The 144,179-nt window shown below is 39.0% G+C and overlaps 6 protein-coding genes, 3 long non-coding RNA genes and 2 pseudogenes across 12 annotated transcripts in view; 5 read left to right on the top strand and 6 right to left on the bottom strand.

The window, feature by feature from the left end:
• LOC110065799 (meprin A subunit alpha-like) overlaps positions 1 to 17,016 on the bottom strand; it is a 25,613-nt gene extending 8,597 nt beyond the window's left edge. Inside the window, exons 1-16 of one of the 2 annotated variants that reach the window (XM_089299015.1) lie at positions 16,849 to 17,016; positions 14,645 to 14,704; positions 14,133 to 14,246; positions 13,463 to 13,621; positions 12,948 to 13,068; positions 12,422 to 12,534; positions 12,101 to 12,172; positions 11,153 to 11,377; positions 10,158 to 10,331; positions 9,544 to 9,720; positions 9,039 to 9,173; positions 3,752 to 4,023; positions 3,141 to 3,222; positions 2,484 to 2,594; positions 1,652 to 1,765; positions 37 to 144 (exon numbers count right to left, since the gene is read on the bottom strand). In XM_089299015.1, coding sequence (XP_089155141.1) covers positions 37 to 144; positions 1,652 to 1,765; positions 2,484 to 2,594; positions 3,141 to 3,222; positions 3,752 to 4,023; positions 9,039 to 9,173; positions 9,544 to 9,720; positions 10,158 to 10,331; positions 11,153 to 11,377; positions 12,101 to 12,172; positions 12,422 to 12,534; positions 12,948 to 13,068; positions 13,463 to 13,621; positions 14,133 to 14,246; positions 14,645 to 14,704; positions 16,849 to 16,939 — 2,128 coding nt within the window. In that variant the 5' untranslated portion in view covers positions 16,940 to 17,016. Of the gene's footprint in view, positions 1 to 36; positions 145 to 1,651; positions 1,766 to 2,483; positions 2,595 to 3,140; positions 3,223 to 3,751; positions 4,024 to 9,038; positions 9,174 to 9,543; positions 9,721 to 10,157; positions 10,332 to 11,152; positions 11,378 to 12,100; positions 12,173 to 12,421; positions 12,535 to 12,947; positions 13,069 to 13,462; positions 13,622 to 14,132; positions 14,247 to 14,644; positions 14,705 to 16,635; positions 16,798 to 16,848 lie in introns of those variants that run through there. The other variant, XM_089299016.1, reaches the window with a different exon arrangement.
• Positions 17,017 to 20,719: 3,703 nt separating this feature from the next.
• LOC110065798 (nematocyst expressed protein 6-like) lies at positions 20,720 to 44,530 on the bottom strand (annotated as a pseudogene). The gene is made up of 9 exons (XR_016210130.1): positions 44,413 to 44,530; positions 43,436 to 43,615; positions 42,148 to 42,272; positions 40,111 to 40,202; positions 32,142 to 32,225; positions 31,353 to 31,495; positions 30,375 to 30,471; positions 29,433 to 29,543; positions 20,720 to 20,888 (listed from the first exon to the last, which is right to left on the bottom strand). The product of XR_016210130.1 is annotated as a nematocyst expressed protein 6-like (transcript).
• Positions 21,680 to 24,990, top strand: LOC149105242 (uncharacterized). The gene is made up of 4 exons (XR_016210142.1): positions 21,680 to 22,172; positions 23,096 to 23,388; positions 24,391 to 24,634; positions 24,912 to 24,990. It is a non-coding gene; the product is annotated as an uncharacterized LOC149105242 (long non-coding RNA).
• Positions 25,284 to 26,388, bottom strand: LOC149105241 (uncharacterized). The gene is made up of 2 exons (XR_016210135.1): positions 26,021 to 26,388; positions 25,284 to 25,503 (listed from the first exon to the last, which is right to left on the bottom strand). It is a non-coding gene; the product is annotated as an uncharacterized LOC149105241 (long non-coding RNA).
• A 23,399-nt stretch (positions 44,531 to 67,929) lies between the features above and the next one.
• LOC149105240 (uncharacterized) lies at positions 67,930 to 80,734 on the bottom strand. The gene is made up of 5 exons (XM_089299022.1): positions 76,985 to 80,734; positions 70,693 to 70,815; positions 70,218 to 70,331; positions 69,350 to 69,583; positions 67,930 to 69,066 (listed from the first exon to the last, which is right to left on the bottom strand). The coding sequence occupies exons 1-5, from the start codon at positions 77,211 to 77,213 to the stop codon at positions 68,759 to 68,761; spliced, it is 1,008 nt and encodes a 335-aa protein (XP_089155148.1). The 5' UTR covers positions 77,214 to 80,734; the 3' UTR covers positions 67,930 to 68,758.
• Positions 80,735 to 80,874: 140 nt separating this feature from the next.
• On the top strand, positions 80,875 to 99,289 carry LOC110055845 (uncharacterized). The gene is made up of 10 exons (XM_089299019.1): positions 80,875 to 81,165; positions 81,569 to 81,620; positions 89,505 to 89,675; positions 90,365 to 90,631; positions 91,127 to 91,399; positions 92,147 to 92,422; positions 94,965 to 95,135; positions 95,461 to 95,637; positions 96,347 to 96,583; positions 97,423 to 99,289. The coding sequence occupies exons 1-10, from the start codon at positions 80,875 to 80,877 to the stop codon at positions 97,752 to 97,754; spliced, it is 2,247 nt and encodes a 748-aa protein (XP_089155145.1). The 3' UTR covers positions 97,755 to 99,289.
• LOC149105239 (uncharacterized) lies at positions 82,817 to 88,612 on the top strand. The gene has a single exon (XM_089299009.1). It carries the CDS (start codon positions 82,827 to 82,829, stop codon positions 88,143 to 88,145), a length of 5,319 nt encoding a protein of 1,772 aa, XP_089155135.1. The 5' UTR covers positions 82,817 to 82,826; the 3' UTR covers positions 88,146 to 88,612.
• A 6,654-nt stretch (positions 99,290 to 105,943) lies between the features above and the next one.
• On the top strand, positions 105,944 to 107,960 carry LOC149105238 (uncharacterized; annotated as a pseudogene).
• Positions 107,961 to 108,777: 817 nt separating this feature from the next.
• LOC149105237 (blastula protease 10-like) lies at positions 108,778 to 114,338 on the bottom strand. Its single transcript, XM_089299024.1, has 4 exons — positions 114,039 to 114,338; positions 113,060 to 113,239; positions 111,763 to 111,886; positions 108,778 to 109,823 (listed from the first exon to the last, which is right to left on the bottom strand). The coding sequence occupies exons 1-4, from the start codon at positions 114,088 to 114,090 to the stop codon at positions 109,706 to 109,708; spliced, it is 474 nt and encodes a 157-aa protein (XP_089155150.1). The 5' UTR covers positions 114,091 to 114,338; the 3' UTR covers positions 108,778 to 109,705.
• A 5,645-nt stretch (positions 114,339 to 119,983) lies between these two features.
• Positions 119,984 to 129,429, top strand: LOC149105236 (uncharacterized). Of its 2 annotated transcripts, XR_016210133.1 has the most exons (6): positions 119,985 to 120,768; positions 122,974 to 123,058; positions 123,447 to 123,568; positions 126,482 to 126,614; positions 127,632 to 127,753; positions 128,081 to 129,429. It is a non-coding gene; the product is annotated as an uncharacterized LOC149105236 (long non-coding RNA). The 2 variants fall into 2 exon arrangements; XR_016210134.1 differs by lacking the exon at positions 127,632 to 127,753 and having other exon boundaries at positions 119,984 to 120,768.
• Positions 129,430 to 142,200: 12,771 nt separating this feature from the next.
• The window catches only part of LOC110055834 (uncharacterized), a 6,413-nt gene continuing 4,434 nt past the window's right edge, over positions 142,201 to 144,179 (bottom strand). Inside the window, exons 4-5 of the mRNA XM_089299021.1 lie at positions 143,595 to 143,828; positions 142,201 to 143,336 (exon numbers count right to left, since the gene is read on the bottom strand). Of these exons, the coding sequence (XP_089155147.1) occupies positions 143,029 to 143,336; positions 143,595 to 143,828 (542 nt within the window). The 3' untranslated portion in view covers positions 142,201 to 143,028. The remainder of the gene's footprint in view (positions 143,337 to 143,594; positions 143,829 to 144,179) is intronic.

Genomic DNA, 144,179 nt, shown 5'->3' with positions numbered 1-144,179 from the left:
GACTGTGGTGTAAGTAATAAATATTAATTAACATACCGCATACTTTACAGCTTAACTGGCAGTTCGCCAACATGAAGTCAGGGTTCGTATGGCAATAACCACCTGTTGACCATGCGGGACAACTGGTAGACTCGTCTTTACATCCTAAAATGTACATTAAGGGCAATCAGAATCTCGAAAATTCAAAACCTAAATGCATGTTAAAACTTATGGAAACCTTAATACAGCGGTCTTGCTTTGTTATAACTTAACCTTTAAGTGCTGCGGAAGTTAATCAAAGTGCTCTATGTGCAAAACTCGTGAATGCAAAAGGTAAATGAAATTATGTCAGGAGCTTCTGACTATGTTCCTGATTATGTATATAATCAATGATGTAATTTTGTCTTTGATTAGCAAGCTTTGCGTATAAGTCAGAGTATAAGTAGAAGCTGTTTGCTATAGTACCAAAGAAACATTTTGGATAAGGATACGTGAAAATTGAAATGAACATGTCGTTGCATGGAAATAAGGCCTTGGAACTTGATTCCGTAAGTGGGGTAACTCACCTAGCAGTGGTCAAAAACTAGCCTGCGTTTACATGCAATTTAATCAGCTCCGCCATCCTAGACTGAACTTCCTCAATAGGGCGTAATCTATCAGTTAATTCCAGCAGTTTCAATCCCAGCTCTTCCAGGCAATAACTGCATGGGTATTTGTTCAGTTCCTCATTGTGGAGGGCCATTTCAAATTTTATCATCAACCGGGACAACCCCAGCACATTTGGCACGATTTTGGGTTTGGTCCCGCATGTATATGATGTTTTCCAAGAAAGTATGATCATTCTCACTTTTGTTCTCTTATTTATTCATCTCCTGTTGATCACATATGGATCAACAACGTGACATGCTGTTAGCGATTACGCTACGATTCTAGCCAGTTATAAGGCAATGTAAGAAAATGGTTCGAAAATTGCTGTAAATGCCACGGGTAGAGAAGTGGCCTACGTTTTGTTTGTATTGTGTTATCTGGATCTCCCGTAAAATACTAATCATTTTTATTGAAGCAATAACCTTAAATAAATACACCAAAAAGCATTAATTTTCACCAAACCGAATTACTTTATCGGCCGTAGCTTAACCAATCCTTAAAAAAAATGGAATCGAATTTCGAAGCCTTTTGTTTTCTGAAGTCCTAAAAGCTGCATTAAATCGGCGATCTGTATTCAAAACCCTTATCTCGACGCTGATCCTAATGTCTTTTCCGCCATCGTAGGAAACAAAGATTCGCCAGGTATTCACAAACAGCAAGGTTTTTTTTGGCTCCCTACCCCATGATTTTCTTGGGGCAAATACTGTAGCAAATTCTGTTCGCTTTCCTAACCACTTCTACCCCCTTCCCAAAACACTATCAAGCACAGAAATTCTCGGATGTACAGGAATCGACCGATCGAGCGAGAGACTAATTTCTATTAACCACTATAACCATTCACGAGCTGGTAGTCGAAACAGAATTGCTGTGATTTCCATGTTTCTATAACTTGACAAAGACATGGGGAAAATGGGTGAAATGGGACGAATGGCACGAATGGCACGAATGGCACGAATGGCACGAATGGCACGAATGCTGGTTTCTAAGCTGATTTTTTTTTAAAATTTCGCAATCTCATACTTACCGCAGACTCCACAGCTCTTCGCGCAGTTATCTATCATCCACGAGCTTGTTTCACATTCACCATAAAAGGCCCACTTGGGACAGTTGATAAGGTCAATGTCCTTACAACTGACGGCTAAACAAAAAAAGATATCTATTAATTTTAATTAGAAAAAAAAAGTAAATCAAGGCCTGCTCGCAGAAGCTGCTCTGTTTAGTCTTCTTTGATACTTCTAGATTTTGTCGTAAAGCGGGAAACAAGAACATGAAACAACTTGAAGTGAAATGATAATTAACACGACCAGTTGTGAAAAAAATCAGACCATTTAACGCGATATTATAAAGGTAAAAGTAAAGTCTGCATACGAGCCAAGTCACTCATAAGGAGGAAGCTTATCCCAGTTTCAGTAGCATGAAGCGACCAGGAGTATTTCTACTCCCCCCTGGATGGGATGCTAGTCCATCGCTGGGTTACCTCCCAGCATTGAATTTGCCGGTACCCATTTATACACATTGGGTGGAAAGAGGCACCGTGAGAGTAAAGTGTCTTGCCCAAGAACACAACATAATGTAACCGGCCAGGGCTCAAACCTGGACCGCTCGCTCCGGAGTCGAGCGCACTAACCATGAGGCAACCGCGCCTCCCAGCACGATATTATGTATGAGGCAGTGGCACAAAATTGACATTTTTACTGATGTTGATGATTTCATCGCGGTCGTTCAAGTTTTAACATCCATGTGGTTCCAGGATTATTTTAACTTAGACAGCTGGCTTTACCATTCTTTTACTCAATTTAATGTACAACTTAACCAAATAAAGGCACGCAATATTATTTTTATTGTACTATACATACGACATGAGTCGCAGCTTCTTGGGCAAAAGTCTTTCATCCATTGTTCGTTGGTTTGACATTCGCCCTGCGAGGTCCATGTTGGACAGCCACTGTAATAGGTATCCTGACAATCTAATTAAAACACTAGAACAAGTGAAAACAAGAGAAGCAGACTCCCGCCGTTTTCAGCAGTTGTAAAATTAACTTACGTAGAATAAACATTTCCCAAGGCCTCTCTAGAAGTTTCCTTATGGATCCCCTCAATGTCTCATGATGAAAAAAGCGGCTGGGATAAATCGTGCGTTGGAACGTGATCAACTTGTTTCACTAAAACAGAACTCTATTTGAAAGTCTGAACCTCAACAACCAGAACTCGTAATTAGTCAGGTTGTGTATATGCTGGCTGACCTAATTTTCTTACAGTCAATTCGCCGACCTGCATGTCAGCTACCTGCCATAGACCGACAGACTACTTACCGACAATCATGCCTACCCACCTGCCCGCCTGCTCCCCTGCCCGCCTGCTCCCCTGCCCGCCTACCTGCTTATCTACCTATCTGCCAAAGCTATCTACCTGCCTGCATGCCTACCCGACCTAATTTTGAAACCGGCGCTTCCCTTCTTTTGTCGTTTACGGAATTAGGAATACATGTATACCTAAGGGCTCACTATACTAACCGCAATTTCCAGGGTCAATAAACACGTCATCAATAGCAATATCAGAGTAACCTGTACTACCAATACGGGCTTCAATCGTCAACTGAAATAAAAACCAAATTACTTATTGTTTGAGTTTGTCCTGAGACGCTGTTCAAGGAGAGTTGTGTGACAATGGGAGGAAGGAGTGAGTAGATGAGGAAATCCAAGGAAAATAGCTTTTTTAGGCCTCTTGTTGCTCCTATGAGAAGGTATGAGATGACCTTACTAAACGTCTTAAAAACTTTAAAGACTACTGAATTTTCTGGGAATAGTATTGACTGCAATTACGTTGATGTGATGGACTTGTATTTTTTTTTTTCTATGAATTGACGAAATCGCGTGCTAAGGTCTTTCTTCGAAGGAAATATTCGAACTAAATATGAGCTATTAACCTTCAGAAGAATAATCAAGTTTATTTAATTTATTTTTTATTTCTACGGACTCTCGGTGCTGAAATTACAAAATTCCTTACACCTACCTTTATTTACCTAAATTTAACTAATTTCACCTTCAAATCACACCCACAGATTGGAAAAAAACAACCAAAAACTTACGCCTTTTCATCGTTCCTTCAGTGGACATATACACACCTTGTATCTAACATCAGCATCAATATTTTTGGTTGCACCTTTCCAGCCGATGCCTTTATCTCCATTCTCGTAGAATAAGAGATATGAGGTCTTTCCTTCCAGTTCAATTTGCACCATCAGCTCTCCCATTGTACCTCCATACATGGAGTAGAAGAACTTCAGGCACTGACCGTCAGGATCTGGGTTCAGCCACGGACTCCTTAGCTTAGCGTTGTTATTCGCCGATGCTGGAGCAGATGATTCGACATACAGGTAGTAACCTTGGCTGTTTCCTTTAGTAAGAAAATAGGGCATAAAAGCAGTGAATGTAAGAATTTCTGTGCCAACAGATCCCAAGATTGCAAACCTTTAACGTACGTATGGTAATAGTTGGTAATATGTTAACAATACAACAATCGACTATTAGGTACATAACGAGCCAGACGTTCTTAGCAACCAAAAAACAGACCTGGGATCCCGTGGAGATGTAGAACTTTTAGTCCTACATCTCCACGGGATATCCAGTGGCTTACAACATTCCAGTGTAATCATATCCCTGCCGGTGATCGTTTATGTTCCACAAAACGCGTCAAGTTTTGCACGAATGTGTCATAATCCTAAAGTGTGAAATTAAATTTACTGTAAGACAATTCCATCGTGTCAGAAAGATACAAAACATTTTACTAGTCGGCGATTCGGGAAATCGCGCGACTGACGTGAAGAATTTGGATTAAAAGAAAAAATAACGTTGAAACAATGTGTTTTCTAGGCTGGGGCGCAAACGCCAGTTTAAAACTTAGACTTTTTGATACATTTCTTACTCTTGTAAAGCTACGGAGCACGTATAGATGAAACGTTTTCGCTAATCTCAGTTATCACTGTTATTCACTAAGCGAGGGGACTATGCCCAGCAGCCCAGAAATGTCCGAGAGTCAGAAATGTTCTCAGATTTTCCGCGGAAAGCCTAATTGAAACCTGTTTAGGGTATTCTCTGTATACATGTTTGTTGCTTAGCGATTCCAAAAATAATCTGAATTTTCTAGTATTCGAATTCGAAGATCATGTGCACCGACACTTTGAAAATCAGTTAATGTTATGGGCAGTCAGGAAATTATCTCAAAAATTATGTCAAAGTTCTCAAGAGCGATAGAAATCTCGAGTACATGATATAATTCTTTACGAGAAATGCCGAGCGATTCTGGAAACAGCACGACGGAAAAATCACTATCCCGAGTTTGTTACATATCCCGAAGCACTCAGCAACTGTATTGCATGGACTTCAGCCTGGATGAACCAGAAAGGATATGTAACATGTTCCTATAATGTCACGCACGACGGAAAAAATAACTATGACGATTTTGTTACATATCCCGAAGCACTCAGCAACGGTATTGCATGGACTTCAGCCTGGATGAACCAGAAAGGATATGTAACATGTGTCTATTATGTCACGCACGACGGAAAAATAACTATAGCGATTTTGTTACATATCCCGAAGCACTCAGCAACTGTATTGCATGGACTTCAGCCTGGATGAACCAGAAAGGATATGTAACATGTTCCTATAATTTCACGCACAACGTAAAAATAACTATGGCGATTTTGTTACATATCCCGAAGCGCTCAGCAACTGTATTGCATGGACTTCAGCCTGGGTGAACCAGAAAGGATATGTAACATGTTCCTATAATTTCACGCACAACGTAAAAATAACTATGGCGATTTTGTTACATATCCCGAAGCACTCAGCAACTGTATTGCATGGACTTCAGCCTGGATGAACCAGAAAGGATATGTAACATGTTCCTATAATTTCACGCACAACGTAAAAATAACTATGACGATTTTGTTACATATCCCGAAGCACTCAGCAACTGTATTGCATGGACTTCAGCCTTGATGAACCAGAAAGGATATGTAACATGTTCCTATAATTTCACGCACGACGGAAAAATAACTATAGCGATTTTGTTACATATCCCGAAGCACTCAGCAACTGTATTGCATGGACTTCAGCCTGGATGAACCAGAAAGGATATGTAACATGTTCCTGTAATGTCACGCAGGACGGAAAAATAACTGTGGCGATTTTGTTACATATCCCGAAGCACTCAGCAACTGTACTGCATGGACTTCAGCCTGGGTGAACCAGAAAGGATATGTAACATGTTCCTATAATGTCACGCACAACGTACAAATAACTGTGGCGATTTTGTTACATATCCCGAAGCACTCAGCAACCGTATTGCATGGACTTCAGCCTGGATGAACCAGAAAGGATATGTAACATGTTCCTATAATATCACGCACGACGGAAAAAATAACAAAGGGGATTTTGTTACATATCCCGAAGCACTCAGCAACGGTATTGCATGGACTTCAGCCTGGATGAACCAGAAAGGATATGTAACATGTTCCTATATTGTCACGCACAACGGAAAAATAACTATGACGATTTTGTCGTCGTGCGTGTATTGCATGGACTTCGGCCTGGATGAACCAGAAAGGATATGTAACATGTTCCTATAATGTCACGCACGACGGAAAAAATAACTGTGGCGATTTTGTTACATATCCCGAAGCGCTCAGCAACTGTATTGCATGGACTTCAGCCTGGGTGAACCAGAAAGGATATGTAACATGTTCCTATAATGTCACGCACGACGGAAAAAATAACTGTGGCGATTTTGTTACATATCCCGAAGCACTCAGCAACGGTATTGCATGGACTTCAGCCTGGATGAACCAGAAAGGATATGTAACATGTTCCTATAATGTCACGCATAACGGAAAAACAACTGTGGCGATTTTGTTACATATCCCGAAGCACTCAGCAACGGTATTGCATGGACTTCAGCCTGGATGAACCAGAAAGGATATGTAACATGTTCCTATAATGTCACGCACGACGGAAAAGTAACTATGACGATTTTGTTACATATCCCGAAGCACTCAGCAACCGTATTGCATGGACTTCACCCTGGATGAACCAGAAAGGATATGTAACATGTTCCTATAATGTCACGCACGACGGAAAAGTAACTATGGCGATTTTGTTACATATCCCGAAGCACTCAGCAACGGTATTGCATGGACTTCAGCCTGGATGAACCAGAAAGGATATGTAACATGTTCCTATAATGTCACGCACAGCGGAAAAATAACTATAGCGATTTTGTTACATATCCCGAAGCGCTCAGCAACTGTATTGCATGGACTTCGGCCTGGGTGAACCAGAAAAGGATATGTAACATGTTCCTATAATGTCACGTACGACGGAAAAATAACTATGACGGTTTTGTTGCATATCCCGAAGCTCTCAGCAACTGTATTGCATGGACTTTAGCTTGGATGAGCCAGAAAAAGGATATGTCACATGTTCGTATGATATGAACGAGCGAGGGAAAAAGGACGATTTTGTTGTTGTTTTTGTTTCCTATAGTGTCACGCATTACTGAAAAATTATGTGGTTTTTGTAAAATATCCTGTAGCACTCGGTAACGTAGAAATACTGCGAGGACGTTTGCGTGGGAAAACCAGAGCGGATTTATAATATGTGGCTACATGGTGATTTTACTATATAACTGGATTCGTCTTTCAGAAAACTGGTGTACCATGGACTTCAGTTTAGGGTCTAACCCACGAATGAAAATAGTGATTTAACATTTCAGTAGCTATCTAGTCCCCATTCATTCTAAAAGCATGACAATGGGTGTAAGTTATGATACAAATAAAATATTAATCGGAAGACTTAACTTGGTGCGTTTGACTTGTTGAGTTTTGAAGCTGTTGTCTTGATTCGATGCTCTGGGAGGTTGGTCACGGGCAGCGCAACCTGAAAACACTTTCTGGTTCCCTCCGTCGTTTTTGGGTGAATGAATTCATGTATAAATCAATCGTGGCTGGCGGTTTCGTTTGGTTTTCAACAACTGTTTTATGGTTCAAGCGAAAACCAATCCAAATGTATAGTCAGGGCAGCTCCTTTGTTTCCCTTCCCGTGAAAAGAAAACCCACGCACCTTCTTCAACTCCTCAAGGCAAATTCGATTGGAAACTGGCTCAATATCGCACAAATGCGTCAGAGAGACACCATATCTTCTAACTCAGAGGCACATCTCGTTTTGTGTCCGTTTTCAACGACCGATGACGGGTTCATTCGAAGTCGAAGTCTTTTTTTTTATATATGACCGCGCAATATTCCCGCGTTATGAAAATTTATTATAAAATATCAATTATGTGGCCAGATCATATCTGAAAATAACCAGGTTACTTTTGTACACAATTACTCTCACTGAAAGCAATTATCGCTAACCACAATAGAACCGCAAAAGTCTTGCGATGACAGCAACCTAACAGATAAATGACATCACCCCATAGCAACCGGACCTGGCGAATTTTTGAGCTTCCGGTTAGCTCTGGCTCGTGATGCATCAATTACCTTCAAAAACTTGATATTCTTTTAAAGACAGATCTACCTTTTGTCAGTTTTTTTTTTCAGCCTTAGTCTGCTTTTCGAAAAGGAGATTTTGCGTCTCCTTACTAAACAGATTAATCCAAGATCACTCGGATCATGCATATGGTGCATCAAAGGAACCGAAGAATCCACTCTGGGCAAGGATTTTTCGGTTCCTTTGTTGATGCACCATGATCCGAGTTATCTTGGATTAATCTGTTCAGTAAAGAAGCGCAGAATTCCTTTTCAGATTTAAGAATCCAATCTTGGATTTTCATAAAGAAACACACCCTTAGTTTTATTAGTGACCCCCTACTTATAAGCCCATCTACGTGTAAACAAAAAAAGCAGCCCTCGGGTATAAGCCCTCCTCTACCTTTTCTTCGTACGTAAAACATGTAGAGTGCAAAACAATATATTTTTTCTATCTTATCAAATACCATTAAAGAAACTCCGTAAGCGTACAGCTACTAAAATTCGAGCAACTAGGTGTAATTCCGGAAAGCGCCATTATGAGGAAGCTTAATACAATGACGACTGTGTTTTGCACATTTGTTTCCTTACTTGCATGATGTACGTATTGGAGCTTAATCAAAACCAGTTAATAGTAAAATCTGCTAGATTTTGGTCTCAAGTTATCTCAAGTTATAGCTCATTTTGAAAGTTGTTTTTCATTCACTTATAAGTTCCTCTTCCCAAGAAATTAGCCCCGTATTATGAGCCTCCCAGACTCTTTATGAAGTTATATCAACGGAATTTTACGGTTTGTGGTTTTTGCCCATCAAATGAAAAACTTCACAGTTTTGCCAGTTAAAAGTCTGTACACATATGTTAAACATATGTTAAATCGTATTACCAAGCGTGTGGTCTGAGTCTGGCCCAGTGTTCGCGGTGGAAGTGAAGCCCTGATGAATCTCCCAGTTAAGGATGTCGTCCGAGTATTCGTTTGCCCACATTCCTATACTGGATTCAAAATCGGTATCATCAAAACCTAGAAATGAGCAGAAAGAAACTTTAACGGTTGGCAACCTCTTTTAATTGAGGAATTCTTCCTTTTCTGAGAAGATTCTGCGGCAAAATTTGTTATGTGAATAAAAATCTTGTGGGTGGTCCAGCGAGATAATAACGCAAGAAAAAAAAAAAATTTTTAACTCCAATTCTATTTCTTTGGCATTAGCATACTTTTCTCAATGTTTTGTTCTAGTGAACACCAAGCCGTCTAGAAATCATTTGTGCTCTGAAGTGATATACTCTTCTAATGTTAATGATCGTCTACTGTTTAGTGAAGCGCTTCAAAAAACCACATGCTGGTTTCTAAAGAGTAGCTAGCGCACATGCGCAGTTTTAAACATGATCCTTACCGAGGACACATCTCTTCATAACACAACCATCTGACTTGGTTGACGCTCCTGGACAGTACAGACCTCCACGCATGGGCTTTGGATCGTTGCATTTCCTAAATCTCGTTCTATAACCGTCACCACATGTGACACTGCATTTCGACCAATCTGACCAGCGGCCCCAGTGTCCGTCGATAGCTGAAGCGATCGACAAAAGGGAAAGATTAACCTAGCAGTGTGCTCACATATAAGTTCTACAATAAGGTGCAGATTTGTTGCCTACAGTACAGGGCCGTTTTCTTCATGTGTTACGAATTTAGTTATGTCCTTCTGTGGACCAAGATTCGTTCACAAGAAGTGACACGTTGCCGTTTAAAACTGAAGGGAACAGCGTTGATAACTAATGAGACGGCTTTAGAGCTACATTTCTTCTTAAAGGCTTTGTCTTATACCTACTGAGCCAAAATTAGAAGGGAAAATGATTAAAGCTCTAGGTTTTTAAGTTTAATTTTTGCGTGTTTTGCCTGATGGAATGAGAAATTCGAAAGGGGAATCGATAAATAAAGAAGCAATAAAATGACGGCAAATGCATTGCAGACGGACTGCAAACAGGCTGCTACATAGTGTTAGAGTACCTGGACAATCACTAGCTGAGCACGAAACATTTTGTCTCTCGATACCATAAACATTAGGTGATCCAGCACATGACTGAGGGTTCCCTGCATTGTAACAGTATCGCTCTCTGCTTTTGTAACAGTGCTCATCACAAGGGGTGTAGTGTGACCAGGATGACCAGCCGAGCTGGGTAGCTGAAAAAAAAAAAAAAAAAATACAATAAAGAGTGTAAAATATCTTGAGCTTAGGGTGGAAGGTATCAGCAGATGTTCTAAAGTGTGATCGTTTGGCTTAGAGTAACACTACCAGCCAAAACACGTCAGGAATTGCAAAATACCCAAACTTGTACATGGTTTTTGCACTTTCTATTTAGCCACCCCGAAGCGAGATTCTTGAAGGCCTTTCAGATCAAGATTTCTCGAAAGTAATGTTGGAATACAAGACTGTTGCTAAGAAACAGTACTTAGGATACTCTTGGACTCAGGAAGGAATAATGAATTCAGTCCCAGGACAAAAAGAAACCGCGCAAATAAAACCCTCTTTCAACCAGAATAGGAAAGGATCAACAAGTGACTGAAATGTAAAAAAACACTTTAAGATATGGCTATGGCGCGGAGAGGGGGAGAAAACGTTCGCGTGTAGGAGTGACAGGAAATTCGAAGAATCATCAATACTTGAATCAAAAGTTATTACCAAAAGTGCTGACTATATATTTTAGACTTGGGGCACCCCTTAAACGCGTGCATGAAATCCCAGCTGTAGGATACAACTAAAAAAGGAAATAAATGTTCTATCGCGCTTTAAGTGTATTGCATGCAGGTCCAGGTGAATCTTCATTATCTGTTTTTTTTTTTTTTTTTTTTTTTTTGTCTAGCATGGTTTTGCATATAAATAGTCTCTGGTCGAACATAACAGATATCAAAAGATCGAATTTCTTTGCACTTTTAAACTCAGTGGAAATCAAAAAAAAAAAAAAAAAAAAAAAAGAAAAGAAACAATAAATTGTATTACTTACTTGAGGTACAGTCGTAGAGCGCATTTATTTCAATGATGTCTTTTTGACTCAGTTTTTTGTCGTTCGTGCCAAACTCCATAGCCTCGTTGTAGGTGTTCACAATTGTTGGTAAGCCATTCTTAGTAAACGCCCTTCGATCATAATGCATGATTGATTCATAATCGTAATCCTTGCCCAAGTCATCAATTGTCAGCCAGCTGTACTTGTCAAATTGATCCGAAAATCCTGCAAAAAAAAAAAAAAAGAATGAACTGAGCATCGATCAGTTAATGAGAAGGGGCAAACAAACTAAATCATTAAAATGCCATAACCTTCTACACTTGGGAACATTGAAATAACCGGCATTGAGTGGTATCCTTAAACGTCAGTAAAGTCTTGCTCATTTTTCCGTTTACTCTTTTGTTGGTTTAATTTGTAGAGGCATCAAACACTCGAGATAGTGTTTTTGAACACTGGCTTGTTATTTTTGTTTGTTTATAAACACTGCCTTAAAAAAGATCGATTATTTTTCAGTCCCCTTATTGATGTTTCGAAGAACGTTCTCACACTCGTTAATAATTCATCAAAGGAAATATCAGATCTTTACTTTCTCCACTTACTCCTTAGTTTAGTTCTAAATGAGACACTCAAAATTTCCAAACACCTTGAACTTTAACAAAAACAGTCCTCTGTGTGTCTTATTTCCAACTCTATTCTTATTGATAACATTAAATTATTCTCTCGGCCTTGACATTTTACATGAAACACTGTTAACAACAGAAACTTTTACTTTGTTTGTTTGTTTTTTCTTTTCTTTTGTCTTGTTTTTGTATTTTTACATTTCAGACAGAGAAAGCCACATGTATAATTTCAATGGGTGAATCAGAATATCAATGACCATTTCAGCTCCTTTCATAAATATTTTCATAAATCAAAACTGAAGTTTGATATGGTAGATTTTTGTCTGACCTTCAAGAATATTCTCCCAGTTTATCGTCACAAACGAGTCTCTATCTCCGCGAGATTGTTCATGGAAAAACCCTTTCAAAATAAAACGCAAATATGTATAAAGAAACATTCATTAAAATAATTAACTGTAAGTTAAGGTTATAGTATTTTAATGCGCCTCCTGATTTCAAAAAGTCGTGATCATCATCATCATCATCATCAAGATCCTTGGCTGACTGTCATCTCACAGTTTAGGTACAATGATCAGGAGAAAAAGCGAACTGATCACAGTTTATTAATGCGGTTGTTTAGATGATTCCATGGTATTATCAGCCAACTTACCTATAGCGTGCATGAGCTCATGAATTATGGTACCCACAAAGTTACAGCCGTCTCCTATCGATACCTTCTGTGAACCTGGCTCGGCGTATTTTTTTCCAACTTTGCTAGAGCATCTAGTGGAAAAAAGCACATTTATCTCAAGTAAGCATGAGTGTAGTAATAGTTTGGTTAGTTTTTGACCAGTATAGCATATGACTCAACTCAACTCAACTGTTTTTACGATAACTGCAGAAATTATCGCGCGTTCATTGGCCAATTTTCATTGTCAATAAGCGGACAGACACATGAATTTATAATTTATGCAATGCGTGAACGAGCGAGAGCCGGCAATATTTTGACAATGTTATGACGAAATTCATGATCAATAAGTGAATAGACCACTATGTCACTTACTAATAAAATAGCTTCGAATGTCGTGCCAGTTACTGCAATTTTTTTCTGCTCTTGTGTAATACTATCCCAATTGAACAACACAATGCAAAAACAATGGTATTCTGATGTCTTTCAGCAAGAGTAAACGACTTACCCGTAGTCGTTGCCGAATAGAATGTAGTTTTCATACGAATAGTAGTCGTGTAGCACAAATCTCAAACAGGTGTTCTCATGAAAATTTTTAATCGCTTCATTGAGGTTTGACGTGATGTGACCTAAAACACAAAAGCTTTAGATTTTAAACGTTAGGCTTTTGAATTAAGTTCTAGGGATTAATTCAAGGCTACTAAAGCTCTCCCTACAGACAGTTATACATCGACGACACATCTGTCACGAATAAAACCACTGACCTCTAACATGAAGTTTTCTCTTGGGTCACGGTAGTGTTTTTGGGAAAACGAGCACAAAAAAGTATCAACTCCAAAACTCCAGACATGATAAATGCCCATTTCAGTAGATATTTCATTCTGCAGGGCTTTGCTTAATTGTACAATAAGTACAATGACTTCCTTGACCAACCTTAATAGGTGAAAGACCATGGAATGGGGGAATGGGTGAAACAATTTTCAGCATATGAATACTTGATAAGAAATAATAATTGTTACGCACTCATGTAGCTGGGAACAACATAAGGAATGATTCTTGATGTCCACAGCCTTTTCTTCTGCCTCGTAGCGTTTCTCTTTTTTCTTTTCTTCTTTTCACGAATTAGTTCCTCCAAATCAGAATCCAAGATAATATCTCCTTGGTAAAGTTTCATCCTTTTTCCTGAAAAGGGTCGTTGGAAAATGTTAGTCTTCCTTAAATCCTTTCATTTTCTTTTTTTGGGTGTTTCTTTTTCATTCCTTCTCTGATTTGTTAAGTTCCAAATAATGGAAGTCAGCAGCATTTCCTTCTCTCAAATTTTTCTTGATAGGATTAACTGACTGTTAAGGAAGGAACCAAATCTTGGAGTACACGCCTCTGTGAACAAGTGTCTCTCTGATTCAGTACAAGATGCAATCATTCGTTTCACTCAGTGAAAAAGACAGAAAACCGCGAAACAAGTAGGATTTTAACATGAAATTTGTGCTAAAGGCAACTTGTTGAATTCGTTATCGTATTGAACCCAAAACACAGTTGAAAGTCTGGTTTTCGGTTAAAATAAAGCTCGTTGGACAGTTAGCTATTTCGTTTCTACTGTATGTACCTTTTTACTAGTTGATCGCTTTCTGACTACAGCGATACTACACTATAAAATTTCAAACAATATAATCTTATATGTTATGCGGCGGGATACCTTGATTAGTTTTAACAATTTCTTCAAACATTGTGTCCCTCTTCTCTCTTGCCTCTTGTCGTTTCATGTGAGCCATATTAACAGCGCTGATTCGCCCAAATGCTGTTTCGTACTCTAAAATAAATAGCGTGTGCCATCAGCAAATTTCCCCCATTCTTTGATTGAAGAATGGTCTTAGTGTGGGTCAGATTGTGTGTGACTTATCAAAAAAGCAATTTTCCTTGAAACAAATAACGTTACATAGTGTAGACAGTTACAAATATGTGAAAGTTATTCAACGCTTTCTCTTGGTGTACCATGGAATATCCCACTTTTCGCTCTTACTATACCACGAAAAAGCGTTACATCACCATTTTATTCTTTGCCATAGAAATTAGAGTGCCACTTAATTACAATGCAACATTACCACAGCGCGCGATGAAAATGTTGGTTTTAATACCATCCAATACGGTCAATATCCTGCATTCTGATTTGGTGTGAGTCGATTGGCACAGTAATTGAACGTAAAATACCTCTGTTAGCGATGTCGTTGATGTTTTCTGCTTCCCGTGTGTCATCTTTGTCAAACTTGTCTTCCGTTTATTGAAGAGGATACACAAGGAAGAAGTATTTCAAAATAGAAAAGAAAGAAACAGAGAAAAAACATAGAATAAACATGGCTGTGAACGTATCACTTTTAAACATATCGTTCCTATACAAAACCAAACATACAACAGACGTCACTTTGTTTATGCCAAGTTGCTACAGTACTATACAAGGGCTTCGTTCACTTTGTTACAAAGTTGAACCTGGTTAATACCGACACCAAAGAAACACGCAAAAGTGTCTGTGTCACCTTGGTGTCCGAATTGAGGGGATCTCATGATAAACGTAAAACATGTCACTAGGTTCACAGGACAAGTGGCACTTATTTGTAAAAAATGAAGATAGCAGGCAGTAAACTTATGTCTGCATTAAGTGGGCTAATGTATGCATAAACTTGTGAGGGTAATTTCGCAGGAACATATAAAAAAGTCCGTAAGAAGTGGGTGTTCGAATTAAGCTGGTGTCCGTAAAGCGGCGTTCCAGTCTAAAACAAGAAGAACAGCCCTGTGAAAACACTTTGCTACCGATGATGTGCACATGATTGTAATACTCACTTAAAGCGTTCAAGTAAAAAAAAAGAAAAACATCAATGGAAAAGAACTGCAATTAATTTCCCTCCTTAACATCTTACGAAGTTCGTAAAGGGAATACGGGTGAACTGAATATGACGTTCTTCAAAACTAAATATTTTATTTTATTTTTTCTATTAATCATTGTGAGCAAAACCAAAAAACGTAACAGGTGTAGAATGAAGCTCAAGTGGTGCACTTTTTTGTGAAATTTGTTAATCTAGGGGAAAGGTTAAGGTTAGGTTAGCGGGGAGGCTGAAGGTGGAGAGCAAAATTCTCTATATTGAATTACTCCAGTCGACAAACCCTCATTTGCAGTGCTACCACTGTCTTTTACTCACACCAGTTTTGATACAAATTTCCAAAGAATAATCTCAAAGTAAAATACACATTAGGGTTTAAATTCGCAGCTGAAATGGTTAAGTTTCAAAGATAAAACATGTATCACATGCAACGTAGGGAACTGAACACTTCAACACTACGTGGAATGCTGGTTTATCTCTAGTAGCCGTGTAACTTATAATTAGCTATAACATTTTTGTAAGATTGTCCTAAAACATTCGTTCTTGAGGCACTTCGGCTCCATCGCCTGATTCCCATTTATTTGGGTTTTTTGAGGGAGATGACCTGCTATTTTCAATATTTTTTTCTGAAGACAGGATTAACAGCTATGTATTTATTATGTATTTATAGAATCTCATTTCCTTTCTCTCGTTTCGCTTTGATTTCATATTTATTTTGTGATTTTAGCAAAAATTAACAACTAACATCAATTAAAGCCGACATCTGTCATTGCAAACAATTCAACTTAATAGTAGATGAGACATATTTCCTCATATGTGATTATAATTAACATTCACGATTTATGACCTATACAGAACAAAAAACAAAAATTGGTTTAAATGCTTATCTTTTACTTTAATATTCTATGTTGCAGTTATCGACCTTGTAGGTGTCGTAAAATCGCTTGCTGTCACTAATCTGGAATGTTTTACTAAAACCTTCATGATCAGTTCACTGTTTAGATCAAATTTCTGGTTGTGTCTGTATTTTTTACAGGCTTATGTAGAGCAGAATTAAGATAGATAGGTGATAAACTCAAGCTGTCCTTCTTATGTCCTCGTTTGTTAGAATAACTATAAATAATGGTTGCGGTGAGGTTTGCTACTTTTTTAGAAGGGAATTTTATTTCGTCGGTGAACCCTATGAGCTAGACAGATGTAAAGTTTCTTATAAATATTTACTGGTATTCTTGTTTAAGACTCCGGTAGGAGAGATTCGCGAGAAGCCAAGAACAGTATCTAGTCCAGGAAAAAATTCAAAGGAGAAAAAAAGTGACTGTTGATTACCGCTTCACTGGGTTACCAACACCAAGAATATAGTCTTCTCGTTCCTCTAAAAAGTTTAGCGTACTGCTCGTCTCACTGGTGACTTGTGCAAATTGTTATCGTCGCCATCACTATCACTGTTTTCTACTCTCGTTTTTTGGAAATTTTCCATTCTTTATGAAACACAAATGTAGAAAAATTGGTTAGTTTGAAAGACTTTAAAATATATGTTACCCTTGTCTGGTTTTTCCCCCTCTAAGACGCGGGAACTGACTCCAGCTGTAAAGAGAAGAGAACATGACACCAGCAACACAAGCCTCCCCATGTCACTTGTTATCAAAAGCTTTACATGGAGCTACTGCTAACAAATATACCCTCTCAATACATATGTAATGCCGCAAACATTTCAAAAAAAACAAAACATACAATGTAAAAAGCGATAACTACAGAATAAAGCAAATATGACATAAATACAAAAATAATACTATATTTTGAGGAATAACATTTCTATAATTGTTTCAATTTACAAACTGGAACTTTTCAAAATGTCCATATAAGGAAAATAGGTGCGGCTGTCAGAACTTTAAATTAATTTTTTCCCACGTTTCTTAGATGAAACGCCGTGACCTACCCCGCTTAAAGCATGAGAAATTTATTATTTCAAGTCTTGTGTGTATTTAATGACATTCGAAACATATGTTGTTTTCTCAAGTCTTGGTTTAAATATAAGCAAAATACGAATTTGTATTAATGTTATATGACACTTTGCAGTACTACTCACCGCTTTTCTTTCGAGCTGACATTTTTCTAGAACTATACTCTTAGAATTGTCCCCTTAATAAATTTTAATGCGTAACGTATCTAAAAAAAACCTCAAACCCAGCTTTTCAATTCCGTGGTTTACAATCCCTCAATAAGAATCATACCATTTTATTTACTTTTTAATGTTTTCTCTTTAATATTTCAAATTTGAGAACTATTTACATAGGCAGAGCAGAATACAAATAATTATCGGTACTTTTTGCCATTGATAGGCTTTAAAAATATGTGCATTCTTTCTTTTAAAGAATAATTAATTTTTCATTCACCCGGTGTTAAATACTAAGTGTGCTCTCGACGTAATTTAATAATAACGTTTCTCAATTCTAGACTGGCTGCTTACGGTCTCGTCGAACGGAAAGAAAAGCTTAACATATTTCACTTCATGCACGATTCTTGCCTTTTAAAGAGCACTTAGATAAGAAGCCAACAAATGTTAAAGGTTATTATCAAATTTGAACTATCCAGCTAAGTATACGATATTTGATATTTACATAGGATTTTTAATTAATTCATATGAGGGAAAAGGCGTCAATTTCATTTTCAATATTCCTTCATCTTTCCCCTTCTTTCCTTGATATCGGATGCTTGTGTCACATGTGAAATAGCCAGTGAACATATCCTGCACACTCTGCACATCACCGAGTGCCAAATACACCTCAATGTTTTCTTAAATACGTGTTTTATTTTATCTTGTTTATGTTATATCTATACTACCCAGTGGACACTAGTTTGTTCGCAAGGATAAACTGAAACACTACCTTGTTAATAACGCCTGGCTGCAATATAAACCGAGCCTGGTTTAAACTATAGCTGGGTCTTAAAGGTGGCCGGGGTTTTGAAAGAACTCCGCAAGTGTTTTAATGACAAATTATCGTAACTCACTTTTACAAAGCACCGGGTTAGAAAAGTACCAGCTAGAAAATACCCCTTTTGATTTCTGTTTCTGAATATATAAGGATCTACAAGTCAGCCACTTTTGATTTCTTTTCCTAATTATCAACACATATTACAACTAAGCTATTACTCCAGAATGGTTAAGGGGGAAAAAAAAGCCGGAAAACTACAAATATTTACTCAAATTGATTAATTAAAAAAAAGTAAATGATTGTTATATCAGTTGTCCATTGTTATATACCTGCGCCTGCGCCGAAAATTCGAGATATAGTCTTGTAAAAAAAGGCTATGCCAAGTCATTTCTGCATTTTTCTGGCTAGAGGTTGTCAGGTTGTCTCTTTTTCACCTTGACGGAAAACTGTCGATGTAGCAGGGTTTCTGGCACTCTTAGTGATTGTTTAAACTATTACTATTACTTTCTAATGTACACTTAATTTCTTCTAAATGCATACAATGTATTGCGTTCTCAAGTCAGTGATATTATAGGTGCCGCTACTCTAGCTGACACGATCAGTAATAGTGATTCGACCCTATTAACTATGACTCGACCGAAAGGTTTACAATTCAGGAAGTAATGGTGTGCGTAATCTGAAATTATGACGAGCGCGCACCGCGTGGTTGATTGCAAATTTTTTTCTTGAATTTTATGAAGCGAGGACCATTTACTAGCTACACACATAAATAATAATGTTGGAATTCTTTAGAGTGTTTTACAGTGTCTTGCAGTGTCAGTTAAAACGTCCCTCTTAGTTGTAAATTTAAGGGCCCATTAACCGATTCATGCGCGCGCTCGCACGCGTTGCTAAGGAGGTGAAATTTCACTTCCGGTTACTTACGTCAGCCTGAGCGCGGAAAATAATAACAACTCAAAAACTTGCAAATTCGCTTACATTTTAGAAGTTTTTCTCTGTGTTTCACAAAATACAAAGCCAAAAAAGTACAAGCAAAGACAAAATAAGAGAAAGACAGATAAACAAGAGCAATAGAAAGAGAAAAACTAACTCCGTGTGGCTTTGTTTGATCTACCGAAGTGCGCTGGTAGGGTAAATTGCGCACGCGCTGATAGGATAACTTCCAATATCTATCGGGCGCACTTCCGGTTTCTTTAAATGCTAAAGGAAACGCGGGTTTTCATTAAATACAGCCTTTTTCGACGGATTTCGATTAAAGCCAATGTTGGAAACATAGCTATGCATTCCTTTTTCGAAATCATTCTTTTTTCAGAGAATTACGAATTTTTCAATATTTTGAAATGCTTTCAAAATCGGACCTTTTAGAAATGAAACAAAATCGATGCATAGCGTAATGAGGATTTAAATTAAAATATTAAATCAATGAAAAAAATCCCGAAAAAGTAATTTGCCTGGGAGCCTTTGCGTTTTTTCAGTATTAGTCACATGACCGTGGGCGTGGCATGATGACGTCATCACTAGTGATTCTGATCATCAAAAAGTTAAAACACATGAAATAACTCTGAACTAACTAAAAATGATGAGGTTATATGAGAATAAATTTTCCTTAGCAACGGCTCGAAGAGATCGGTTAATGGGCCCTTAAAAGGTTTCTGTTGAATCAATGTCAATAACACTTAGCAAGAAAATGGCCAATTCCCGAGGGGGAATTTCCTTAAGAGAATTGCTCAGTTGTCTGCATTATCAAGTATGTGTGGTGCGCGTATCAAAATAACTGTCGAGGCATTTTCAAGATTTTTGAAAAAGTCCTCAAAATGAAAAATTCCTGAAAATTATAGAAGTAGTCTTAAGAAAAACTCTCGTTGTAGAAGAAAACGAAGAAATCTTTCATGACGTCAAAACATAACTTCAAGAGACATTTTGGAGAAAAATACTAAGTGTCTCTGTGATTTACACCACATCAAACATACAGAAAATTTTCTATACTTGTACATTCCACTTGCCATACACTATAGTTCAAGATATTGGTGTTAGCTTTTCTTGCAGCAAATTTGGGCGATCAAACAATTGATTTTTACCGATATTGATTTTTTTAAATTCGTATTCCCACGGAAATATCTATTGTCCTAAAAATACATCGCAACAAGCTTCAATATATTTCCAACAACTGATATAAGTTTCACTTCGATCCGATCAAGGGAACACTGGAAAAAGTGTGATTGAAAATCCTAGTTACGGTCCAGCCAAAAAAAAAAAAAACTGTATCTAAAACTATATGCATGCGCGGCACGAGAGTTTTACGGTATGAAGATAAATAAACGAATTTTATACAGAAATAAAAGGAATACATATTAGTCGAATAATGAGTAAATCTCTTATTCGACAGCCTAAAAGATATATAATACTAGCTCTTCGCATTTTTCTGGCCGGTGCGGAGGTAATTGCTCTCTAAATCATTGATCATTACGACAACAAACTAGGATTTGACACATTTATTTTCCTCGTACGAATTGAGGTTGATGACAAAATTTCATCTTTAGCAGTTCTGACAACTCTTTTTGCAGTTGTTTAACATCCAGCTAGGGTTCTTCTTGCACTCGCCGCGTGATGCCCAGTATTCACAGTTTTTGTCCGTGTCTTTGCACTCTATAAATAGATAGATTAAAAGTGTAAGAAAAGTGAACATACGACATTTTTGACTTAATATTTGCCGACTGTAAGCCAACCTTAATAAGAAAAAAAACCTGGTAACAAAGCCTTTAGTCCTTTACACAACTACCCATTCCACTATTGCGGGGTAAGTCTCGAAAGTTAAGTATATCTAGAAGTCTAGTTAGCTAATTAAACCAGTGCTCAAAATTCCTGTAGGAAAAGTTGACTCGGAAAATTGTAATTGTTAACGTGAAAACTCGTTTGTGCCATTTTCCGGGGAGGTTTCCCATTATATAAAATGAATGAACATTACTAAAAACTGGATCACTGGATAATGCAATTTGAGAGTTTAATTGGCTTAGCCATCATGGGTTATGAGCCATTATAACCCATCAAATGTTTTCGCTCGTGCGTGATTGGTCTAAACGCGTCACGTGACTAAATATAACCCAGGTAAAACTGGAGAATACCTGAGTGATATTCTCCAATTTTTAAAACCACGCGCGTGTTGGGAAAAAAAGCACTCTCGGAAAACTGTTCGCTTCTCGGAAAAGATAATAGGGACCTTACGATAACACCGCGGTAAAACGCACTGCGCATGAGTACAAATTTGAGCTTCCGGTAAATTACGCATTTCCGGTTACGTATTAAAATCCAATGTAAACAAGATAAAATCCCGTACCGCGAAGTTTGAAAACAAAAAGTAAGAGTTAGCAAAAGAAAGTAGGGGAAAGGTTTGTCTCGTTGAAAAGTTTATTTTTCATTTAAGTTTCAAACGCTTGCACCCAGGGGTTTGGTGTTTGCACCAACAACAAAATATGAGAGAATTTCGGGCGCGTTCGCGCTCGACAAGAGCAATTTTTTTTTTTTACGTAGTTCTCCTTGTTGCGTTGGTTTGGTTGTGCGGTTCCTTCGCAGAAAAATGTGGGAAAGCCAACAAAAGCAGCCGTAAATGTGCCGGCAAAAAATATTTTCTGTCTGAAGATTTAACCAGAGCTGCCGAACTCAAGTGGGCTCAACAGTTTGCCGTGTTCACTGGGACGAAATACGGACGAGCAACAACAGATGTTCGGTTCCTAGAGAAAACCATTTGCGAGGCGTCAGGAAACAGCGGATTCCTGCGAGACTTTTTGGAGCCCTGGATGCCATAGGAGCAACATGTCATGGGTACACGCCAGGTGCAAGGTGGTGCTACAAATGCTGTACCAGAGTGGACGAAGAAACAAGGTTTACCTCGCATCCTGACTAGAAGCCGCCGGTCTTACGAACTATTGGCAGGTCAGTTAGTTAATTAGACATCGGTTAATTATAATTGACACGCAGGTTCGCACTGCCTTGGATTGCTGTAAGAATTTTCGGAATCTCCTTACCAGCAAATTAAATGAAATTAAGGAAAAGGAAAGCATACTCTTTCAAAGATTTTTGTTGCAACAATAAACAAGTTGTTTGTATCAAATTTTGTAAAATTTGCGGCAAAATAGACATGATACCAAAAAAAATCATTTTAAATTTAATTATATTTCGTGTTAAATGATCCAAGTCCTACGCATGTATGGTTCTCCACTAAGAGGGAAATAAACAGACCTCAGATGACAAACTTCAAAAGTTACCTATAAAATTATCTCGCACTACTGATTTTGGAGTGTTATTTGCATTTAATGTACCTCACATTTTTATTTTACTCTTCTTGACTACAGTACAGTACGGTCAATTGCTTCACTAACATTCATTGTTGGGGTGCAGGTAGCAAAAAGCCACCTCAGGCGGTTCAGTCTAAAATTGGTATATTTTGGAAAGAAAAGGTAGCACAGAAGCTGGGAAATATTATTTTGAAAAATTAATTGCCAAACGAATTTAAAGAAAAATAATAATTTTAAAGACAGCAAAACAAGAACTTTATGCCACTTGACAAACTTATTTTTCCTAAGACCAAACCCATAAAATTGCACCAATAATATTGTCTAAAATTAATGTCAGTTTCACATATACTTATTGAAATTCAGTAGTACTGCAATGTTGTCTCCACACCGAGGATTCAGTTAGAGGGGTGTCCAGGAACCCTATGGGCACCCACTTCATGAAAAATTTCACTAAAAATTCACCTACTCCATTTTTCATTGGTGGGGGGATATGCTTTTTGGACAGTATCTGGATACAAACCAACTCATCACTAATATGTTTATTTCTTATTTTTTATTTAGATCTTGCAATTTACCAATTTTAAGACTACACAAGAACTTAAAGCAGCAACACAGCATTAGTGAAGGCCTCCAAAAAGTTCAGAACCATTTCCAATTGCTGTTCTAAAGACTTAAATTTCTAGAAGAGGCTTTTGGAATAGACCTGCAGTACCCAAAAAGCCAGCAAACGTCCATGGCAGAAATACAAACATCATTTGGGGTGGTAAAAATAAATTGCTATGGTGAAGTTACAATGGATAAAACAGTTTGTAACAGGATGACAACAGCAATCCTTGACTTAACTCAACTATCAGGTTAGTATCACTTACCTGAAATGTAAAGATACAAGACGTAAAAGATACAAGTATTTAAAAATACTGTAGTTGTAGTCAGGCATAGTAATAAAATCTTAAAAGTTGTTGTCACTGACTTAAAAATCTTAAAATAGACGTTTCGGCTTAAACACTATAACCTTCCTCAGTGATGAAATGAATGTTAATGGCGTCTAACCAATTAATGACCACGCGCATATTCCAGACATTTACAAAATGCTAAATTAATCCCTAGCGAGTTCCTCACATTCTTATAAACATCTCATTTACATTTAGACGCCATTAACATTCATTTCATCACTGAAGAAGGTTATAGTATTTTAGCCGAAACGTCTATTTTAAGATTTTTAAGTCAGTGACAACAACTTTTAAGATTTTAAGATACAAGTATGTTGAAGGATAATTGTTTGACATCATGATAATCCATGGCACACTGTAATAACACCATCTGACCAAAACTCATTCAAACAGATTATCATTATTTACATGTATTGCACATGGTCAATGACAATATCATAACTTTCATCATTCAGTTGAAGTCATAAGCACTAATGAGAAGGATTTAGAGGACTTCTCAATTATTATTATGGCAATGATTTGGAAGAGCTATCTGAGGTGTCTCTTGGCCAAGAAAAAAATGCTGCGTCAGAGTTGCCACAAAACTATTCAAGTCTCATCCTTTTAATGATTTGGAAAACTGATAATTATTTTGGTTTGAATATTGACTAGTGACTTAGGTAACAATCAAAATAACATAACGTTGTTTAGGTGACCGGTAAGGGTAACAGACACCATTTCAAGATTATATTTCTGATACAGGTATTGTATTTGTGCAATCCAATAAGTAAGAGGATGTATTAAGACCAACACATGACAGTGATTGACACAAGCATAGAATCAAATATTTAAATTTAATAAATAAAATTATTTCAATAATTTATTTAAATAAGTAAAATAGATATTTACGTTTTCTATTAATTTCAGAAAATTCATTTGACCAGCTGATCGGAAAATTTTAGATATCCTTGCAACATCATTATGAAAGCAGTGATGCTGTGCCATTGTATGCTCCTAGACAGATGAAAGAGTTTGCTGACAAAACTGCACCTGGTCTTTTCAATGTCATTTTGCAGTCTATTCTCTGGGAAGATCCAAGATTGAGTGAAGAACATCGTGTATTAGAGGAAAAAAGAACTCTTGTTTTGTTGTGCACAATAGCATATTTCAGGTACTTTGTCCTGTTTTATTCTTATTTGTATTTAAAATACAGGTCTCCTTGGAAGACCATAAGGCCACTCAGTTTAAAAACTCTGTTTAATTAATTATTGCACGTTTCTTAACTAGAACAGCAGACACAGCTTTACCCCAATATAAATGTCAGTTCTATTATATAATGAAGTAAAATTACTAGATGTTTTACTCTCTTCACATTTAACCCCTTGAAAGGTAAGGACATAAAAGTAGTTCCAGTGAACTAACTTGCAATAATGCCATTCTTTTTGTAGATCTCAGAAAACAAATACACTTCAAAGAGAAGAGGGATTATTTATCCAGCAACATGGGGCATCCTGAGATGTTATCAATTCTGGATGAATTTGAGGCTTCAGCACAAGCTGAAGGGATGTGGATGGTCAAAAAAGCAGGCTCCTCAGGGAGCAGCCAATGTTTGTAAACCTTCAGTTTTCAAATGTACTTCAAGTGAGTTTAAAGTACGGTAGTTTAAAAAGCTGAAAGCTATAACTTTAAAATACTGTGAATTAAAAACTTGTCCAGTTAGTTGAACAGTCTTTTTGTGTACATATGGATAGGCTAGCAAAACAGTGGTGCATAAAGGAAACATGTTATTGTAACATAGAAAATCATATAAGTCACTGAAATGATTTTAAATTTTAATAAATTTATTGTTTCAAATGAGTGAGTTACTACACAGTTCTGTAATGGTGTTCTGCCTCTTATTACTGGCAATGTACAACTTGAAGACTCCTTTGACCTATCCATCCTGAATGAAAATCCAATGGTAACTCAAAGTTCTCTGGCATTTTATTTAGAATGGCTCACCAAAGAAGGCAGTCTTGCTGCTGTTGTAATCATGAAATTCTGAAAGTGAAATTGAAATTTATTTCCAAACCGAAAATTTGTATTTTCATGCAGGCGCTTGACTACTACATGTAGCTTGAGTTTTAAGTGAGCTTCTCATGATCAGCTCAACAAGTTGCAATCGTGAGATCACTTCCATTATGAAATTCGTAGTATTATAAGCTAAATAAAATCGATAAACAACGAATAGACTTACGAACCTTCTCTGTCACCATGAAAAAAATTTTCAACGGATATAATCTTGTAGCACTCCAAGCAACAAATTGAAAAAAAAAACAAAAACAAAAAACAGGCATAAACAAGAAGAAGAACCCTAACTTTAGATATTTTTAAATTATTGGATCCCTCTTTTTAACCATTATTGTACACTATTTTTAGTATTATGACGATTGTATTGAAAATTTCTGTTTTCCTTCTCTAGACTTAGTAGTAGTAGGTCCACATCAGCTGTACAGTTGCACACTTTTAAAACCTACTTATCAAATAAATGTATGTATGCGGAGCATTTCGTACATACCTTTTTTGTATTTGTGGTCCTTTCTTCTTTCATCTGTGGCTGCTGATTCACAACAAGCTTAAACACCGCGAGGCAAACAACAAAATTAATCTGAACCACCGAACAACACGGGCAAACCGGAAATGTTGAACTTGACGCATGCGCATACGTTTTGCCGCGGTGTTCCTTACGATACCCGGAACGCGGCCCAGGACGACGGCAACCGGAAGTAAATTCGCAAGGTCTTCAATTTAATTTGCATAAATGTGACGCCACTTTACGGCCTCCACCTCAGTTGTGGCGGCGACGAAGTTCATTTTGGCGGCCTCTCAGAATGGTGAGTTATTTTCCGACTTTTTCCCTTAAAATAACATGTTTTGCCCAAAATTTGTAAACATTATTATAATTCCTAACTGTTTGGTTCAATTTTGTTTTCATAATTCAGATTTAGTGAGCTTATAGAGGGAAAAGTGAGCCCCAAGTCTTCAGAAAGAAATCCGAAAAGCAGGTAAATTGGGGAAAATTTCCTCGCACAAAGTATTGCTTTATTTCTTATTTCACCTTGATTTTTATCGTGTGAAACTAATCTGTGGCAGGCTAGGACCGCTCTATACTCTGAATCTGCCATTTCTTGAAGGTCAAATCTTTCTTACTCTTCATACGGTAATTCTAAGTTCTTTGAAAAGCTGCAGTCATAGAGGAGCACGAATTCTTCGTCAGAAATGATGTCGGCCAAATAGGCTTCTGCTAAGAGCTCTCGGGTCTTCTTAAACGACGTCATAACAGCGAAACCGCCTGATTCTCTGAATGAACCTGTTTGTTGTTATGACTTGTTTCCAAATGGAGGTTACTGTTTATTTATAACATGTTCTACAAATATGTTAAGCGTACGCATGATTTTTTGGGGCGTTTTAATTTTCATCTCAGTCTAGTTTTCTATATTTTGGGGGCGTTTTCAATAAAACAATTATTCCACTCGCGCTTGTTGGATATGGAATGATTTTTGCCAACTCGGTGCTACGTGTCTCGTTGGCTATCTACTCTCTCCTATCCAAGCGCGCTCATGGAATAATTGTTTTAAATAGCCTCCATTTGGCGCGAAAATATGCTCGGATATTTGTCCGCGGACATTATCTGTTCCGAGAAGCGAACAGTTTTCCGAGAGCGTAGCTCGAGAAAAACTGTGAGCTTTGAGGAACGGATAAGGTCTAATGACAATTATTAAATTCTCAACCTCGGATAATGCAATTCGAGCTTTCTGATTGGTTCACTGGATCTCGGTTATCAGCCATTATACCATAATTAAATGAATGCGCTCGCTCTGATTGGTCACTCAGCTATGGTTTATCGGTGCCGGTAAACTTATGGAAATTTCGCGTGTCTTCTGAAGAAGAATTCGTTTAAGATTTACGAATTCTTCTGAAGAAGAATTCGTAAATCCTGGGGGCATCAAATTTTCCAAACCGATATATGGAAGGTCAAAAGAAGAACTGAATGTTTGTTTGAAGTGCTTTTACACTTCTGCGCAGAAGAAAGATGGCACGTATTACAAAAGTTCATCCACGAAATCCGTAAGAGCCACCATTGATCATTTCCTTCGCACGCCGCCGCACAACAAACTTTTTTCCACTATCTCTAACCAGGCAAATAAATTATTTGAGCATTTGTAAAAGGACTCAGGAAAACAGGCGTCATTGCCGGCGTAGTCCATAAGAAACCAATTTCCAATGAACAGATGAGGAAACTGTTCGACTTAAGCGAGCGCGGATCGGTCGAGAGTGAAAATCCCGCACAGCTATGGAGGACCACCACCAGTTTTATCTCGGTCTCTTTTTTGGCCACGAGGACGAGAGAGTCAACGACAGCTAGCGCCAACAATTCTGTCCTTGCCTAAAACATCTCAAGGAGTTGAGTGCTTTAAGCTGAACCGAAGTAAGCCCGGTTCCTTACCAGCCACGAAAAACCATTAGAGTGACCTCGGATATTCTGAAGATGAATCTGACGTTCAGATAGTTTGTCTCTGACTCTGAATCTGGCCAACAATAAGCTCCACACATACAGCTCGAAATGCCAAGGCTTTCAAAGCAAGGGAATCCTGAAAGAGGTCTTGTCGAGAATAATTTTGGCACAACGTCTGTGTCACATGGCGATCAAAGTTTTCCGCAGCATTATTACAATGGCAATTATTCGGCTCTTCTCCATGACTCGAGCTTGAACGCTTTTCAAACTTTCTGACCAAGGTTATATCTCCTTCATGTGGTAGACGTTCCTTGAATTCTACTTGATTGTAATTTCATTCAGCAGATTCGTTTGTTTCGCTTTCAAATTTTTCATTCAACTAATTTTACAAACGACGCGCATGGCATGTGATTCCCCACTTGTGGTTGTTTTTGCCACATCGACTTCCGGTCGCTTAGTAAAATTAAAATCCAATAAAATTAAGCTATAATTATTCCATTCGCGCTTGTTGGATATGAGATTGGTTGTAGCCAACGAGGCCCGTAGGGCCTCGTTGGCTATTTACCATCTCATATCCAACAAGCGCGAATGGAATAATTGTTAAATATCCGACCATATTCTCGCGCAAAATGGAGGCTATTTTTTATTATTATTCAATTATCAACACGCACAGTTTTGAAAATTGGGGAATATCACTCGGATATTCGCCAGTTTTAGCTTGAGCATATTCAGTCATGTGAGGCGTTTAGACCAATCGCGCACAAGGGAAAGTATCTGATGGATTATAAATGGGTATATGCCGCCATGTGAGGATTTCAGGCAGATAGAGTTTCCCGCAAGGGTATAATATGGAGAAACGTATCACTGGTACGAAGAATTTATTCTAGCCCAGGAATTCAAACTGGTTATTAAATTGATCTTTACAATATGAAAATACCAATCTTTCCAACGTTAACAAAGTCAAGTGAGGATTTTTGGTGACTAGTCTACAATAGGGTTGCAAAATCCAACAGAACTTGGCCAGGTGCTGGATGAGGATTTCAGAATCCCAGCAACACAACCCCCACCCAGGAAATACGGAACATCAGAACAGTGTATTCCAGGGTGTAGAGGAGTTTTGTGAGAGTTAAAAGTGTCCGAAGGAAGAGCAAGGCTTGGTTATCAAGGTCAATATACTGGGACCTACACCGCCCAACGTGTCAGGCAATGTTGTTGTTCTTGGGTGGAAGAGTTTGTTAACTGCACTCTTTTCGTGGCTCGATGCAGTTGATGACTCCATCGCCAAAAGGAATAAATTATTATATTTTAATTTTTTTTTTTTTTTTATGAAAGAAATTTCGATTTTAGTTAACTCTTTACCTCGTGGCCCTTTATAATATTATCTTTCAGCAACCATACTGCAATTGCCTTCAAACAATTTAAAGTTGTTGAATTTCAAGCAATCTGTTAAATTAGGCACCATTACTTAGCCTACCTGAACAAATTTTACAACTCTTCCGGCAATTTTTCAGCATATAGTCTGGATTCTTTTTGCATTCATCAAGAGACGCCCAGTATTCACAGTGCTTGTGATCATCTTGACAACCTAATGGTTCAAGTAAAACAAAACTAGGCAAAATGGCCCTTTTGCTTTACATATTGCCAGTACCTTTGAAATTTGAATCAACCAATCAACATTCAGAAGGTGGTAAAGCTGTACTGTTCACATGTGTGCTAATAGAAACGCTTTGAATCGTAGTGGGGTCACTTTTCTCATCGAGCATTTACGAAAAGGGATTAAACTGCCAGAAACCACAACAAATTGTTGAACACCCCCATTTCACCCTTAAAATGGAATCAAATTTATCGTAGTTTTTCTGAAGCAAATTTTGCTTTTACTAATGTTTTCACGCAAAGGGCTGTAACGGACGACTGTCTTCGATGGCATAAACGTAAGCTCGGCTAAATTTATTTTATACTTGGCGTTCAGTTTTTCGCGTTTTCCATATTCATATTTTACTTGTATATATGAGGGTAGATCTAAAGTGTTTTATTTCCACTCTCAAAACAGACATAACTGCACAATTTGCTGTAGAAGTGTAAGTAAGTACATGGACATTTTAGATACACCAGCTATAATTATAATCGTACAAAAATGTTCCTTGTTGGCACTCAGTGTATTTATCCGCTGATAATTGAAACGCTCCTCCTACTTCAAAAGCCTCCTCCTTTTTTGAGGTCCAATTTGTCGCCAATACAAACTGAAAGAATTTCCGTGTAACATGATCAAGATATGATCAAGAACTTGGTGTCGTTGTCATGAATGGAAAAATACATGCAGCTCTGACTCACTAAGAATTTCGGTAAAAAATATTGGTCCCTCAAGCTGCCGTTACCTTTTAAACGCAGAGCCATGAGCCATGAGCCAAAGACTAACCTTGATTTCCACCTGTTGATCCACCATTGCATTTGTACAAAAGGTTCATTTGTTTTGTGTCCATGCCACTGATTCCATCCCGCTGGCCAATTTTAACCTATCAATCAATCAATCAATTAATCAATCAATCAATCAATCAATCAATCAGTTCATCAGTCGATGAGCGGTTGTCAATTGAGTGTCTTAAATTCAAAACCAATGATTCGTTCTAGTTGCTGCCAATGAACACAGACAATCGAGCGATGCATCAAAACTCGAAGAAAATGCATGGAGAGGCAAGTGTCAAAGCCCGACTTAACACATGATTTCATAATACTTATGTATTACACAGTTTTGACTTTTAATTCTATGCCCATAATTCAGTGGTTATTATTCAATTAATTAGTTTTACATGAATGTAAATAGAATATAGTGTAGTTTAATGTAGTAGTTTTGCTTCTTATGGTGTTAGTAAGGTAGTTAGTTTTACTTTCGGATGAGGAGCCATTTTATCTTTTGTGGAAATGCCGAAATAAAGTCATTATTATTATTATTATTATTATTATTGTCATTATCATTATCATTATCATTATTACTATTATTACGACTACTATTATATTATTATTGTCATTATTACTATTATTACTACTATTATTATATTATTATTATTATTGTTATCATTATCAATATTGTTATTATTATAGTGAACGAAATGACGCGTGGAAAAACACGCACGAGGTTTTGGTTTTAATTTTAAGTGGATAACAAAGTGGCGGATATTTTAAGACCTATCCCTTAGCCTGGTGATGCAAAACGAAGGCAAATTGCGATTACTTTGGACTCTCAGGTGAAAGCCTCTTTAAATGAATAGTTCGATTTATGGTCAGTAGTCCGTGATCTACTGTCTCACAAGACATACCAGAATCCATGCACCTGATGATCAAAACAAATAAACCAAAGAAACGAAAGCAACAAAAACAACAATTGGACACCGGTTACCCCTTGTTTGTTCGGAAGGATTGTTGGTCTTCCATTAGCACTGAAGGCATAGGCATCATAATGCATCACGCTTGTGTAATCGTACGGTGTACCAAGCGAGTCTATAGTATTCCTTCCGTATTTATTAAAGTTGTACGCCATACCTCAGGAAACAAAACAGAATTTAATAAGAACTTTTACTTAATAAAATGAACAAATTACCTCTTAATTTTGCTGGTTTTCTCTTAATTTTGTCCTCGTGACCTCGTTGTCTTTCTAAATATTTCAAAGATCTCTTATTGTAAGGTGAAATACGGTGACTCTCCTTAGGGGTATACGACATATATCGACATGAAAAGGGCGTTTGCGCAATAAATAAATTATCTCTGAATGACGACGAACGGAAAGGTAACGACAATTAGAAAGAATAATTTAAACCCTGACACTAAGTTCCTCTATCATTTTTCCGTGGCAAACTACTAAAATTCGTTCAGTGAACTTTTAACGTAACTCGCAGTGCCGTGAAGTGAACATTCGGTCTGCCCTAGGGAGTTTATTTGTCTTAAAGATAATTTAGAGACAAGTAAGTAGATTCTAGCTAGGACCTGTGTCCGTTTTGAGAGAGTTGACTACAGTTCAAATGAGTTTTGGTGAAAAATTATTGCCGTTGTTAGAATTTTCGCAATTTATTATAATTTGTTTCCGATAAGAGACAAATGGCAATCCTTTAAAATACGGAGCAGCAGGTTTTTCCTGATTGGCTGTTAAATATTGGCTGTGGGACAGTCATGTAAGTATACATTTTCCTACCTTGCATAATATTTTGCGTGTATATAGTGACGTAGTTGTCTCTATCTGGACGAGATTGCTCGTGGTAAAATCCCAAAGCATGTCCTTATTAAATATAAACAAAGCGGGATAATTTAGCGGAAAGTGTATGTCATAAATAAAAACAAACTGTTAATCATTCCAGGTAAGCATATGCCTTCCCCAGAATATGAACAGATTGTTCAGTAACAACACGCTATTGATGACTGCATAATAACAGTCTGAACTAACTGAGTTAACGAAGATTTGTTTAAAACGGTACGCTGCTCCTTGGCAGCAAAGAATTGCATATGACCCTGCTTTCTCTGTTTTTGTTGTTGCTTCTGAACGTTTTCGAACGAAAAGTGAGTCCTCAAGGAAAATTGTGTCTGGTTCCTCAGTTGCAACTAATTTGACAAAAAACGAGCAATTCACGGTAAAGGAATTGAATTGAGCGGTTTTCATGTACTGAATGATTAAGAGTGTGTCCATGGGTGCACCAGGCAAGTCTGCTACATGCCATCTCACCGATTTCAATGAAACTTAGCCAGTGTAAAGGGTCTACCCCAAAACTCAGAAAGACACATTGGTTTCGGTTTTGGATCTTTCAGGGGGGAAGTAGGTCACCCCCCCTGGTTTTACTAGATTTTTGCCAAGAAAATTACCTCAATATAGGCAAAATGTATGAAGCTCTCAGAACAACTGTATTTAACCTATTGCTACCAAGTTTGGTACACATATTGGTATATCTATAGTCAATGCAAGAGCCTAGTGACAGTCTATTTAATCAGCCGCTTGTCAATCAATGGACATAAATATGAGACTGTGTTTTTAGACCTTCAAATATTTGACGATTTTGAGGTCAAATATCTCCCCTTGCCAAAACGGTATGACACTAATTTCAACGTTCCTTTGTCCATCGATCACTTATCTTTAAAAAACAGTTAAAACATCTTTGGGCACTGCCGTATTTTCGCTTCGGATGCCACTTGAAAACTGCACCTAAAACAAGCTTACTTTAACCTTATCCGTCATGCAATGCTGGCAAAAGCGGCCCCTAAAGAAAATAAATCGACATTTACAAGCTCGTTTAACAAGAAAACTGCACCAGAAGGGAAAGTAAGGCTAAAAGGTTTCGAGATTTTGAGAAGAAATTGACAAAGAGATACGTGTCACCAAAATATCGATAGTAAAATCGCAGTGTTTGTGATTTGACGTTTGTTATTTTGAGATTTGCTCGCAAAATGATCAGCTGTTGGCTTTCGTACGGCATAAAACACTTTTCAGTCTTTCATTCAACTCTTTATTATCAAGAGGTCGTGCTGTTTATAATGCCCTGAGGAGATTTCAGGGTCACATGCCGAGTTGTTGTTGACAAGTACATTCCAGCTAGTGTGCAGCAACATAAACTTACACAAGCTAAAAATGACATTACGAGGAAATCTTCCTTTACTGACTAAAAAGGAAATGCAGTTCTAAGAAATTTTTTGGTTCAGCAATGCATAATTCCAGTAAAAAAGGCTACAATTATTGTGTTATTATTGTCACTTACCAAGACTTACTGCCACCTAAAATTTCCACGCATAAATGGTATTTGTAGCGTGACGCGACCTGGTAACCTTTCATGAGAATTCCAACAAATTATTCATCCCTTCCGCTAAGCAACGCTCTTAGGATGTCCTGGAAACCTTAGAGTACATTTGGCTGCTATCTGACCTGGTTTATCGCCATTTCGAATTATTTTTACGTCATGTGACTTTCTAGGCCTCTCGCCAGTAAATGTGCGCCAGCACTCTTTTGAGACAGCCGGTACACAGCTGCGTGATAGGGGGATGTTGTTGCTTCGAATTGATCGATACAAAAGTCAACCTTGACCTTCCGATGTTTTTCTTAAAGAACTTTTGTCATTTTTAACAGCATTTCTGTTGCAATATGTATATATCTTTTTCGAGAGATTGTTACTGTTCAAAATCCGGTGACAATGAAACTTGACGCCAACGTAATGTTTCGTGACACCAAAGAAATATGCTCGCGACGTCAAAGTACATAAACACGCGTTATGTCTACATTTGTGTAATCAAAAGCGCTCGAGCGCATCATTAAGAAGTTTACAGTAAATAATTCTCAAAAATAGCTTTTCTTCATTTCAACTGAGTTGATATTAGGCCTGTTCAATCCAAAGCAATTGGGTAAGATTTTAACAGCCGTAAATCGTGATCATTAGCTTAGATCTTATCAGATCTAAAATAATCACACGTGGGAAATTTGAGAGAAATGAAAGTATCTCAAACACTTGTTGCGTCTGAGAAAGAGCTCATTTTAGCTCGTACTGGTTTATTTGGTCATTCTGACGGCCGCGATTTCACAATATGCCCCAAACATCGTGCAGAACTTGGGGTGAGATTCAGACCTTCAATAAAATGCCGGCATCCTCTTCACGGAAATCGGAGGCGCAAGGTTGAGAGGGGAATAAATCTGAAAATGGCAAAAGAAATCAAAGCAAAGTGGAACACTGTTGTTCCATTTTGTGCAGGTAATTTTAAATTGTATTTTTTGTACTGATTAAAGTAGTCTGATTGTAAACTAACCTTGAAATAAAAAAGTTTGGAGGAGCAATCTACTTTCCCAAGAAGTCGGGTATGCAAATGAAGTTTACTTAAAAACACAGTAAATGGTTTGAACCCAGGAGTATCAGTAGTTGGTATAGTGTGATCGTCCGGGTGAGTGTAGTTCTGAAAAGAACTGTTGTTGGTGACTGACGTTTCGACAACCTGAGCGGAAGTCATCTTCAGAGTCAAGTGAATAGTGTTTGTCAGTCGATGATCTTATAAGTCTGGTCCGTTGAACGTGATTGGTCAGTATAGCCATGATGGTATTGGCTGAAAGACTCGTGTAAAGTTTGTCATCAGTCATTGGTGGGTTTCGATCCGTCTATTGTTAGTCAAGTAGGTCGGTTTTGGTCCGTGTATTGTTAAGTCGGTCTGTTAGAAGTCCGTTTGTCGGTTTCGTTTCTGTCGTGGATAAGTCGTTTGTAAGGCGCCGGTAGTTGTTGACATCTGTTAAGAGGCGTTTGTTCTAGGTTAGTGTACCAGCTTTCCAGGGTCAGTCCTTGAGAATAGTTTGTACTGTAGGTTAAGCACTGAGCAGAGTCCCAGTCAATGTTGTGGTTTGTCAGTTGATGATGTACAGCAATGTGATTGTTGGCATCACCATTTCTCGTGGCTCGTTTGTGTTCAGTCAGTCTCGTGTTAAGGTTTATGCCAGTCTCACCAATGTAGGAAGCCTGGCAGTCGGAGGATTTGATCTTGTAAACTGCTCCCTGTCTGTCGTTAGGTTCGTCTCTGTCTTTCACGTTGGTCAGTAAGTGTCGTAACGTAGTTGTAGGTTTGTGGGCTACACGAATGTTGTAGGGCTGTAGGATCCGCGAGATGGTCTCAGAAGTGCCCTTAATGTAAGGTATAGTCACTGTAGTAACAGGCGTAGGGTTCCTGTTCGTAACGTCAGCTTCAGTAGGTCGGTAAATGTTTCGTCTAATAAAGTCAGCGTTGTAATTGTTTTTGTGAAAAACACGTTCAAGGTATCTGTTTTCGTCACGTAAGCTGTCCGGTGTGTTACAAACTAGTTGCGCTCGTCTCGTCAAAGTCTTTATAGTCGTGGCTTTGTGTGAAGTCGGGTTGTAGGATGATTCGTCAAGTAATCTGTCGGTATGCGTCGGTTTTCTGTACACTGTCGTTCGTAGTTCGTTGTTGTCGCGGCTTACCAAACAGTCTAGAAAAGGAAGTTTTCCATTTTCTTCGATCTCTTTAGTAAACTGGATGTCGGCGCTCTGTTCGTTTAGGTGGTCGTGAAAATCGTCAATTTCGTCTTTGTGAACGGCGGTAAAGGTGTCGTCAACGTAGCGTAACCAAAGCGGTATCGTTTGTCGGCAAGTTGCAAGGGCGCGTTCCTCCACGTGTTGCATCACAATTTCTGCGACAACAACAGAAACAGGCGACCCCATTGCTGCTCCATGCAACTGTTTGTAGTGTTTACTGTTGTACTGAAAGTAAGTCGATGTAAGGCAAAGGTTCAGTAAGTCCATGATGTCTTCTGTAGGTAACGGCAGTTCAACAGTACATTGTTGTATAGCGGTCTCGGTACACTGTAATGCCAATTGAAGTGGAATACTGGTGAACAGTGATTTCACATCAAAAGACACAAGTTTGTAGTCGTCAGGTATCTGTACTGTCTTAATAGCGTCAATAAAGTTCTCCGTAGATTGTAGTTTGCGTCTTGATTTGTCAGTAAGGGGTTGCAGTATGGTCGTCAAGTACTGATGACAAACTTTACACGAGTCTTTCAGCCAATACCATCATGGCTATACTGACCAATCACGTTCAACGGACCAGACTTATAAAGATCATCGACTGACAAACACTATTCACTTGACTCTGAAGATGACTTCCGCTCAGGTTGTCGAAACGTCAGTCACCAACAACAGTTCTTTTCAGAACTACACTCACCCGGACGATCACACTATACGAACTATTTACTTAAAAAGATAAATCCTATCACTTACTAGGTATATGCAGATACTGTTGAGGCGCCCATACAGATAATATGGAAGAGGGTGAGCCACCCTCTGAGATCCCCACCGAGACACGGGGATCCTGTAGTCCCTTCGAAATTTCGGCTACGCAAGAGGGGGAGTCTATGGATTAGACTCTAGTGATAGATATACAGGGCAGGGAACAACAGCCATTGCGAACAATTGAGATGTTCTAAGTGAGATGTTCTCCTGTCAAGAAGAAGGATGCATCAAGACGTTCAAGTCATTCGCCGCCCTCCAAAAGCACCTGGACGTCAGGAAACACATGGTGAAGCTAGCAAAGGAGTCCGCGTACGACGAGATCAAACGGAAATGGACGGAGGCGTGTCATTCCGTAGGTGGTGGCTACGTTCGAGGCCAGACATCAGCCAGCAGTTCTGACGACCAATCCCCCGCCCCGGCTGGCCAAGTGGAACACGGATGGGCTCTTCGGAGAACACGGAAATCAGTGACCTTTTCGGAAAAACTGAAGAGCTATCTGTTAGATATGTTCTGGATGAGAAGAAACTGGTAAGAAGGCAACCGCTTCCGATGAGGCCTTTAGAATGAAGTCTTTAAGAGACGAGACTGGTCAGAAAATGTTCACCAAGATCGACTGGTTGACAGAGCAACAGATCGCTCGATAATTTAGCCGACTTTCTGCCCTGAATAAGAGTGGCCAACTACAAAGGACCAGCTCTGTAAGTATGAATGAGGACGAGGAAGCTGATGCCGATGATCTTGCTGCTGAGGCTGAAACTGTCCGAAGAAGGCAGCAGATAAGGAGAGAACTTGGACTTTAGGTCATTAGTTTTGATAGGGGTGCAATTAACACCTTGTAAAGAAGTAGGACGGAGGGTCTGGATAGGACGTTAAGAATGCCAGTTGTAACTGTAACTTTTGACAATAGACCATTTTACAGTTGTCTGTTCAGTGGCCTGCACGGATTTTGAATGGCAGCGAGGCTGCAGATGACCTTTTCTTGATAAAGACCTCACTGCTTTTGTTGTGTAAATCAAGTTGTTCGCATGCTCACTAGTTGGCAATGAGGACCGCAGAGAGGTCTATATCAAAGCAGGGTCACCTCCAGCCTCGCTTGCATTCATAGGCCTGATAACTAAGCACACAACTGGAGAATGACCTAATCATCATTGGTCGGTGCCATCTATCAGTTGATTTTAATTTAGCTTAATTTTGTTTTGTCGGAACTGATTTAGGTGAAAAGTCACAAGAGATAAGAACACAATACTAGTTTGTAAAAATAATAACTTCTTAAATAATTAATATTAATTACAAATGCAGAATTATTAGCCAAATAGGATCGAAAAAGATTAAAATAAAAGAGCAATCAAGTGTTTTATTAGAGTGGTTTTTCATTTGAGCGTCGAATAGTAATTGGTTTTGCATCACTTTGCTACACGATTGACTTAAAAGTCTCGCGCCACTTTCTTATTCAGTCACAAGTAAAAGCAAAACCAATGTTGCCCCGCTCTAACGCGCTTTCTCCCGTTTTACCTCTGCGTCAGTTACAAGTTATTACTTCGATTTTGATTGGTTCACTGCATTGTTTGTGTCCTTTGTGATTGGCAAGAGTGATTACTTTGGTTTTAGTTTTACGATACTCAATTAAAAACCGCTCTTGTTGTCAGTAAAATGGACTACAAATGTCATTAGCCCGTTACATTTTAAAGGCGATTTTTCAGTTGTTAGTGAAAATTTTAGCAATTTGTCAGTTGTCTCTTAATCCCGCCCAAACCCCCCAAGTCTGATATGGATTGTTGAAAGAAAGCAAAAAAGTTAGCCCTACCTGCCCTCCGTAGGGAAGACTGCAAGTGGGAAGGTACTAATAGAAGTGAGCTAGAAAAAATGTAAATGTTTACTGCTAATCTAACTTTTTCCAAATTCACTATCTTTCCCTATGCGAACAACTGAATATGACTGAAGAGTCGACTGAAGATGCAAATGGCGGGAAGCACGTGGAGATCTGCTGGTCAACACATTGCTGGCTCAACCTTTATGTAACGCAATTCAACGCTGGCGATCGAGAGAGATACAGATTTAGTCAGAACAACATGTATTTAAAAAAAATGCGGATATATGCCGGCCAGAAAGTAGATAAATGTACTTATAGAGATTTGTAGAACATTCTGAAAGCGTTTCTTTACTGAAGGGATGAACAATTTGTTGGAATTCTGAAAGGTTGTCAGGTCACGCTACAAATACTTCCAGGAGGAAATTTTCGATGGTGGTAACCCGTGGTAAGTGACAATAATAATACAATTGCAGTCTTTTCCTCTAGAATTATGCATGGTTGAACCAACGAATTTGTTAGAACTGCATTTCCTTTTTAGTCAGTAAAGGAAGATTTCCTCGTAATGTCATTTTTACCTTGTGCAAGTTTATGTTGCTGCACACTAGCTGGAATGTACTTGTCAACAACAACTCGGCAGAAATCTCCGCAGGGCAGTATAAACAGCACGACCTCTTGATAATAAACAGCTGAACGAAAGACTGGAAAGTGTTTTATGCCGTACGAAAGCCAACAGCTGATTTTGCGAGCAAATCTCAAAATAGCAAACGTCAAATCACAAACACTGCGATTCTACTATCGATATTTTGGTGACACGTATCTTTAAAAGCGCGTAATCTCATCAGTTTCTTCTCAAAATCTCGAAACCTTTTAGCCTTACTTTTCCTTCTGGTGCAGCTTTCTTGTTAAACAAGTTTGTAAATGTCGATTTATTTTCTTTAGTGGCCGCTTTAGCCAGTATTGTATGATGGATAGGGTTAAAGTAAGCTTGTTTTAGTGCAGTTTTCAAGTGGCATCCGAAGCGAAAATACGGCAGTGCCCAAAGATGTTTTAACTGTTTTTTAAAGATAAATGATCGATGGACAAAGGAACGTTGAAATAAGTGTCATACCTTTTTGGCAAGGGGAGATATTTGACCTTAAAGGCGTCAAATATTTGAAGGTCTAAAAACACAGTCACGTATTCATGTCCATTGATTGACAAGCGGCTGATCAAATAGAGTGTCAATAGGTTCTTGCATTCACTATAGATATACCAATATGTGTACAAAACCTGGTAGCAATCTGTTGAATACAGTTGTTCTGAGAGCTTCATACATTTTGCCTATATTGAGGCAATTTTCTTGACAAAAATCTAGTAAAACCAGGGGGGGTGACCTACCTCCCCCCTGAAAGATGAAAAAATCGAAACCAATGTGTCTTTCTGAGTTTTGGGGTAGACCCTTTATACTGGCTAAGTTTCATTGAAATCGGTGAGATGGCATGTAGCAGACCTGCCTGGTACACCCATGGACACGCTCTTAAGCATGTCTAGGCTTTGGTATCTATAATATAACTAATCAGAAACCCCTCATAGGCGTAAAGCTGGAAACTTACCGATCTCATGGGCTGCTGTACCTACATACCAACAACCGCCGCCAAGTGAAATGTACTGCAGTCGACCTTGGTAACCCACCTCTGAGGAGCATCTGCAATACATATACATACATTGAACTGTGTAAATCCCGTGCTCTCATTTTGAGTGGCATGTAATATATCCCATATGTCTACTAGTTGTGCAACGCTTTTTCTTGGTATACCGTGGAATATTCCCCGAGTCACTTGTATTTTCTCGGTACATACCGAGAAAATGCACCTGATAAGTGAAAAATTCTACGGTATACCAAGAGAAAGGGTTACATAACTATATTATATCATGCCATAGAAAACACAGTGGTCAACACAATCGATGTGACACACGCATAGCGCACGATGGGAAGGTTGGGTGTCATACCGTCGAATATACAATGGCTTTCCTGTGTAAATATCTATACCATTTTTTAACGAATGATACCGAAACGTTTACGCGAAGAAACAAAGTCACACTGATGTCAAAATTAGTAGTTAGATTCTTTTTCAAGCGATGACGTATTGTGTGACGTCATCGCTTTAAGCCGGCGTGCTGCATTCCTTTAGATAGTGATTTCTCACTTATTTCGTCGCGCTTATGTCCGTCGCGCTTATGTCGTGCACGATTTATCCCTCTGTGGAAGCGAAATGCACTCTGAGAGTTAGTAAATGAGACAATTCCCCATCTTTGGTTTCGGGTGGATTTTGGTTTATACAGTATCGGATAAATTTGTGCTCACGGGCAAACTCATAATAAGAGCATAACCTCCATGCATACAAGTTTAGATAGACAAGTAAGTCACACAGGCGATAGGTTAAGGTTTTGCGGCTTTCCTTTGCTGTTTGTAGGATCAGCGGAGTGCTTTTAATCGATATATTACAAGTATACAGTTAAAACAACAAATTAATTTCCGGTGAGGCAATTAGTGTTGCCAAATATTTTTAAAGATAGTAAGCTGTCGATTTCAGGGAGAGTAACTTTTCCTTTAATTTACGGCTTTCATTTCCTGTTTGTAGGATCAGCGAAGTGATTCTAACTTCAGCTTTTAAACGAAGATTTGGGGTTGGATTTTGGCTTATACAGTGTCGGATAAATTTGCCCTCACGGGAAAACTCATAATAACATATGTTCGATACATACAATTTTAGGTAGACAAGCGGGTCGCACACGCGATAAGACAAGTATATGGTTTAAACAACAAATTAATTTCCGGTGAGGTAATTAGCTTTACCAAGTATCTTTAAAGATAATAAGGTGTTGATTTCAGAGAGAGGAACTTTTCCTTTGCTGCTTTCCTTTGCTGTTTGGAGGATTAGCGGAGTGCTTTTTATTTCAGCTTTTTAAAGTGAGATTTGGGGGTGGATGTAACAGAAATTCCCTTATTATGTATTGGAAAATGTAGTCATTAATCTTTCTTTTGGGTTGGTGCATCTCGCTGACCCCTAGCACATGGACTAACACAATGGACCTGGTAATGAACTACTTGAATGAACTACCAATGCAATGGACTACCCTAAATGTAAACCCCTAAAATTTCTCACACAAAATTTCTAACACAAAAGTTCTACAGTTTAAGTTTAAGAATCAGTTTGTCTGCTTATGTTCCAATCTTCTAGCAACAATTTTTAAACGTCATCGCTTCCGCATGCGTTGCGAGCCGTTTATTGAAAATAGCAGCAAATGTTCAATCGCTTATATTTAGGAATCGCCTACATACTATGGATTGTTCATGGTAAGTTTAATCCTTGAATCGCGAATGTCAGTTTACAAATGTTTTTATCTGTTAAGAGTAGTCACGCGTGCTTGAAAGCTATTTTAACGTCAAGTTCAAGTTCGAAACTCGGAAAAAGAACTTAAATGTTCATTACTCAGTGCAATTGAACCCATCACAAATTCTTCATGTCTGAAATAAATACAAGTCAAAAAGCTTGAAAAAGGCATTTGCTGGCACTTCCACCATGCATCCCGAGTTTCCCCTGGGCTATGGTATTGTATTCATGATGGAATAATTAGTTACGTCATACCCTTGTCCAATGTGAAAGTAAGCATATCCATTTTCGTATTTTTCGTTGTTGGAATCGAATGCAGGTTTGACTAGTCCACTGTTTCATAGCTTGGTTCAGGATGTTCATCATTCCAGCGTTCGAGGCTGCAAAGTGGAAGATGAGAAAACAAACTCAAACTTTGAACATCAAAATAGTGTTATATCTACAACAAATGATAAAAGTAGTGGAAACGTCGTTTTATAAATATGTTTTAATTTGAAGTAATCGAACGCCATGCATGAGACTTATTATCCCCCCCCCCCCCCTCCCGCCTCATGTCAGTGTCTAGTGAACAATACGTTGTGACGAAATCTTTGTTATTATATACAATCAAACTGAGATTTACCCACTGAAAAGGCGCGAAATAAATTCTCATTCACAAGCCAGTCTAAGTAGCGGAAAGCCAATGTATTCCACAACATTGACAAGGATGGGAGTGGAGGATGAACTGAACAGATAAAATTCCAAACACTTCGGTTGTAACTTCTTACTCTTATATTTTAGACAAACTTTTTGAAAGGTGTAGGGAAGCATTACAAAATCATATTCAATTCTATTCAATACGCAATTACTGAAACAATGAAGCTCATCTACTCAAACATAATCAGCAGTTTACTGATAATATTAACACATTTTAATGAATACTTGTTGTTTTAGCCCTGCTCTTCCTGTTTAAAATCAGGGCCATCCTTATCGAATTTCGTTCTAGTTCTTAGCTTCAGTCGAGACGTTTTACGGGAACTTAGTCATGAAACCAGAGTCGTTGTCAAGAGAAGTCTTGTTTCATGGTTAGACCCATGCAGGCTAGGCTTGTGTGATGGAGGCGTTAACGAATCGTGCAGTCACGTTTCACTTTTTTTTTTTATAGATTTATCTAGAAATTTGCAAATTACTCTTCAAATTCCAATTTTGTTTTGTACACCCCTTCCTTTGTAAGGCGAATATTTAAGAAATATTAGTTTAAAATAGAGTAACGCCACGTTTCTCAACGGGCAGTTTAGTTCCATTGCCTTGTCAAAGGATGAATGTATGTCGGGTTAATTTTCAAATTTTATGATGAGGATTTGAGTGGAGTGGGGGTTTAAATTATGGAAAATTAAATACGTCTGGGAAATTCATGACATTATATTATCCTTTTATCATAAAAAACGCCATTTGGAGCGACCATCAAGCGTAAATTTAATACCTTAACTCTTCGATCTACTTCCCTACTGGGGCCGCCGAGGCCTTTTGTGCTCCTTTTTATCCTTATTCTACTTTTCCTTACCTATCTGGGGATCAACAGCGTAGATCAGCACTCCACCCGGCCACTGCTTGTTTAGAATTGAGCCTCTCGCATTTCCCGTCGCTTTATCAACGTCCAAGCCTTCCATAGCAGCCAGCCGTTGAACAGTGTTAAGAACCATGTCTCCCTCGAATAATTTCGCATTTTTTATTCCGATGTTTTCTGTTGAAAGAGACACAAAACTCTAGAGAGACTCAAAAATGACAGTTTACTACACTGTAATTACAACTGCAGTCGAGTCTGTCTGCCGATGACAGCATTTTTATTCTTTTGCTAAGTCTTAGAGCTTTAAGGTGGTTCTTTATATAAGCCTTATTGGCTTCCCTGGGCTTCCTTGCCTTATACATTGACATGTCTTAAATGTACGATATAAAGGACAAAAAAATGAATAAAGCAACCAACGCCTACATATTACAGACACCTCTATCTTGCGGACTGTTTACCTGGTCCCAGGAAAAACACAAACTGGCATAATTATAATCTCTGTCTTCAGTACACCGACGTGCATCTTTCTATTTAGCACTCTGAACATAGCTTTTGTGTTCTTTTCGGATTATTGGTCCTTAGTAGCTAAAAAACGTCTTGACCACTTATGATTATTGGTAGTTCTAACAGTAGGATTTTATATGAAAGATCCAATTACATCGTGCCTACAGCGGATAATGTAAATATAAATAGCTTGTCCCATATTAGCTAGGGTATTTCCGAAATTCTTTCATCAGTTTTGTTGTCGTGGCAATGCTAGAAATCATATTCGGAAACCACAGGTATCAACACCAAAAAACGACAAATGAACGAGAAATCCTAACTTGATAAAAATTTAATCACTGAAAGAGGTAATTGGGAGTACGAGATTCAGTCAACACTAAAAGAAAGAAAAGAGGAAACCATTGTCCTTTTTTTTTTCTTAAAAGAGTTAAAATGATTTGAAACCATTAAATGTGATATATTACGCCAACCTTCCGGATTGCCGAAAACTGCAGCAACCATGAATAACGCAACGAGCCACATTTTCACCTTACACCAAGTTGTTGTAGTCAATAACGTGACTTAGGAAAGATGTTTTAAGATCCACAGCTTTATAGTTCAAACCTTGGTCCTTCAATTATATCAGATGGTCGTTTGAATCAACACAGCGATTTGCCTGAGACACACACAGCAAAGAACATAAGTTGTTGGTCGTTATGAACAAAGGAATAATATTAAAATTTAATCACAAAGTCTTAAAACATTTGGTGAACGATCTGAGAGAGAGCAGCTGTGTCACTTTGTGGCCGTTTGACATTATTAAATATAAATATAAAAAAATGAAACTAACAATGAAAAGAAAAAACATAACAACCCTATTGTCTAAGGTGGCTGTTACTGCAATTCCACCACATACATCTATTACATGTTCTTTTGCTGTCATTTTGTTCCTGTTTCTGCTATATTTGCTTTGTATTCCATATAGTTGCCCCTGAGTTACCTTACTGCGCACGCAAATTCACACGCCACGTCATGCATGAGGGCGCGTGCTAGGTAATAAAATGAACAATGACAGAGCAGATGGCCATTGCTATAGCTTTGCCTGGATTTAACGATCTTGGACGTTCGGTGACCCATATTTTTCTTTTGATGGATAATTTCCTCTACCGATTTTTCTACGTTTAGCGAAAAAATGAAGAACATCTATCAACTAAAAAATGAAATTTTATCGACTAAGAGTTTGAAGTTCTTTTTAGCTTTTCGTTTATCTGTGCGACGGTTTTAAATGCTTCTTGAACGGTGAAGTTCTGTGAAAACGTTGGTAAAATTTGGAGTTATTTACCCAACAGACCCACTTCTACGAAATATGACTAAGACCGGAATTGCCTCCGTTGGCTCACCGATATTTTTTAAAACTATAAACCAATGTAGACCATGCCGAATTACATGGGCAAATTTTTCAAAATCAGGGTGGTTTTCCACGCGTTTTATCTCTGAAACGAAGTCGGTGACCCCCATTTTTTTTATTTTTGCATTTCTGACACAAGTGACTCATTATCTGACGGCAGTGAAAATTAAAACATGAAGATATATCATCTGGAAAATTGTTCGCGCGAACGTAGTTAAGCCAACATATCCAGGATCTATCGAAGCAGTATAAATATTTGAGCGATGAGTAGCGAGTGTTAAAACCATATCTATGCTGCGTTATTTGCATCTGGTGAGCAATCACTGAAACCTTCATATCTTGATGCAGCTACTAGCAGCTGAACAGCAGCTGTGCAATTTTGCAGGAGCGTAACATTATTAAATACAAATATTGGCATTAATGCCCCCAGTACGATGTTATTTTTTGGTGAAAAGCTGGGAGGTGATCGCTTAATTTTAAGCACTCAGAATCGTAATTGCAACGAAAGAGATGAGTGACACCCTCATTGGGGAATAGGGATATTATGGATATGGGATTCATTTTCCAGGGTGACTTTTCATTAGAAATATTAAATGTGATATGCTACACCAACCTTCAGAATTGCCGGGACTGTAGCAATCATGAAAAACGCAATGAACCACATTGATTTTCGCCTTAACCAAGTTGTTTTAGGGTCCTCACCGTCTCGACATTAAGTTGTCGACAAGTAGTATTTGTTATCGACGACTGACTGTTATCGACAACTAAAACTCATGCATGCTCTCAAAGTGTGTGAGGTGAGTTATCAGCAATTAAACGCTGCATTTTTACTTATCGACAACTAACCACAGTTTCCATCTTCGAAAAGGAAAAATAGTTTGGTTGTCGACAACGAAGCTTTTGGCCCTTTTTCCCGTCGGTGGGATTCATTGGTTTAGTTGTCGACAACTATAGAACCCGGTTGTCAATGGACAGTGGTCTGGGCATCGTATTGTGTTTTTTTTGAGCATACGTAGTGAATGTTAGCTTCAAAGGTCTTAGACATCGACAACTAACACTCTGATGTGTAGAACACTCGCGTTGGACACAATTAGTAGTCGATAACAAATAGTCGTCTCTAGTCTGTGGAGGCCTTTAGTCAGTAATACTGAGGATGGACGGTTTGAACCCATAGATAAACGTTCAAACCCTGTTCCTTCAATATGCGAGATGTTCGTTTGAATAAACACAGCGATTTGCCTGAGACACAAACAGCCATGAACACAGGTTGTTGGTCGTTATGAACAAGCGCTTAATAATATACAAATTCAATCACAAATTCTTGAAATATTTGTTGAACGATCTGGCAGAGAGCAGCTGTGTCATTATGCGGCCGTGTGATATTATTAAATATAAATATATAAAGTAAATCTAAGAATAAAAAAAAAAAAAAAACAGTAAATGCAATTTCAGCCCCTACATTTATTACTTGTTCTTTTGTTGTCATTTCGTTGCTGTTTAACTATATTTGCTTTGTATTCCATATCGTTGTCCCAGAGTTGCCTTATTGTTACCTACTTTCGCAAGACTTATTTTTCACAATTTTCGAAATTTTCCAAAAATCATGAGATTAAATAGCCGCAAAAAAAGAGCTTTTCTCGAAAATTAACTGCGCGAAATTTAATACCTGCAGATAATTCTTTAATCAGCATGGATGGTAAGCCTTTACAACCGCTTGACTAGCAGTGACGGAAAGCTCTACGCTGCCAAAGGGTGGAAGAAACCAGGAATTACTGGGGTTATAAATGGTGAGTCAGCTCTTCCTCCCTAGGATCCATTTGAGGAAATTGACAATTTCCTTCAGCTGTAAGCACAAATAAACTGTGTCCAGTACTCTGTACAGCTCTGCTTTGTTGCAAATGAACATGTCAAACTGTTTTCAGTTTCGTTTTGTAATACGGCTTTGGTCAGTGTCATTGGAAACTATTGCTATGGAAAATACAAAACTGTGCCAAGTCTGAGAGTAACTGTTTGTAAATGAAGACCAGTATTTTCTAATATAAAATTTTTGCGAAATTTCCTTTCTATTAACGTATTTCTTGGCCAAATTGTGAAATTTAAGTCCCGCGAAATATGCCCAAAATGAACTTCCCGCGATAATAAGTTTCAATAAGTAAACTTTTCGCCATGGAAGGTTTTTTTGTTTATTTGGACCAGCACATCCAAGATATAAGCAGTATAAATATTTGACTGATGAGAAAAGAACCGTAACGTTAACTACTGTGTTCTTGTGTTTCTGGAGAGCAATGACTGAAAGCAACAACTACACAACCGAGCAATTTTTAATTTCTAAGGTACATTTCTTTTAAGGTTTTATTTCTTCTGGTATGTTGCACTGTATTCAATTTGTTTTTTTACACAAGTCAAGATTCTGGCAACGCCCGGTAACAGAAGTTCGAAGCAGGCGATCGTAGCATTTCAAGAAAATCAAATTTGCTTATTTTGTAGTTGTAATATTGCTGTTGTTCAGACAACTGTCTTTACACAACTCAACTATACCCTCCACCAAATAATTCTTTCTCTCTTCGTCTAATCATTTTTCTTATAGTCATAAAGTGCCAGCGTATTTCTTGCTTTCTACATGTATGTAACCTTACATATACTTTAAAAGGAAAAAAAAATTACAAACTGAAGTACTGCGACTCAATTCATTCAGTTTTTTTAATGGCTTAAGGTATACTAACAATATACAAACACACAGTTAACTTATTCTACAAAACACTTCTTTCAATACTTTTACAATAGCTGCAGATTACTTAATATTTACCCCTTTTGCTACTTAAGACACCCTGCCAATACATTACAAGTATATTTATCTTTCATTACACTGCTTTCAACACTTTTACAATTAAAATACTTTAGATGTATTTCCTTTGGACACCCTTAAAATTTGAGTATTAAAGTACATTTACTTCGCACTACTTACAATTAACTATTATAACTATAATTATTAAATTCTCAACCTCGGATAATGCAATTCTAGCTTTCTGATTGGTTCACTGGATCTCGGTTACCAGCCATTATACCTGCGTTTGACTTTATATGGAAATGAAAGCGGCAAATGTCGCTCGGCATGAGCTTTTTCGCGTGAAGCGAAGTTTCGTCGACAAAGAAAATGGATGAAAAAGAGCACATTTGGTGAGCTATCTACACAGGAAATACAGGGAATTATGGACAATGCCGTCCCAGTAACAACAAAAAAGCCACAAAGCTCGAGATAAGAATATTTAACGGCACGTATACGTTACGTTTCCCTTAAAGTTGCAAAATTAAAATATGACCGGCGAGACTTTACGCATTCATGAAGATTATGTGACAAAAACAAATTTTACCTGAACAGAATGGCTTGCTAGTCCTGGTAGCACCAAATTTTCGAAACCGATATAAGAAATGTCAAAAGAAGAACTGAATGTTCAGTTGAAGTGTTTTTACTCGTCTGCGAGGAAAAAAGATGACACGTAAATTGCAAAAGTTCATTGATAAAATCCATTAAAGCCGCCAGTTGATCATTTCCTTCGCACGCCGCCGTACAACAAACCGTTTTCCATTATCTCTGACCTGGCAAATAAGTTATTAGAGCATATGCATTTGTAAAAGGCCGCAGGTAAACAGGCATAATTGCCGGCGTAGTCCATAAGAAACCAGTTTCCAATGAGCAGATGAGGAAACTGTTCGAGTAAGCAAGCTCGAATCAGCCGAGAGCAAGAATCCCGCACAGCTACAGAGGACGATCTAGTTTCATCTCAGTCTCTTTTTTGGCCGACGACGACGAGAGAATCAACGACAGCTAGCGCCAACAATTCTGTCCTTGCGAAAAACACCTCAAGGAGTTGAGTGTTTTGAGCTGAACCGAAGTAAGCCCGGTTCTTTACCAGCCACGAAAAACCACCAGGTGGCCTCGGAGATTCTGAAGATGAATCTGACGCTAAAATAGTTTCTGTCCTTGACTCTAAAACTGACCAACAATGAGCTCCACACATACAGCTCGAAATGCCAAGGCTTTCAAAGAAGGGAATCCTGAGAGAGATCTTGCAGTCGAGAGTAATTTTGGCACAACGTCTGTGTCACATGGCGATCAAAGTTTTCCGCTGCATTATTACAATGGGAATGTGCAAGTGCACAATTATTTGGCTCTTCTCCATGACTCGAACTTGAACGCTTTTCAAACTTTCTGACCAAGGTTATATCTCCCTCATTTGATAGACGTTTCTTGAATTTTACTTGATTGCAATTTCATTCAGCAAATTCGCTTCCTTCGCTCTCAAATTTTTCATTCAACTAATTTTACAAACGGCGCGCATGTCATGTGATTTCCCACTTGTTGTTGTTTTTGTCACGTCGACTTCCGGTCGTTTTGTAAAATTAAGATCCAATAAAATTAAGCTATATTTCCAAGAATACAAAAGCACCGAATTTAATAAAACAATTATTCCATTCGCGCTTGTTGGCTATTTACCATCTCATATCCAACGCGCGCTCATGGAATAATTGTTAATTATTCTTTAACTATGATAACTGTAACTATATATCTATTTATTACACTACTTTAAATACTTTGACAATTAAAATACTTTAGATCTATTTCCTTTGGAAACCCTTAAAATTTGAGTATTAAAGTAAATTTACCTTGCACTACTTACAATAAACTAAGAGTAAGAGTAAAACATCATTTATATCAAGGCATGCGTTCAAAACAAGGCCCAACACTGCGCGAGCTCTGCTTGCATTTCCGGTTACGTACTGTCTGATAAGGAACATATTTAAAATATAAACAAACAACTGTGTTGGATAAATCTGGCCACGGTTGTGGAAGGTTTAATGAAATCAAAGCTAACAGAACACATCGATATATGTAAACCGATTAACCTACTGAATAAAAAATGGGGCGACAAAAATCCGCCACGCAGTACACGACTAAAAGAAGAAATATGAAATACCCTTAACAATGATAATAATCCGCAGGCAGGTGAAAGGGGAGGAGGATGGAAAGATTTTGCTCGAGATCTGACCGAGTTGATGACGAGGGAGAGAAGAAAGAATTACTAGGAAAATACCTCAATATACTTAGTTAACCCTGACACCGCCCTATAACCTCATTGGGGACTTTAAGATATGGTACGGCTAGCCTGTAGTACGGCGGCAGATAATAAAGATCAGTTCCGGTGACGTCATGACGCGCGTACCAGTACGGCTTTCCGGCCGTAGCCTTGCTTTCTACTACGGGAAAGTGCCTGGTTTCACGTACTCTTTACTACGCGAGTATAAGCCTGCTGTTTACTTCTCGTTTTAACGCTTTTTTCACTGTTTGAACAGCCTGGTTTAAAGATAAAGTTCTCAATCATAAAAATCAGTTCTAAGATCATTGTTTCTTTGTCATTTGTACAGAAAATTTGAACGATTTTAACACCTACCGCGAGATGATCAATTCAGTCATATTAGTGTCGGGCCGAACAGCCCTAGATAAGAAAGCTTCGTATGTTCTAATCTGAGCTATAATTGTTTATTACTGTTTAAAATGTATTTTATTATAATCGAAAGTTTTGTATTTTCGGGCTTATCACGTAATCGTTGTACGAACCTGTCCGTGTTGAAATCGAGCTTTTTTTATATCAAAGTTTATATTGTGTTTTGTGGTTGGAATTACAGGCGGTTCTATCAAGTTCTATAAGGCAAATCTGAGTTCTGGAAGATGTAAGACGGATACAGGAGAAGGAAATCATTGTCATTAATCAAGCCTATTTCGTATGAAAGTAGAATAATCTCTGGTTTCCTTGAAAGTAGTCATTTTTGTAAAGACACGTAGAGACTGCACATGCCGTTGCCGTAAAGCAAAATCTTAATCATTTGAGTTTGGCGGGTAATACACCGTTGTCAGCCTAGTCCCTCACGGCCAAAGTAGCCGTAGTAGCACCTCGCCGTAGCGTATCTTAAAGTCCCTATTGGCTAGATTTGCAGTACCTGGGACAGCCTGACCTAGCGAGTTATCATGTGAGCACCATGCCTTGACATAAATTACATTATGTCTGCCGTAATGTCTGTTTTTTTACTCTAGATAAACCCTAAGACCGTAATAAACCATCACAAACGTTTTGTTTAGGCATATGGCGACAGCAGCACTCGATGTTCGTCATATACCATTAATAAGTCACTCTCAATTTTATGTAGAAGAGATAACAGGTTTCGGTTTCATGGCAAACAATTGACTCATTTATGTTAAGTTAGTTTGAGTTAATTAAGGTCGTGTACGCTTGCATGGTTATTACAAAGTTTGAGAGATACTTGCTTAATTTTCGAAAAGTTATGAATGTTGTCAGATTATTTGTAAGTTAGGTTCAAGTGATGTGTTTTAGAATATGCGTTAGTTATGTCCCTTATTGACAGCGCTGTGTCAGTTACGTGTTAATAATTTAAAATGGATTAGCACTAACATTAGATAAACTTTGATTGTATTATTCCATGAGCGCGCGTTGGATATGAGATGGTAAATAGCCAACGAGGCTTGTAGGGCCTCGTTGGCTATAACCAATCTCATATCCAGCAAGCGCGAATGGAATAATTGTTTTATTAAATTCAGTGCTTTTGTATTCTTGGAAATATAGCTTAATTTTATTGGATTTTAATTTTACAAAACGACCCGAAGTCGATGTGACAAAAACAACAACAAGTGGGAAATCACATGACATGCGCGCCGTTTGTAAAATTAGTTGAATGAAAAATTTGAAAGCGAAGCAAGCGAATTTGCTGAATGAAATTACAATCACGTAGAATTCAAGGAAAGTCTATCAAATGAAGGAGATATAACCCTGGTCAGAAAGTTTTAAAAGCGTTCAAGTTCGAGTCATGGAGAAGAGCCGAATAATTGTGCACTTGCACATTGCCGTTGTAATAATGCCGCGGAAAACTTTGATCGCAATGTGACACAGACGTTGTGCCAAAATTATTCTCGACAAGACCCCTTTCAGGATTCCCTTGCTTTGAAAACCTTGGCATTTCGAGCTGTATGTGTGGAGCTCATTATTGGCCAGATTTAGAGTCAAGGACAGAAACTATCTTAGCGTCAAATTCATCTTCAGAATCTCCGAGGCCATCCTGATGATTTTTCGTGCTGGTAAAGAACCGGGCTTACTTCAGTTCAGCTCAAAACACTCAACTCCTTGAGGTGTTTTTCGCAAGGACAGAATTGTTGGCGCTAGCTGTCGTTGATTCTCTCGTCGTCGTCGGCCAAAAAAGAGACTGAGATGAAACTAGATCGTCCTCTGTAGCTGTGCGGGATTTTTGCTCTCGGCCGATCCGAGCTTGCTTAGTCGAACAGTTTCCTCATCTGCTCATTGGAAACTGGTTTCTTATGGACTACGCCGGCAATTATGCCTGTTTACCTGCGGCCTTTTACAAATGCATATGCTCTAATAACTTATTTGCCTGGTCAGAGATAAAGGAAAACGGTTTTTTGTGCGGCGGCGTGCAAAGGAAATGATCAACCGGCGGCTCTAATGGATTTAATCAATGAACTTTTGCAATTTACGTGTCATCTGTTTTCCTCGCAGACGAGTAAAAACACTTCAACTGAACATTCAGTTCTTCTTTTGACTTTTCTTATATCGGTTTCGAAAATTTGGTACCACCAGGACTAGCAAGCCATTCTGTTAAGGTAAACATTGTTTTTGTCACATAATCTTCATGAATGCGTAAAGTCTCGCCGGCAATATTTTAATTTTGCAACTTTAAGGGAAACTTAACTTATGCGTACCGTTAAATAACCTTATCTCGAACTTTGTGGCTTTTTTGTTGTTACTAGGACGGCATTGTCCATAATTTCCTGTATTTCCTGTGTAGATAGCTCACCGAATGTGCTTTTTTTCATCCATTTTTTTTGTCCACGAAACTTCGCTTCACGCGAAAAAGCTCATGCCGAGCGACATTTGCCGCTTTCATTTCCATATAATGTCAAACGCAGGTATAATGGCTGGTAACCGAGATCCAGTGAACCAATCAGAAAGCTAGAATTGCATTATCCGAGGCTGAGAACTTAATAATACTTTGATGTCGTCTGGAGTGAATGTTATCCTATCACAAACTCTGTCAGTAGACCAAAAGCTGGGACATTTAAAAGAATGGCATCTATAAAAGGAATCCGAGTTTTGAGAGGTGTTGTTAGCAATTTTGATGTCGTGCCCAGCCCCCAAAGTAGGTCCATATTTGCCAGTATCATAAAGGGCGTTTTGACCCACTGTCGACAGCAATTTTTCAGGATAGTAGCCATCTTTGTTGGACAAAGAGAAAATGAAAGCTGTGGGATCCTTCATGTAACCTTGAGAACCTGTTTAAAAGTAAGAATAATGATTACCATTATAGCGTTGTTTATTCCTTTAGAAATTAAAAAACAAATAAGTTCAACTTTCCTCAATGAAATTGTACTATTTTATTTGACTTTTACTTTCTACGTCCACTTACTGTTCCCGCTATTCTTAGAGCGTATGACACTTATTATTCAGAACTAAGCAATTAGTGTCGAAAGCACCTGCAGCGTCGTTCGAAAGCTGGCGTTAAGAAAGTCGAAGAATTTGGAAACGCAGACACAAATTGAAAATCCGCTTGCCTTCAACAGATTGATAATTGACTCTGACGTAGACACCGAGATGAATAGGTTCGCAAGAAGAGTGCAGATTAAAATTTTTCGGGCTATCTTTTGATATCCTTCAGCTTTCAGTTATTCCAGACGTTTTTTTTCCTGTTTTCGTGTCCCCCCTCCCCAGATATTAGTGTCTCGGCTCAGAAGGCCCATCCAAAAAATATTACGAAGTTGTATAAGCCAAGGGCATTTGCGGTGTTAAGTACAGGGCATTTTTTGAGAGTCCTATCTGTGCTCGTGCCATGATCATGAACACAATGAACAACGTGGCGTAAAGTTGACGGAGTCAACAGCTGATGGTGGCTGCGGAAATCGAGCTAAGGCGCTAGTGGCTCCCAGGTGAACGGGTGAGGAGGAATGAGCGCGAAACGTGCGCACGAAAAGCAGTTGTCATTTCTTCCCAGTTCCGCGCGTTTATTTTCCTACAGTGTATTTGTTAATAAGTGCCAGGTTACGATTACCAAAAGAGTCTTTATATGCAAGAAGATAATTATCAGAATTACATTGACGTCTTGACTATGCGAGCAGCGAAAATTATTTTGACCAAAAAAAAAATTAACGAAGACGAAGACGAAGAGGAAGACGAAGAAGTTTCAACACTCATTTCTAAAATTTTATAGTCATTCTTAAGCCTTAGTATTTTTTTGTTACCCCTGATTGGTGATGTGATCAGACGTCGAAGACGGAACTGGATTGGACATATTATGAGGAAGTACAGAGAATACCACTGTGTTACAGCATTGGAGTGGATGCCAGAAGGAAGGAAGAAGACCAGGTCAACCCAAAACAACGTGGAGGAGGGTGATTGAAGAAGACGCGCATTTGGGTTGCAGTCGTAGGCGACTGTCAGGGCTCTAGGACCTCTAGCTGCAAATCGAAGTGGATGGAAAGAAAATGTCGAAGCCTTGTGTGCTTTATGGCATGGTGAGATATAGGTAGGTATAGAGTACTACTGATTGATACTCACTCTGCCAAGAGACGCCAGCATATCCTCCAAAGATATAGTTACCAATACGGATAAATGTAACTGTCGGTCCTTTAAAATCGCATTTGGAATGGAAGGTGTAAGACTCCCAGCCATCCGTCATTGCTCGATAGCATTTCACCCATTTTCCATACTGGGTGACCGGGCTAAGGAACGATTTCATTGTATTTATGTAACTATGTTTCCATAATCACCAAGAATGGACGACTGACTGAGTCCCTCTGCCGCGCAAAAATAAAAAAGAACGTATTAATTGACAAGGAGCTATAAGAAATGAAATGTTTACCAGATAATGTCTATATTTCTTAAGAATAGAAAAATGTGTCCGTGTTTTTGTCGATTTATGGAAACACGGGTGAAAGTTTGGAAGAATTAGAAATGCTGTAAAATTATAAACTAGCTGCTAGCCTCCGTAGCCGTCGGGATTTGGCGCACAAAAGCTTTGTTTCGCTACATACTATTCTTCTCTTGGTTTTCGTTTGAAGCTCCTCCGCTGAAACAAAAGACTTGCACACGAAATCACGCCAGAGTACTTTCTAAATGAATTATATAACAGAGTTGAAAAACGTATGGCTAAGCCAGACCACATTTTTAACAAAAAGCAGCAATTTGAATAAAAAATACTGGGTTGTCCCTAGAAATCAGAAAGAGGCTAGCAAGACTAAGAAAAAAAAGACAATTCATTTCAAGAAACTGGGGTTTTAGTTTAGTTTATCTCATTAGTCATACTATATTTTAGATCAAGTGACCAAGCTTACAAAAGATTTCGGAAAAAAACAAAACTTAAAAAAGGTACTTAATTCCAAGTCATTTACTTCTCTAAGTACGTCTAGTTCATAATGTTCCTATGGTAGACTGTTCTGACATTGACCACACCAGTTCACCAATGATTGAACCATGATTAGTTTAATACCATTATTGTAGCATGTGCTCTGACTGAGATGTAGCATTGTTCCATCAAATACGTACTGATGACTGGAAAGTGGAGTGAGACAACGCTCATATTAAAAGGATAAGAAATGATTCTCACCTGTTTGGCACTGGTGACCAGTAAACCCAGGTGGACACAAACAGGTGTACCATACTTTATTATTGATACATGAGTGTCCGGCCTCACATGGAAGAGTGGGAAAAAAGTCAGCACCTGACCGAAAGAAAAACAGTTCAAAGCAATTAAAGGAAGAGCAGAAAAAAGGCAACATGCTAAAATTAACGGTACTTACCTTCAGTGTTCATATCGCAGAAAGCTGGAACAACCTTTCCGGATTTTAGAGGATTCAACCAATATGTGCCACTCGGGGCGCTTCCATCTTCACTAAGTTTAATGTCCTTGCAAGACTCAGCCGGCAACTCAACAACAGAGCCGAGAACCACTGCATCATAAGCAATTACACATCAATATCAATCAGAGTGATTGTTACACTGCTAGGAATATAACAAAGTTTAAATTATATCCCAGAATTTGGAGCTTTTTTGTTCCACAGTAATGTGTAAAGGTCACCTATAGATGTATTTTTTTGCTTTTCGCGCCTCTAACTGACTCACTTTTACATTCGACGAATGAAAGCAGAAACATCCTTCCCAAATATTGAACAAGAAAATAAGAATAAATGAAAAATTAAATTTGTATTTCCAATTGCAATCAAACAAAGGTGATATTAAACTCCTAGTTTAAGTACATCACAGAGTAATGTGTTATGTTATAGTTATACCTAAATTCTTTGACTTTTAATACGAAATTCAATATTTGCGGAATAGTCTTTTGCCTCTACCACAGTTCAGAAAAATAGGTCGAAAGGTACTTCAGTGAATTTGAAATGTTCCTTGCGTGTAGAATAAATGTCAAATGATTCCTGGGATAAATTGATTAAGTAACTAAACTTAACCTAGCGTTGAACACGATAAGAAATAAATCGCGTTCGTTCGTTAAGGTTCGTTCGTTCGGCCCGAATGGTAGATCGTCGGATATTCATTCCTTCTTTATTTGTTTGTTGCGTCTTGTTTTTCTTTTAAGTGGCTACAGGCATTTACTTTCTAAAAAAAAACCTACACAAGACGGCTAATATCCTGATGTTGTCACGATCTAGAGAAGTAGCTTGCTCGATGGGGAATAGCTTGCTCGATGCGGAATAGCTAACTATTCACAGCAGTCCCTTTCATGGTCGTATAAGATTTGGAGAAAAATGGCGACCGCATTCAAAGAGACGTAAATGTGAAAAAGAAAATGGGGGATTGGGTAAAGGAGGGGAAAAAACCGAAAGAAAAAGACAAGAACGCGGCCTAAAGGATGGAAGGAATGAGCGTGAATGGAAGTAGCGAGCATTAGGGATCTGGGTTAGAGAACGCTAGTTAAGTCAAAGTGATATGAATACATTAGGAGTCAGATCTTGTACTCGCTCTGCAAGGGACTGGTGCGAATAGTTAGCTATTCACAGTAGTCCCTTTCATGCTCGTATAAGATTTAGAGAGAAATGGCGACCGCGAAAGGTCACACGAAATGTGCAAACACACAACACCCACCTAAACAAACGCCATAACTTAAGACAAACCAAACCTCCAAGACTCAAACTCATTAAACAAACCAAAACCAATTTAAGGACGTTCGTGCTATTGTTTCTGCGCATCCTTACTGCGCACGCAAATTCACACGCCACGTCATGCATGAGAGCGCGCGCTAAGTAATAAAATAAGCAATGCATATGACAGGGCAGATGGCCATTGGTATAGCTTTGCCTGGATTTAATGATCTTGGACGTTCGGTGACCCTTACTTTTCTTTCCAGGAACAGATTTTATTTACAATTATCTCTACATTGTCCAAAAATGAACAAAAAATCAATGTGAGAAGTTAAAAAAAAAATCAAGATTTCTGTCTACGGGACATCGAATCCTGCCATCTTGCGGTAATAATAATAATAATAATAATAATAATAATAATAATAATAATAATTTTGAGGAGGGTGCTATCAAGCTAAAAAGTGGCTATCCCCTAGTGCCCCAAGACCATGGTTTGGTCTCGGCCCTAAGGACTCTAAGCAAACATTACGTGAGGACGATAATAATAATAATAATAATAATAATAATAATAATAATAATAATAATAATCGAATATTTCTACAGGATAACCCTTCAGTACAAAGTACTGTTATCAACGGGGTCCTGCTAAGAATTAAAAACTAATAAACAAGAATTACTAAGATATATAAAATAAGATACATATTAAAAACCGTTAAAAATACAATAGAAATTACAAGTAATAATCGTCCAAAGCTTTCCTAAGTAAAACTCTAGAATTAATGTTTCTCAAACTTAAAGGCAATAAATAAAAAATCGAGGCACCTAAAAAATAAAAGCTACGGCGCGCAAAATCCAGTCTGACTTTTGGTAGTTTTGCTGTTTTCCTACTGTCTCTAGTGTTTAAAGCGTTATGATGTAATCGGTGAAAATCAGGAGCCATAATCGGGGACGGAGACCGTAAGCCTTGGGATCCACGCGCACCTATGATATGGGACAATTTTTCTATTTTTAGAACAAATTGCGCCATCCTGACGTCATATATCCGCGCGGATCCACGCATATGTCGCGGGCTCTCACGCGGATGTTGTCACGTTGTCTGATCAAATGGTGACAGTTAAGAGACCTTGAGAGATTATCTTGCGTATTTTTCACGGCGATGGCAGGGAATAAGGCAGGGAATACGAACCAGGGCGCTTATATGTAGTTTTATGCTCTGAGCTAACGGAAAAGGTGGGTTTTTCAGGGTCGAAAACAAGACTTCAATTTCGCGCTGTGAATGAATAATATCTGCTCGCGCTAGTTGTACGAGTAAGATTTTGCGTTTGTTCTGTAAAGAAAAGTTATGCAATAAAACTCTCTACTCTGGTATCGAGTTAATTTGTGAGTTTCTCAGACAATGGTTAATCATAACCAAAACCTGTTTCGATGGTTTCTTATTGTTTCTGCTTGTTTGGTGAGTTTGCAAAAGTTTTTGAAAGGAAAGTCTGACGCGTACAATTAGCTCATTTGCATAGTGCAGCTCGTGCACTTTCAAGTCCGAGTCGGTGTTTTCAATTGTCAACAAATCTTGACAAAGATTTCTTTCGTTATCTTTTGTTCTAAGATGCTGCAACAAACGGAACGCAAAAAAGGCTGCTAACATCATGTGTGTTTCTTCAACATAAGCATAGTGAAGTTTTACACTGCGAAAATGAAAATAGACAAGGAGTTTTGATAACTCGATCAACAAAATCGAAATCGTTATTCGAAGTTGATTAAAGAAAGCGTCATCGTAACTTTGCTGATTATTTCTGCTTTATTCACATATTTTCAGCTTAGCTTTTAATATGTTCGCAAACATTTATCAATCTTAAACATATTTAAAAACTATAGAGTTATTGTTTGAGTTCGATGTACGCTTTCACACGAAAGTGCGGCGGAAGTACAATTTGTCATGTTTACTGACTGTACAAAACACGCATCGGCGGGCACTCTAATTCATCGACAACAGAGAATTTACTGGATCTTTACACGGATAAAACTGAGCAGTATCTTCGGACGTAAAGTTACTAGGCCTTGATGAAACATCACGCGTTGCTTACAATTCAGGCGAAACTCAAACTGACCAAACTAGCCATTATTTTGTTTTACTTTTCAGTCGCGATAGACTGGCAAATTCCTCGTAAGCGTGTGGCAAGAGACGCCAGGAAACTATGAAGTCCTGAAGCTCTGCTATATCTAAATATATCCAGCTAGTTTTTTGCTGTGCAAAGGAAAAGCTGTTAATCTTCAACATATGTGAAATTTAAAGTGGAGTAATGTACAGCTCATGTAAAAGAAGCATCCGTCGGAACACAACTTGGTCAGCGATATATATCTAAGCTTAAAGCGGAACATACCTATATTCGACACTGTCTTACTTCACTCAAACTGGAGCAGCTTACGACGAAAATACTTGAGAAAAATTCCAACAGACGCAAACGCGTTGAGTTGTGAGCCAAAAACATGAAAATTTTCGGGAATTTCGGACGCCATTTCCCCCGCGCGACATCCGCAAAAATCCTCGCAGCATGTACGCGCGTGTGCCGCAGGCGATGGCGCAATTTGTTCTAAAAATAGAATTATTGTCCCATATCATGGGGACAACCCCAATACTAGAAATGGCGCGCGCCTACGGTCTCCGTTCCCGATTATGGCTCCTGGTGAAAATAGCCTTTAAAGTGCACCTAACCCCAAAATTTTTTTTTTACTAAAACGAATCTAGACTTTATTTGAAGCATTTGGGCGAAGAAAATTTTGAATTTGGTTGAATCCTCGATTTTCTATGCCCTTTCAAAGTCGCGCTTGAAGTGTTTCACGACCGCGTTTTAGGGAGTCTGGGGCGGCGGTACCTGATGACGTCTACCCAGGAACCAAACACAATGGCGCCTCAGTCAACTCTCTGTATTTGCTCAAGGAAATGGAACACAAAACTAATCGTTCCGATGTATTTTGGGACTAAAACGTCCAAGTTTTGTCTCAGAATCATTTCTTTTTCGTCACTGGAGTCAGAGTTAAGTTTCGATTCGGAAGACTCCGAAATAAACTTCGATCGAGCACGTTCGACAATTCGACAACTGTGAACTCACTGCTTAGAGCTTTGAGAGCAATTTACAATATTTCAAGCGACGAAGGGGAAGACTTCTTTGCGGACGAGCTGCTTGTATATTAGGATATTAGTATATTATACGAAGTGGAGGAGCAGGCAAACGAAAAGCAGGAAAGAAAACTCAAGGACTGCTTTGGATGGTAATTTCGTCAACTAAATATAAGATTCCCACGCGTGTTTATAGCCCGTTTACATTTGTCCTTAGCGAGAATGTATTTTATCAAGGTGTGATTGTTCTGTCAAATCCAGCTTGTGTTTTACTTTCAGTTGAATGCTTCATGTTTATAAGAGCGACGTACCTGTCGCAGTTTTCGAGACTTGATGACCTCCAAAACATTGGCTTCGATCGATTGAAAATCGTATTGTTTGAACCTGTATTTTTGAAGCTGCGGGAAGCAAGGCGGAAGGAAACATTTCATACAATTACCGATTTCACATTGTCACACGTTTTAAGTCGTAACTCCAGATAACCAATGTAAATTGTTCTCAAAGTTTGTAGCGAAATTCGTCGGATAAGCGAAAAGGATGTGTTCCCTAAGCGGTCCGCACATAATGTTACGCGGTCATATTTTCGACGCTATTGCACAGAATCTTTGTCGCACTGCTGATTTCCAAACCCTCGAAAAACCCTGGGAGTCTAATAATTTTGTTATCATGTATTCTAAAGGGTTAATCTTCGACTCTCATCTAAATCGAAAGAGAAATAAGTGTTGGTTAGCGGCGTACAGTTGCGATCTATTTACATATCAGTATAACGCTTCTTGATCATGATGGGATCACACAACTTTGTATGTTATAAATACTGCGGGATTGGAAGATATAGATTGTAGGTAGTATTTCTACAAATTGCTGGTTAGCTTTAAGCAGAAAATTTATGAAAATAGCGTTCGAAAGTCTGCGGAACAAATTCCAGTGAGAGTTCTTCAATGGTTCTCACAGATTCAGTTCGCTTGTTTCGGTTCGACAAAATCAACCATCGTTCACGTCTTTGTTGCACCATTAGCCGATCATCGTCAGTTAATTGTACAGTATATCTTTCTTTAAATCTGGAATACTGCTGCAACAGCCGATAGCACCTCTGGAAGGCGTTTCTGCGCACTTATCGAATGTGTATTGCACCATCCTGAAGGAAATGAGAGGACGTGAGATATCCAACCTTCCTGGGTAGACGTCACAAGAGCCGCTAGACCCATTCTCCTCAAACTCGGTCGTGAAACAAAATGGCGGTGTTTTGGAGCTATTTTCGAGATTTCGTCGGGGCACAGAAACTCGAGGATTTAACGGAATCCAAAAATTTTTTCGCAGAACTATTTCAAATAACAAGTAGATTCGTTTAAGCGAAAAAAATTTTTGGGGTTAGGTGCACTTTAAATGGAAAGGCAGTTCTGCGAACTGCATTTTGGGGAAATGATTTCGAGGCTTCGGGTCTCAATGGAGCGGATCATGCCTTTGCGGGACTCTGACCATCCAAGACTAGTATAGCCGCAATACGTAATTATAAATATTGACACAATCATCGATTGGTAAATTCGTTGGGCAGTAAAAGTATCAATACTGGAACGGATGCGCCGTAAGAGGTTCCCTCTTCCTGCTGCCTTCTTGTAAATTTTTTGAAAATGAGTTTCAAATTAAGTGTCGGGTCCAGATGCACGAGGTACTTATAACATGTAGTGTAGTGGTGTTGATGGCAAAACCGTTGACTGAGAGCTTGACTTGACAGCCTTGAAACAGATTCAACCGCTTACGGGACCAAACAGCATCACCTCAGATTTTCCTTTCTTCAGATTAAAAATAAGTTCATTATCACGAAACCAGTTAGAGAGATTATCTAAGTCCTGTGAAAGGCTGCTTTGTATCGCATCGATATCACTTGAGGATGTAAAAATCACCGTATCGTCAGCGTAAGTGATAATCTTACAATGACGAAACGGACTATGCACATCATTAAAGAAGATGAGAAAAAAGGAGGGGCCCAAGAATACTTCCTCGAGGAACTCCAGTGTTAACTGGATTTGGTTCAGAAAGCACACCATGAAATTCAACGATCTGCTTGCGATGGAATAAATAATCAGTAAACCGTTGAAGTTCCATACTATATACGCCATAACGGGACAGTTTACTCAATAAAACGAATGACTGATGGTATCGAATGCGTTTGATAAGTCAATAAAAACTGCTCCTGTCGCATTTCCACTGTCGGCCTCCTTTCTGATGAGATCAGTGGAGTAAGTAACAGCTAGTTAAGGCGCGTGAAACTATGGTCGCTAAATGCGACCTAAATTCACTTAATAGGTCCACTTAAACAATATTTGGCAGAGAACATTTCACTTCAAAGATCTAATTGCAATATTTTTGGGCTTACAGACACTGTGGCCTTGTTCGCTAACGAAGCCCGATTTTTTCAGATTTAGGTTGTTTCTCCGGGCATGTTCTCTCCAAAACGAAGTCGGTGAACCCCCATTTTTTTTTTTTTTTTTTTTTTTTTTTACATTTCTGACATAATTAACTCATCATCTTACGGTGATAAAAGTCTCAGAAAAAAATCAATGTTGGAAAATTTTCGCGCGAACGTCCTTAATCCAAAACTCAAAAGGCCCTTATACATTTACATACTCCAAGGTATTCAAAATCAACACAACAGTAAGGCAAAAGAAGATTAAATAAAGGGGAAATAAGAAAACAATACCATAAGTACAAACAGAGGATAAGAAATAATAGGCTGCCGTCCCTTAGGGGACCATACAGGAACAATGAAATAATAAAACATTAATAAAAAGGGCAATGAAGAGAAAAACAAAAACAAAAAGAAACCTCCCAAGGGATGGTAGCCTGAGCACCGGTTATCCGGCTTGGGCATTAGACTCCCTTTCAGGCTACCATGGGAGCAAGAAAAGAAACTTAGGACCCAAGCCCAGTAAACATATAGAAGATAAATAATGAAACAAAAGGGTTTATAACACACTGAGAAATGTAAACATAACAAGGCCTTTTCGGCCTCTCAGCTCTGCTAACGCAGATCGGGGAATAAAATAGAATAAAATCTTCATGGCTTCTCAGCCCAGCATACAAAACAATAAGGCCTCATTGGCTTCTCAGCCCAACGTAACAGGTGTTCTCAGCTTCTCAGCCCAACTTAAAAGGTCTTCCCGGATTCTCAGCCCAACTAATACTGTGGGAAATGCAGTATAACAGACCTTTTCGGCTTCTCAGCGCAAGTTAAATGACCTTCTTGGCTTCTCAGCCATGCTAATTGCACTCTGGGGAATAAAATGTAATAAAATCTCCTTGGCTTCTCAGCCCACGTTGCGGGCGGAACGTAACAAAGCCGTGTACAAGCACGTGAAAGATGGCGAGCAGTCCCGGCATGTTTTTGTAGTTCGTTTAGCTGGAAAGAAAAGCACGCAGACGGCAAATATGCAGCAACAAACGGAGCAAAACGAAAAATAAAGGAAGGGAAACAGTAAAAACAACCAGGAGAGGCAGCGAGATAGCGAGGGACCAAGGTACACCACAGGAAGACAAGCGAAACATACGAACTAGCGAAATGAACAATAACAAAAGGCGAAGAAAGCCGGCGCTAAACAAAGCGAGGAAAAACCTGCAACTGAAGAACTGCAGCCTGGGCGGCCTCATCGCCTTGAACGGCCGGATTTTTAGCAACTTCATCTGTCATAAGAACTAATTATTAGAGCGAGCAAAGGATAAGGAACTACGAGCACGCTAGTTACGTGAAGGTGATGTGAATACATTAGGGAGTCAGATCTTATACTTGCTTTGCGAGGGACTGGTGCGAATATCAACAGATGTTTGACAAGTGTTTTCTTTAAATTTTGTTTTGTATTCTTCGGAATAATTGGAAAAAGAACGGACTGTACTAACGGGGAATGAAAAATAAATACGTTTGTAATCGTGAAATTGAAATTCATGCTTACAGAAAAGTCTAATTACCTCCCTTACGCCATCGTTTTAGAATCTTTCGTTGTCATCGAGGAAATCTCTGGGCCTTGTTTCCTTGGTATGGTTGTTTAGCTCGCACCTTCCAATCCCGATGACAAAGTTGAAGCTTTGGCATCTGATGTCATCTTGACATTTTAAATGGCACTGGTATGGATTTGCCGTTAGTAATTTTCTGAATGTATGACCAATCATTGCTTTAAAGTTAATGGGTCCTGTTCGCCGCACCGTCCAGTTGCATCCGAAAAAAACCAGGTAAACAGTACGACCAGGACAGATATAAGAAGCATTGGGAAATCTAAAAACATTTTCCTATAAAAAACTTTCACATAAATTGGACCGAAATAACAATTTCTTTGATGGAAGGAATATTTTAAAAGAAATAACTGATCTGAAAACTGATCTGGACACACGAAAGGGGAGCTTTAATTGGTAGCTGATTGTGGGCGCACAGGTTGAAATAGGCAAAGTAGCTGGCAATTAAGGCCCACGATTTAGCCAATTGTGGGGGGAAATTTTCTTCAACCAGCTGCAGCGCACGTTAAAACTATGCCAACTATGAAAGGACTTGTTTTACGTGCTTATTTTTCTTTTCTTGCATAAGGATGAGATAATCAAATCACACACAAAACTGGGATATAAATTTAACACACTCCTGACGTTTTTGAAATAAGTTTTGTTAAAATAAGACAAAGTTATCCTGAAATTAATTAAGACTGGCGCCGTTGTTATTCAAAGCTGTGGTTGGTTGCTTTGATTCATTGCGTTGTTGTTTACATTCTTTCAACTTTGGAAGGGATACTAGTGAGGTAATTAACTGAATGATTTAATTTGATCTAGGTTGAGTAATTTTTCTACAATCTGTCAGACATACCTTTTATTGCAATGCTCTCTTACTCGTAAAAAATACTGTCATATTTAGTAGTAGGCTATAATGTTGTTCTGAACCATCCGACTTGACACCTTGATTTTATCTGAATAATTCATTTTCTTAAATTAAATAACCTGGCAATCGTGCCAGAATATAAGAGCAAAAAAATTTGGTGGCAGAATTTTATGAGGAAGGAATAAACTGGACTGTAATTGTTTTAGAATCAGTAGCAACAAGGGGTGGATCCTAATCAAGATTTAACTGAAATTTCTGCTGCAAAAGTTTCCTTTTTGGAAGAACTCTGTCAACTTTTATTTTCAATATTTCAGTAAAAAGCACACCTGGTTCTTTCCGACCTGATCAGTTTTACACTTTTATTTTATACATAAAATTAATTAATGCAATAATCATGTGTTTGGAATAATACTGATGACTGGAGATGAACACGATGTCACTGCTCTTATGATTTTTTCTCTGTGACTCTTCTTGGAATTATTCGCGAAAACTAAAACGCTTTAGCTTCGAAGCCAAAAGCACTTAAGAAAGAAGAAAATTAGAAATAGGAAGATTAAAACAGATTTACACTTGATCTTATCTGCGGTTTTATGTAAAACCTTCAACAACTAGTTTTTATTTGTTTCTTTTCTTTTGTTGACCTAAAGTATAGTGCAACCGCAACGCTGCGAAAGAAAGATAAATTATTTATGGTTTTTGATGCACACTTCAAACATAATCTTGGGAATTGTGTTCTCTCGTCATCCTGTTTTGTTTTTCTTTATTATTTTAGTGGGCTTATGCATTATACATTGATTTTCACCTTCCGACCGCCATAACGTGTTCTCTGAAGTATCGGAGAATTGTCCCGTAAAAAATTAAATCTGGAATCACTGTGCGTGTTCAACACCACAGTGTTCGGTTTTGAACGTCACGCATTCTCGTCGAAGTGGCTTCGTGGCTCACGGAGACACGCACGTGTGGTAATCAACAGTGAAGGTTCCATCGCGGGTTATACGGTTGTCCGGCCAACTTCTGGCGGAGAGGAAGGTTACAGGATAGGGCCGCTCTTTGCAAATTCCGAGCCAATCCTCCGTAGGAAAAAAGATGGCGACTGGTACATTTACCCATAGCTCTTGGCGCAAGAAAACCTTAACAACGCCCATAAAAACGTGCAGAAAAGTTATAAAATCTTCAAACCTAGGCTACACAATGTCCTCAGCACAGGAACAAATATTGTTAAAATTTGGCTTTCTTCATGCCATAGAGGCTGTGTTAGGTTCGCAAGATATTGTGGTAAAATGTACAACCGCCATCTTTTTTCCTACGGTGGATTGCAGAGAAGTTGTTGAAAGCAGTGTTTCAAGAGTTTCTTCGATAGGAATCTGCTCCAGCAGTCTGTATGGGAGAAGAGCTTCAAGGAAGGAGGTCATATGAGTAGATTTGCATGGTCATGAATGGTCTCCCTGATGCATGTTTTGACAAGTGGTTCGCTTTCATCTGCGTTGAACTTGGTTAAGTAAACTCAATCCAGAGTTATACGCCCATTTCAGTTCAAGATATTGGCCATTTATAGTTGTGATAATCTGTGACATTGAAGTAAGTATGGGTAATCAAATGGCGACGAGTGAAATAAGAAATAATTTCACGCGCGTTTTGTCAAAATTCTAATAATTTCCCTCGCCTAAAATAATTTCCTGAGCCTTTAGGTGAGGGAAATTATTTGAATTTTGAAAAAAAAAAAAAAAAAAAAAAATTGTGAAATTCTTTCTTTATTTCACTAGCATTGGGTGTTTGGCTTGTTTATTGTATCGAGAAATTTCGCGCCAAATGTTGCCATGGAATTTAGCAATTTCACATATAAAATTAACGCTGAAATTTTCCGCCAAAATTAAGGAGTTATTTGTCACTCATGATATTAACGTTCATAACACGATAACACGTTTGCTTGTATAAGTGTCAGGGAATCCTCGTTCAGCTCTGACAGTAAACAACTTTGCGGCAGAAATACCATAGAAATAAATGTCGGAAGAAGTGGGAGAATGGGTTTCGAGATAATCGGCGATTTTACCCAAAAGGACATGCTCCGAACAGTTCGGTTGTCCGCAATTTTCCATCATGCATTTCGGCTTTTTGGCGAATGCGGTCGTTGAAGCGTGAATGAATCGGCCTATGACAGTGCAGAATGAAATCTGATTGCGCTCACGCTCTTAATATGGGATGATTGCCGAGAGCCAAAAAATTATTTGGAATTTCTCCACCAAAACTCGCAGTAAGACCGCCATAATAAGTAAATATGAATGAAACTTTAAAAGGCATTGTAGATGCATTATTTTTTATGGCGATTCTGTGGCTAGTTTTGGACTGCGAGACGGATGGTTACCGGCCGTGCTTAAACGACGTCGAACCAAGCACTGAACAACAAACCCGGTAAAAATGGACACAACGTGAGCTTAAAATTGCACAAAATACTCAAAGACAACTCTTCCTTTTGTTAAGTTTATTTCTACATTTATAGTCTTATGTTAACGGATTGAGGACCTTTAAATCCTAAATATTCACTTGAAAGCTATAACTCTATAAATCAATCGTTTCGTTACTTAGTGGAAACCGTTGTTGTATGAAGACTCACGGTGAGTTTTATCCTTCTGTGATTTATTGCAGGTGAAACATTTGAGGGACATTCAATTTGATATAAGTGGGCCTAGACTATTTGATGTAAGTGGGCCCAGGCTATGGCCACATCTACCGATCTGGTAACGAGTTTGAACTTAAATAGAAGTGTGTCGTTGACGTTAAACATTAGATCTGTATCTCTTCCGGGGCAAAGTATGCTTAACAACAAACAACAATTACAAGTAGCTTTATTTGCATGACCACAAATTCTTCCGTGATTCATTCATTTATAAGTGCAATGCGTGCAATTTAATAAAACAAGAAATAACAATAATGTAATGTCAGTCTGATTTTGACAATAGATTAGTGCGTAAATCTAAACATAACAAAATGAACCTCCTATTGGAGGTAAATGGGTGATATTCAGTTGGTGATTGTTTTTAAATTTTCTTGAAAAACCTGTCCCTAAGAATTATTAGTATTTATAGGACAGTAGAAAAGTATGTCAATTTTGCCTTTACGATTTAAGTATATTGTTGTGAGTCTCACAATACGCATTAACCTGTTTCTCCCTCGTTTACCTTAACATGGAACTAGTGTCATGTTGGATCGAGATTAAAACAGAAAAGCAGAAAATAAGTTGTAAAAGGTTACTTATTTACAATCAACAATGAACAGTGTTTGAGTCAGACGTTTAGTCAACCAAGATAGAATACCTCCCAGTCGTCAGGTGAGAATAACCTGGTCCCGGCCAGAATTGTGAGCTCGTTTTGTACGCCACTTGGAGTAGAGTAGGAGTCGCCAAAGTTTGTGCGTGACTCCGTGTTATTGTTTGCATTGTTTTCTATGCAAATGTCACACCAACCAAAAGATGGACCATTATCCGAGTCCCTGTAAATTGCTGTGGATGGATCAGTCACCATGCTCTTGAATGGCCTTAAGTCTTCTTTATTGTGTAAAGAATAGATGAACGCCTTGGAAGTGTAGTTGAATCCACCACTAGATTCTAGACTCGACAAGAATAGAAATAGAAATATGGATTACAGGAACTGTAGGACTGAACCGTAGGAGTGAACGTATTTATAATATATTGTTGTTGTTGTTGTAAATCGGAACAGTATTATATTTGTTGTGTCTCAATTTATATGTTACAATTTCTGTTTCCTAGCTGTTCAGAGAGTTATTTTTTGGTCCAACTTTATGTAAGGGGCGAGGATATATATATAACGCTGGATGAATAGTTCACTGAGCGTAATTTCAGGCAAACTATTAAACTACAAAGAAATTACCCCAAGGAATGTCGGTGTATCCTCCAAACACATACGGTCCGTTTTTGATGATGGTAACCGTGTTATTTTTGCCGTCACATCTGCTGTGGAATGTGCTGACAGCCCAGCCGTGAGTGGAAGCGCGGTAACAAAGCACCCACTGAGAAGGCTCTCCAACAACCGGTGCAAGGAACTGGCCTAGATGACCGACATATACCTCATTGTCTGATATCAGTGCTGAGTTGATTGTAATACCTATAGGTGAAGAATGAGAATGTTTTTCAAGAATAAACTACGACCACAAGAAAAAATTCCAATGAGACGTGAAAAATTACTCTCTATCCTAGGAGCTGTTTATTTAAAAAAAAAAAAAGGAAAAAAGAACAACCTTACCTTTTTACATTGAAAAATAATGTTTGATTTTGAAGCCGTCAAGTGTTTGCTTTTGAGCAGCAAAATAAATCAGAGAAGGGAAAACTGCGACACATCGTTCTGGTACAGCGAGCTTTCTTTTTGACTAGACTTACACACTCACTCGTGAGTAAAATGGTGTTGTTAAGGGAAGTATTGTTGTTAAGTAATTTCTTTTGTAGCATATATTTTTCGTCGATTTTTCAGGTCTGTCCCATGCGTGAGTTATTTGGATGAGCAGTCGGGTCGAGAGTTTGTAAAAGGATTTAAAGCAGTTTCAACCATATTTTCTTGGGAACTGCTGTATAACAATCATCTCCTAATCACGGGACCACAAATGTATATCTGGATAGCCCGCGCGCTGGTAGAATTTCTGTTGAAAAGCAAAGTAGGTTCTCTGTAGTACAAAGTGGTCCCCAGTCTGTTTACAACAAATCTCTAGCCCAATAGTACAACTATGGGAAAACATCGACTATACTTGTTTCACAGCGACTCCCATGGAATCCAACACGACAGTTGCAGATAAATCCATTTACACGGTCAGTGCAGGTACCACTATTATGACAAGGATTGCTCTCACACTCGTCTATATCTGCAGAATAAATCACATGTTGGAATGGATATGATGTTTCCTGTTCATCATATATAAACTTGGCCAGGAAAAGATAACTAGGAAGTTATTCTTATGCAACTTGAACTTACACGAGTGTTAATGAATGGATCAAAACACCTTAGTTTGGATTAATCTTTCCTCAGTTGCAAAAATGAACTAATTGAGTAACACAACACGTTTCTTTGGAATGGCAAGGTTATGAATTTCATGCGTTATTGTTCATTTCCACCAGGATCTTCGGAAGGCATGAACTGGAATGGAACCTGGCTTGTTACTCAACTGAACCTACAGAACTCTCTGGTGTATGTGTCTAATAAACTGGAATTATGCTTTCTCTCACCAGTGCAATTTTTCCCATCCCCAGTAAATCCAGCTTTACAGGAGCAAATGTAAGAACCAAAAGTATTCTGACAGACGGCGTTGACGTCACAAACAGAAACATCGGCACTGCATTCGTCGATGTCTAAAAACAAGAACGAAACATATTAGTCGGTTGGGAATAAAAATTCCATCAATTACGTATAACTATGAAACCATTACTTATCGACCACCTATGTTTATAATTTTTCCCTCTGTTGTGATATAGCTGATAATGTGGGCGCCACCGTTTTTTGTTTTAAAGACGTTTTGGGATTCTTCATTCTTTTTCTCGATAAAAAGCGCCTTATCTACGAAGGAAACTTTGAATCTTTGATGCCCCTTCCACTGCTCTCGTTTTCAGTTTCACCCTTAAAGTCGGTAAGTCTACACTGTTTAAGAATGGCTGACTGTTAGGATCGAGAAACGCCGGTCAACGTCCCATTTGACAAATCGCTCATATTTTGCCCAAAGATACCCTTAGGTGACCTAATTCTAAAAATCATATTTAAAGGTTCCAGCGAATTTTTATTTTTCAGAAATTCGCGAAAATTTGAAAGCGCGGTCAAAGTGCGGGTTTTCGTGTAATAAAATGACCGAAATAAGGTGCGAGGACGAAGTGCTGCTTAAGTCTTAAAATAAACTCAATTGACTTCAGTCTTCACACAAATGTGGAACAACCACTCTAATTTATTCCTCGATTAAAACTAATCTCAGATATGTTGATATAGTGGTTTTTCAAACCATTTTAAAAACAGCTATGAAGCGTGTGAAAAATAACGGCAAAATATAGGTCATGTTTAACAGCATAAAAATGCATCTGGTACCTCACTTTCCGATTATTTTACTTTACAGCCTTAAAATATCATTATTAAAGATATACCATGCCAAGTTTCATGCTCGAACTCGCAGTATTTCCCTTTGTGAAAAACGAAAATCTATGTCAATGTGTTGGGCGCAAATAACACAATAATTATGCACGAACCAGAGACAAATCAATTTCAATGGCGAAAGTAAAAGGCTATCATTATTTAGAATCCCGTCAATTCACTGCTATCAGTAGAAACATAATGTCCACTGCATAAAAACTGTTTTTAGACGTTTTCGAACCATTGCGCGTTAACTTTGTATAATTTCGTGTCCGCCGTCATGTCTAGTTTGTCATCGCGTGTATTTCCTTAATGTCAACAACACGTGAATGGTTGTCATAACAAACGCAAGAGATTTCCTGGAACCTTAATGTTTTCGATTCACCAAAACGCTTTAAGTTCGTTAAGACACAATGATGGGTCAACTTGGAAAACTTTTTAGCATCAAGGACGTTAAAGGACTGTAAATTAATCGAGTTGAAATATCTTGAAGCAAATCAAAATCGCGCCCTTATTCTAATTTGGTAAACAGCCGATCTCCGTTCAAGTTCAAGAAGTCGAGAGGTTAATCCGGCAATGTATTACTGGTACAACAACAAAATCAAACCGAGGTCATCAAAAGTGTAAGTTTAAAAGTGATGTGGCAAGTTCCAAATAAATTTCGCCTATATAAATTGGAAACAAGATGTGAAACGGTCTGACCGGAAACAAACAAACAAAATATTAATACGACTAATTTAACCCGAAAATGTTACGGAAAACATACCTAAAAGCCGTCGATTCTCCTCGATACCACTCCGTATTGCCTAAAAGAGCCCAAGCTTTCTGCTGTAAGAATCAGGGGCCTCATGAATCTGTATTTGTTATATCGGCAACCATGCTGCGTGGCTGATATTCGAGACTCAGTAAAAGTTGTCACACAACCGTACGAGCAGCCCAGTCACGCTTTCACTGCTCTTGCGCAAATGTTCAACATTTCGCAACTTACATAAACCGACTACAAGTTTAAAGTAGTGACAGTAGATTGAAATGTGCTTTTTAAAGCTGTCCTATCGAGGAACAATTATTTCTTGTTTTTGAATGGCTCTTAGTTGTAGCTACAGTCGGGGAGGTGGAGAGAGGGTATTCCCGGAAATTTCGGATATCTGTATGCCGTGGAAGATTAAGTGGTCTCCAGCTCTTAACGCCAACACTGAAACACTAGATGATTCTCGAAGTATCACAGGGGTCACTAAGCTAAATAATTTGGAGTGTAGCTCCGCTGAGTCAATTAACCGTTGGCGCGCATATTGCATTGACCGTGGACAGGTGAAAAAACAGTTAAACCGGAAAAGCCTGTTGCACATTGTAATTTAGCGTTGTCCAACACGCAGTCTGTCTGGTTGTAATGTTAGTCGTATTTGAGAGAATCTCAAGTTTTCTTTCGACACATACTGGGGTGACATACTACTAGATGGGCGTGCCCGGGAGCCACGAGTCAAGTCAGTCAATTTGCCATGCTTAACCGAGAAGAGTGATAGTGAGCCACTAGTGGAAGGACTGCAGATTGTCCCTACGCTTTACCCTAATAGGCGTCTGTGTTATTCTAATGAACTGATATGCTGAGGTCGCTCCAGGGGGGTGGTGAGATGAGAGACCCTGGGAACGAGGTTGAGACGATTCGGCCGTTAGTTTTTCCTCTTAAGTGTCTTCCTCCTCTACTCCCCCCCCCTTCTCTACAAAAATTTAACGATCCTCCCCCCTCCCCACCCCCCCCCCGCAAGAAGTGTTTGCTAAATACCGAAGAAGCCAAACACCGGCAGTTCCAAAGAATACTTCCGCCAAGTGCAGTTGTTAGTAAAATACTTCAGAAGCGCCGAGTTTCGAGCTTTTCCGCGTACGAGTAGGAGAGGTATATCTAGTCCCATGTCTTCGCACCCGCACGGTAGGATACACAGTTTCAGGTTCTTTAGGTCACCCTCCATCGCCAAGGCACAGGAGTCTCGCTGGTCCTGTACCAAAGGATGCTGGAGCTGGAGTATTTCTACAACTTCCTTTCGTGACTAAAATTTCTCTCCTCTTCAGATGCCTGAACATGCATCTCATCAGGATCACTTTGGCGCATTGCGGCACTTAGGTGAGAGAAAAACTAGCACCTGAAAAAGAACGAATATTATAAGAATTCCGGGCACTGCGCATTCCCGCGCCACCAGTTCGGCGTCAACCTTTCGGCCTGTCGTTTGACCAACGCGGAATTTTGCCATAAGATACGATTGCTGCTTGTCACTGACTGCCCTGAGAGCCCAAACCTTTTTCAAAACAACGAGGGCTTCCTGGTGACCTATTGTGGCTTTGAGTTAAGCCCCAACGCCTGCTCCAAGCAACGGTTGTAGCACATTTTGGCTAAGTCCATAAGGGAATAGCTTTCCAGGGACTGAGTACATTTCTCCAGCGACAAGTGCCTCTCTAAAGTAGACAGCCTATAAAAGACACAAATGCAGCGGCCTTGAAGACATCAATACACCCCTACCGTGCATGGTTACTATCTATGGAAACCTCAGCAGAGGCTTCCTCGGTCACACCCGTTGATAATGGCACTGATGTTAAGGTCGCAGTCACTCCTCTCGGTTAAGCATGGCGAGTTGACTGACTTGACTCGTGGCTCCCGGGCACGCCCATCTAGTAGTATGTCACCCCAGTATGTGTCGAAAGAAAACTTGAGATTCTCTCAAATACGATTAACATTACAACCAGACAGACTGCGTGTTGGACAACGCTAAATTACAATGTGCAACAGGCTTTTCCGGTTTAACTGTTTTTTCACCTGTCCACGGTCAATGCAATATGCGCGCCAACGGTTAATTGACTCAGCGGAGCTACACTCCAAATTATTTAGCTTAGTGACCCCTGTGATACTTCGAGAATCATCTAGTGTTTCAGTGTTGGCGTTAAGAGCTGGAGACCACTTAATCATACATACATACATACATAATTTATGTCATAAAGCAGGTTGGAGATCAAAATTGGCAAGACGCTAAGTCCTGATGTGGACCTGCACTGTCTAAAATTATAAATTAAAAAATCCTACGTAATACATAATCCTACATAATTAAGACATTGGCTGAATAAATAGTGATAGCTAAAAATAGATAAGTAGTAAGAATATACAATAAAATTTTAAAAGTAATTGAAGTCTAAGGAGTCTTCCACGGCATACAGATATCCGAAATTTCCGGGAATACCCTCTCCCCACCTCCCCGACTGTAGCTACAACTAAGAGCCATTCAAAAACAAGAAATAATTGTTCCTCGATAGGACAGCTTTAAAAAGCACATTTCAATCTACTGTCACTACTTTAAACTTGTAGTCGGTTTATGTAAGTTGCGAAATGTTGAACATTTGCGCAAGAGCAGTGAAAGCGTGACTGGGCTGCTCGTACGGTTGTGTGACAACTTTTACTGAGTCTCGAATATCAGCCACGCAGCATGGTTGCCGATATAATAACTACAGATTCATGAGGCCTCTGATTCTTACAGCAGAAAGCTTGGGCTCTTTTAGGCAATACGGAGTGGTATCGAGGGGAATCGACGGCTTTTAGGTATGTTTTCCGTAACATTTTCGGGTTAAATTAGTCGTATTAATATTTTGTTAATTTGTTTCGGGTCAGACCGTTTCACATCTTGTTTCCAATTTATATAGGCGAAATTTATTTGGAACTTGCCACTACACTTTTAAACTTACACTTTTGATGACCTCGGTTTGATTTTGTTGTTGTACCGGTAATGCTTTGCCGGATTAACCTCTCGACTTCTTGAACTTGAACGGAGATCGGCTGTTTACCAAATTAGAATGAGGGCGCGATTTTGATTTGCTTCAAGATCTTTCAACTCAATTAATTTACAATCCTTTAACGTCCTTGATGCTAAAAAGCATTCCAGGTTGACCCATTATTGTGTCTTAACGAACTTAAAGCGTTTTGGTGAATCGAAAACATTAAGGTTCCAGGAAATCTCTTGCGTTTGTTATGACAACCATATACGTGTTGTTGACATTAAGGAAATACACGCGATGACAAACTAGACATGACGGCGGACACGAAATTATACAAAGTTAACGCGCAATGGTTCGAAAACGTCTAAAAACAGTTTTTATGCAGTGGACATTATGTTTCTACTGATAGCAGTGAATTGACGGGATTCTAAATAATGATAGCCTTTTACTTTCGCCATTGAAATTGATTTGTCTCTGGTTCGTGCATAATTATTGTGTTATTTGCGCCCAACACATTGACATAGATTTTCGTTTTTCACAAAGGGAAATACTGCGAGTTCGAGCATGAAACTTGGCATGGTATATCTTTAATAATGATATTTTAAGGCTGTAAAGTAAAATAATCGGAAAGTGAGGTACCAGATGCATTTTTATGCTGTTAACATGACCTATATTTTGCCGTTATTTTTCACACGCTTCATAGCTGTTTTTAAAATGGTTCGGAAAACCACTATATCAACATATCTGAGATTAATTTAAATCGAGGAATAAATTAGAGTGGTTGTTCCACATTTGTGTGAAGACTGAAGTCAATTGAGTTTATTTTAAAACTTAAGCAGCGCTTCGTCCTCGCACCTTATTTCGGTCATTTTATTACACGAAAACCCGCACTTTGACCGCGCTTTCAAATTTTCGCGAATTTCTGAAAAATAAAAATTCGCTGGAACCTTTAAATATGATTTTTAGAATTAGGTCACCTAAGGGTATCTTTGGGCAAAATATGAGCGATTTGTCAAATGGGACGTTGACCGGCGTTTCTCGATCCTAACAGTCAGCCATTCTTAAAGAGTTTATGAAACTATGATACGATAACATTCTCGTTTTCTTGTAAGGTGTAAATCCTACTAATATCCGCCCAAAAGCGTTTACTTATTGGACTCCTTGCATGGTAGAATGTGTGATCACTCGGTGTACAATCCTACGTCACTTCCCTCGCAGCGGAGATGGAAAACTCTTAAAACACAAACACAAACACGATCACCCTGCAAGCAGAGCCTTTTCTTACGGTACACGATGCGATAATAGAAACAATTGGCTGTATTTTGACAGTATAGTCCCAAAGAAACGTTTTGGAAAGTGAAAAAAAAAATTGATAGAATGACAAGAGCGTCACGTTCTTATAATTTCGCATCAAGCAACTTTTAAATGTCTGCAAGAGTGCTAATCCTTTGTGCAACCCGGCAAATTCCTGTGGTTAAGAATAATAGAAGGTTATAATAATTTGTAGTCCTGATACATTGTAATGTGTCTTGAAAATTGTAACGACATTTTTTTGGTCATTCAACTAGAACACTGAGTAAACGTTTTCCATCCTTTTCATTGAAGAAATCCTTCAGATTAAATTCGGCCCACTTATTACAGGATGAATCACCTCACCTGTACTAGGCTTTGCTGTAACTTGCTCGTCGTCACGTTTTTGAGACGTAACCTTCAGGACATACAATGTGATAAATACAACTGAAATGATCAGTAGAACAAATGAAACTACCAACAAGATGATCGCCTTCTTGCGGTAATTAGTTGATTGTGATCTTCGTGCTGATGTCTTCACAACTGTACTGGCGCTACCAAGTTCATACGATTGTGCTGTGGTACTCAGAGACATACTGGTTAACTTTATGGGCAAAATGAAACCACTCCACTTGTTAAACAGATCGAATATAACAGGAACGGTGGCTTGTTGCGTAAAGTTCCGAAAATGTAGAACGACGGTATCTTTATGAAAAAGATACGTAGGCAATTCTGTTGACTCAAATACAGGTAAGGCTTTTTGGTAGCTAATGTAGCTATATAAATGGCCACTGTAGCCTGCATGCAGACGTCAGAGGTCCTTCCTGCGAGAAATTTCCTTCCTGAAGCAGGAAGGAACTGTACAAGTGTCTCCTTACTTGTTATGTCCGGTTAACGGTCATTGTGCCAACGTTTTGCCATATCGATTTTGTCACGTATGTAACTGCGCAAACATAATGTAAAATGCAAAATGCCAACGCCGTGATTCCAAAAGGCTGTAAACATTCACTTGAAACAGAGCCAATCGTTAAACATGAGGCAGCGTTAAAATATCTTCAAGTCACACGCATAAATATCTCAAAACTTCTTAAGTCTTCATCTGATCTCCAGAGATCGGTATTCATAGCTACTGAAAAGCAGTTGCTTTGAAACGTCTGGAAATTTTTTCTTACTTTGGATACTAAAATTAGTTTCCACCCAGGGATAGAACTTTTTTACTTTTTTTTTTGTCATTATATCTGTATCTTATATCTCGTTGTCGATGAAGAACTAGGCTTAAAAGTCAAAAATGGAGGCCTGCCTCCCAAGCGAATCAAATTTTTGTCTTTAAAATTAAAGCTACCCCGAGGCAAAAAAGAAGCTACTTGAAACCTACTCAACCTGAACTGCCTTCTGAGTGTTACTTAAGGAACAATACGACTTAATATTTCAATGACAAAAATATAAGAGAGTTTTTAGACTTCAGACTGAACTGTTCTAATGGAAGAACGGAAAGGAAAGAAAGCGGAATGAAAGTGCTAAGCCAACAAGAAAGTGAACCACAGAAGTTCTTACAGAGCTCCTTAATATCCTGACTGAAGATGAACCAACTGAAATACTGTTTCTGTTGAGTTTGCATTAGTTAGACGCGACTTCAAACCACAAGTATGCAACAAACAGTAAGTCGTGAGAATAATTAATTGAGATAATCGAGGCGTGAAGTGAAATAGCTTACCATAAATATCCGTTATTGGTACGAGTATTAATTATTCCTTTCCTGTTTACGGAACAATATTTGTCAGTCATTTTCTATAAAAAGTATTAAGATAAATTTTACTACCTAAATAAATCTACGAAACCCTTAGCCTATACACTATTTCAGAGACCAAAACATCTTAATCACCGTTCCTTTCTGAGTGATACACAAACGTAGCTTACTTAAGGTGTTATCCAACTGAAAGACAACAGCGCAACAACTGACTTAAGCAGAAGCTCACGGAATAATACTTCCAAAATAAACCATGTTGTTGCATTCGCGCCGCCTCTCTCCTCCAAGGTGTATAAAATTGATAGGTTGATACAAATAACTACAGACAATGCAGAAAGAAGACTCGCAATCGTCCGGTTTTACTTGGATGTAGACTGCAGTTAGCTCTTGTTCCTCAAGTGTTTTCCGAAATAGTAGGAAGCATAAAAATCTCTCGCTAAGGCCCAGCTAGGACTCACCAACAACAGAGAGTTGACCCGTCTTCAGTTCATGACCGTAATTATTAGATTTTCTTTTACGAGTACTAAAATGTTGTTCATGGTATGCCAGGTGTTCGGGAAAACTGTTTCTTGCCGCAAATGAACGTGTTATCCGTATTGGCATTGCGGTAGGCATTGCGAAGGATTGGCGAACAGCGAAAATCGGTGCCCAATTTTGTGAAGTAAAGGGTATACGGGGTAGACTTTGCACAATCTGTTGCAATTAATTTATTAAACTTCCATCACTATGAGACGTTAGGAAACAGACCGTTAGCGAAACAACTCAAGAGCGAAAAGAACGATATCCCTTGTCAGTGGGTCCTGGTTGCTTCAAATTTCTTTCGCTTAAAACACATAATTTTTCTTTGGCCTAAAACGCGTTATAAATCATTGTAGTTGGTCACACTGAAAGAACCAGGTTTGGCGGAATGTTTGGCAGCTATAAACCTTTGTCTAAGCGCACTGGTGACCGCGACTTTATTTAGCCTCTCACGCTCAAAGAACGAGGTATGCATGTATATTTGCCTTGTTTGTTATACCAACCGGTCGATATATAGCCCGTGCGGATCGAAAGACCTCCCTCGCTCAGGTAAGATTAAGTCGTTTAAGTTCCCTTAGGTCGTGCGATCTTATAAAAATGCTAGTTTCCATTCCTTTAAGTCCTTAAATTGCCCTAGAAGGATAAACTTTTCTATTTCTATTTTAGTTAAGGTACTACAAGAGAAAAACACACAAAAATTTCGTTCCAATGGCATTTAAGTGCAAGCGGAACTTGTTGAGTTCCAGCTTGAAAATCAGAGAATGAGCTAATTAGATACTTAGAGTGGCCATAAAATTGGCAACGTTTACAAAGTGCGTCACAAACTTGATTCGCGATACCGCGCAAGCGCAATACGTGCTCCTGATCCTCTTGTAAGTTCCTCAGTGTACGTCACGATTTAACCACTAAGCTACACAGGAAGACAAACTGCATACCATAGGTGTATTTATATATGACAAATCGTCCCTGTTTACCTGAAAACTTTGACTTAGGTTAGACAGATTTTTCTTTTTTTGCCACTTTATGGTTTTATGTTCCTGCTACTTTTGACTTGACTCTCGTTTTTCCATCATAAACCGAGTGCGTGATTAACCTTTTTTTTTTTATTTTTTAATTTTTTATTATTTTTTTTAATGTTATTGCCTTACAGAACACAGAATAAATGATTACAGTACTAGATACTACTTGGGAATAACTACTTACAGAGCTGACATTAACTATTGTACTAGACGAAACTTATTATTCTTACAATACTATACTTACAATGTTCACACTAATAGTGTTTACAGCACCTTTTAATCCACAAAAATAAATCTAACATATTACAATAAAAAGAAAAAACAAAACAAAACAATGAAGATGGTACAAAAGGGAAGAAAACGAAACAAGTGTTTCAAGTGTATTGTTAGGTTGATTACGTATAGCATTACTAGTATGTGAGAGCGAAGATAAAGAGCAGATTACTGTGAAAAGCTCGTAGGTGACAGCGTATGTACGAGATGGTTGGCAAAGTTGATAGCTGCAAACGCTTCAGAGGAAGTGATGCGTTATTAACCTATAGGATCTGAACTACAAAAACGCTACTTCCTCGCTTGATGTTAGGCCTGTTACCTTCTGATGAGATATTAGATGGCAAAAGGTTACATGTCACTGCAGAAGGAAGTGATAGTGAGTTAAAACTTCTGAAATGGAAATACTTGCCATACTTTGTAGTAATTTTGCTGCTTTGGTTATTTCGTTGTTACCATTAGCTTGGCCCTGAGAGTTTAAACAAGCTATAATGGCTTTATCTATTAAATGAGATAAGGAAGCTATTTGGTCGCAAACACATGCAGTGATGGTTTGAAACATGATAAAATCCCCTTAAGTGCCAAGATCATTCACCGGGCACGTCCAAGCGAGACAAACTAATTCCTGTCTGACTTAATCTCGATTTTACTCTAGCCCCAGAACACTGAACGTTCAGTTTAATCAGCGAACACTTTCAACGATGGAGACGGTAAAACCTCGAGGTAACAGTTCCCTGACTGTTGCCGTGGTTGTGAATATTTTATTCAGTCTTGTTTCCATCGGATGCCTCATTTATAAAGTAAGAGTATTAGAAGAGCAAGTTTCTCAGTGTAAGAGTGGCTCGTTGAGAGAATATCAACCTGAATCCGGGGAATACCGAGATGAAACTTACCGACGAAAAAGGTCTGTTGAATCCCTCGGAAGATCGAAAAGCTGCAGCAGTTGCCACAATGCTTGTGTCCAATTATTTGGACTGGGAGCCTCTGCAAAGGTACACCTATCTGAAAATATATCATATGATTGAATGCATTTAATTTTTAATCATTTTATCTAATCTGATAGTGTAAAGACTAAACCGTTAACTCCAGGTGAACAAATCTTATCATGCTATAACACTAGACAGTATTTGCAGTCTGATCAGTTGTCATAGTTGCAGGGTTAACTTCAGTGGAGTTGTGAGTCTGTTCGCCCGAGAGAGTATGATTTCATCACTCAGTCGAGAACTAAAAAAAACATTAAATAGTCGATCAATTTAGTGGGAACATGCCCGGTAAATGACCAATCATATGCCAAATTACTTTCTTCCAGATAGAAAATAATTTAAGCCTTCCCCGTTTAAGACGTACTTCAGTTTTTGCTCTAGATTTCTTCATATTACTGTTTTCCTTATCTAGGTCACAACGAAGATTATCAATGGTACAGATCAAGACGTCATCTGTATGAGAGGTGAGTCGGGACACTATCACGACCATTTTGTTCCATTTGAGAACGAAACAGTGCTAAAATGTTTGCAAAGCACAGGCGGCCCAAGCTTTCAATGTTATCCTTTTTTTTTTTTCCTTTTTATGCGAACGTTCAGGCTAACGTGACATATGGCATGTACTATTACATAACGACCGAATTTGACCACGCGAAACATGACTCTTGCCTTGCAGCATATGGCGGTGTTGTGTTACAACGGTTTGAATTTATAAAGGTTTGTATGGGAATGCAACGGCTTTGCTTGAAAAGCCAATTATTCTTATATTTTGTGAATAAAATCTACTTACCCTGTTGCTGTGTTGTATTCTTTGTTGTTTGCCAGCTCCTCGGGCCGATCTAACGCGATTTCGGCGAGTTATCGTTCTGTGGGTTTCCACTACTAAAAGAAAGACAAGGCCGGACACTGATTTCCGGAGTGCCCGCCGCTCCAGGCGAATAAATCCACTGAAAATAACCCTGCCGGCTCAATTCCTCCGTAGAATCGAAGAAAAGATGTTGAAGTTCCATGTCAGTTCACTCGCTACGCGATTCCGTCCACAACGCCTTTGCTACGAAACATTTATTTCGAGATTGCTTCGCTTGCAAATTCGAAAACAGCCGCGTCACAAAAGTTAGGACACTTTTGCGGTTCGCATAGTACGTTGGGTCACTATTGTTCCGTTAATATATGAACAATTAGCATTTGATTGACGTTTGATTTCCTAAATATCTTTTGATTGACATTTAGCCGCGTAACCGATACGGTCAATTGACCTTTGAGCTTGGATAAGTTAGTTTTTTGTCCAGATATTTTCACTGTGAACACCTTCGTTGCTGACCTGTTTCGCTGACCCGTTTTCTGCTATTTTCAAATCTGTTTATCTGTTGCCTGACCTGGACAAACCGCAAAACAATCTGATTGGACATCGTCAAAGAAGTAAGTTTAGTACTGTAACTCAGGCTTAAAACAATGTAACTTAGGTTTGCGTTTATATTCCGATCGTCTGTTTGGTTTCTCAATGGAATTTTGTATTACCTCTTTAGATCGAATAATCTTGAATCCTGGAATAAATTATACGATTGGCGTAGCCCAATTAGATTGTCTGCTTGGTTTTTTACGGAACCATTTCATTCGATTTCTTGGCTGGATGAAGAAAACCCCTGCGCTGATCCACAGAAACGCACTCGGTCATGGATGAAGCGGCGGTAAAACAAGCCAAGACCGACCGACGTACTGCCAAATCGAACCTTACACGAGTTGGAAAAGCGTTGGTACATGCAGTTGAGTACAAAAGGCCTCCGAATGAGGTAAGACAAGCCATAATTAAGCTTCAGGGAGCGTATGAGAACTTAGTGGCTAAACATGAGGATTATGCCAAGCACATCGAAGATGATGAAGCGTATGAAACTCAAGAAAAATGGCTCTCTGAATGCCAAGAAATTTTCATGAGGCTAGAAGTAGACGCGAAAATGTTCATTGAAAGTGTTGAGCAGTGTGGTTCGAAAGATTTAGCTGAGAATGGTGATTTAAGTAAAGGAAAGGAGAGCGCTTTAACCGATGAAGTACCGGGTAATGAAGGAATTCCAAACATGCAGCCTCCAACACCTAGCCACACCCCTGGAATGACAAATATTCAACCAATTAGCCAAACACCCCCAGAAATTAACGCCGGAAAAGTTGAAGGCACTTCAGATAAAGAAATTAACAGTGTTCAAAAGGCCGATGACAAGCAAAATCCCGCAATAAACAAAGAAACCACTAGTGATAAAGGTCAAGCTGGCGCGTGCACGTTTAAGCTCGAAAAACCAAAACTACCTGTTTTCGCTGGGAATGTAAGAGATTATGCAATTTTCCGCTCTGACTTCAAACACTCAATAGAAGCAAAATACACAAAGAGAGATGCAATAACGCTCCTGCGTACATGCCTGAGAGATAAGCCGCTAGAACTGATCAAAGGTATCGGAAGTGATTATGACGCCGCCTGGGAATATCTGGACTCGATCTATGGCGACCCGAGATTTGTGTCAGACACTGTGACCCAGGATATTGTCCAATTTAAAGCCTTGCAGGAAGGGGAAGATGCGCGATTTTGCGACCTGGTACATCTAGTCAAGAGATGTTATAATACCCTGAAAGAAGTTGGTCTCCCTAGTGATATGGACAACAGCCATATGCTTTCCATTATCGAACAAAAGATGTGCTCTGACGACAGAAAGGTCTGGGCGAGAGATCTGGAGAGAGAAAAGAAGCCTGCTACCCTGGAAGCGTTGATGAACTGGATGAACGTGGAAATGAAGTCACGAATGCGTGCCACAGCTCCTATCAGAGTGGGCTCATCTGGAAGACGCCACGTGAATCACTACATATCTAATGACGGCAAACCTGTCTGGCACAAATGTTGGCTGTGCAAAACTTCATCCCACTGGCCCGATCAATGCACGAAGTTTACAGCTCTCAGCATTGATGACCGTATCGCAACTGCAAAGGCAAATCATCTGTGCTTCAGCTGTTTGAAGAGGGCCGGAAGGGGACACACTGTAGATAACTGCAGGCGTAAACAACAGTGCGCAAAGCTGGAGAATGGAATGCGGTGTCCACAACATCACCATCAGCTGCTTCATAAGAGCAATACTGTGAAGATTAGCGTCGCTACATCAGTCAATACGAAAGAAGCTATTCTCCCTGTACTCTCCGCAAACATCGGCAGCGCTAACGGCCTATTTAAATGTGGAAATGTTCTTCTTGACTCTGGCGCTCAAGTAAGCCTTATTCGTCAGGATACCGCAGAAACTCTCGGCTTGAAGGGAAAGGATGTTTCCATAACAATTACTAAAGTTGGCGGGGAGGAAGAGTCAATGAAAACCAAAGAATACAAAATTCAGCTAACCTGCATAGACACCGGCAAGCGTTTTACCGTTAAAGCAATCGGCATTCAGAGCATCAGTGATGAAATCCCAACAGTGAAAACTTCGCACTTACCGGAGCTTCTTGGCCTGCCTAACACGAGATTTCGCCGCGGCAAGGGACATGTGGACCTGCTAATCGGTATTGATCACGCACATATGCATGCTGGTGAAACGAGACAAGTGGACCATCTACTAGCTCGCAAGTCGCCACTTGGATGGGTAGTTTTTGGAGGAAAACCAGAGCAGATCTGTGACATAACCAGCATATTACACGTCAAGTACGCCTCACCAATAGACTTAACTGACTTCTGGACAACAGAGACTATGGGTGTGGCCGTGAAACCCTGTGTCTGCGATGCAGACAAACTGTCTGAAACAGAAAGAGAAGAAGCTAAGCTAATAGAGGAAACATGTATCAAAGTTGGAAGTCAATGGATGATTCCATACCCCTGGAGAAAGGACCCCACCCTGCTCCCAGACAACAAAGATTTGGCAATGAAACGCCTAGAGTCAACAGAACGACGCCTGAAAAGAAATCCTGAACAAGTCGAAGCCTACTGCAAACAGATGGAAGAAATGGAAAGCATGAAGTTTGCGCGAAAGCTGTCCAAGGAAGAACAAAACGCGTATCAAGGACCTGTTCACTACATTCCTCATCACGCCGTGCTGAGGCCAGACAAGAAGAGCACTCCAGTTCGAATTGTTTTCAATTCATCTTCTGTATTTCAAGGACATACTCTGAATGATTACTGGAAGAAAGGTCCCGATCTTTTAAACGGCATATTTGGAGTTGTCTTACGATTCAGAGAGAAGAAAGTCGCAGTTATGGGAGACATCTCCAAGATGTATCATAGGATCCTAATTCCCGAGAGGGATCAACATGTGCATCGCTTTCTATGGAGAAACATGGAAACGGACAGAGATCCTGACATCTACCTCAAAACTGTTCTCACATTTGGGGACAAGCCTGCACCCGCTATGGCGCAAATAGCCCTGAGGAAAACAGCTCAAGAGAACAAGGTAGACTACCCAGAAGTAGCTGAAGTCCTCACAAACAACGTGTACATGGATGACATCTGCGATTCTGTAGACACAGTACATGAAGCCCGAAAATTAACGACAGATATTGACAAGGTCTTGAAGACTGGAGGATTCAAAGTTAAAGGATGGATTTCCAACGAGATGCTTGAAGAGAAAGAAAACAGTGACACAGAGAAGGAGATGAATCTATTTCAAGGAAACGAGGAGAAAGTCCTGGGAACCCTGTGGAACTTTCGAACAGACGAGTTCTACTTCCGAGTGAGGACAGAGTTGCTAAAGCTAGACGACAGACCAAACCCTGTGCCTTTGAAGATGACGAAGAGAATGATCTTAAGCCAGGTGGCTCGAATTTACGATCCGATTGGATTCGCTGCAGCATTCATAATCAGGGCGAAGATAGGGCTGCAAAAACTGTGGCAGTTGGGATTAGACTGGGACGATGAGGTACCAGTCGCAGTTCAGGATCAGTGGATCTCTTTGTTCAAAGAAATGAAAGAGTTGGACAATGTGTCCTTCGAAAGATGTTTAACTGCAGACAAAGCCGTGGATCCGCCAATGCTGTGTGTTTTCGCTGACGCATCGCAAGACGCATTCGGAGCATGCGCCTACGTACGCCAAAGAAAGGATGACACTTACTCAGTCAAGTTCATCGCAGCGAAGTCCCGAGTAGCACCGCTGAAACAGCTCACGATCCCGCGCTTGGAGCTACAGGCAGCCGTTCTCGCAACCCGCATAGCCAAAACCATTCAGGAGGAAACTAGGGTACAGTTTCAAGATGTTAAGTTCTTCACCGACAGCACTATCACCTTGGCCTGGATTCAAAGTCCGTCTCGCAGCTTCAAACCGTTCGTATCCTCCAGAGTGGGAGAAATACAGAGTAACTCAGATCCAAGCCAGTGGAAGCACATCCCCAGTGAGGATAATGTAGCTGACGACCTGTCACGAGGGATCTCTGTTGATGAACTGCAGGGCAGATGGATGAATGGCCCGGAGTTCTTGTACTTACCAGAAAGTCGGTGGCCGATTAAGATCGCTTCGCCAGGCTCAGATGAAGACATGGAACGTCGACAAGCACGGATACTGACCGCAGCTGCAACGCAGAAAGCTAAAGATGCAATCGATCCGTCCAAGTTCTCCAGCTGGAGAAAACTAATCCGCGTGACGGCACGTATACGCAGACTAGCGGTGAAAATACGACTGAGAAAATACGATCAAGACGGAAAGGAAGGACCGCTGGCCCCTGAAGAGCTTCAGCAAGCAGAGATTTACTGGATAAAGCAAGCACAGTCAACCTTGCACAGCCGCCTAGAAAGAGGTGATTTCAAATCTCTCAGCCCGTTCAAAGATGAAAACGGAGTAATAAGAGTTGGAGGAAGAGTGGACGAAGCTATCGTGTCATATGAGACAAGACACCCCGCCCTTCTTCCAAGTGACCACTGGATCTCTTTGCTGGTAACAAGACACGCCCATCAGCACGGACACACCGGGGTGGCAGCTACGACAGGCAAGACCAGGAGAAAGTTTTGGATCTTGAAGGCGAACAAGTTAAGCAAATCTGTGAAATTCAAGTGTGTATTCTGCCGTGAATTGGCACACAAGGCTGAAACGCAACTTATGGCAGACCTCCCTGTTCTCCGCTTAGCACCAAACACGCCTCCGTTCCACTATACCGCCTGCGATTACTTTGGTCCTTACAGCGTAAGAATCGGGAGAAACAAGACGGCTAAGCACTATGGCGTCATCTTTACCTGTTTAAACACAAGAGCTGTCCATCTGGAATTAGCAGTTGACCTAACTACAATGGAGTTTATGCACGTCCTAAGAAGATTCTTTTCAATCAGAGGCTACCCGGCAGTAATGCTAAGCGATAACGGTTCACAGATGGTTGGTGCTGCTAACGAACTGAGAGAGATGGTGGAAGGTCTAGATGCCAATCAATTACGTGAGTTCTGCGGGGAAAAGAAAATTCAGTGGATCTTCACTACACCAGCTGCGCCACACCAAAATGGATGTGCAGAAGCCCTTGTAAAGAGCTGTAAAAAATCACTTAAGATAGCAATTGGCGAGCAGCTTCTAACGCCTTTTGAGCTGTACACCTGTCTTTTAGAAGTTGCAAACTTAGTGAATCAACGCCCCATCGGTCGCATTCCCACTGATCCAGATGACGGAGCCTACCTGTGTCCGAACGACATGCTCCTTGGAAGAGCAACACCAGAAGTACCACAAGGTCCGTTCAAAGACACAAGAAACCCACACAGACGAGTGGAGTTCGTGCAAAAAATTGTCGACTCGTTCTGGAAGCGTTGGACTAGGGACGTATTTCCTGTCCTAGTACCGAGAAAGAAGTGGCACGTGGAGAAGCGAAACGTACAAGTTAATGACATAGTAACAGTGGCTGAGCAAAATGCAGTAAGAGGCAAGTGGGCAGTGGGCCGAATAATCGAAGTTTATCCTGGACCAGATGGACGAGTTCGTAATGTTAAAGTCAGAACAGCCACAGGAGAGTACAGCCGTCCAGTTACAAAGATTGCAGTCATTCACCCTGTAGAAGGTGACGACTGAACGAACAGCTGATAAGATAAGGACTACGCCCTTATCGGGGCGGAGAATGTTCCGTTAATATATGAACAATTAGCATTTGATTGACGTTTGATTTCCTAAATATCTTTTGATTGACATTTAGCCGCGTAACCGATACGGTCAATTGACCTTTGAGCTTGGATAAGTTAGTTTTTTGTCCAGATATTTTCACTGTGAACACCTTCGTTGCTGACCTGTTTCGCTGACCCGTTTTCTGCTATTTTCAAATCTGTTTATCTGTTGCCTGACCTGGACAAACCGCAAAACAATCTGATTGGACATCGTCAAAGAAGTAAGTTTAGTACTGTAACTCAGGCTTAAAACAATGTAACTTAGGTTTGCGTTTATATTCCGATCGTCTGTTTGGTTTCTCAATGGAATTTTGTATTACCTCTTTAGATCGAATAATCTTGAATCCTGGAATAAATTATACGATTGGCGTAGCCCAATTAGATTGTCTGCTTGGTTTTTTACGGAACCAACTATAATTAGCCCGACCGGGGGTAGTCAGCAACGATTTGTCAACACGCAAACCAAAATGCTCCCCGGGTACCCTCGTGATTTATTTGACAAACCCACCAAGATTTTGATTGGTCGATGGTAACAAGTATTATTATTATTATTTCTTTTAGTAGTGGAAACCCACAGAACGATAACTCGCCGAAATCGCGTTAGATCGGCCCGAGGAGCTGGCAAACAACAAAGAATACAACACAGCAACAGGGTAAGTAGATTTTATTCACAAAATATAAGAATAATTGGCTTTTCAAGCAAAGCCGTTGCATTCCCATACAAACCTTTATAAATTCAAACCGTTGTAACACAACACCGCCATATGCTGCAAGGCGAGAGTCATGTTTCGCGTGGTCAAATTCCGCGGTCGTTATGTAATAGTACATGCCATATGTCACGTTAGCCTGAACGTTCGCATAAAAAGGAAAAAAAAAGGATAACATTGAGAGCTTGGGCAGCCTGTGTGCAAAGTAACTCCGCTTGTACACGGAATGCTTCTTAAACAATAAGACAAAGATATTAAGTGACTCCTTGAAGGGAGACCAAATAGCGATGACTGTTTTACCGATTTTTCTAAGACATGACGACATGCAGAATTTGAAGAAGTCTTCCAGACTTTTTGAATTTCAAATCATAACCATAAACACGACTAACTCTTCCTTTTATAGCTTCAGGTCTTTTCATGCAACATCACGTGGTAACAAACACTTGCAACCAGATTGATAGGTACTGATTGGGGGGGAGGGGGGCTGGGTACAGTGTGCTTACATACACAAATTGATAACGATACCATACCGCTGGCTGATCGCTCGGTTGTTCTGGTTTAAGGTGCTCGTGGGCCCCAGGGTCCGGAAGGCCTTCGGGGGCGGCGTGGTCGCCCAGGGTACATAGGAAAATCAGGTAAGAGGGGTCCCCCCGGAGAGAGGGGCCGGCAAGGACCGCGCGGCAGGCCTGGAAAAGCTTTGGCCGGGAACACGTCAAAGCTGATCGAAGATATAGGTAAGACTTGATTGTTTTACTGTCTGCACAGGTACTACGCTTTTCGATTGGATTGCGACATTACTCCTGCGTACTTTAAATGATGCGCTTTCCACTTAATGTCCTCTCGTAGCATCATGTAAGTGACCTGGAGCATCCTTGCAGGTGCACCTTTAGAAGTACAGTTCTGTTCGATTGTCCAATTCGGGGACTCGGGTTTTGCTGTGTCTTAAATATATAAGAGAGTCAATGACTGATCTTCAGCAATGTAGCAAAAAGCGCATTTTCAAATTGTCTCGTAGAAAAAAAGAATACGCGTTTAGAAAGATCGGTCTGCTAAACGATCTTAAACGTGGAAGAGCCAGAAAGGGGAAACTATTAGAATTTTATGCTAGATGTGTTTATTCTTCGTATTTTGTAGTAATAGCCTTTGTTGTTTGTTAGCATGCGTGGAGAGCGACTTTTGGGCCTTTTATTACTGTAGCACTGGACATTAGTTAGTAAGCAACTCGACTGAAACCCATAATAGCTTTCGGCACTGTCGCACACGCTTTTCCGCTTCTTTAGGACAACCTGTACGCTTCTGTAGGGCAGTGGTCGTTGTTAATTTACACCACTGTAATGAAAGAACCCTCCAGTCATATTACAAAGACAAGGCTAGTAAAAGTCCTGCCAAGTCAATCTCCTTTCTTCCATTATCTACACTCTAGATATTCCAAAGATCAGAAAGGGGTTTCCATCCAGCTTTACGACAAAAGAAGGAAGCAATGTCTCCTTTCCCTGTTCCTCCAGGGGCTACCCTAAGCCAGAGATCACGTGGTACAAGAACGATCAAAAGCTTGACAATAGCCTCTATAACGCAATGACAGGAGTGTTGACATTTCCCGGTATTCAATTCGGTGATCGAGGCTTGTACAGATGCGAGGCCAGGAACTTTTTGGGTTTCGACTCTACCACTGTCAAAATTGTAGTTGAAGGTAAAAAAGACTAATTTTGAATAAAAATGAATTGTTCTTTACGTAGTTAATGTTGTTAAAATCAAATAATTTTTTTCACAAAAAAGTCCAAATTAACAAGAATTCTTAAGAAGAATTATGAATTGTCCCAGTATTAAAACGTCTAACCTTGTGTGTAAAGTTGTACTCTTGGAAAATTGATTGTGTCATTTAAAGTGGATTAGAGCGGTTTTCAATTGAGTGTCGAAAGTAATCGGGCAATTAATTTGGTTTTGGTTTTGGTGTTGATACTGCCGAAATTAGCTGAGTTGTCTAATTACTAAGTAATTGGTTTGGTTTTAGTTTTACGAGTCTCAATTGAAAACCGCTCTATTAGAAAAAAAAAGCTTTCTTTTTTCACACATAACGTCAACATTTTCTCGGTCTGGACAATACTCTCATCGACAAGTAAAGACTGCTAAATTGTTGAACTTTTGACTGATTTCTGCTTCAAAACGACTTTATTATTTCTCACAGTCCCTCCGAGATTCGTTGCAGCGCCTGAGATCTACCACAAGGGGTACGAAACCTGGGAGACGACTTTGACGTGCAAAATCTTCGCTTATCCCCCGCCAAAGATAGAATGGACTCGGTCATTCCAACCATTACCTGTTGACCGTCACGTGGTGACTGGAAAAGATTTGGTGATCAAGGATACTCGGCGAGAAGACAAAGGACCTTACATGTGTCGGGGAGAAAACCATTTGGGCCATGTCTATGCACTGATCGTGCTTGTCGTAAACCCTGTTCGTAAGTGGAGAAAGTGTTAAGGACCGTATTTGACTGTTTTTAAACAAGTTGTTTTTATTTAGACTTGGCATTCCCTGAATTTTATATAATTGATTTCCAAACCTCTTTATGTGAGCTCTAGACGGTTAGATGGAATATATTGCCTAATCAAGTGCAAAATCAAACCACAATGTCATGTCATACTTCACGTGAGAGGCAACGAGAACAATTTGTTCAGTCTCGGTTGTCAGTCCAAATGCCATGACCTGAGACCGAATATTTTTTCCGTAAGGCACTCCAACACAGTCTGTGCGCCGGCAAATGAGAGTTTTGATTTCCTTATTCCCAAGCATGTGATACTAAAGTAGTATTTTTCAGTTTTAAAATCAACCAAAAGCTAAGAGTGAATACTTAATTTGTTTGAAAATGAAAAATAAATGCTAGGAAACGACGTTTCGATGTAATCTTGACATCCTTATCAAGATAGAAATATTACGGTTGATGTTGCGTATCTACATCTTTGTTTGACAGCTCTCTGTGTGTCAGCACTTGTAAAGCCTAACGTTTATTCTAAACTATTATGAAACTAGTCACATCTGGCCTGGGTATAGATAAACACAGCATTAATTGCGTGATATATAATGATTTCAAAATAACACGTTGTTTCTTAGCGTTCAATTTCGTTTGAAATGCATTACCAAAGTTTCATTCATTGCAGACTTTTTTCTCAGTTTTATTTCTTTTTCGTTATGATCACCTCAATATCAGTTGCTCCTGTTATTACCACTGCACCACCTTCTGTCGTCACGGTAACAAAGGCGAATGACAAAGTTACACTACAGTGTGCTGCCCGGGGGTCCCCCGTGCCCAATCTGGAGTGGAGAAAGAATGGAATGGTGGTTTCTACCAACACAACCACAAAGACTGCTGATGAAGTCAAGGGAGAGCTTATTATTCCAAGCTTCAGTCCCTCTGATCAAGGCGTGTACAAGTGTTTCTTTAGAAACTACGAGAACGGTACGGCAGAGATTGCTGCCACTGCAGGTACACAAGCAACGCAATATATCTAGCTTGTCAAAGGTGCTGTAAAATAATAATGCGCATGTGCAGCTTTTTGATAACAAAGAGGTTTTTCAACTCGTTTCTTGAGGCTGCGTCCCCCTTGATCAGCGGTCGGGGAACTTGGACTCGGGGATCAAACACATAACTTGAAATCGGCGTTAGGCACACTGCAATGAACCATATTGACATCAATGATATTAAACCAAGTTTTCAAAAATAGTCAGTGAAAGAGAACTGGAAGTTTAATGTAATACATATCAATCTTCTGCACTATTAAGAGGCCCTGCGCCTAAGAAACAACCGATGATTTCCGGCTAAAAAATAAAATCGGCCGATTTTTATCTCCCAAGTAGAGGTTACCGAATACTATTTAAAAATGAATTTCTTTTGTTTCAGTTTCGCTTTAAACCAAAAATATCGAGCCGCAAACTTTTTCCGTCTGATAGCAGCAAAATCAGGCCGAAAATAAGGTCCCGCAAAATACTGTTCAGAAATTACTATCGCGACGCAAAATAATGAGAAAACTACCCAGTGTTGAAGAAAAAGGCCTTTTAATGCAATATCATTGGATAAACATCAAAAGACTGCCGAAGCGATTAAAAAATAAAGTTTCAAATGCTGCATACTAAATTAGATGGAGCGTTGGAGCTGATTTTAAAATAATTATTTCTCAAAAGTTCAACGCTTTTGAAAGCAATCACAGTGATGAATTAGACATTGAAGGGATACACATCACGTCTCTGGAAAAACATTTTTCGGCCAAAGTATATTGACCTTGTACAAAGCGTTCAAAGTTACCGTGTTTACCGTTATCCTGCTACTTCGGCGAAACACTTCTCTTTTGCCAATACGACCGTGGATAGCGTGTGAAACGCCACTTTAAACCTTGCTAGGCATTCAAAGACCATCCTGAGTAGAAGGACGTAGAATTGAAAGAGACGGGAAGATGAAAAATACGCAGAAAAAGAAAATAACTCGAAATTACCATCTGCTAACGAAAGTTGAATCTGGAAAATGTCGTCGCGTGACAGCGGCCATTGACGTCATTTGTACATATAGCGGCGGAATCCAAACGAATGCACAAATAGGGAAACAATTTTTCCCGGCCAGAAAACGTTTAGTGGAACATTGTTATGTTATTTTTCACAAATGATGGTCACTCAAAAAGAAAAACTTCCCCAACCGCCACACCGTTTTGGCCGCAGCGTGATCTGAGTTATGGGGTCACGACTAGATCCCCAGCCGCCGACCGCCCAAAGGACATTGCAGACTCGTTTTCCCACGCTCTTGCGACTTGACGTGACAAATGACGTCAATGGCCGCTGTCACACGACGTCATTTTCCAGATTCAACTTTCGTTAGCAGATGGTAATTTCGAGTTATTTTCTTTTTCTGCGTATTTTTCATCTTCCTTTCTCTTTCAATTCTACATCTTTCTACTCAGGATGGTCTTTGAATGCCTAGCAAGGTTTAAAGTGGAGTTTAACACGCTATCCACGGCCGTAATGGCAAAAGAGAAGTGTTTCGCCGAAGTAGCAGGATAACAGTAAACACGGTAACTTTGAACGCTTTGTACAAGGTCAATATACTTTGGCCGAAAAATGTCTGGCGGAGGTCTGGGTACGGGCGAGTCGTATATATCGTTTCTGAACACACCCACGAGACCGGCCACTATCCTATCTGGAATGAGGTCAAGTTTATTGATCGAGATCCTCACTGGTACACACGTAGGGTCAAGGAAGCTATTCACATAAGACTTCACCTTAACAACATCAACAGGGATAGTGGAATTGAAATTCCTGACGCATGGATACCCACGATCAAGAAACACAACAACAGGAGAACGGTACAACAGCGGACCACTGAGGGAACAGCTACTCGCCGGAACAATGGAACCATGGGAGGATCGAAATGCACCAATCACAGCCGACCTTTGTGATATAAATGATACCGTGCAATCAGTCGACCTTATCGCCCGAAACGTCGCGATCTACATCTCTAGTGACTACATCGTGAGACAAACGATAATACACTTTATTAAAGGCCTTTTTCTTCAACACTGTGTAGTTTTCTCATTATTTTGCGTTGCAATAGTAATTTCTGAAAAGTATTTTGTGGGACCTTATTTTCGGCCTGATTTTGCTGCTATCAGACGGAAAAAGGTTGCGGCTCGATATTTTTGGTTTAAAGCGAAACTGAAACAAAAGAAATTCATTTTTAAATAGTATTCGGTAACCTCTACTTGGGAGATAAAAATCGGCCGATTTTATTTTTTAGCCGGAAATCATCGGTTGTTTCTTAGGCGCAGGGCCTCTTAATAGCCGTGAACATTTCTGAGTAATTCTCATCTTTCTTATTTTTATAGTTTTATTCTCTCCGACTAATCCTAAGGGAACCTTTAGATTTTTATTCCCGATATAGGTACCAGTCTAGAACCATGGCACTCACAGGAAGACATTTGGACTGTATAAGATCTTCGACATTCTTGACTTACCAAGTTTGATGTTTGTTTAAAACTTGCCAGAACTTGTGGGATGTGGAGACCCTGGTGTTCCTGTGCACGGTTACAAGATTGGAAAGAATTACTGGGCAGGAGAGATGGTTATCTTCGCTTGTGACGCAGGATACCGCTTGGAGGGACCTACAAGCAGACTGTGCTTGGAAAATGGCAACTGGAGTAATGTTGTACCAGCATGTAAGAACTGAATTCTGTGATTATGTTAGTGCAAATTGACTCAGCTCCCTACACTAGCTCAGGTATCTACAAGCCTAGTAGTGGACAGTTGTTCCGTCCTTCTTTGGCTGGTCAGTACTGTGCAAAGCAAAGTGGATAATGGAATAGGTCCTTAAGATCAGTGAGCAAATGCACACAACTGGGAGTGGTGAATTTATTTTCACCTACATTATTTTTATATACCTCAGGTTTCCGTTTTACAAGTGCTGCTTAAATTCTTTGTATTGCATGTATTGAACCGGGAAGAGAGCCTTCGCATTATTTAAAGTTTGTTTTCTTTCTCCAGGTTATCGTATGTGCGACGAACCTGCTCCTCTTGAGAACGGTTACTGGATAGGAAATGAATTGTGGGAAGGCAAAAATGTCACGTACAGATGCAACAAAGGCTACTGGCTTCGAGGACCATTTGTCAGAGTTTGTAATGAAATTGGAAACTGGACTGAAGAAGAACCAACATGTGAAGGTAAGGAGGCATCCAAATACTCGGAAAATTAATTCACCCGCATAATTTATTATCTTTTATACCCTCCTATTGTGATGGACAGGCGATTTCAACTGTTATTGCTTCTGTTTCTCCTCGCCGTTTCTACACTCGCTCCAGACCTTTCGTTCGAATATTGACCGCGTCGCTCGCGTTCGCAAAAAATACGACTGTTTTGCAGTGTAATATATAGTTGAAAGACGGAAATGATTTTCTCAAGCTTATTGATAATTCATCAAGTTTAAACAAAGGAAATCATGACCCTGACGGTGTTTGAATATCTAATGTTAATTAGCATAGATTTTTCTGCTCAGTTTCGATTTCGATTTCGAAGTTTAGATTGAGAAGATTTATCAAACACTGCATGAGGACAGTGTTTTGCCAACATAAATACTCCGCTGCGCCTCCTATTTTCGACTCTCTTCTCGGTGTTTGGAACGTGGTCAAACACGGTCTTTCGAGCTTGATATATTACATGAATCTCGGCAAACTTCAAAGGTATCAAGCTTTGTGTTGAACGTCCACGACCGTGCACAATCGTTTGTTTTGCCGCTGATAAACTCTGCGTCCACTGTGTATCCGAAATGTTTCTGTTTAGTTGGTCAAACAGAGTAAACTCCGAGTCACTCTACACCTCATGCCATGCATACCTTTTTTTAACGCGCATGGTTTCATTCTTATTAACTGACAGGACCCGATTTTGAGCCGTCAGAAATCCTTCTTAACAAAACTGAATATTGGGAGCTTCTCAAAGGTTGGCTGGGTCCTGTGTCCACACTGCCCTCCAAGTGGCAACTGTGTTACAGAGCTACTGATCATGGCTGGAGTTCCAGTACGTTTCACTCCCAGTGTAATAGCTTGGGACCCACGGTGACATTTATTAGAGTGGGAGAATATATATTTGGAGGATACACTGACCGAGACTGGCGTAAGTACAATGTGATAGATAACCGGTAAACGAGTAACGGCTGTAAGGCTAAATATCAATCATCCTATAAGAAAGCAGTGTATATGAGGTGCAGGATAAAACACCAACGAGGCACAGAATCAGTTGGCTATCTCATAACTGTAGAATAGAGCGGCTTTCAAACGAGTGTCGTACAACCAAAACCAAAGAAATCACTCTAGCCAATCAAAAAGAACGCAGGCAATCAAGTGAATGAATAAATAATAATCTTTATTGAGGAAACTTTTTCACGTATATGTGGTTGTCGAAAAGGACCTCAAAGATTAATACTAATTAATAGAACTAAAAATATGAAATTTATAAAACACTTAAGTTAAAAAATTAAAAACCTGTCTCTTAAAAATATTTACATTAGTAGAGTCTCGTATTATCTGGCTGAGAGAATTAAAATCATTAACAGCGTGATAGGCAGTTCTTTGTTTTCCCCAATTCGTTCTAACGCAGGGGAGTCTAAGATTGACTTTATGTCTGGAAGTTATTTCACGTGGCTAACGGCAAAGCGCGGGAAAACGTGTGCGAGGGAGTCACGATTGGTGTTGGTTTTACTTCTTATTGGATAAAAAAGTGGCGCGAGTTTTTTTAAGCAAGTCGTATAGTGTTGCAAACCAATTACTTTTCGAGACTCAAATGAAATCCCCTCTAATGAAATAGTTACCTATAATTGTTAAATTAAACATTGCCTGGTGTCCGTTGTGTCACTTTGGTCATCCTTTGGAATCTTACGAGAAGTGGTTCGAGGTTACTTGACTTCACTCTTCAAATTTAGATCACCTTCCTAATTCAGAGCGTTTATGTTGTAGATTCTAGCAGTTCCTATTCAGACTCAACCGACAGCTTCATATTCTCATTTAAAAATCATTATGGACTGGGACCATTCAAGCTTCACGTTAAAGACTCCGACAACGCCATATATGGAAACAGCGGCTACGGTCCAACATTCGGCGGCGGACACGATATTTACATCGCCAATTCTGCAGGCTCCAACACGAATTCTTACAGCAACTTGGGCGAAACGTACGTCCAACTGGCGGGCTACAGGTATGGCTCTAGTGATACAAGAAGCGTGCTTGCAGGAAGTTATAAATTCCAGCCTCATGAAGTAGAAGTGTTTTATCAGACTCACAAGGACTGATATTACTGGGCCTCTTGTTGGACTTCCCTGAAATCCTTTGTTTCTGATACAGCTAAACAATTAAAGATATCAATTCATGGAACTTGGATCTAAAAACTAATTTCTAACATATAGCTAGCAAAGCCGCACAGTCAAATTCAGCGTAGAGGAATCTTTCAATGTTTCAGTAGCATAAGCGATTCAGTTCTTATCAAGCTACAAAAGTATCAGTTCTGAAAGTGAAAAGGCAAATATTACACTCAAAGAGCCAAAAGTTTTGCTAATTACTAAGTTTCAAAAGCTCTAAATGTTTGAAGTCAATTTGTGTCTGTGCAAAGTCGCATGTTAATAAGGAAAAACGTAAACTTTGACGTCGGCAAAGCTCACCCTTTACGTAAAAATGCACCATTTAACATTAAGACTACGAGCCCGAGTTTTCTACGGCCGCGCCTTCTTGACTATAGCTCTTAGAAAACGAGGGTAGCTTGGTAAAGTCTGCAGTGGAGCCAAGCGCTCATCAGGCCGGAGCTAATCCTGGTTTCTGTAGCATGAACGCCTAGAAGTATTTCTACTTTCACCGGCACGGCATGCTAGTCCATCGCAGGGTTACCCCAGCATTAAGTTCGCCAGATCCCATTTGTACACCTGGGTGGAGAGAGGCGCTGTGAGGGTAAAGTGTCTTGTTTCGCCGCGCCACCCAACACGGTGGGTGGCGCGGCGGCCTCATATATGGTTAGTGCGCTCGTCTCCGGATAGAGCAGTTCGGGTTCGAGCCCTGATCGGGGACACTGCGTTGTGTTCTTAGGCCGAGAAAACGAGGGCGAGTAGTCTAATTGTTAAGTATAAATTTACCATAGTCCAATTGCACAAAAAAATGTCAAGTAACTCGTCAGGAGTCCATGGCTCCTTACTCGTAGAAAAGAACTGTTTTATTGTGTTAAATCAGACAATTCAAAGGTAATGCGATGTCCACTGATGCGTGTAGAAAAAATCACGAGTGCAACTGTCTTCTTAAAGCCAATGAATCTCGAGCCCAGAGTCCCTTCCACTCGGTCAACCGCTGACCGAGTCGGAGAGACTCAGGGCTCGAGATTGACAGCCGATAGAAAACGGTAATAGAGCCAATCAAATTCACGGACTCACAATTGACCATGGCAAATTTATCGAGTTATTATGGTACACGCAAAAAGTTTGGAGAGCATAAAAAGAAGCGTAAGAGTTGGTTAAGGCGATAGTAGAAAGCAACCCCAGCTTCTGGAGTTAAAGTCAACTCTACCTTCAAGAAACTAGAATTCAGTACTCTCGATCAGTCATCGCCCCAAGCAACTCTTACGCCTCTTTTCAAACCTCCCACGTGTCATAACTTGATAATGAACGCTAAAGCATGGACCAGTTGTTGATTTAAGGTAACAACTGTCGAATCACCAGGCGTGGCCAAGCCAATTTATTAACAACAAGTAAGTGCATAAATTAACCATTTTCGTAATAAAATCGGATCACTGTAAACAGCTGAATATTCTATTGCTAAAATAAAGTTGTCCTTATGACTATTGGTATTCACATGTTTTGAGTTCATTATAACGTAGCTGCTCCTTTTTAAAATAATTTTGGTCAGTTGATAGATGCTACAATGTAATACACAAGCTTTCGTAAATCAGTGTCTTCAATTCCAATTCAATTCAATGCAATTCTTTTATTTTCACTATACAGGGCATTTTACATACAATTTATAGGTAAAGTACATGAAAATAGCAAAAAAAATTTTAAAATGTGAAAGACTCTACCCACAGTTCGGTGCTAATTTCCCCAGACAAATGGCTAAGGAACAAGGCATCAGCTACTTGCTTCTATAACTACAACAGCTAGCTGTATTTGCATGACCATAAATACATACAGTGTTGCAAAAGCTTTAGTAACCTAAAACTAAAACAGTAACGATTATCGTGATCATATAATAACGTTATGATATCGCAATCACGTTACATTGGTTTGATTTGAAAGTAGAATATTGCGTAAATCAAAGCAAGATGAAATAAATTTTGCTAATTGAATATTAATATAATGATTTGAAGAAGTCATACGTTCGCCAATGGCTTGTGTGAGGAGAAAGAATTAGATAATTAAGTACGTTTTACATATTCGCTTTCGCTGTCGGAAAATATAGAAATCCAACATAGATATATTTGTTTTAGTTCGTTTTGCATTTCTGAGTTACAGGTTACTGTTCTAGTTCATTGACCGTAATGGACACCTGCTAGTTTGTTGTAGGATCATAACTGTAATAGGCGTTCAACTGTAATTGCTACCTGCGATAGTCTTTTGTTAAACTGTTATCTACCTGTGTTGATTTGAAAGTTATTAATCTTGTAAACCTTGAATTCCGTTAGAGCCAATCGAGCTTTCTGAAATGTATTAGATAATATTTAGTTAAGAATTTTTAATAGCTTTACGTAATCCTTTAGAATTGCGCTTTCGGCTTAAATAGTCGTGCCTTGTGAAATATTCTTTGGTTACATTCTGGCTGCATTCCGGTTATGCTCCGGTTGCATTTTGGTTGTGTGCTTAGATTAAAACGATATCGTTGGACCTAAGTTCTGAGTGCTGTTGACGTCTCTCAAGGTAATTCCCTGTAACAGATCCGGTACTGATCCCCGCAGCATTCCCAGGTTTTTACAGAAGTGCTTTCCCAGGCCAAAAAACCTATTATCACACTTGTAACGAAGATAATTGTTTAAAATTCGGAATGATATGTTCTATTTTTTTATAAAATTTTTTTCTTAGAAAAGAGTATTTCTTGCAATATACAAAAAAGTGAGATTCGTCTTCAATTTGATTACATGCACAAATAGGGCAGAGTCTGTTAACCCTTAAAATTTAATCATATCTACTAGTCTCAATCCTTAGTTTGTGATTGCCTATCCTAAATTTCACTCGTTCTTTTCTTTCGCTTAGTTTGCTTGTTAGGCCTAAATAAGAGGAGGGTGTATAATCGTTCTTAAATGTGTTGAAAGCGTTTTGCATGGTATGTTGCCAATATAAAATATACTTTTGCTGCATTAGGCCAACATAATGTTTTATTCTAGCGTTAGTTAAGTACGTAAGATCAAAACAAGGGAAATCATAATATTCAGACATACTTATAATATTAGAATAATAACTATTTTTACCAGCGTGATGAAGATCTCGCGACATGAGAAAGATTTGTTTAACAATAGAGCAATTATCCTTACTTAGAAGATATGAGGAGTAATTCATGATTTTCTGATTGATAACTATAATGAGAGGAAACCCACCAAGTTCAGCTCTACATGCTACGTTGGATGCCTTATTGCTTACCCCTAAATAACATTTACAGAATTGGAGATGCGTTTTTTTCGATCTGGGAACTGTCCCAAGACTTGAGATCAGAGTTTGCATATGTACCCCAGTTCACTGTTATATGTCAAAATTGGGGAGATCATTGCGTCGAAAATTTTATTCGCTAGGAATGGAGGCAGTTTGCTGAAATTTGTGTGTTTTCTAAGACTGAAAAGGGCGTGAAGGGCCTTTTCTTTCAATTTATCAAGTGCCAATGAAAAGTTACCCGTCGAAGAAATGAGTGTTTCCAAATAAGTATAATTTTGAACAATTTCAAGAGGCTCATTGTCGATATGAAAATTAGACTGTATACATTTCTTAGCATGTTTTTGAAAGATCATAACTTTGTTTTTTTTTTTGGTTTGATACTTACCATCCATGTACTGCAATAGGATGATAGAGTGTCAAGGCAATTTTGCAGTCCTATTTTTGATCTTGACAATATGACTAAATCGTCTGCATGTAAAAGTAAATTTAATTTTGCGCCGTTTGGAAGGACAAAGGGATCAGATAGAATTTTTTCAAAAGAGAATGGTATGTCATTAATAAAGAGGTTGAACAGTAACGGGCTCAAAATACAACCTTGGTATACCCCTCTTACGTATGGAAAGGGCCGTGTTTGATTCTGGCCAATTTTGATGTAACATGTAGAGTTTGAGTACAAGCTCTTTATTAAATTGAAAAAAAAAAACAACCACCGACATTAATTTGTAATAACTTAAATAAAAGTTCGTCATGCCAAACTGAGTCAAAAGTATTTTTGAAGTCGACAAAACAAGCATAGAAGTTTTCGTTGTGGTGATGCACGTATTTATCTGCTAGAGTTCTTAATGTAAGAACATGGTCTGCTGTTCGATTTTTGAGTAGAAAACCAATCTGGGAATTGTGTAGAATATTAAGAGAATTGACATGCTCAAGCAATCGCTGATTTAAGATAGAGCAAAATAACTTTCCCAAACAGCTTGAGACACAAATTCCTCGGTAGTTTGATGGTTCATTTCTTCCTCCTGATTTATATACTGGTGTAATTAGACCGCGACACCAAGTATTAGGCATTATACTTGAAGGAAGAATTGAGTTGAAGAATTTAAGATACGCGGGCATCATTTCTTGAAGACTAGCTTTGATCATTTCGTTTTTTATTTTGTCCGAGAACGCCGATTTGTTATTTTGCAATCTTTTAGCGGCTATAAAAATTTCATTTTCAGTGGTCAAGTAGTCTAAAGAGGGAAACTGCCCTTTATGATGTTCCAGAAGTTTTAGATCATTCATTATTGACTGCTGAATAGGATTTAAAGGACTTTTCGAGTGAAAGGAACGGAAGTATGTTAACCAGTTATCCTCTGAGATTGATGGAATGTCGTCTTCATCTTTTCGCGTGTCATCCATTGATTTTAAACATTCCGAAAAGCATTTTTTGTCTGAGTCTTCTGCATTTTCCTCTAACTCAGTGATTTTTAACCGCGCGGCGGGCCGAGCTCGGTTCATGGTTTACCCGTGGTTTTTTTTTTTTTCGACTTCTGTGCGAGCAGACCCAAGCTTCCACTCGGCCAAATTTTGAGTCACGCAACCTGTGATGTTTACTCGCCAAAAGCTGTTGAAACATTAATAAATCTCATCTTTCGCGGGAAAAAATTAAAAACCCAGCGCTCGTCAAAAATTATATTTTTTCACCAGAAATTTAGCTCGGAACATATACATATTTATATTCGTTTGAATCGTCGATGAAATGACCTTTTCCGGATATTTTTTCCTTCGGGGTCAACAAAAACCTCCGATTACAAAATCACGCCGAACCTACACGTTGCAAAAAAATCTCTTCAAAACCCTGACTTCTAAGCGATATAACACTTCAGCGTCAATAGCTACCACACATCGGCAGACGGTAAATCTATTCCTTAACAATCCAGCTTTATCGTGTTAAAATTTCAGCGAAATCGAACAAAACCAGAATTAATTAGAATGTTTTTGTGACCTCACTCCCCAGACTTCACCTAACAAAGGAAGCAACGGTCGCCCATAGCAACCGAAAAACACCAACATAACAAAGCCGACGTTTCGGCCAAAAAACTCCAGAATTATCGCCTGCGAGCTTAAACTTGACTGGGAACATCTTTTTCGAACTTTTTTCAACTGATTTAGACGAAAGACTGGCCTCGGCGGGCTACAAAAAAGACCAAGAGAAAAACAGAACAAGACAGCAGAACAAGCCGATAATATTTCATCGCATGGCTTTCGGCACGAAAACGAAAATACAGCTTACTTCTGGATAAATTCAGCCTTAGAAGCCAGCAACCGGCCCCAAATTACTTTCTGTATCCTTACAAATGTCCTGACTTCCATCTCCGAAAGATTTTGCCCCAATTTTGAGCAAATAAACATTTCGTCGACGGTGACCGCCATTACGGTGGCTTGCATACTAAATTAGCTAACTTGACAAAATTCTCCCGAGGGGGGGATATGACGAAAAGAGCTGAAAGATGGCCTGTAATTGGCTAATGATGAGATCATCCCACTGTCCAAATTTGTGAGAATCGAAAGTAACGCCAATTTTCTGTCACGTTTTCAATCTGTGGTCACTGGAGTGACCAAAATCGATACATCGGTCGGGATAGAGTTTTATTATTAAATTATATGACTTGTGTGACTACTTTGCTAGCCCTTTACTCGTGGAAAACACCAATTAAATTTAATCATGACTTTTAAGAAAGAAAGCTGTTGTTAATAGTGTTATTATCGTGTCATTCATATCGCTCATGCCCATACATATCCCGAAGAAAGTTCTACAAAGATTAAGACCATTACGTCATCGGAGATTTGTCAATGGCTACCACTGATGGTGCAATAATACAGTTTGTGTTGATCAAGTGATGTGATGTCTACAGTAAGAAAAGAATCATCAATGACTGCTTTGGAATGTGCACTGCGTTCCGACGGTAGTGGTAAGCAAACAGTTAAATTTTAAAAGCGCGGTTATAAGATCTAACAGATCTTCTTGTTGAGTTGTAGTAATCACTTTTTTTCTTATTCAGTAGCTTTTTGTATTTTGTTTAAGTATCATGATATTGCTCTCGTAAGTATGCATTTAAAGGATCTCTGTGTTTTTGGTTTGAAATTTTCCTTAGCTCATGTTTCTTAAAGCGACATTCTTTATCAAACCATTTTTGTTCGATAACGGTTTCATTTTTGTACGATTTTTTCTTATTCTTATCTTTAAGCATCTTTTAGCTGCTAAAATTAACATGTTTTCTACTTTTTCAAGCGAGGTGTTGACATCTTCATTGGGAATGTCATCCTCACTGTAGTCTCGTATGAGCATTTGGAGATCTGGTGAACGTAAGATATCTTTGAATTTTGTAGCAGAATCATTTTCTCAAAGAAACTGCATAGGAAGACCAGAAAATGGATTGTTTTCATATGAGGAGTTACGTTGGGAAATGCTTGTGTTAATGCTCATCCGGGTTACTATTAGTCTATGGTCCGATAATGAGCGTGGCTGCTTGACGACAACATTTGAAACATTGGAAAAAAGATCTTGGTCACAAATTACGTAATCGATGACACTTATTCCGTTCCTTTCGTGGAATGTTGGTCCTCCCAAAGTATCACCGCTAACTCTTCCGTTTAGAATTTTGAGATCGGTGCTTTTGCAAATATCAAGAAGTCTTTTACCATGAGAATTTAACTCGTTGTCATAACTGTTCCGTCGACTGGGACGAAATGAAGAGTCAGACTGATCATTTGTTATGATGTTATGTCCTTTGGGAAAAACACTGTCTGAATATTTTCCTGTCCTCGAGTTGAAGTCACCTAAGAGGAAGATTGATCCCTTGGATGAAAAATTCAATATATCGTTTTCAAGTTATTCAAAAATTTCGGAGTCAAAATAATTTGAGGTAATTGGTGGAATATAAAGACCACAGGCGTAGTTATCGTTGTTTTGGCGTAATGTTTGTTGATTTTGAACCAAAGAAAATTTGGAGATGTTTTGACAATTGAAATCAATCATGAAATACATTCTTGTATAGCAAAATAATTCCACCACCATTTTTTGACATTTTTTGACCCAATTGTTTTCCATCGGATTAAATCTTTGCATCATGCGACGCAAACTGCCACCAACATTTTTGGTTTTGGTTCAAACAGCAAGTAGTTTGTTGTGGATTTTCAAAGTATGGATGATCCAGCCATCGACCGAGTAAAACAGAGATTAGTCATTCCGGGAGTTTGAGGTCAACAACAACTCAAGGCTGGGAAACAGTACGCGAGGTTGACGTCCTAGAGTGACGTTAAGAAATGAGGTAGACCTACAACGTAGATCCTTTTGACTGGTTGTTCGACTTGCTAATGATTTTGTCGAGTGTGGTAAGAAGTAGTCATGGTTACACACAAAGATTTTGGGATGCAAACTGTTTCACTCGCTCAATGCATATCTGTTAGCTAAATTGAAGATAAGGCTGTAATGTATGGTATTTGTGCTATGAAAGTACTCGAATTTTTCTTTTAAAACAACTAAAGAAAGGAATCAACTCATTAATGTTGCGGTCAGATTCGCGCTAGAACCTTGCTTGACATGTCATTTTTGTTTACATAGCAAATTCCAAGCACGATATTCGGTGTGACCGATCAAGAGTATGACCATGTGCTTGTTTGAAATCTAAGCCCAGAGTAACTAAAAGTACAAAGGATCCGAAGCTCAACTCAAGAGCGGTGTGTACTGCTCTTGAGCTGTGCTAAATAAATAAGATATGTTTTTCTTACGCGATTTGTCCAATGGGGAAGCAGCACTTTTGATTGCTTCATTGGTGACCTTTGTCATTTCTATTCAGAGCATCAGAGTTTCCCTTATTGCAAACAGGCGGCAAAAATTCGTAGAAAAAGCATGTCTCGGGATCACACTTCACCGAATCCCTTCCTTGATTCAACTTATGACCATGGCTATCCAGTCCAATTTCCACTTCAAGGCAATGTTAGACCTTTTCGGCAGACGGGCCATGCAACCGAGAGGAACAACTATGGCGCTGTTTCACAATTCCCGGGCTCGGCTATCGAGCGTTCAGCAGCCACTTTTCCTTCAGCTGCCCCTTTTCAGCTTATGACCATGGCTATCCAGTCCAATTTCCACTTCAAGGCAATGTTAGACCTTTTCGGCAGACGGGCCATGCAACCGAGAGGAACAACTATGGCGCTGTTTCACAATTCCCGGGATCGGCTATCGAGCGTTCAGCAGCCACTTTTCCTTCAGCTGCCCCTTTTCAGCTTATGACCATGGCTATCCAGTCCAATTTCCACTTCAAGGCAATGTTAGACCTTTTCCGCAGACGGGCCATGCAACCGAGAGGAACAACTATGGCGCTGTTTCACAATTCCCGGGCTCGGCTATCGAGCGTTCAGCAGCCACTTTTCCTTCAGCTGCCCCTTTTCAGCTTATGACCATGGCTATCCAGTCCAATTTCCACTTCAAGGCAATGTTAGACCTTTTCGGCAGACGGGCCATGCAACCGAGAGGAACAACTATGGCGCTGTTTCACAATTCCCGGGCTCGGCTATCGAGCGTTCAGCAGCCACTTTTCCTTCAGCTGCCCCTTTTCAGCTTATGACCATGGCTATCCAGTCCAATTTCCACTTCAAGGCAATGTTAGACCTTTTCGGCAGACGGGCCATGCAACCGAGAGGAACAACTATGGCGCTGTTTCACAATTCCCGGGCTTGACTATCGAGCGTTCAGCAGCCACTTTTCCTTCAGCTGCCCCTTTTCAGCCTTTTTACACTGCACATTTTCCAAGACCTATACGGGATGCAGACGGCGCTGAAGAGATGTTTTCCTCCTCATCAGAAAAGTGTAGACCTGAAACAGAGTCAAGCAGTCAAAGCGACGAAAATGGCGCGAAAGCAAGCCAAACCAAGTGGTTTGACGCTCAGACTTCGGTGCTTGTCGAGGAATGGAAGGAAAGGGTGGAAGAAGTGGAAAGTAGTGGAAGTTTGGAGGCCTGGCAGAAGATTGCTCAAGCGGTCAACAAGGCAGGCCCTTTTAAAACAATGAAGCAATGTAAAGACAAACTACGAAACTTGAAGCAGGCTTACAAAGATGCGAAGACCAACAATTCGCAGATCGGACGTGCAGCAAAAACCAGTCCATTCTTTGATGCCTTTGAAGAGGTTTTGGGCTCAAGACCAGTTGTGAAAATGCCCAGGGTGCTTCAGTCATGCAGCGAATCCACTACAAGTAATTCGCCTTCATCAAGCAAATCTTCGCATGCTGATTCAAGCGACTCCGATGGCAACGCAGATTCCTCGCCAAAGGAAGGAAAAAACAAAAAGAAAGAAGGCCAAGGCCGACGAGCCTGCTCAAAAGAAAGCAAGAAAAAGCAAAGAAAGCAATCAAAATGCTTTCACTGAATTGTGTTCAAAAATACTCGAACTGCAGAACGCTCAAGTGGAAGCGATTGAGCGATCACAAACAAGAGCAGAGGAGCTTATGTTCAAGATGGAAATCGAGCAGAGGAAAATCGATGAAGAAAGCAGAAGAAGGGATCAGGAATTTTTCCTTCGCATGGCAGAACTTTTGAAAAAATAAGTGAAAACTTACTTGATCATGAAACAAAAAACATGGAATATAACGAGTGCTAGAAAAGGATGGGGACATGGCTTTTGCTGTTTACACTAATTGCGTGACAGTTTCGTTACATTGGTAATAGATAAAATACAATTCCATTATATCAATGTATTGTGAGATGTATGTTATAAATCTCCTTATTTTTTTATTCAATTCATGAACTGTTCACTTTTCATTAAAATTAAAAAAGCTTTAAACGTGCATATGCTTATGTAACAAAACAAAACAATAAACAGTTGTGTTTCTAGGATAACCTACAAGTTGTCAAGTCATTATAAGTTATTTTCTATTGCTTGACGAACGGCTTGAGCTCCCGGATTCCGTAGAGCGTGATGTAGACGTCTGGACTGCAAATATTCTCTCTCAATGGTAACGACTCTTCTCAAAATCTCAGGGTCGTCAAATTCTTCTCCTGCTTCTTGACAGAAATTGTGTAGAATGCAGCATGTGAGGATTACTTCCGGTATATTGAAAAACCGGTTATCCATTCTCTTTAGCAAAATTCTCCATCTTCCTTTGAGAACACCAAAAGCCCATTCAACAGTGACTCTTGCTGAGGAGAGCACTTTGTTGAATCGTCATTGAGTCGGGTTTAAAACGATATTGTTAGGATAAGGCTTTAACAGCCATGGAAGGAGAGGGTATGCCCCATCCCCGAGCAGCAGAGGTCGAATATCGTTTCCGTTTATATTTACCACGGGTTCCCTCAGAATATTTCCATTCACTACTTTCCTGTACAGCTCGGAATTCCGTAGGACTCGAGCATCGTGCATACTACCTGGATAACCAATTGCGGTGTCCAAGAACATTAGATTCTCTCCAACGACAGCTTGCATGATCACGCTATAGCGGTGTTGTCGATCAAAATAATCGAAAGGATTCTTTGGGGCCACTATTTCGATGTGAGTCCCATCAATTGTTCCAACTGCTTGGGGAATTTTACATTCATCTTGAAACAGTGCAATGGCTCTTGTCGTGTCATGGTGGTTGACTGGCAATTTGATAAAACGCCTTGAAAATCTGTTCAGCGCGCGGCAAAATTCTTTGGTGATTGTGACACATTATGACTTTCCCACATCAAAATGTGTAGCGACTTCGCGAAAGCTTCCACCTCCAGCCAACCTCCACAAAGCAATTGCCACTCGCTTAGCTGGAGGAATGACTTTTCGTAACCTCGTGTTTCTCCTTGAAATTTCCGGAGAAACAAGGTTAACTAACCGAAGAAACGTGTCCTTACGCATCCTGAAGTGTTCTTTCCAATAGCGGGACTGGCTCTCGTCTTCAAGCATCAACTCGAACCAGCCAAAGCGTGGACGACGAAGTGTCCGTTCAGTTTACATGCTTTGCAAGTGCATATGTGCAACGTTTAAAAGCGTTAATGTTGTTGATGTCGCTGTTGCCAGGGAATGTGTCAATAAACCACGTTGAAGGAATAAAAACAACCTTCTCCTTCTTCGTCTTATAGCAGTGTTTCTTCTTATGCAACGCAATCGGTACAGCAAGAAAAAAATAAGCAACGAAGCCAAATGTACATCCATCGCGACTCACTACAAACTGGCGCGAAAACTGACAGTCGTATGTCAACACTTTCTAACAAGCAAGCAGCGAATTTGCAGTTTGACCCCAACATGAATTCTCACATTCCAACACCTGCTACAGTGACGTCAAAAGCAAGCACGCTAGTTTGTAATCTCTAGCGCTAATCTGACCGTAATAACTGAGTTAACGAAGATTTGTTTAAAACGGTACGTTGCTCCTTGGCAGCAAAGAATTGCATATGACCCTGCTTTAATTTCTCTGTTTTTGTTGTTGCTTCTGAACGTTTTCGAACGAAAAGTGACTCCTTAAGGAAAATTGTGTCTGGTTCCTCAGTTGCAACTAATTTGACAAAAAAAAAAAGCAATTCACGGTAAAGGAATTGAATCGAGCGCTTTTCATGTACTGAATGATTAAGCATGTCTAGGCTTTGGTATCTATAATATAACCAATCAGAAACCGCTCATAGGCGTAAAGCTGGAAACTTACCGATCTCATGGGCTGCTATACCTACATACCAGCAACCGCCGCCAAGTGAAATGTACTGCAGTCGACCTTGGTAACCCACCTCTGAGGAGCATCTGCAACACATATACATACATTGAACTGTGTAAATCCCGTGCTCTCATTTTGAGTGGCATGTAACATATCCTATATGTCTACTAGTTGTGCAACGCTTTCTCTTGGTATGCCGTGGAATATTCCACGAGTCACTTGTATTTTCTCGGTATATACCGAGAAAATGCACCTGATAAGTGAAAAATTCTACGGTATACCAAGAGAAAGGGTTGCATAGCTATATTATATCATGCCATAGAAAACACAGTGGTCAACACAATCGATGTGACATACGCGTGGCGCACGATGGGAAGATTGATACCATACCGTCGAATGTACAATTGCTTTCCTGTGTAAATATGTATACCATTTTTTTAACGAATGATACCGAAACGTTTGCGCGAAGAAACAAAGTCACACTGATGTCAAAATGAGTAGTTAGATTCTTTTTCAAGCGATGACGTATTGTGTGACGTCATCGCTTTAAGCCGGCGTTCTGCATTCCTCTAGATAGTGATTTCTCACTTATTTCGTCGCGCTTATGTCCGTCGCGCTTATGTCGTGCACGATTTATCCCTCTGTGGAAGCGAAATGCACTCTGAGAGTTACTAAATGAGACAATTCCCCATCTTTGGTTTCGGGTGGATTTTGGTTTATACAGTATCGGATAAATTTGTGTTCACGGGCAAACTCATAATAAGAGCATAACCTCCATGCATACAAGTTTAGATAGACAAGTAAGTCGCACAGGCGATAGGTGAAGGCTATGCGGCTTTCCTTTGCTGTTTGTAGGATCAGCGGAGTGCTTTTAATCGATATATTACAAGTATACAGTTAAAACAACAAATTAATTTCAATTAGTGTTGCCAAATATTTTTAAAGATAGTAAGCTGTCGATTTCAGGGAGAGTAACTTTTCCTTTAATTTACGGCTTTCCTTTGCTGTTTGTAGGATCAGCGAAGTGATTCTAATTTCAGCTTTTAAACGAAGATTTGGAGTTGGATTTTAGCTTATACAGTGTCGGATAAATTTGCGCTCACGGGAAAACTCATAATAACATACGTTCGATACATACAATTTTAGGTAGACAAGCGGGTCGCACACGCGATAAGACAAGTATATGGTTTAAACAACAAATTAATTTCCGGTGAGGTAATTAGCTTTACCAAGTATCTTTAAAGATAAGGTGTTGATTTCAGAGAGAGGAACTTTTCCTTTGCTGCTTTCCTTTGTTGTTTGGAGGATCAGCGGAGTGCTTTTTATTTCAGCTTTTTAAAGTGAGATTTGGGGGTGGATGTAACAGAAATTCCCTTATTATGTATTGGAAAATGTAGTTATTAATCTTTCTTTTGGGTTGGTGCATCTCGCTGACCCCTAGCACATGGACTAACACAATGGACCTGGTAATGAACTACTTGAATGAACTACCAATGCAATGGACTACCCTAAATGTAAACCCCTAAAATTTCTCACACAAAATTTCTAACACAAAAGTTCTACAGTTTAAGTTTAAGAATCAGTTTGTCTGCTTATGTTCCAATCTTCTAGCAAAAATTTTTAAACGTCATCGCTTCTGCATGCATTGCGTGCCGTTTATTTAAAATAGCAGCAAATGTTCAATCGCTTATATTTAGGAATCGCCTACATACTATGGATTGTTCATGGTAAGTTTAATCCTTGAATCGCGAATGTCAGTTTAAAAATGTTTTTATCTGTTAAGAGTAGTCACGCATGCTTGAAAGCTATTTTAACGTCAAGGTCAAGTTCGAAACTCGGAAAAAGAACTTAAATGTTCATTACTCAGTGCAGTTGAACCCATCACGATCACAAATTCTTCATGTCTGAAATAAATACAAATCGAAAAGCTTGAAAAAGGCATTTGCTGGCACTTCCATCATGCATCCCGAGTTTCCCCTGGGCTATGGTATTGTATTCATGATGGAATAATTAGTTACGTCATACCCTCGTCCAATATGAAAGTAAGCATATCCATTTTCGTATTTTCGTTGTTGGAATCGAATGCAGGTTTGACTAGTCCACTGTTTCATAGCTTGGTTCAGGATGTTCATCATTCCAGCGTTCGAGGCTGCAAAGTGGAAGATGAGAAAACAAACTCAAACTTTGAACATCAAAATAGTGTTATATCTACAACAAATGATAAAAGTAGTGGAAACGTCGTTTTATAAATATGTTTTAATTTGAAGTAATCGAACGCCATGCATGAGACTTATTATTTCCCCCCCCCCCCCCCCCCACCCCTCCCGTTCATGTCAGTGTTTAGTGAACAATACGTTGTGACGAAATCTTTGTTATTATATACAATCAAACTGAAATTTACCCACTGAAAAGGCGCGAAATAAATTCTCATTAACAAGCCAGTCTAAGTAGCGGAAAGCCAATGTATTCCACAACATTGACAAGGATGGGAGTGGAGGATAAACTGAACAGATAAAATTCCAAACACTTCGGTTGTAACTTCTTACTCTTATATTTTAGACAAACTTTTTGAGGGTGTAGGGAAGCATTACAAAATCATATTCAATTCTATTCAATACGCAATTACTGAAACAATGAAGCTCATCTACTCAAACATAATCAGCAGTTTACTGATAATATTAAAACACATTTTAATGAATACTTGTTGTTTTAGCCCTGCTCTTCCTGTTTAAAATCAGGGCCATCCTTATCGAATTTCGTTCTAGTTCTTAGCTTCAGTCGAGACGTTTTACGGGAACTTAGTCATGAAACCAGAGTCGTTGTCAAGAGAAGTCTTGTTTCATGGTTAGACCCATGCAGGCTAGGCTTGTGTGATGGACGCGTTAACGAATCGTGCAGTCACGTTTCACTTTTTTTTTTATAGATTTATCTAGAAATTTGCAAATTACTCTTCAAATTCAAATTTTGTTTTGTACACCCCCTCTTTTGTAAGACGAATATTTAAGAAATATTAGTTTAAAATAGAGTAACGCCACGTTTCTCAACGGGCAGTTTAGTTCCATTGCCTTGTCAAAGGATGAATGTATGTCGGGTTAATTTTCAAATTTTATGATGAGGATTTGAGTGGAGCGGGAGTTTAAATTATGGAAAATTAAATACGTCTGGAAAATTCATGACATTATATTATCCTTTTATCATAAAAAACGCCATTTGGAGCGACCATCAAGCGTAAATTTAATACCTTAACTCTTCGATCTACTTCCCCACTGGGGCCGCCGAGGCCTTTTGTGCTCCTTTTTATCCTTACTCTACTTTTCCTAACCTATCTGGGGATCAACAGCGTAGATCAGCACTCCACCCGGCCACTGCTTGTTTAGAATTGAGCCTCTCGCATTTCCCGTCGCTTTATCAACGTCCAAACCTTTCATAGCAGCCAGCCGTTGAACAGTGTTAAGAACCATGTCTCCCTCGAATAATTTCGCATTTTTTATTCCGATGTTTTCTGTTGAAAGAGACACAAAACTCTAGAGAGACCAAAAATGACAGTTTACTACACTGTAATTACAACTGCAGTCGAGTCTGTCTGCCGATGACAGTATTTTTATTCTTTTGCTAAGTCTTAGAGCTTTAAGGTGGTTCTTTATATAAGCCTTATTGGCTTCCCTGGGCTTCCTTGCCTTATACATTGACATGTTTTAAATGTACGATTTATAAATGACAGAAAAATGAATAAAACAACCAACGCCTACATATTACAGACACCTCTATCTTGCGGACTGTTTACCTGGTCCCAGGAAAAACACAAACTCGCATAATTATCATCTCTGTCTTCAGTACACCGACGTGCATCTTACTATTTAGCACTCTGAACATAGCTTTTGTGTTCTTTTCGGATTATTGGTCCTTAGTAGCTGAAAAACGTCTTGACCACTTATGATTATTGGTAGTTCTAATAGTAGGATTTTATATGAAAGATCCAATTACATCGTGCCTACAGCGGATAATGTAAATATAAATAGCTTGTCCCATTTTAGCTAGGGTATTTCCGAAATTCTTTCATCAGTTTTGTTGTCGTGGCAATGCAAGAAATCATATTCGGAAACCACAGGTATCAACACCAAAAAACGACAAATGAACGAGAAATTCCTAACTTGATAAAAATTTAATTACTGAAAGAGGTAATTGGGAGTACGAGATTCAGTCAACACTGAAAGAAAGAAAAGAGGAAACCATTGTCCTTTTTTTTTTCTTAAAAGAGTTAAAATGATGTGAAACCATTAAATGTGATATATTACGCCAACCTTCCGGATTGCCGAAAACTGCAGCAACCATGGATAACGCAACGAGCCACATTTTCACCTTACACCAAGTTGTTGTAGTCAATAACGTGACTTAGGAAAGATGTTTTAAGATCCACAGTTTTATAGTTCAAACCTTGGTCCTTCAATTATATCAGATGGTCGTTTGAATAAACACAGCGATTTGCCTGAGACACACACAGCAAAGAACATAAGTTGTTGGTCGTTATGAACAAAGGAATAATATTAAAATTTAATCACAAAGTCTTAAAACATTTGGTGAACGATCTGAGAGAGAGCAGCTGTGTCACTTTGTGGCCGTTTGACATTATTAAATATAAATATAAAAAAATGAAACTAAGAATGAAAAGAAAAAACATAACAACCCTATCGTCTAAGGTGGCTGTTACTGCAATTCCACCACATACATCTATTACATGTTCTTTTGCTGTCAGTCCCTGTTTCTGCTATATTTGCTTTGTATTCTATATAGCTGCCCCTGAGTTACTTAAAACCAGTTAGTTGTCACTGGAACTTGTCGTCTTTAAGGACGTTCGCGCTAATTGTTTCTGTGCATCGTTACTGCGCACGCAAATTCACATGCCACGTCATGCACGAGGGCGCGTGCTAGGTAATAAAATGAACAATGACAGAGCAGATGGCCATTGCTATAGCTTTGCCTGGATTTAACGATCTTGGACGTTCGGTGACCCATATTTTTCTTTTGATGGATCATTTCCTCTACCGATTTTTCTACGTTTAGCGAAAAAATGAGGAACATCTATCAACTAAAAAATGAAATTTTATCGACTAAGAGTTTGAAGTTCTTTTTAGCTTTTCATTTATCTGTGCGACGGTTTTAAATGCCTCTTGAACGGTGAAGTTCTGTGAAAACGTTGGTAACATTTGGAGTTATTTACCCAACAGACCCACTTCTACGAAATATGACTAAGACCGGAATTGCCTCCGTTGGCTCACCGATATTTTTTAAAACTATAAACCAATGTAGACCATGCCGAATTACGTGCGCAAATTTTTCAAAATCAGGGTGGTTTTCCACGCGTTTTATCTCTGAAACGAAGTCGGTGACTCCCATTTTTTTTATTTTTGCATTTCTGACACAAGTAACTCATTATCTGACGGCAGTGAAAATTAAAACATGAAGATATATCGTCTGGAAAATTGTTCGCGCGAACGTAGTTAAGCCAGCATATCCAGGATCTATCGAAGCAGTATAAATATTTGAGCGATGAGCAGCGAGTGTTAAAACCATATCTATACTGCGTTATTTGCATCTGGTGAACAATCACTGAAACCTTCATATCTTGATGCAGCTACTAGCAGCTGAACAGCAGCTGTGCAATTTTGCAGGAGCGTAACATTATTAAATACAAATATTGGCATTAATGCCCCCAGTACGATGTTATTTTTTGGTGAAAAGCTGGGAGGTGATCGCTTAATTTTAAGCACTCAGAATCGTAATTGCAACGAAAGAGATGAGTGACACCCTCATTGGGGAATAGGGATATCATGGATATGGGATTCACTTTCCAGGGTGACTTTTCATTAGAAATATTAAATGTGATATGTTACACAAACCTTCAGAATTGCCGGAACTGTAGCAATCATGAAAAACGCAATGAACCACATTGATTTTCACCTTAACCAAGTTGTTTTAGGGTCCCCACCGTCTCGACATTGAGTTGTCGACAAGTAGTATTTGTTATCGACGACTGACTGTTATCGACAACTAAAACTCATGCATGCTCTCAAAGTGTGTGAGGTGAGTTATCAGCAATTAAACGCTGCATTTTTACTTATCGACAACTAACCACAGTTTCCATCTTCGAAAAGGAAAAATAGTTTGGTTGTCGACAACGAAGCTTTTGGCCCTTCTTCCCGTCGGTGGGATTCATTGGTTTAGTTGTCGACAACTATAGAACCCGGTTGTCAATGGACAGTGGTTTGGGCATCGTATTGTGTTTTTTTTGAGCATACGTAGTGAATGTTAGCTTCAAAGGTCTTAGACATCGACAACTAACACTCTGATGTGTGGAACACTCGCGTTGGACACAATTAGTGGTCGATAACAAATAGTCGTCTCTAGTCTGTGGAGGCCTTTAGTCAGTAATACTGAGGATGGACGGTTTGAATCCATAGATAAACGTTCAAACCTTGTTCCTTCAATATGCGAGATGTTCGTTTGAATAAACACAGCGATTTGCCTGAGACACACACAGCCATGAACACAGGTTGTTGGTCGTTATGAACACGCGCTTAATAATATACAAATTCAATCACAAAGTCTTGAAATATTTGTTGAACGATCTGGCAGAGAGCAGCTGTGTCATTATGCGGCCGTGTGACACTATTAAATATAAATATATAAAATAAATCTAAGAATGAAAAAAAAAACAAAAAACAAAAAAACAGTAACTTCAATTTCAACCCCTACATTTATTACTTGTTCTTTTGTTGTCATTTTGTTGCTGTTTAACTATATTTGCTTTGTATCCCATATCGTTGTCCCAGTGTTACCTTATTGTTACCTACTTTCGCGAGACTCATTTTTCACAACTTTCGAAATTTTCCAAAAATCATGAGATTAAATAGCCCCCCAAAAAGAGCTTCTCTCGAAAATTAACTACGCGAAATTTAATACCTGCAGATAATTCTTTAATCAGCATGGATGGTAAGCCTTTGCAACCACTTGACTAGCAGTGAGGGAAAGCTCTACGCTGCCAAAGGGTGGAAGAAAGCAGGAATCACTGGGGTTATAAATGGTGAGTCAGCTCTTCCTCCCTAGGATCCATCTGAGGAAATTGACAATTTCCTTCAGCTATAAACACAAATAAACTGTGTCCAGTACTCTGTACAGCTCTGCTTTGTTGCAAATGAACATGTCAAACTGTTTTCAGTTTCGTTTTGTAATACGGCTTTGGTCAGTGTCATTGGAAACTATTGCTATGGAAAATACAAAACTGTGCCAAGTCTGAGAGTAACTGTTTGTAAATGAAGACCAGTATTTTCTAATATAAAATTTTCGCGAAATTTACTTTCTATTAACGTATTTCTTAGCCAAATTGTGAAATTTAAGTCCCGCGAAATATGCCCAAAATGAACTTCCCGCGATAATAAGTTTCAATAAGTAAACTTTTCGCCATGGAAGGTTTTTTTGTTTATTTGGACCAACACATCCAAGATATAAGCAGTATAAATATTTGACTGATGAGAAAAGAACCGTAACGTTAACTACTGTGTTCGTGTATTTCTGGAGAGCAATCACTGAAAGCAACAACTACACAACCGAGCAATTTTTAATTTCTAAGGTACATTTCTTTTAAGGTTTTATTTCTTCTGGTATGTTGCACTGTATTCAATTTGTTTTTTTACACAAGTCAAGATTCTGGCAACGCCCGGTAACAGAAGTTCGAAGCAGGCGATCGTAGCATTTCAAGAAAATCAAATTTGCTTATTTTGTAGTTGTAATATTGCTGTTGTTCAGACAACTGTCTTTACACAACTCAACTATACCCTCCACCAAATAATTCTTTCTCTCTTCGTCTAATCATTTTTCTTATAGTCATAAAGTGCCAGCGTATTTCTTGCTTTCTAGATCTATGTAACCTTACATATACTTTAAAAGGAAAAAAAAAATTACAAACTGAAGTACTGCGACTCAATTCATTCAGTTTTTTTAATGGCTTAAGGTATACTAACAATATACAAACACACAGTTAACTTATTCTACAAAACACTTCTTTCAATACTTTTACAATAGCTGCAGATTACTTAATATTTACCCCTTCTGCTACTTAAGACACCCTGCCAATACATTACAAGTATATTTATCTTTCATTACACTGCTTTCAACACTTTTACAATTAAAATACTTTAGATGTATTTCCTTTGGACACCCTTAAAATTTGAGTATTAAAGTACATTTACTTCGCACTACTTACAATAAACTATTATAACTATAATTATTCTTTAACTATGATAACTATAACTATATATCTATTTATTACACTACTTTAAATACTTTGACAATTAAAATACTTTAGATATATTTCCTTTGGACACCCTTAAAATTTGAGTATTAAAGTACATTTACCTTGCACTACTTACAATAAACTAAGAGTAAGAGTAAAACATCATTTATATCAAGGCATGCGTTCAAAACAAGGCCCAACACTGCGCGAGCTCTGCTTGCATTTCCGGTTACGTACTCTCTGATAAGGAACATATTTAAAATATAAACAAACAACTGTGTTGGATAAATCTGGCCACGGTTGTGGAAGGTTTAATGAAATCAAAGCTAACAGAACACATCGATATATGCATGTAAACCGATTAACCTATTGAATAAAAAATGGGGCGACAAAAATCCGCCACGCAGTACACGACTAAAAGAAGAAATATGAAATACCCTTAACAATGATAATAATCCGCAGGCAGGTGAAAGGGGAGGAGGATGGAAAGATTTTGCTCGAGATCTGACCGAGTTGATGACGAGGGAGAGAAGAAAGAATTACTAGGAAAACACCTCAATATACTTAGTTAACCCTGACACCGCCCTATAACCTCATTAGGGACTTTAAGATATGGTACGGCTAGCCTGTAGTACAGCGGCAGATAATAAAGATCAGTTCCGGGACGTCATGACGCGCGTACCAATACGGCTTTCCGGCCGTAGCCTTGCTTTCTACTTGCTGTTTACTTCTCGTTTTAACGCTTTTTTCACTGTTTGAACAGCCTAGTTTAAAGATAAAGTTCTCAATCATAAAAATCAGTTCTAAGATCATTGTTTCTTTGTCATTTGTACAGAAAATTTGAACGATTTTAACACCTACCGCGAGATGATCAATTCAGTCATATTAGTGTCGGGCCGAACAGCCCTAGATAAGAAAGCTTCGTATGTTCTAATCTGAGCTATAATTGTTTATTACTGTTTAAAATGTATTTTATTATAATCGAAAGTTTTGTATTTTCGGGCTTATCACGTAATCGTTGTACGAACAACCTTTCCGTGTTGAAATCGAGCCTTTTTTTTTTGAGTTTATATTTTGTTTTGTGGTTGGAATTACTGGCGGTTCTATCAAGTTCTAAAAGGCAAATCCGAGTTCTGGCAGATGTAAGACGGATACAGGAGAAGGAAATCATTGTCATTAATCAAGCCTATTTCGTATGAAAGTAGAATAAACTCTGGTTTCCTTGAAAGTAGTCATTTTTGTAAAGACACGTAGAGACTGCACATGCCGTTGCCGTACCGCAAAATCTTAATCATTTGAGTTTGACGGGTAATACACCGTTGTCAGCCTAGTCCCTCACGGCCAAAGTAGCCGTAGTAGCACCTCGCCGTAGCGTATCTTAAAGTCCCTATTGGCTAGATTTGCAGTACCTGGGACAGCCTGACCTAGCGCGTTATCATGTGAGCACCATGCCTTGACATAAATTACATTATGTCTGCCGTAATGTCTGTTTTTTTACTCTAGATAAACCCTAAGACCGTAATAAACCATCACAAACGTTTTGTATAGGTATATGGCGACATCAGCACTCGATGTTCGTCATATACCATTAATAAGTCACTCTAAATTTTATGTAGAAGAGATAACAGGTTTCGGTTTCATGGCAAACAATTGACTCATTTATGTTAAGTTAGTTTGAGTTAATTAAGGTCGTGTACGCTTGCATGGTTATTACAAAGTTTGAGAGATACTTGCTTAATTTTCGAAAAGTTATGAATGTTGTCAGATTATTTGTAAGTTAGGTTCAAGTGATGTGTTTTAGAATATGCGTTAGTTATGTCCCTTATTGACAGCGCTGTGTCACTTACGTGTTAATTATTCAAAATGGATTAGCGCTAACATTAGATAAACTTTGATTGTACTACGAATAAAACATTTGGTGATACGTATAATAACGGAGCTCCGGCAGCCCGAAGGGCCGCCAAGCGGAGCCCCATACTCATATTATGGGAAAGAAAAGGAAACCCATGAATGAATTTTCTCATGGTTTTCATGGCTAGCGGTATTGCTCGTGGGCGCGTACGCACGACGACGACGACGACGACGACGACGGCGGAGTTGCCCAACATGGCGGCCATACTCCAGCTAATAGGTCGACAGAGACATGCACCCTCGGTCTCTAGCAGAAGAATGCCATTTTTCTTGGCGGAATTTTTAAAGAAAAGAAAACGCATTTCTATTTGTTATGTCGACAAACGATAGCGGAGGTTGATCTAATGTTTTTAAGATAGGGTTGCACTGATGGAATTAAAAAGAAAGCAAGAAGAAGTAGCGAAGAAGATCGCGAAAAAGAGCGGGCCAGCGCTGGGGAAGGAGGCGATACAGTACTGAACAATGCCGTGAATTATAGCGAGCCAAGGGCTAGAGAAAGGAAGTGAAATAATACCGAACAATGCCGTTAACCAAAGCTAACGAGGGCCATAGATAGGATGTGAAAGTACTCAGAGGACTGCAGTGCCAAGTTTTTAAAATTCGCGCGTTTGACGCTGTGCAGCCGTGCAAGAAAAGTCACATGATTTGGTCAGGTGATGAACAAGAGAAATCAAACATGTCCGAGTGTCACAAAACAGTAAACACAGCGGGAAAAAGTGGTTGATTCGTTGATCTATCGAAAAGATTAGTTCAGTTCAGTCTTCACAACTTTTGCTGCAAGTTTCTGCCTGGAAGATTTACACTGGCCGAACTGATATTGCCAACTTGCGGTAGGTGACTTTTGTTGTTGCGTTTGCTATGAAAATTAACAAGTTGCCTCGGCGATATAAGCTTATTTTCAATTGGAATCCTTTGAAAGTCTTCCTTATTTGAAACCATGCTGTGAGACAATTTATAAATTGTATCGTTTTAATTTCTCTCATCTCTAAACAATAGCAAGTGAATCGCTTTGTGGAGGTTGTTGTAAGTTGTAAACAAATTAAGCTTTCTGTCGATTTTCGTCGTCAACCTAAGCTTATAACCTCACGTCTAAAAATAAGCTTAACCAAAACCGTATTTGTAAACACGGCCGGGCGAGTTTTGAAGTTTTCTCTGTGTTAGTTGGCACAGCCGCCTCGTAGACTGCTATAATTTCTTCTTCTGTTGTTGAAAACTAAGAAAGGTGTACAAACCATTTTAAGCCGAAGCGAACAGGATTTGCTAAATTTACTTTCAACGTTCCTATGTGAACAGTTGCATATTGTGATTACAAAGTATGGAGATTTCCTCGTTTTGTTAGTTCAATTTATTCGGTTTGGCGAAATGCTTGGGTGAATTTCCAGGTTAATTTGGTTGAAGACTGGCAAAGCTACCGCCGATAAAATGACTGCAAAGCTAAATTAAGCCGTCGGCAAAAATGCACACTGTGATATTCAAATTTAAGCGTGAATAATTATTAAACTTTTAACACTGCAAGGTTAAACGAATTTTCTTTATCCTCTCTTTCATTCGGTTACCTTTCACTGAGAAGGGATTTGCTTTTGATATTCAGATGAAGTGATATGCATAATTATTGTGTTTATAATGTAGATTTCCTCGTTTTATTTTGTTGTCTGTCCAATTAGTTCGGTTTGGTGAAATGCTTATATAGTCCAAATGTCGAGTAGACGATTGTGTATGTAAATCCTGTGTGCAAATAAAGCTCTACTTTCATTTTGATTTACTATTTCATTTTATTAGTGCCACTGCTTTTGGCTGGGGGTACATGGGTTATTCCCCAAATATGCAGTATTTACACTTAATATGGAAATGTTCCACAAAAGTGAGATAGTACTAATGGAAAAAAAAAATGCGAAGAGCTTTACTCAGTAAATTGAACAGTGTAAGTGACATTTACATACTTAGAAAAAATTTAGGGCGTAGAAGTTCTTGCCCTGACCATTTCTCGGTAATAGAAATAAGTTTTACATACATACATACATACACAATTTAGTTGGTGAGAGCGCTCTCCTCTCTCCACACACACACACTCTCTCTCTGCTCTTTTCTTCACACTAATTTTGTTATTAACTACATTGTAACTCATTAACCGAATGTCACTCACTGTTTTCTTTGTTGTGCATGCATACTTTTTTGCTCATCGAAGAGAGTTTCAGTTTCTTCCTGGCTGTTTCCTTTGTCCTGTCCAGTACCAATTCCTTTGTAATATAACTTTGTGAATTCTCTATTCTCCTTAAATTTTATCTTGTCAGGGTGATAGAATGCACTCTCAGAGTGTTCAATCATTGTTTTCAGTCGCTACAATTTTCAGGAAAAAAGCAATAGTTTTCTCAATTTCCTTTTACTCTGTGTTAGGACCTTTTAGCATGCTCGTAATTGACCCATGGGCATAATTTTGAATAAAGTAAAGAATTAGATCTGTTTTAGTGTTAAGTATTTTTAAATTATTATGAATTACATGTAGGCATTTCTTTTTAGTTTTTAGTTTTTATTTTAGCTGCATGTGATGTTTTATGATTTTACCGACGTATACCATGTAAATGTAAATAATGCACTAGAATTAGCCAATCAGAGTGTGCATTGTATCAGCTTTAAACACAAACCATATGTAATAAATGTATGTAAATGATATTTTTATGACAGGGAACTGGACAGGGCAAGAACTTCTCTTTCGTTTGTAAATTTATATATTCATTCCTCTCATTGCTGTCAAAATGTCTTAGGAACCTTCATTTTTGATTGTCCATTATTTTACACCATACCTAGCACAGAAGCTCACAAAATCCTAACTAATAACCAACATGTGTGTATCTCTGGCCTTTGCTGTGTACTACATGTATATTCTGTTATCCTGCCTTAACTGCTAGAAACAATTTTGACAGAGCTGTTTCAACAGTTTCACTTAAATTAATTCCCAGTAACAGCGCTACATGTGGCAGTGTTATTGGGTATGAACTTTATGGAGGGTTTAAATTTTTATTTTTTTATGATTACAGGAGACAACAAAATATACATGTGTATACATAACCTGATGTTGGTGTTGGTTGCGAATCGTAGTTCATAATAGTCATCCTATTACAGGTAAGGGGGAAAAGTTCAGAAAGTTTAGAACATCTCTTCCCCCAGCACACCTTCTGTCCACAGGTGCAATTATTGAGAGGTTATATATATACACGAAGAGTAATGTAAAGTTATAAACTTAACATTAAAATCTGACATTTGAACGCCTCCTTTGCTAAAATTAGTCACGATTTAATTGTTATCACTCCCTGTGAATTCATAGAGATTTCAGAGGCAAATTATCACCTAATGTGGAAGTCCTGTCTTCAAGTTAGGGAAAATGACACAAAAAAAGTTACAGTGAAAGTAAAGAGAATTGTGAATGTTGATGTGGTGTACTTTGTACATCTGCATGTAAAGGTATTTGGTGAGTGCCAAAGGCATAACATTTCATGCATTGCTTTTTCAGGACAAATTATATAACAGTGATGTTTTAAGGTGTGATCTCAAAAATAATGAGTACATTGTCCAGGCAGTATCAGTTTATGGAAGGCATATGCAGACAGTAAGAGGAACTGTAAGCATTACCAGGTAAGTTTGTTTTATGCTTTTGACTTCTTGTACTTGGATTTTGTGTCATTTCATCACAAGAATAGGTGATGAAAGATGCAATAGTTGTTGCAGTTTATTTTTGAAGGCAAACTTATAAGTCTGCCTATGCTGGATAACAGCCATGTGTAAACTGAATGTAAAGCAAACACTCTGTTAAAGGTGGGGCAACCCTAAAACCCAGAAACTGGAAGCCGGAATCCAGAACGAAAAACTGGAATCCAGTAACCGGAAACCAGAATCCACAAATCAAAGAAAACAAGTTCTTCAAATACTCGAAAATTGTTTTGCTTAGGTTTTTGCCTGTAAAAAATAAGCGGCCAAGTAAAAAGGACCTCAAACTGACACAAAAATTCCCCATCTGTTGAAATTTGTGCAACCGTTATTTCTAGGTAAGTCTGCATGCGAGCCAAGTGGCCCATCAGGCCAGAGCTTATCCCGGTTTCTGTAGCATGAAGTGACTAGGAGTATTTCTACTCCCCCCTGGATGGGATGCTAGTCCATCGCAGGGTTACCCCCAGCATTAAGCTTGCCGGTACCCATTTATACACCTGGGTGGAGAGAGGCACTGTGAGAGTAAAGTGTCTTGCCCAAGAACACAACACAATGTCCCTGACCAGGGCTCGAACCCGGACCGCTCGATCCGGAGACGAGCACACTAACCATGAGGCCACCGCGCGTGAGGGCTATAATAATTATGAGAAATCTTAGTAAAGTGCATCATAATTTAATTCCAAGCAACCTGAGAGCGTCTAAAATAAGCTTGCTGGCAATTAACGGCATGGCCATGGGCAGAGCGTGGTTCATGTTCTACCAGTGTTTTTTTTTTTTTTTTTGTGGTCGGTGACCAGACCCAAACTTCCTCTCAGCCAAATTTTGAATCATGCAACCTGTGATGTTTATTCGCCATAAGCTGTTGAAACGTTAATACAAGGACAATGTTATGGATATTGTTTTCTTTATTTGTGTATAATATATATTTTCTTCTGGTTTTATCGAAGCGTTGGATTCAAAGGGAAATAAATACGCTAAAAACGCTAAAAAAGGGTATTACGTCAGCCATGGAATGCGCTGACGTTGCAGCTTTGATTTTCGCTACGTGACAAATACACTGTAAGATCCTGTTTACTTTGCAAGTTTATTTCGCCAGAAGCGATGGTCATTAATTTATGTGCAATTTTGTGAGTATTTCTTGTGGGTTTCGGCAAATGAAGCAAGTTCTTTGGCTGTTTCATCGCAGCGAGTTAAGAGATTTGAAGAAAAATTAAGTATTTGCCGAGGTAAACAAGAGCTTGCCAGAACTTGCAATGTTTAAGTCAGTGCTAGGAGAAAAAACACAACCGTTCCAAAATTAGCTGTGGATAATGTAAACCCCCCTGATTGTGTGACTTGCGTGACTACTTCAAAGCGCAAGCAAATTAAATTTTGACGTTTCAGGAAGAAAGCTGTTTATTAAAAGCATTATTAATAGCGTGACACTCGTTTCCTTTTGTATCATTCATGGGCATGTCCCGAGCGAACTTCCAGATTAAGACCATTACATCATCATAGATTTCGCAAAGGCTAAGACTGATGGTACAAGAAGGTATGACACAGTTTGTGTTGATCAAGTGATGTGTTTACAGTAATCAATGAATCATCAAGGACTGCTTTGGAATGTGCACTGTGTTGTGACTGTAGTATTAACAAAACAGTTAAATTTTAAAAGCGCGGTTATAAGATTTAAAAGATCTTCTTGCCATTTTGTTTAATAAACGATCTGCAATTTACCAGAGGTATAAATTTACCCTTCATGTCTAGTAGATACTGAACAAGATAGAAAATGTCATAGAGAACAGGATGTCTGTCAGTGGCAGCCCCCTGTACATTGACGGTCACACCCCCCACTTTCAAAGTTCAAAGGCTAACCTGGCTCATCTTAATATAATATTTGATTTGTCCAACAGATACCAAACTAGTTCTGGATCAACACAATTTCCACACTGATACTGTGACAAATCAGCATTTCATATTCTTGGCGGCCATCATATTAAAACAATTTATAGAAATGTTGCACACTTACTTCCGTCTGCTTCTCACTTGCTAACAGATCGGACCACATGTTGTTAAAAGATGCTTAAAGACTGCCAGAAACTCACCACAATAGCTTGTTGTTATTGTGCTACTCACCAGTCCTCTCATAGCAATTTGATCTAGGCAAGAACTGCACTCTCACCAGGGCCAGGTTGAACAAAAGATGGGTGACTAAGCCTTTGAGCAGGCTCTTGTGTTTGGGCCGGGGGCATGAGTGGCAAAGCTGCATGAAGGCACTCGCTGACATGCCAATGCAGAAAAACACTAGACACTTATTTAGCCTGCTCAGGCACTAGAGACAGATAGTAGAGCCTGCTCGCAGGCTATGAGTAACTCTATCCACCTGAAAAATCACTAACCCTGACTGGAAGGTGATTACCCAATGGATAGCTTTATCCAGCTTTTGAACAATTGGGCCAGATGTATAGCTAAGGGTTGTTCAGAACTAGTCAAAAATTTTTTAGCAATTACAGTTTGTAGCTGAAGTAAAGCCAAGAAAGTAAATAACAGCAAAATAGTTTTTCCCCATATTTATTTATTAGACATTGCTGAAGTGAATTATTTCTATCATCATTCATAATATCTGGATTCAGGATTCTAGTTTCCAGTTCCGGATTCCAGTTTCCGGATTCAGTTTTTTAGGGTTGTCCTTAATGATGTATGTGCATGTTAATCTTGAATAATCTGAAATTTCAGAGAGGTTAAAAATATCATATCATATCTGTGATGGTTCTGTATCTGTTGGTGTGCAACGATCTATACCAATATTTCAACGTAATAATGTACAGTGTATATTAATTAACCAAATTATGCTGTTTTTAGTTGACCAATGCTACTATTGTAATGTGATGCTGAAGCCCACAAATTGACAAACATGCCCAGTGTCAACTTGTCAAATACATGAAGTGGCCAGACAGTTTAGATTACAAAATTTTCTGAAAGTTGGAATTACCAGGTAAGATATTTCTTAAACATTATTTTATAATTAATGATTTCTCAGACATTGTTTTCTTCAAGAAAAGATTCATACCCCACATGGAGGTTTTTTTCTCTATTAGAGCTCTATCTTTCTGATACTTTAATTTGGAATTTTTGAAGACTGGCCATGAATGGGTGTTGGGTGTGAATATCTTCTGGTACTACACATTCAGATTTACATGTAGTAAGCAAGAACATCAGTATTTATCCTGACAAACTCTGATTTTCTTTTGGAAGCTGAACTCATATGCAGTTGTCCAGTTATATGTACAACCAAACAGCCTGGATGGCCCTTTGATTGGGACTGGGCACATTGTTGTAACTTGCAATGTTCCAGTTTCTTGTTTAAAGCAAATTGCATTTGATCTCAAAAGCAAGTCGCCAATTTCATTTCAGTTATTAAGTTTTCTTTGCATCTCAGGGCAGAGCCTGCCACTGTGAAAGTTGGGGTACCAGCCCGGGGCAGGTACTTTGGGAATTTCTGGGTGGGGATGTGCCACTTGGACCCTGGAACCCTTAGCCTATACCAGAGCTAGTTCAGCTGAATTTTGCTACCCTATACTAGAGTAAACTCCCCAAATCCCCCCATCTATCGACACTGTTGAGGCTGATTTGCGTAAATTTAAACTTGCTGATTTGATTTTTTTATATTTTTGAGTGGCAATTCCTGGTTTCCTTAGTCTAGATAAAATCTTCAACCAACTAGTCAATTTTGTGAAAAATGATACCCTATTCTAGACCCAAATGCTCTGATTTATATACCCTATCCTAGAGTAAACTGCTTGAAAACCATACCCCTCACAGCAGCACAGACCTATATAGCCCATATATGGCAGTGCTGCCCCCAGGGGTACCAGCCCCTAGCATTTGATTCACTAACACTCAGTAAACAACTAACAATGAAGTACACTGTATATCAAAGAAAGGAATGTCATCTGTTAGTGTGTAAAGATTATAATAAATTATAATCGATATGTTTTTATCTGAATAACAGTGGTGTTCAAGTAGCAGCTACAGTATGATTACATGTCTGTTCCTGTCATTCGATATATGAACAGTTTACACATGGGCAGCCTGTATTAAGACATCAAAGATTTTCAAAGCAGCCATGGCCTGGTGAGATATTTCTGAAGAAATATAAATTTAAAGTCCTTATGATTGCTTATAGGCATTGATTTTTATTGTAAACAATATCTTACTGAGTGATTTTTTCTTGTGTACTAATTGTTGTAGAACACAGAGATCACTACAAGTATGACAGAGATATTAAAGTGTGAAAAGTTCTATAAACAAATGCATGCAGGAACAAATTAATTTATGATGGATGCAGCTTCTGAGAGATCCCCAATGTTAATGGAACATACACCGTACATACATGCAAAAGAGTTCAATAATTTATTACTTAAGATTGCAATGATTTGTTTGGTTTCTCTGTATTTACAGACAACTTGATGGGATTATAATTTCTGCACCAAGGTCATTGAATAAACTGACTTAGAAGTTGAGTTCTGCAACCCATCCTGTGTGTTGTAATACCATGGCTGCAACATTGTGACAGATACACTGTATTACGTTATTAGAAACACATATATTAACTAATTATTTAAGATGCCTGTTAAATTAATCAGTTTTTCTTAGAGATAATTTACTCATGGTTTATTTAAATAATTGCTCTTTTGGCTTTAAAATGATATTTATCGTGTTTGTAAATCAATTTTGTGATAATCTGCATTGGACATGGCATAAATTAATATTTTGCCAACACGAAATGGAGACAGACAGCCTTGCCATTCGCAACGTCCAGTAAGGCTAATTTGTTTCCTACTGTTGTACAAATAGTGTTCTCTTGTTTATAAATTATTTCAATCTGTTGTTTAAATGATTGCCTCATAACCCCTATGTCCAGTTTGGTGCATGTAGGATATTGATGTATTGTTTATCCATTTTGCTGTAAATTATCTTAATTGATGTGTCAATCAAAACATATCTTGGGTATGCTGGGCTCCTCTGACAAATGTACCTATGCCTCATAACCGTTGAGTGCATTTGGTTGTGTAGTGCAGACAAAATGCATGTACATAATATAACTTACTCTTCGCTTGCTTATAATTCTTGGTATAATTTAATCATAGCAAAATTAATTAATGGAACCCAATAACAGCTCCTGTAGTCCACAATCTCAGTCAAGAAGAAGAACGAATCACATTGAAATTGAATAATAAAATTGTTATGAGAAGCCTATGCAAGTATTCATGATCAGCAAAAAAAATATCATAATTACCATTCATGCAAGAGTGATTTTGCTTATTGCAAACCCTTTCAGCAGGAGGAGACTCCAGACAAAAGTGAAGATGGCTAAATGTATCTTTGGGGACAAGTTAGAAAACAAAACTTTCCAACTTTTCACATATGTATACTATTTTGGTATTTTTGTGAGATTTCATTTGATAGAGATTTAGGGACTGAGTATTGTAACCACTGCATTTCAATCAGTCCCCACAGCAAAAAAAATGTTTAAACTTCTTTTGTGTGGGAGTCCCCATGTTAACTAAGAAAGAATATAATGATTAATATAACAATGTCTTGTCTTTCTGAATAAGGTAGGAAAGAACAGGAAATGCCACCAAAAAGCACAGAAGACAGTTCTGTTATGTGATCAAGATTTTTAGTGGCTTCCCAGAAATCCTTGAAATCATGGCTCTATATTTCAGAATCACACCATCTTACACCTCGATCTGCTGATGTGATCCTATTTCCGGCTGAAACTATTAAATAGTTCGCAATTTACCTCACATACATCTTCGATTATTTTATTAGTAACAGCATTCCAAAAAGTAACTGAGGAGCTCCGCTTTTAGGTTCGGCTAAATCTATATATTTAACAATTATTCCATGAGCGCGCGTTGGCTATGAGATGGTAAATAACCAACGAGGCCCGTAGGGCCGAGTTGGCTATAACCAATCTCATATCCAGCAAGCGCGAATGGAATAATTGTTTAATTAAATTCAGTGCTTTTGTATTTTTGGAAATATAGCTTCATTTTATTGGATTTTAATTTTACAAAACGACCCGAAGTCGATGTGACAAAAACAACAAGTGGGAAATCACATGACATTGGCGGCGTTTGTAAAATTAGTTGAATGAAAAATTTGAAAGCGAAGCAAGCGAATTTGCTGAATGAAATTACAATCACGTAGAATTCAAGGAAAGTCTATCAAATGAAGGAGATATAACCCTGGTCAGAAAGTTTGAAAAGCGTTCAAGTTCGAGTCATGGAAAAAAGCCGAATAATTGTGCACTTGCACATTGCCGTCGTAATAATGCCGCGGAAAACTTTGATCGCAATGTGACACAGACGTTGTGCCAAAATTATTCTCGACAAGACCCCTTTCAGGATTCCCTTGCTTTGAAAGCCTTGGCATTTCGAGCTGTATGTGTGGAGCTCATTATTGGCCAGATTTAGAGTCAAGGACAGAAACTATCTTAGCGTCAAATTCATCTTCAGAATCTCCGAGGCCACCCTGGTGATTTTTCGTGGCTGGTAAAGAACCGGGCTTACTTCGGTTCAGCTCAAAACACTCAACTCCTAGAGGTGTTTTTCGCAAGGACAGAATTGTTGGCGCTAGCTGTCGTTGATTCTCTCGTCGTCGTCGGCCAAAAAAGAGACTGAGATGAAACTAGATCGTCCTCTGTAGTTGTGCGGGATTTTTGCTCTCGGCCGATCCGAGCTTGCTTAGTCGAACAGTTTCCTCATCTGCTCATTGGAAACTGGTTTCTTATGGACTACGCCGGCAATTATGCCTGTTTTCCTGCGGCCTTTTACAAATGCATATGCTCTAATAATTTATTTGCCTGGTCAGAGATAAAGGAAAACGGTTTTTTGTGCGGCGGCGTGCAAAGGAAATGATCAACCGGCGGCTCTAATGGATTTAATCAATGAACTTTCGCAACACGTGTCATCTTTCTTCCTCGCAGACGAGTAAAAACACTTCAACTGAACAGTCAGTTCTTCTTTTGACTTTTCTTATATCGGTTTCGAAAATTTGGTGCCACCAGGACTAGCAAGCCATTCTGTTAAGGTAAACATTGTTTTTCTCACATAATCTTCATGAATGCGTAAAATCTCGCCGGCAATATTTTAATTTTGCAACTTTAAGGGAAACTTAACTTATGCGTACCGTTAAATAACCTTATCTCGAACTTTGTGGCTTTTTTGTTGTTACTAGGACGGCATTGTCCATAATTTCCTGTATTTCCTGTGTAGATAGCTCACCGAATGTGCTTTTTTTCATCCATTTTTTTTGTCCACGAAACTTCGCTTCACGCGAAAAAGCTCATGCCGAGCGACATTTGCCGCTTTCATTTCCATATAATGTCAAACGCAGGTATAATGGCTGGTAACCGAGATCCAGTGAACCAATCAGAAAGCTAGAATTGCATTATCCGAGGCTGAGAACTTAATAATACTTCGATGTCGTTTGGAGTGAATGTCATCCTATCACAAACTCTGTCAGCAGACCAAAAGCTGGGACATTTAAAAGAATGGCATCTATAAAAGGAATCCGAGTTTTGAGAGGTGTTGTTAGCAATATTGATGTCGTGCCCAGCCCCAAAAGTAGGTCCATATTTGCCAGTATCATATAGGGCGTTTTGACCCACTGTCGACAGCAATTTTTCAGGATAGTAGCCATCTTTTTTGGACAAAGAGAAAATGAAAGCTGTGGGATCCTTCATGTAACCTTGAGAACCTGTTTAAAAGTAAGAATAATGATTACCATTATAGCGTTGTTTATTCCTTTAGAAATTAAAAAACAAATAAGTTCAACTTTCCTCAATGAAATTGTACTATTTTATTTGACTTTTACTTTCTATGTCCATTTACTGTTCCCGCTATTCTTAGAGCGTATGACACTTATTCAGAACTAAGCAATTAGTGTCGAAAGCACCTGCAGCGTCGTTGGAAAGCTGGCGTTAAGAAAGTCGAAGAATTTGGAAACGCAGACACAAATTGAAAATTCGCTTGCCTTCAACAGATTGATAATTGACTCTGACGTAGACACCGAGATGAATAGGTTCGCAAGAAGAGTGCAGATTAAAATTTTTCGGGCTATCTTTTGATATCCTTCAGCTTTCAGTTATTCCAGACGTTTTTTTTTTTCCTGTTTTCGTGTCCCCCCTCCCCAGATATTAGTGTCTCGGCTCAGAAGGCCCATCCAAAAAATATTACGAAGTTGTATAAGCCAAGGGCATTTTCGGTGTTAAGTACAGGGCATTTTTTGAGAGTCCTATCTGTGCTCGTGCCATGATCACGAACAATGAACAACGTGGCGTAAAGTTGACGGAGTCAACAGCTGATGGTGGTTGCGGAAATCGAGCTAAGGCGCTAGTGGCTCCCAGGTGAACGGGTGAGGAGGAATGAGCGCGAAACGTGCGCACGAAAAGCAGTTGTCATTTCTTCCCAGTTCCGCGCGTTTATTTTCCTACAGTGTATTTGTTAATAAGTGCCAGGTTACGATTACCAAAAGAGTCTTTATATGCAAGAAGATAATTATCAGAATTACATTGACGTCTTGACTATGCGAGCAGCGAAAATTATTTTGACCAAAAAAAAAATTAACGAAGACGAAGACGAAGAGGAAGACGAAGAAGTTTCAACACTCATTTCTAAAATTTTATAGTCATTCTTAAGCCTTAGTATTTTTTTGTTACCCCTGATTGGTGATGTGATCAGACGTCGAAGACGGAACTGGATTGGACATATTATGAGGAAGTACAGAGAATACCACTGTGTTACAGCATTGGAGTGGATGCCAGAAGGAAGGAAGAAGACCAGGTCAACCCAAAACAACGTGGAGGAGGGTGATTGAAGAAGACGCGCATTTGGGTTGCAGTCGTAGGCGACTGTCAGGGCTCTAGGACCTCTAGCTGCAAATCGAAGTGGATGGAAAGAAAATGTCGAAGCCTTGTGTGCTTTATGGCATGGTGAGATATAGGTAGGTATAGAGTACTACTGATTGATACTCACTCTGCCAAGAGACGCCAGCATATCCTCCAAAGATATAGTTACCAACACGGATAAATGTAACTGTCGGTCCTTTAAAATCGCATTTGGAATGGAAGGTGTAAGACTCCCAGCCATCCGTCATTGCTCGATAGCATTTCACCCATTTTCCATACTGGGTGACCGGGCTAAGGAACGATTTCATTGTATTTATGTAACTATGTTTCCATAATCACCAAGAATGGACGACTGACTGAGTCCCTCTGCCGCGCAAAAATAAAAAAGAACGTATTAATTGACAAGGAGCTATAAGAAATGAAATGTTTACCAGATAATGTCTATATTTCTTAAGAATAGAAAAATGTGTCCGTGTTTTTGTCGATTTATGGAAACACGGGTGAAAGTTTGGAAGAATTAGAAATGCTGTAAAATTATAAACTAGCTGCTAGCCTCCGTAGCCGTCGGGATTTGGCGCACAAAAGCTTTGTTTCGCTACATACTATTCTTCTCTTGGTTTTCGTTTGAAGCTCCTCCGCTGAAACAAAAGACTTGCACACGAAATCACGCCAGAGTACTTTCTAAATGAATTATATAACAGAGTTGAAAAACGTATGGCTAAGCCAGACCACATTTTTAACAAAAAGCAGCAATTTGAATAAAAAATACTGGGTTGTCCCTAGAAATCAGAAAGAGGCTAGCAAGACTAAGAAAAAAAAGACAATTCATTTCAAGAAACTGGGGTTTTAGTTTAGTTTATCTCATTAGTCATACTATATTTTAGATCAAGTGACCAAGCTTACAAAAGATTTCGGAAAAAAACAAAACTTAAAAAAGGTACTTAATTCCAAGTCATTTACTTCTCTAAGTACGTCTAGTTCATAATGTTCCTATGGTAGACTGTTCTGACATTGACCACACCAGTTCACCAATGATTGAACCATGATTAGTTTAATACCATTATTGTAGCATGTGCTCTGACTGAGATGTAGCATTGTTCCATCAAATACGTACTGATGACTGGAAAGTGGAGTGAGACAACGCTCATATTAAAAGGATAAGAAATGATTCTCACCTGTTTGGCACTGGTGACCAGTAAACCCAGGTGGACACAAACAGGTGTACCATACTTTATTATTGATACATGAGTGTCCGGCCTCACATGGAAAAGTGGGAAAAAAGTCAGCACCTGACCGAAAGAAAAACAGTTCAAAGCAATTAAAGGAAGAGCAGAAAAAAGGCAACATGCTAAAATTAACGGTACTTACCTTCAGTGTTCATATCGCAGAAAGCTGGAACAACCTTTCCGGATTTTAGAGGATTCAACCAATATGTGCCACTCGGGGCGCTTTCATCTTCACTAAGTTTAATGTCCTTGCAAGACTCAGCCGGCAACTCAACAACAGAGCCGAGAACCACTGCATCATAAGCAATTACACATCAATATCAATCAGAGTGATTGTTACACTGCTAGGAATATAACAAAGTTTAAATTATATCCCAGAATTTGGAGCTTTTTTGTTCCACAGTAATGTGTAAAGGTCACCTATAGATGTATTTTTTTGCTTTTCGCGCCTCTAACTGACTAACTTTTACATTCGACGAATGAAAGCAGAAACATCCTTCCCAAATATTGAACAAGAAAATAAGAATAAATGAAAAATTAAATTTGTATTTCCAATTGCAATCAAACAAAGGTGATATTAAACTCCTAGTTTAAGTACATCACAGAGTAATGTGTTATGTTATAGTTATACCTAAATTCTTTGACTTTTAATACGAAATTCAATATTTGCGGAATAGTCTTTTGCCTCTACCACAGTTCAGAAAAATAGGTCGAAAGGTACTTCAGTGAATTTGAAATGTTCCTTGCGTGTAGAATAAATGTCAAATGATTCCTGGGATAAATTGAGGAAGTAACTAAACTTAACCTAGCGTTGAACACGATAAGAAATAAATCGCGTTCGTTCGTTAAGGTTCGTTCGTTCGGCCCGAATGGTAGATCGTCGGATATTCATTCCTTCTTTATTTGTTTGTTGCGTCTTGTTTTTCTTTTAAGTGGCTACAGGCATTTACTTTCTAAAAAAAAACCTACACAGGACAGCTAATATCCTGATGTTGTCACGATCTAGAGAAGTAGGTTGCTCGATGGGGAATAGCTTGCTCGATGCGGAATAGCTAACTATTCACAGCAGTCCCTTTCATGGTCGTATAAGATTTGGAGAAAAATGGCGACCGCGTTCAAAGAGACATAAATGTGAAAAAGAAAATGGGGGATTGGGTAAAGGAGGGGAAAAACCGAAAGAAAAAGACAAGAACGCGGCCTAAAGGGTGGAAGGAATGAGCGTGAATGGAAGTAGCGAGCATTAGGGATCTGGGCTAGAGAACGCTAGTTAAGTCAAAGTGATATGAATACATTAGGGAGTCAGATCTTATACTCGCTCTGCAAGGGACTGGTGCGAATAGTTAGCTATTCACATTAGTCCCTTTCATGCTCGTATAAGATTTAGAGAGAAATGGCGACCGCGAAAGGTCACACGAAATGTGCAAACACACAACACCCACCTAAACAAACGCCATAACTTAAGACAAACCAAACCTCCAAGACTCAAACTCATTAAGCAAACCAAAACCAATTTAAGGACGTTCGTGCTATTGTTTCTGCGCATCCTTACTGCGCACGCAAATTCACACGCCACGTCATGCATGAGAGCGCGCGCTAAGTAATAAAATAAGCAATGCATATGACAGGGCAGATGGCCATTGGTATAGCTTTGCCTGGATTTAATGATCTTGGACGTTCGGTGACCCTTACATTTCTTTCCAGGAACAGATTTTATTTACAATTATCTCCACATTGTCCAAAAATGAACAAAAAATCAATGTGGGAAGTTAAAAAAAAATCAGGATTTCTGTCTACGGGACATCGAATCCTGCCATCTTGCGGTAATAATAATAATAATAATAATAATAATAATAATAATAATAATAATCGAATATTTCCACAGGATAACCCCTCAGTACAAAGTATTGTTATCAACGGGGTCCTGCTAAGAATTAAAAACTAATAAACAAGAATTACTAAGATAAATAAAATAAGATACATATTAAAAACCGTTAAAAATACAATAGAAATTACAAGTAATAATCGTCCAAGGTTTTCCTAAGTAAAACTCTAGAATTAATGTTTCTTAAACTTGAAGGCAATAAATAAAAAATCGAGGCACCTAAAAAATAAAAGTTAAGGCGCGCAAAATCCAGTCTGACTTTTGGTAGTTTTGCTGTTTTCCCATTGTCTCTAGTGTTTAAAGCGTTATGATGTAATCGGTGAAAATAGCCTTTAAATGGAAAGCATGCAGTTCCATTAAGGCAGTCAAATACAAAGCAGCAAGCTCTTTTTTGTAAAAAGTTATCAACAGTTAAAAATCGAAGATCACAGTTCTGCGAACTGCATTTTGGGGAAATGATTTCGAGGCTTCGGGTCTCAATGGAGCGGATCATGCCTTTGCGGGACTCTGACCATCCAAGACTAGTATAGCCGCAATACGTAATTATAAATATTGACACAATCATCGATTGGTAAATTCGTTGGGCAGTAAAAGTATCAATACCGGAACGGATGCGCCGTAAGAGGTTCACTCTTCCTGCTGCCTTCTTGTAATGGGTGACCCCCATTTTTTTTTTTTTTTTTTTTTACATTTCTGACATAATTAACTCATCTTACAGTGATAAAAGTCTCAGAAAAAAAATCAATGTTGGAAAATTTTCGCGCGAACGTCCTTAATCCAAAACTCAAAAGGCCCTTATACATTTACATATTCTAAGGTATTCAAAATCAACACAACAGTAAGGCAAAAGAAGATTAAATAAAGGGGAAATAAGAAAACAATACCATAAGTACACACAGAGGATAAGAAATAACAGGCTGCCGTCCCTTAGCGGACCATACAGGAACAATGAAATAATAAAACATTAATAAAAAGGGCAATGAAGAGAAAAACAACATCATCACAGACACCGTGCCTCTGTGTCTCGGTTTAAACCTCTGTACAATAATTGCAAAGTATTATATTTACACCGCTTCAAAAAATGAGGAAGATTATTTCTTAGACGCTTTCTTGGCTATCCTTAAAAACAAAATAGAAATAGAAACTAGCAGAGCAAAGGTGCAAGTTAAACTGTAAATATAGCTAAATATACTGTAAATTGTCGCTTTTTTGTCATTTTTTTTTTTTTTTTTTTTTTTTTTTTTTGCAGTTTTCACTAGTTCTAGTAACCGTAGTAAAAGTTTGTAGTAACTGTCCGCGATTAAAAAGTAGTGTAACGTAAGCGGTTTAAATAATACTGTTGTTTTTTTTAATAAAAAAAAAAAAACAAAAAAACAAAAACAAAAAGAAACCTCCCAAGGGATGGCAGCCTGAGCACCGGTTATCCGGCTTGGGCATTAGACTCCCTTTCAGGCTACCATGGGAGCAAGAAAAGAAACTTAGGACCCAAGCCCAGTAAACATATAGAAGATAAATAATGAAACAAAAGGGTTTATAACACACTGAGAAATGTAAACATAACAAGGCCTTTTCGGCCGCTCAGCTCTGCTAACGCAGATCGGGGAATAAAATAGAATAAAATCTTCTTGGCTTCTCAGCCCAGCATACAAAATAATAAGGCCTCATTGGCTTCTCAGCCCAACGTAACAGGTGTTCTCGGCTTCTCAGCCCAACTTAAAAGGTCTTCTCGGATTCTCAGCCCAACTAATACTGTGGGAAATGCAGTATAACAGACCTTTTCGGCTTCTCAGCGCAAGTTAAATGACCTTCTTGGCTTCTCAGCCCTGCTAATTGGACTCTGGGGAATAAACTGCAATAAAATCTCCTTGGTTTCTCAGCCCACGTTGCGGGCGGAACGGGCAAGATTTCCGTATAACCCCATACATTTATTATGCATACAGTTCTTTGTTTAACTAAACAATAGCGAAAACAATAGCGCTCCTTTGAGACTTATCTGATTTGAATAACTCTAAATTTTACCATTTTTTTTGTCGCATACTTTTAGACTTAAACTTTTTTTCGAATTTTCTATTTAAAATACGCAAAAACCGAACGATTTCTTGGAGACTTAGAATAATTTTACGAGTGTTAGGTCTAAATTACGGAAAACCGAAACGAAATTTCATAATTTTGGGCGCATTTACCGTATTTTTAAACTGAGCGCAGGCTTAAAACTGCTTAAAATAATAGCGATTTAGACCTGTTCGCTAGTTTAAAAAAGCTTAAAAATACTGTTTTAGGCCTAAGCAAAACCGGCTGCTTGCGGTTAGCTATAATCTGTTGCGCGGGTGAGCGACTATTGTACTAATTTTGTAAATGTAAACAAAGTGAAATAAAATTCTAGCTTACCTGTCACGTCTCTTCGCGTTTTTTCACCCTTGAATTTCCTTCCTCAAATTCAGACCCATGCGAAGAAGCTGTGTATTTTGTTTCTTTCCTCCATGAAGTGGCGATCAGATCACGAACAGTGCATACAGTGGTACGAGGAACAATTTACGCATCTTTGCGCACTTCGTGTAAGTCGGCGATATGCTTGATAATGTTTCCAAAAGGATTATCTCCATAGTGCTGACGCCACAACCATTGCTGTAGATAGCTTTCGAAGAGATCTTTGGATGTTCCTGTACGTTTGACTCCCCACCATGTATTTTCAATGTGCTGGGTGTGCGCACCTGTGTCTGGGTCTACGATGTTTAGGCTGTGGTTGACTGTGAGCAGCGATTGGGAAAAAGAAAGAAATCACCCCCCCCCCCCTTTATTCACCAGGGACCCACACATGCGATGCATATTTTCGTGCAGCGTGCAACATGCGTTAAACACATGAATAAGTAAATTGTAATGTTAATTTTTTGGAATGCGAACGAGTCAAGTAAAATAAAAATTATTTTTTGAAGGGGTAGTTCTCAACTAAACCTCGTAGTGTAGTGGTGTAGAAGAGAGACTGGTAAGCGAGAGGTGTGCGAAAGGTAGGTGGTTCGAGACCTGATGGGGTACAAGAAAATAAAGGAAAAAAAATCCGTAAGGAGCCTGGGTAATATGGAGAAGAAAAAGAGAGAGGAATAGAGCTAGGGAATGAAAAGAATTGGCGAAAAGGCAACGCGCGATAGCGCGCCACAGCGCGCAATCAAATCCTCTTTTATTCACACAGTAAGTAGTAATTATCAATGTATATATTCAATACCTTAGGGAGTTGCTATTGTCTTCAAAAACAATAGAGCGCATACATAATTAATAATTCTGCATGCATAATAAATGTATGGGGTTATACGGAAATCTTTCCGCGGAACGTAACAAAGCCGTGTACAAGCACGTGAAAGATGGCGAGCAGTCCCGGCATGTTTTTGTAGTTCGTTTAGCTGGAAAGAAAAGCACGCAGACGGCAAATATGCAGCAACAAACGGAGCAAAACGAAAAATAAAGGAAGGGAAACAGTAAAAACAACTAGGAGAGGCAGCGAGATAGCGAGGGGCCATGGTACACCACAGGAAGACAAGCGAAACATACGAACTAGCGAAATGAACAATAACAAAAGGCGAAGAAAGCCGGCGCTAAACAAAGCAAGGAAAAACCTGCAACTGAAGATCTGCAGCCTGGGCGGGCTCATCGCCTTGAACGGCCGGAGCTTTAGCAACTTCATCCGCCATAGGAACTAATTATTAGAGCGAGCAAAGGATAAGGCACTACGAGCACACTAGTTACGTGAAGGTGATGTGAATACATTAGGGAGTCAGATCTTATACTTGCTCTGGGAGGGACTGATGCGAATATCAAAAGATGTTTGACAAGTGTTTTCTTTAAATTTTGTTTTGTATTCTTCGGAATAATTGGAAAAAGAACAGACTGTACTAATGGGGAATGAAAAATAAATACGTTTGTAGTCGTGAAATTGAAATTCATGCTTACAGAAAAGCCTAATTACCTCCCTTAGGCCATCGTTTTAGAATCTTTCGTTGTCATCGAGGAAATCTCTGGGCCTTGTTTCCTTGGTATGGTTGTTTAGCTCGCACCTTCCAATCCCGATGACAAAGTTGAAGCTTTGGCATCTGATGTCATCTTGACATTTTAAATGGCACTGGTATGGATTTGCCGTTAATAATTTTCTGAATGTATGACCAATCATTGCTTTAAAGTTAATGGGTCCCGTTCGCCGCACCGTCCAGTTGCATCCGAAAAAAACCAGGTAAACAGTACGACCAGGACAGCAACTGTTACGAGCCATAATGATTTAAGAAGCATTGGGAAATCTAAAAACATTTTCCTATAAAAAACGTTTGCATAAATTGGATCAAAATAACAATTTCTTTGATGGAAGGAATATTTTAAAAGAAATAACTGATCTGAAAACTGATCTGGACACACGAAAGGGGAGCTATAATTGGTAGCTGATTGTGGGCGCACAGGTTGAAATAGGCAAAGTAGCTGGCAATTATGGCCCGCAATTAAGCCAATTGTGGGGGAAAATTTTCTTCTTCAACCAGCTGCAGCGCAGTTTAAAACTACGCCAACTATGAAAAGACTTGTTCTACATGCTTATTTTTCTTTTCTTGCATAAGGATGAGATAATCAAATTGCACACAAAACTGGGATATAAATTTAATACACTCCTGACGTTTTTGAAATAAGCTTTGTTAAAATAAGACAAAATTATCCTGAAATTAATTAAGACTGGCGCCGTTGTTATTCAAAGCTGTGGTTGGTTGCTTTGATTCATTGCGTTGTTGTTTACATTCTTTCAACTTTGGAAGGGATACTAGTGAGGTAATTAACTGAATGATTTAATTTAATCTAGGTTGAGTAATTTTTCTACAATCTGTCAGACATACCTGTTGTTGCAATGCTCTCTTACTCGTAAAAAATACTGTCATATTTAGTAGTAGGCGTATCGGAGAATTGTTCCGTAAAAAATTAAATCTAGAATCATTGTGCGTGTTCAACACCACAGTGTTCGGTTTTGAACGTCACGCATTCTCGTCGAAGTGGCTTCGTGCCTCACGGAGACACGCACGTGTGGTAATCAACAGTGAAGGTTCCATCGTGGGTTATACGGTTGTCCGGCCAACTTCTGGCGGAGAGGAAGGTTACAGGATAGGGCAGCTCTTTGCAGATTCCGAGCCAATCCTCCGTAGGAAAAAAGATGGCGACTGGTACATTTACCCATAGTTCTTGGCGCAAGAAACCCTTAACAACGCCCATAAAAACGTGCAGAAAAGTTACAACATCTTCAAACCTAGGCTACACAATGTCCTCAGCACAGGAACAAATATTGTAAAAGTTTGGCTTTCTTCATGCCATCTAGGCTGTGTTAGGTTCGCAAGATATTGTGGTAAAATGTACAGCCGCCATCTTTTTTCCTACGGAGGATTGCAGAGAAGTTGTTGAAAGCAGTGTTTCAAGAGTTTCTTCGATAGGAATCTGCTCCAGCAGTGCAGTCTGTATGGGAGAAGAGCTTCAAGGAAGGAGGTCGTACGAGTAGATTTGCATGGTCATGAATGGTCTCCCTGATGCATGTTTTGACAAGTGGTTCGCTTTCATCTGCGTTGAACTTGGTTAAGTAAACTCAATCCAGAGTTATACGCCCATTTCAATTCAAGATATTGGCCATTTATAGTTGTGATAATCAGTGACATTGAAGTAAGTATGGGTAATCAAACGGCGACGAGTGAAATAAGAAATAATTTCACGCGCGTTTTGTCAAAATTCTAATAATTTCCCTCGCCTAAAATAATCTCCTGAGCCTTTAGGTGAGGGAAATTATTTGAACTTTGAAAAAAAAAAAAGAAAAAAAAACAAGTGAAATTCTTTCTTTATTTCACTAGCATTGAGTGTTTCGCTTATTTATTGTATCGAGAAATTTCGCGCCAAATATTGCCATGGAATTTAGCAATTTCACATATAAAATTAACGCTGAAATTTTCCGCCAAAATTAAGGAGTTATTTGTCACTCGTGATATTAACGTTCATAACACGATAACACGTTTGCTTGTATAAGTGTCAGGGAATCCTCGTTCAGCTCTGACAGTAAACAACTTTGCGGCAGAAATACCAGAGAAATAAATGTCGGAAGAAGTGGGAGAATGGGTTTCGAGATAATCGGCGATTTTACCCAAAAGGACATGCTCCGAACAGTTCGGTTGTCCGCAATTTTCCATCATGCATTTCGGCTTTTTGGCGGATACGGTCGTTGAAGCGTGAATGAATCGGCCTATGACAGTGCAGAATGAAATCTGATTGCGCTCACGCTCTTAATATGGGATGATTGCCGAGAGCCAAAAAATTATTTAGAATTTCACACCAAAACTCGCAGTAAGACCGCCATAATAAGTAGATATGAATGAAACTTTAAAAGGCATTGTAGATGCATTATTTTTTTATGGCGATTCTGTGGCTAATTTTGCACTGCGAGACGGATGGTTACCGGCCGTGCTTAAACGACGTCGAACCAAGCACTGAACAACAAACCCGGTAAAAATGGACACAACGTGAGCTTAAAATTGCACAAAATACTCAAAGACAACTCTTCCTTTTGTTAAGTTTATTTCTACATTTATAGTCTTATGTTAACGGATTGAGGACCTTTAAATCCTAAATATTCACTTGAAAGCTATAAATCTATAAATCATTCGTTTCGTTACTCAGTGGAAACCGTTGTTGTATGAAGACTCACGGTGAGTTTTATCCTTCTGTGATTTATTGCAGGTGAAACATTTGAGGGACATTCAATTTGATATAAGTGGGCCTTGACTATTTGATGTAAGTGGGCCCAGGCTATGGCCACATCTACCGGTCTGGTAACGAGCTTGAACTTAAATAGAAGTGTGTCGTTGACGTTAAACATTAGATATGTATCTCTTCCGGGGCAAAGTATGCTTAACAACAAACAACAATTACAAGTAGCTTTATTTGCATGACCACAAATTCTTCCGTGATTCATTCATTTATTAGTGCAATGCGTGCAATTTAATAAAACAAGAAATAACAATAATGTAATGTCAGTCTGATTTTGACAATAGATTAGTGCGTAAATCTAAACATAACAAAATGAACCTCCTATTGGAGGTAAATGGGTGATGTTCAGTTGGTGATTGTTTTCAATTTTATTGAAAAACCTGTCCCTAAGAATTATTAGTATTTATAGGACAGTGGAAAAGTATGTCAATTTTGCCTTTACGATTTAAGTATATTGTTGTGAGTCTCACAATATGCATTAATCTACTTCTCCCTCGTTTACCTTAACATGGAACTGGTGTTATGCTGGATCGAGATTAAAACAGAAAAGCAGAAAATAAGTTGTAAAAGGTTACTTATTTACAATCAACAATGAACAGTGTTTGAGTCAGACGTTTAGTCAACCAAGATAGAATACCTCCCAGTCGTCAGGTGAGAATAACCTGGTCCCGGCCAGAATTGTGAGCTCGTTTTGTACGCCACTTGGAGTAGAGTAGGAGTCGCCAAAGTTTGTGCGTGAATCCGTGTTATTGTTTGCATTGTTTTCTATGCAAATGTCACACCAACCAAAAGATGGACCATTATCCGAGTCCCTGTAAATTGCTGTGGATGGATCAGTCACCATGCTCTTGAATGGCCTCAAGTCTTCTTTATTGTGTAAAGAATAGATGAACGCCTTGGAAGTGTAGTTGAATCCACCACTAGATTCTAGACTCGACAAGAATAGAAATAGAAATATGGATTACAGGAACTGTAGGACTGAACCGTAGGAGTGAACGTATTTATAATATATTGTTGTTGTTGTTGTAAATCGGAACAGTATTATATTTGTTGTGTCTCAATTTATATGTTACAATTTCTGTTTCCTGGCTGTTCAGAGATCTATTTTTTGGTCCAACTTTATGTAAGGGGCGAGGATATATATATAACGCTGGATGGCAAACTATTAAACTACAAATAAATTACCCCAAGGAATGTCGGTGTATCCTCCAAACACATACTGTCCGTTTTTGATGATGGTAACCGTGTTATTTTTGCCGTCACATCTGCTGTGGAATGTGCTGACAGCCCAGCCGTGAGTGGAGGCGCGGTAACAAAGCACCCACTGAGAAGGCTCTCCAACAACCGGTGCAAGGAACTGGCCTAGATGACCGACATATACCTCATTGTCTGATATCAGTGCTGAGTTGATTGAAATACCTATAGGTGAAGAATGAGAATGTTTTTCAAGAATAAACCACGACCACAAAAAAAATTCCAATGAGACGTGAAAAATTACTCTCTATCCTAGGAGCTGTTTATTTAAAAAAAAAAAGGAAAAAAGAACAACCTTACCTTTTTACATTGAAAAATAATGTTTGATTTTGAAGCCGTCAAGTGTTTGCTTTTGAGCAGCAAAACAAATCAGAGAAGGGAAAATTGCGACATATCGTTCTGGTACAGCGAGCTCTCTTTTTGACTAGACTTACACACTCATTCGTGAGTAAAATGGTGTTGTTAAGGGAAGTATTGTTATTAAGTAATTTCTTTTGTAGCATATATTTTTCGTCG

This window comes from Orbicella faveolata, unplaced genomic scaffold, assembly GCF_042242905.1.
Source record: "Orbicella faveolata isolate gen_17 unplaced genomic scaffold, um_ofav_v1 contig_34, whole genome shotgun sequence".
Classification (NCBI taxonomy): domain Eukaryota; kingdom Metazoa; phylum Cnidaria; class Anthozoa; order Scleractinia; family Merulinidae; genus Orbicella; species Orbicella faveolata.
This window is presented reverse-complemented; position numbering and strand designations above follow the sequence as displayed.

Coding starts and splice junctions, on each gene's coding strand:
- LOC149105240 (XM_089299022.1), bottom strand. CDS start 77,213: ATGTCTCTGAGTACCACAGCACAATCGTATGAACTTGGTAGCGCCAGT. Junction 70,816..76,984: donor TACAGCAAAGCCTAGTACAG/GTGAGGTGATTC, acceptor TCTTGTTTTTAG/ACATCGACGAATGCAGTGCC. Junction 70,332..70,692: donor GGATGGGAAAAATTGCACTG/GTGAGAGAAAGC, acceptor TTTATTCTGCAG/ATATAGACGAGTGTGAGAGC.
- LOC110055845 (XM_089299019.1), top strand. CDS start 80,875: ATGGAGACGGTAAAACCTCGAGGTAACAGTTCCCTGACTGTTGCCGTG. Junction 81,621..89,504: donor AGACGTCATCTGTATGAGAG/GTGAGTCGGGAC, acceptor TTCTGGTTTAAG/GTGCTCGTGGGCCCCAGGGT. Junction 92,423..94,964: donor AGAGATTGCTGCCACTGCAG/GTACACAAGCAA, acceptor AAAACTTGCCAG/AACTTGTGGGATGTGGAGAC.
- LOC149105239 (XM_089299009.1), top strand. CDS start 82,827: ATGGATGAAGCGGCGGTAAAACAAGCCAAGACCGACCGACGTACTGCC.
- LOC149105237 (XM_089299024.1), bottom strand. CDS start 114,090: ATGTGGCTCGTTGCGTTATCCATGGTTGCTGCAGTTTTCGGCAATCCG. Junction 113,240..114,038: donor AGTTTTCGGCAATCCGGAAG/GTTGGCGTAATA, acceptor CTCTTTCAACAG/AAAACATCGGAATAAAAAAT. Junction 111,887..113,059: donor CGCTGTTGATCCCCAGATAG/GTTAGGAAAAGT, acceptor TCCACTTTGCAG/CCTCGAACGCTGGAATGATG.